Source organism: Clarias gariepinus, chromosome 1, assembly GCF_024256425.1.
Source record: "Clarias gariepinus isolate MV-2021 ecotype Netherlands chromosome 1, CGAR_prim_01v2, whole genome shotgun sequence".
NCBI classification, from domain to species: domain Eukaryota; kingdom Metazoa; phylum Chordata; class Actinopteri; order Siluriformes; family Clariidae; genus Clarias; species Clarias gariepinus.
The window spans coordinates 22696305-22822500 of NC_071100.1; the positions used below are offsets into that span (position 1 = coordinate 22696305).

General features: G+C 40.0%; 8 protein-coding genes and 3 non-coding genes across 16 annotated transcripts in view; 3 read left to right on the plus strand and 8 right to left on the minus strand.

Moving 5' to 3' along the window:
* The window catches only part of LOC128517992 (butyrophilin subfamily 1 member A1-like), a 40262-nt gene extending 38299 nt beyond the window's left edge, over window positions 1-1963 (plus strand). The window contains exon 11 of the mRNA XM_053491186.1: window positions 1-1963. This exon is cut by the window's left edge and continues 858 nt beyond it. The gene's annotated coding sequence lies outside the window, so the exon portion shown is untranslated.
* Window positions 1964-21979: 20016 nt separating this feature from the next.
* LOC128524678 (ciliated left-right organizer metallopeptidase) lies at window positions 21980-29088 on the minus strand. The gene is made up of 14 exons (XM_053497393.1): window positions 28674-29088; window positions 26871-26964; window positions 26705-26756; window positions 26483-26632; window positions 25059-25184; window positions 24877-24961; window positions 24606-24745; window positions 24297-24480; window positions 23284-23350; window positions 23113-23209; window positions 22885-22992; window positions 22650-22778; window positions 22292-22419; window positions 21980-22178 (listed from the first exon to the last, which is right to left on the minus strand). The coding sequence occupies exons 1-14, from the start codon at window positions 29086-29088 to the stop codon at window positions 21980-21982; spliced, it is 1974 nt and encodes a 657-aa protein (XP_053353368.1).
* Window positions 29089-30138: 1050 nt separating this feature from the next.
* Window positions 30139-42609, minus strand: lrp10 (low density lipoprotein receptor-related protein 10). Of its 2 annotated transcripts, XM_053497322.1 has the most exons (11): window positions 42502-42583; window positions 42020-42148; window positions 41740-41939; window positions 39686-39715; window positions 39172-39307; window positions 37414-37604; window positions 36858-37324; window positions 35006-35430; window positions 33226-33420; window positions 32905-33034; window positions 30139-32719 (listed from the first exon to the last, which is right to left on the minus strand). In XM_053497322.1, the coding sequence occupies exons 3-11, from the start codon at window positions 41786-41788 to the stop codon at window positions 32075-32077; spliced, it is 2268 nt and encodes a 755-aa protein (XP_053353297.1). In that variant the 5' UTR covers window positions 41789-41939; window positions 42020-42148; window positions 42502-42583; the 3' UTR covers window positions 30139-32074. The 2 variants fall into 2 exon arrangements, with proteins under 2 accessions (XP_053353297.1, XP_053353289.1); XM_053497314.1 differs by lacking the exon at window positions 42020-42148 and having other exon boundaries at window positions 42502-42609.
* A 2945-nt stretch (window positions 42610-45554) lies between these two features.
* On the plus strand, window positions 45555-57058 carry mmp14a (matrix metallopeptidase 14a (membrane-inserted)). Its single transcript, XM_053497353.1, has 10 exons — window positions 45555-46068; window positions 52327-52475; window positions 52644-52766; window positions 52901-53208; window positions 53302-53463; window positions 53801-53940; window positions 54067-54205; window positions 54287-54437; window positions 54656-54771; window positions 55221-57058. Exons 1-10 carry the CDS (start codon window positions 45994-45996, stop codon window positions 55544-55546), a joined length of 1689 nt encoding a protein of 562 aa, XP_053353328.1. The 5' UTR covers window positions 45555-45993; the 3' UTR covers window positions 55547-57058.
* A 5603-nt stretch (window positions 57059-62661) lies between these two features.
* Window positions 62662-69389, minus strand: mrpl52 (mitochondrial ribosomal protein L52). Its single transcript, XM_053497440.1, has 5 exons — window positions 69291-69389; window positions 66595-66664; window positions 66432-66499; window positions 64521-64585; window positions 62662-63226 (listed from the first exon to the last, which is right to left on the minus strand). Exons 1-5 carry the CDS (start codon window positions 69322-69324, stop codon window positions 63077-63079), a joined length of 387 nt encoding a protein of 128 aa, XP_053353415.1. The 5' UTR covers window positions 69325-69389; the 3' UTR covers window positions 62662-63076.
* A 2438-nt stretch (window positions 69390-71827) lies between these two features.
* ajuba (ajuba LIM protein) lies at window positions 71828-80415 on the plus strand. The gene is made up of 8 exons (XM_053497337.1): window positions 71828-74616; window positions 75676-75777; window positions 75939-76006; window positions 76131-76193; window positions 77060-77190; window positions 77387-77438; window positions 77568-77636; window positions 79280-80415. The coding sequence occupies exons 1-8, from the start codon at window positions 73098-73100 to the stop codon at window positions 79409-79411; spliced, it is 2136 nt and encodes a 711-aa protein (XP_053353312.1). The 5' UTR covers window positions 71828-73097; the 3' UTR covers window positions 79412-80415.
* A 348-nt stretch (window positions 80416-80763) lies between these two features.
* acin1b (apoptotic chromatin condensation inducer 1b) lies at window positions 80764-106090 on the minus strand. 4 transcript variants are annotated; one of them, XM_053497239.1, is made up of 18 exons: window positions 105919-106090; window positions 103781-103846; window positions 103344-103455; window positions 102165-102241; window positions 98781-100337; window positions 97509-98588; window positions 97115-97173; window positions 89614-89752; window positions 86347-86392; window positions 85620-85750; window positions 85211-85357; window positions 84901-85066; window positions 84495-84640; window positions 83412-83519; window positions 82670-82777; window positions 82199-82541; window positions 81733-81830; window positions 80764-81615 (listed from the first exon to the last, which is right to left on the minus strand). In XM_053497239.1, the coding sequence occupies exons 1-18, from the start codon at window positions 106054-106056 to the stop codon at window positions 81256-81258; spliced, it is 4881 nt and encodes a 1626-aa protein (XP_053353214.1). In that variant the 5' UTR covers window positions 106057-106090; the 3' UTR covers window positions 80764-81255. The 4 variants fall into 4 exon arrangements, with proteins under 4 accessions (XP_053353214.1, XP_053353208.1, XP_053353199.1 ...); XM_053497233.1 differs by having other exon boundaries at window positions 98685-100337; XM_053497224.1 differs by having other exon boundaries at window positions 97509-98431; window positions 98480-100337.
* On the minus strand, window positions 97355-97453 carry LOC128532068 (small nucleolar RNA U6-53/MBII-28). The gene has a single exon (XR_008361259.1). It is a non-coding gene; the product is annotated as a small nucleolar RNA U6-53/MBII-28 (small nucleolar RNA).
* LOC128532054 (small nucleolar RNA U6-53/MBII-28) lies at window positions 102400-102501 on the minus strand. Its single transcript, XR_008361257.1, has one exon. It is a non-coding gene; the product is annotated as a small nucleolar RNA U6-53/MBII-28 (small nucleolar RNA).
* Window positions 103966-104066, minus strand: LOC128532062 (small nucleolar RNA U6-53/MBII-28). The gene has a single exon (XR_008361258.1). It is a non-coding gene; the product is annotated as a small nucleolar RNA U6-53/MBII-28 (small nucleolar RNA).
* An 864-nt stretch (window positions 106091-106954) lies between the features above and the next one.
* On the minus strand, window positions 106955-120644 carry efs (embryonal Fyn-associated substrate). Of its 2 annotated transcripts, none has more exons than XM_053497290.1 (8): window positions 120460-120644; window positions 119485-119784; window positions 116585-117862; window positions 115431-115553; window positions 113725-114636; window positions 111663-111737; window positions 111010-111225; window positions 106955-109455 (listed from the first exon to the last, which is right to left on the minus strand). In XM_053497290.1, exons 2-8 carry the CDS (start codon window positions 119494-119496, stop codon window positions 109273-109275), a joined length of 2799 nt encoding a protein of 932 aa, XP_053353265.1. In that variant the 5' UTR covers window positions 119497-119784; window positions 120460-120644; the 3' UTR covers window positions 106955-109272. The 2 variants fall into 2 exon arrangements, with proteins under 2 accessions (XP_053353265.1, XP_053353256.1); XM_053497281.1 differs by having other exon boundaries at window positions 111010-111267.
* Between the last annotated feature and the right edge of the window lie 5552 nt (window positions 120645-126196).

The window sequence follows — 126196 nt, forward strand, 5'->3', positions numbered from 1 at the left end:
TACAAAATCTTAAAACTCACTTGTTTTCTCTGGCGTTTAAACCAACATGAGATGTTGATTTTATATATTATGGTTAATTACATACGCGTGATGCTATTTTAATTCTGTCTTTTATATTATTTTATTTAATATTTGTCTTTTTATATTATTATTTTATTATCTATGTGAAGCACTTTGGGGCATTCTTGTTAATGTGATATACAAATAAAGTTGAGTTGAGAAACATTTTTAATGTACTGTAAAAAAATGAACACAGTTTTCAGTTTTCTCCTCTTACTGGGAGCTGGGACATGCAACTGACAGAACTGTATGCACTTTTAAATAGTGGGCTCGTATTCCAAAACACTCATGAATCAAAGCAAATTTTCTCATAGAAAATAATAGAAACTTAAACTATTTGTTCCACAGCCAAAAAATAAATGAATACATAAAAATAATTAATACAAAATATAAAGTTAAAATAAAACAAATTAACCTGCACTTTAAAAAAAGGAACAAATAAATCTCGACAACTAAGTGTTTCCGTTAATGTGTGCAGGCGCTGTGTGTGTGTGTGTGGGTGTGTGTGTGTGTGTGTGTGTGTGTGTGTGTGTGTGTGTTTGTGTTTGTTTATGTGTGTGAAGCTAAAGTAAAAGGAGACTCTTATATTTAGCCCCTTAGCCTGTCGTTATGTGTGTGCGTGCGCATAATTTGACACCGTGCTGGTTCCCACACTCTCTCTCCAATTTCCCTGCTAGTCTTTATAACATTTAGCCAATCTTAACCTATTTTAGTCTGGACATTTTAGTTGAGTTTTAGTCAGAGGAATCCTTAAGTATTTTAGTTTAATCTAGTTTAGCCAGAACCATTTTTTAAAGGTTTTCCACAAAATTATTATCTTAACATTTAAAATGTATCTTTTCATCTGATATTTTCAGCTAATTATATTTATATTTAACCATCACATCAACTACTACATGTCCATATCACTACAAAACAATAGGAGCAGTATGGACAGTGTTTCGAACTCTATTTATATATATGAATTTACACATTTGGACTGTTGTAAGGATAGCTCCCATGGGTTACAATTATTTGCTAACATATTAGTGTGTTTGGCCACAATTTAATTATAAAAAAAAAATCTCAACATAATTACCACAAAGAGGCTGTAAAACTCGTTGATTATTAAAATGAGCCCAAACATCCACTTTTCTCAACACTGCTGTCATGGAGAAGAGTTAAAGATGAACTTATAACACCCCGTCACTGCGAGCACAAACTACTCCTGAAATGTCGCACACCATGACCGAGGAAACACTGCTGCTCATGCCGTAATAAATGCACGCCATATCGCAGTGGATTGTGATGAAAATTGTATTTTGAACAGACATTTGTTTTATTAGCTTTTGTTTAAACCACATTTTAATCTCATCTTTTTTTATCAACAATATTGCATGCTGATTTTGTCACTGTCACTGTTTATTAATGTCTTGTTATTGTCTCGTCTTAGTCACGGGAAAAAAGTTTTTCAACGAACATTTTTTTTTGTCATTATTTTTGTTGATAGAATAAAGTAAAGCTTTCATACCAGCTTTAATCTGAGCATCTGTTAATTGATTAATTTGAGGCTGTAACTCTAAATGAAATATACTTCTTTGCAGAAGATGTAAGTTTTGGTCTTGTCTCTCTTCATGAGAGCAAGTTTCATCACGGTGCTTGATGGCTTTTACAAATACACTTGACAATACCATTCTTGCATGTGTTTTCATAGTTTTGGGTAAAAAAAAAACAGTTTGTGTTGCTGGTTGTTTTGCAGTGCCTTGCCTAGAAAAAAAAAGTAAAAGAAAATTGCTAAATGCTTTTCAAAATTTTAAAGTGTTTATCATTTGTATAAACACTGCATGGTAGACACTTTAAACAATATTCCAGTACAGGATTATTAACATATGACTATATTTAAATATTACAAATGTTCTTTGTTAAAATATATTATACAGTCAGAGGCAGCTGTCTTCTGTGATCTGCCAGATCGTCAGCTATTTCTAAGCTCCCCAGCGTGTTCAATGTGGCCCAAAGTATTGCAAAAACATATACCATGTATTATAGCTCTTATAATCTATAGTTCTGGCTGAACAATTGTAATAATTATATTCAGCTGGTTTAGTTAATGGATGGAACAAATAGGTGACAGGACTTTTTAAGTCAATGTCCTTAGAAATTACATTATCCATTCTTGCAAGTTCTTCCCTATGGTAGATACTGAGCTTGTCTTACTCTCTCCCCAATAGAAGTTCTGGTAAGAAAGTTTTGGCTGAATTTGACTGCATATCACCCAGTGTCCTGAAGGGCCGAGAAAGTGATTGCATAATTCTGCATCAGAGGCAGTAGTGACAACATGGTTGTCATAATGGAACCCTGCAGAATGTGAGGAGAAAACACAAAAATTAATATAATGTATCCAGTACATGGGCTCAACTGTCGCATTCCTTGTCAAGTCACTCTTGAAACAGCGACAACGTCAGAGGCATCTTACCTGGGCTACGGACAAAAAGGACTTAACTGTTGCTCAATGGGCCAGAGTCCTCTTTTCAGGTAAATTTTGCATTTTATTTGGAAATCAAGGTCCTGGAGTCTGGAGGAAGAGAGGAGAGGCACAGAATCCAAGTTACTTTGAGGTCTAGTGTAAAGTTAGTATCCCTGTGCTTGATTGGCCAGCAAATTCACTTGACCTAAACCCCATAGAGAATCTGGAAAGATGAGAGACATCAGACCCAACAACGTGGAAGAGCTGTAAGCTGCGCCTAATGATTTGTTAGAAATAAAAAAATATATATTTGAGACAAATATTTTGCATATTACATTACACAGATCAACTAAAATATTAACACTTTATCATTATACAGTGGAAACTTGGATTGCGAGCATAATTCATTCCATAAGCGGGCTTGTATATCAAAACATATAAATCAAGGCAAATTTTCTCTTAAAAATATGGAAATAGTGGAAACTCAAATTATTCGTTTCACCACCCAAAAAAATAAATACATAGAAATAACTAATACAAAATTAAAAGTAAAAATAAATCCAGACAGTTAAGTGTTTCTGTTTGTGCACACAGGCACTGTGTGTATTTGTCCACCAATTAACTCAGTGACAGGATCATATGACCTGCCTACTAAAGCCCTAGAAAGAAACCCAATGCCATTAACTTCCATAATTTCTATTGATTGTTTAAAGCTGATTTGTGACAAAAACAATTGTTATACAAATTAAATTTAAATGAATTGAATTCATTGACTGCGCAGGAAACCCATGCCTAATGATGGGTCTTTTGAAAGAACAGTAGAGCAAGCATGGTGGCCCTGCTGTGGAAGGTACTCTAATGTTCTAATGTTTACAATGTTTCCAGTCTAATGTTTACAGAAGAGTCCCTACCATGCCCTTTCAGCAGCGGAACCCGATGGATTACAATTGGTTCAAAGAGCAGATATTAGCCCAATACAGGCTATCCAGCAGCCTGCAGCTGCGGCGCCCCATCAGTGGTCCTAAATGGTTAAAAATAGCTAAGGATCACTTCCCACTGGTTGCAACCTAACCAAAAAACACCCCATTCAGGAAATAGTTTTAAAATAGTTTTGTGTGTCCATTCTGGTTGAAGAAAGGTGTATGAGAGATCTTTTCAAATCATGCAATTATTTAAAAAAAAAGTGTATGGAATCCTTATAAAAGCTCAAAGTTAACAAACAATAACATAAGTGTTTTAAATCCTTGATTTAAAAAAAATGCAAAGCTCAGAGTTGAGTAGTTTTGCAGCAATTTGATGAGAAGGATATGTGTAACTATTTATTGTGTAAAGGAAAAAGTTTAAATTATGATTGTACCACAGAGTTTGTTAGATTGAGCAGTTTGTTGTCGTTGAGTTGCATGTTTTAACAGTATTTTTCGGGCATGAAAGATTTAGGAAAATACCTGTATATATTTAAACTCAGGAAATTTTCAGCAAACATGCATCAAGAAACAAACAATAATAAGGCAAAGTTGTGTTTTAATTTAAAATAAATGAAAAATAATTATTAAAGTAAATTAATTTTTTTTTTAAAATCAATTATGTTTGACTGATGGCACTTAGTTAGTAACCTAGTAACCCAGTGAACTGTATCTAGGATAAGATAAGAGTGTCTACCAAATGCCTAAATGTAAATGTAATCACTACCAGAAGCCCATGTCTCTTTCACAGACAATATCACTCTGATTAAATATAATCACAAAGTGAGACTTGGACTGTTAGGTCCTCTTTGACTTACACAATTTAACTTATTATATATTAAATTATAAAAGGTGCAGATTGGGTCAGAGAGGCAAAAATTACAGCTTCTTTCCATGTTCATAAAACACTTACTTTAAAAAAAAAAGTGTCTCACATCTAAAATCCAGATTTCTGAACAGGAAGAAGGCTTTTGGAGTGAAATCAGAGTCAACAGATGGAAACCCTGTATATGTAATTAAAATAATCTGAAACTGTAATATTACTGGAAATTGTAAACCTTTAAAAAACTGGGTAATTGTCATGGAGGTGGAGATTGAGGCAGGATGTAAGCACAAATAAATCTTTATTGAAATGCATATCAAATAATGAAAACAAAGAAACGCCGCTATGGTTAAACTCTATGGATGAGATGGTTAACATTTGCACAAAACAAGAAAAACTGAAACTAGAAACCTAACATCTCGTGATTAAGAATTTTGCATTTCAAATATGGTGGTCTGTTTTCACAAATGTTGTATCTTTCTCTTCTTTTTTTCTTCCTTTCTTTTTTCTTCAATTGTCCTATAAAAACCATCAATTTAATTAGAGATGGTAAAAAAAATATATCAATTTAAGCCAAATATTCTGGAAATTAACAGTTCAGCAGGTGTCATTTTTCAATCTACCAGTAGAATGTAAATGTCAAGAGTTTATTTGACTGCCATAATCAGGGCTATTTTTCCAGATGGATTTTCAACCTTTTAAAAACCTTGACTTGACATCAACTGTTATCTGAAGTGATGCAAACATCATGCCTGGTGCCTACCATACAAACCTGGTGTTGCTTCTGATGCTCAGGTTTAGGTTCAGCAATGTTATGTGCACAAAAATGATGTCAGCTGACTACCTGAATATATTAACAATTCCCTTTTTGGGATTAATAAATAATATTAATAAAGTAAATTAATTAAGTAGGTTATATTAAAGTATTCTAAATTAATAAGGATTAACCAGAAATAAGACCACTGCAGAAATCTCCACAACAACATTGTGTAATATTGAGGACTTCATGAAATTTTTAAATAATAAAATTGTAAATATTAGGCATAAAATTGAGGCTTTGAAACCAAACAATGTAAGTTATGCAGATGTTAAACTAGTCATGTCAGATAGGAACCTTGAATACTTTACTCCCCTTGAAGAGAATGGACTAATTTTACTCAGCTCTTCTGCAAATTCATCAACCTGTACAGTATATTAGATCCTGTACCGACACATTATCTTAAACAATTTCTAACTACATAGAAATGGCATACATGAACTGTATCAGTCAGGATTTAGGCCTCATCACAGCACAGAGACAGCACTCGTTAAAGTAGTAAATGACCTCCTATTGGCCTCTAATCAAGGTTGTGTAACCATGCTTGTATTACTCGACCTCAATGCAGCGTTTGACACCATTGTTCATAGTTTTCTTTTTTGCAGATTAGAAAATGTAGTAGGAATTAAGGGTACAGCCCTCTCCTGGCTCAAATCCTATTTAACTGGTCAGTATCAGTATGTAGACTTAAATGGTGATTATTCTGCATGTTCTCTAGTGGAATTTGGAGTTTCACAGGGTTCAGTTTTAGGCCCACTGCTTTTTTCCCTTTACATGCTTCCTCTAGGCAACATAATCCGTAATTATGTTATAAGTTTTTATTGTTATGCCGACGACACACAGTTATAAATCTCAGCAAAACCAGATGGGAAAAACCAGCCTGCTAAAGTTGAGCAATGCGTAAAGGATATAAGAGACTGGATGCTAATTAACTTCCTTCTGCTTAATCCTGATAAGATAGAATTTCTAGTCATAGGACCGCATACAGCTAGAAGCCAGATTTTAGATCACACCATAACTTTAGATGGGTTTCTGTTCTATCTAGTGCAACAGTAAAAGACCTCGGTGTGATTATAGATTTTAGTCTTTCATTTAAATCTCATGTAGATAATATTACCAGGATAGCATTCTTTCACCTCAGAAATATATTGTTGCTAAACGATGCAGAAATAACGAGTTCATGCTTTTATCACCTCTAGGTTGGACTATTGTAAGGTCTTACTGTAAGTTCAGCTAGGTGCATAAACAAGCTTCAATTAGTCCAGAATGCAGCAGCAAGAGTCCTCACTAGAACCAGAAGATACGAGCACATCACACCTACCTTATCTTCACTTCATTGGCTTTAAAATACTACTCTTGACATATAAAGCATTAAATGGTCTCGTGCCGCAGTATCTGCGCGAACTGCTAGTGTCTTACGATCCACCACGCCTACTTCGATCAAAGGATGCAGGCTGCTCAGTACCGCGTATTATGAAAACTACAGCTGGGGGCAGAGCTTTTCCTTACAAAGCGCCAAAATTATGGAATAGTCTTCCAAATCGTGTTCGGGACTCAGACACAGTCTTAGTGTTTAAGTCTAGGCTAAAAACCTATTTATTTAATCAACTTTTTTATAAATAGATTAGCCTTAGGTAAAGGAGCAGATCTGGGGGACTCATGGACGTAGAGTATTATGCTGAACTGGTATGTTTGGATGCTGTCTTCCTCATTCTCATTGATCACTCAGGTTTGTTGACGGTGAGGTGATTGTTTGCTTTACATCTCAGGGACCCCTAATGTCTGTGTTTCCTTCTGGCTCTCCCTTTTAGTTGTGCTGTTATAGTTAGTCCTGCCGGAGTCTCTGCTTGCACTCTACAGTAAATATACATTTATATTATACATTATATGACTGTGACCAGACCTAACTGTTATCTCTCCTCTTCTGCTCTCTCTTCTGCTGTTTCTCTTCCCTCTCTCCCCCTCTGTCTCCTTCCCTCTCTCTGCTGAGCTACACATGTCGTTCCTGAGCTGCCAGTGATCCAGACTCCCTCTGCCCTCCGGACCTGTCTGACCCATCCTGGTGCGCCGCTTCTGGTTGGAGATCTCGTCACATGGATGCTTTGGGATGCGTCTCGTGTCTGGGGATGGTTCCCTCTACCTAGAAGACGGTTCTGGCCTCGACTGGTGTTAGCAGCTGTTTCTCTGAGGACTTGACTGTTCGATAGTTCAGGACTGGAACTTCATACAAGTCTACCTGAGTTTTTAATAACCAACTGGACTCCATATTAACATCAATTGACATCAACGGTTATGCTGAACTGCCTGCCAACTAACACACTGTATAAATGCAGATCATTTACTGCTTTCCGTTTCACCCAGATGAGGATGTGTTTCCTGTTGAGTCTGGTTCCTCTCAAGGTTTCTTCCTATTACCATCTCAGGGAGTTTTTCCTTGCCACTGTCGCCCTCGGCTTGCTCACCAGGGACTATCTGACCATTGTGATTCATACCCATTCAAATTTCATACAAACTTACAGTAAATAATTCTTTTGATTGTGTAAAGCTGGTTTGGGACAATGCCAATTGTTAAAAGTGCTATACAAATAAAATTGAATTGAAATTGAATAAAATTGAATAAAGTATCTATCTCTCTCTCTGTCTCTCTCTCTATATATATATATATATATATATATATATATATATATATATAATGTATGTGTGTGTGTGTGTTTTAACCTGCACTTTATCTTTGAAAAGAATCGCGACACAGCATTGTTTCAGTTAGAGAGAGAGAGAGAGAGTGTGTGTGTGTGTGTGTGTGTGTGTGTGAAGGCGAGAAGAAGGAGGGGTGTGTTTGTGTGTGTGAAGGGGCATGGGACACATGCGCGCATGGACAAAGTGCAGGTTGATACAGAAAGAGAGAAAAGGAATCTTTAACCTCTCTAATGAGAATTTCTGTTGCTTTACATGCGCGCACACACACGTGTGTTATGATAAACATTACCTGTGTGCTGTAAACACATGCATACAAACACAAAATAAAATATATTTTACATGCACACACTTGGTTATACTGTAGTGTGTGCGGTATATCACAGTGTTATAGTAAACAGTTCACGCGTGCATGAATGTTGATTATACCAGTGAGAGACGGGCTCAGTTGTGATCACGTTATGCTCAGCGTCAAAACAAGAAACGCATGCATTTTACATGATACTCTGTAATCCTAAACCACTTGCAAACCGTATTACTTGCAATTCGAGTATATATATATATATATATATATATATATAGTCACGCCGTGCGCCTGTGATGGGCTCACTCACTAGCTAGGCACATGAGTGGAATTGGGCACGGTTGATGAGCCATCACCTTTGATGATCCCAGGCTTCTCCCCGCATGATAAAACAGCGGGATGTGTAGCTCGGGGTCTGTTTGGTTACTAGACCTTCTGAAACGGGGAGAGCGACGCGCGCGCTACAACACAGAAAAAGCGGCAAGCGAGCGGGGAAATAGGACAAGCTCCAGGGACTTCAAAAAGTTAAGTGTGCCTTTGATCTCAGCAGCAAGGACAACCATGTTCTCACTGCCGGAGCTCCCGCAGCACTTTAGCTCTCTATGGAGCTGGATATTGTGTCCCTGCAGAGGAAAAAACTGCAAGGAGGTACACATCACAGCCCCTGTTCCCATCCGGGGAAAGCCACCGGACGTCAGAGAGTATCTTTCCACCCTCCCTCATTTACCCTTTTCCTTCCCCAATTTTTTCCTCAATAAAATACCTTTATATATATTTAGAGTTATTTAGAGTTATCAGCCTGAAAAATTACCAAGTAACAGCATCTCAGATTAGAGGCGTTAAGAAGTCTTTACAGAGCATAAGTAGCAGACACATCTCACTAATAACTGTTCAAAGGAAATTAAGGCATTTTTGGACACCTTCAGCATTCCTTTATGTGGTGAGAAGGAGCTTCGTGCTTCCTTCCAGGTTTCCAGCTATGCACCTGAGATTAATTATTGGGTGTAGTTTAGGAGAGTATAAAAGGGTGCGGCAAGATCAACCAGGTGTGGCGCTAATTCACCCCCAGGTGGCGCTTCCGGAAGTGTGTCGTCTAGTTCCGGTGTACGGGAGGTATGTTTGGCATGCTGGATTTTCGGCTATTTGTCAATGTTAGCATTTCGCTAATACTGATTTTCTTTTGGAAAGCCGGCGATTTTTCGGATATCTATTGTGTCCGAGGCAGTGGAGGAGCAGCGTATTGCCGTCTAGGTATATTTACCCTTTCTAAAAGAGCGGCGCAATTTGTGCGCGTGTACTGCAGGAGACGAATGCTACCGTATCGTTGGTATGCCGATTTATTTTCTCTTTGTATAGTAGGCTTAAGATCCTTAGGCATATGATGTGACCTGTATATCTGTCCTATGTTTTCAATCTGTTGAAGGAGTGGCCGCCAGATGGATGTGGTCTGCATCGCGTGGTAGGTAGGATTTATTTTCGTTGGCGCCCGCCACACAGGTATGTCCTGTATTTTCACTTTAATGTTCCTTTTACATTTTAGGTAAATTGATCAGCTGGCAAGCGTGCTTTTCTCACCTGTCTTTGGCTTTGTCGCTTACAACTTGGCTTGCAGCTTCAGCACTGCTGTTTTGCTTCAGTGGATTGTTTTGGTTTATTTTGTTTTTGTCCTTGTGACAGCTATTTTTGTTTTCTTTTTCTGTTTTGCTTCTTTAACAGCTCTTTGCTTTGCTTGTGCTGCTGCCTTGGGCTGGCTTATTTCTATATTTTGTTTTGTGCTGCTTTGCTTGGTGTTGTCTGCCATTGCATGTAATTCACTGACTAACGCTTCAGTTTTATTTGTCCTCCAAGTTTGGAGGTTGCTTTGCAGCTGTATTTGTCTTTTTGTTTTTTTTGTTTTGTAATTAAATTTGTTTTTTTTTTTCTTTTTTTTAGGAGCTGGGAATGGAGAGAAGGCAGGCTAGCTGCTTATAGAGTGGTGTGCTTGTTTACCAAGTGTGGAGTGGTACTACATTTTCACTAGTGTGAGGTTGGTGCACGTGTGGTTATTTATTGTCGTGAAGGAGTGTAGTCCTGTACCTAGCCTGCCTCTCTATGGTTAATCTCCCAGCTCCAATTTCTTTTCTTTGCTGGGGATGTTTTAATCTGTTTTAATGGTCATTTTGATATTGCGTGATCTGGAAATTTCCTGTATAAATAAAAATTTGTATTTTTGTATCCATGTCCCTGTGTTCTCCTTGAGAGATTCGAACTTGCGTGTCTTAAACTTTTCCCAGGTAACCAATCCTGGGTGGCGTAATCGGTAATTCAGTCTTTTAATGTTGGTCTAAAGGAATTTTCTGTTTAAATTTCCCGACATAGAGAAAAGACACCCACCACACCGCCACATTCTGGCGTAACCGGCAGGATCCTCTCAATTTGTAACTAGGGACGTGGATTATAATTTATTTATTTTTTGTTGTTGTTTATACATTGTTTTTCTTTTCCTTGGTAGACTGGAGCAAAACAGTAGTGCTGGTTAGTGAGTAAAGGATTTCTTTTCTCTCTTAGGATTCTCCTGAAGGGTGGTAAGATCTTTCGAGTACTTTCCTGCTATATATATTTATTTGTCATGGAGGAGGAGCTGCAGGAATTGAGGGAGTTAGTAGCTCAGTTAAGGGCTGATAATCTAAAGCTGAGACAGGAGAGAGAAGGGGTTGGTTCGCCCAGTCGTAGTAATGAGTCTGATTTACCTGGTCCATCGGTGACTCCATCTGTAGCCCCACCTGTTGGTGCTGGCTCTGTTTTAACCGAGCGTTTGGTTTTTATACAGAGGGATAGGCAGTGCCCAAAATTTAATGGTCGATCCGGGATAGGCATTAATGAGTGGGTTGAAGAAGTACAGGCGTGTATGCAGGCCCGTCATCTGTCGGTCGTAGACCAATCCCTCTTTTTGTTTAATCATTTAGAGGGAGAAGCACGAGAAGAGATTAAATATCGGTCGAGAGAAGAACGTGAGGATCCGGTTAAAGTTATTGCGGCCTTACAGGATGTTTACGGGTGTTCGCAATCATATATCGCGTTGCAAGAAGCCTTCTTTTCTCGAAAGCAGCAGGATGGCGAGACGTTGTTGGAGTTCTCTCTTGCTTTAAGGGCTCTTTTAGAAAGGGTTAGACGACAGTCGCCCGAGGCGATGTTAAATTCCGAAGTGGTGTTGCGTGATCAATTCGTTGAGCATGTCTTGGATTGCACCCTTCGCCGTGAGTTAAAGCAATTTGTTCGCCGTCAACCTTCGGCTACAGTACTAGATGTTCGTGGTGAAGCTATTAGGTGGGAGCGTGAGGGCACACCAGGAGGGGCAAGAGGTCGTAGCCATTCGGTTCCCGTCGCACATGGGTTCCAATATGGGGTCCAAAGTGGTGCGCGTTCGGGAGAGGATCATCCGTCTCAGCAGTCTGAAATGTGTGAGCTCAGGGAGATGTTCAAACTACAGCAGCAACAGTTAGCTCAGCTTACCCAAAGTATAACCAAATTACAGGATCAGTCTCTCCGGACCCGCCCCTTTCGTAGTACCTCAGTGATATGCAGGAAGTGTCAGAAACCTGGCCATTTTGCTAGAGAGTGTAATTATGAGCGTGGTTCTCCCTCTTCTCGACGACCTTCAACTACTACACATGAGGTGGGGAATAGTAGACAGTCTCGTTCTGGTTCATCGTCGGAAAACTAATTCCCGCCGAATTGCTGAGTCACAATTCGGTTGGGGAAAATGGCGGCTCAGACCTGTTGGGCAGTGTTGGCCCTGTGTCGACTTTAATGTCATCATGCCCATATTTGGTTGTGTCAATGAGTGGTGTGTCTGTCTCATGTTTAGTGGATACCGGGTCTATGGTGTCCACCATTACTGAAAGTTGTTTCCGGGAATACTTTGAGCCATGGGGCCAGGAGCATCTTCGGTCTTGTCATTGGCTACAGCTTAAGGCGGCCAATGGATTGTCTATTCCCTATTTGGGTTATATCGAATTGGATGTTCAATTGTGTGGTAAAACGGTTCCAAAATGCGGCATATTGGTGGTTCGGGATCCTCCTGGTGGTGTGTGTGCTCAGGCCCCTGGTGTTTTGGGCATGAATGTGTTGAGCCGATGCTACCAGGAGCTTTTTGGACAGTATGGACTTTCCTTATTTCATTCTTCACCTGTGTCTAGTGCTCCTAAAGCTGTGTTCCAAGCATTGCAGTATTGTCACCAGGTAAGTGTTCAGCCTCCTGGTGAGAGTGTAGGCAAGGTGAAGGTGCGTGGCCCTCGAGCCACTCGCATTCCTGGGGGTGTAATGAAGTTGGTGGCGGCCACTTGTTCGGACTCCTTCTCTGGGAAAGTTGCATTTCTTGAGCCCCCTGACGTTGGGCTCCCCGTGGGGCTGTTGATTTCTCCAGCTTTGGTTAAGGTGAGTAGGGGAACTGTGTACATACCAGTTATCAATGTAGGTACTACTGAGGCTCTCTTATTTCCTCGGCGGGTGATTGGCACATTGTCGAGTGTGCATGTGATTAGCTTGCCTCCAGGTGTTTCGGAGGTCAGGCCATGCCCCGGGACTGTTTGTTCCATTAACTCTCAAGTGGAGATTTCATCTGTGCAAAAGCAGATTGAGGCTTTAGATTTGGCAGGTCTGTCAAGTGATGAGCAGAGTAAGGTTAGGAAGTTGCTACTAAACTACCAATCGGTATTTTCTGCGTTTGAGGGCGATGTTGGCTGTACTGATTTGCTCTCTCATAATATTCCTCTTCTTGATGACACCCCCATTCGACAACGGTATCGGCGTATTCCTCCCTCTGAGTATGAGGTGGTGAGGGCACACATTAATCAGTTACTCGAGACCCAGGTCATTAGGGATAGTTGTAGCCCATATGCTTCCCCAATAGTGCTTGTCAAAAAGAAGGATGGTAGTCTGCGCATGTGTGTGGACTATCGTCAGTTAAACTCCAAAACTAGGAAGGATGCGTTTCCATTGCCGCGCATTGAGGAATCATTGGATATGTTGACTGGTGCTCGTTGGTTTTCTACACTGGATTTGGCTAGTGGCTACAATCAAGTTCCCGTTGCTGAGGAGGATCGACATAAGACTGCTTTTTGCACCCCATTTGGGCTGTTTGAGTGGAATCGGATGCCATTTGGGCTTTGTAATGCTCCTAGTACATTTCAGAGGTTAATGGAACGTCTGTTTGGAGACCAGAAGTGTCAATCACTCCTGCTGTACTTGGATGATATAATTGTGTTTTCTTCTTCTGTTGAACAGCACCTAGAGCGTCTGGAGGTAGTGTTGCGCCGATTGGAAAGGGAGGGTCTTAAAGCTAAGTTAGAGAAATGTGTTTTCTTGCAGTCTCAGGTGAAGTATTTGGGCCATGTGATCTCGGCTGAGGGAGTGGCGACTGACCCAGGTAAGGTTCAGGTGGTATCACAATGGCGTCGTCCATCTAACGCTACAGAGTTGCGTTCCTTCTTGGGGTTTGCCAGTTACTATCGGCGGTTTGTAGAGGGCTTTGCTAAAATTGCAGCCCCTCTGCATAGGATGGTAGCCGAGTTCTCTGGAACTAAGGTCCTGCCGAAGAAACGTGCAGGGTTGAAATTTGTGGAGGCCTGGAGTGAGCAGTGTCAAACAAGCTTTGAGGAGTTGAAGGTAAGGCTTACCACCGCTCCGGTATTGGCGTATGCAGATTTTTCTATTCCATTTATTTTGGAAGTGGATGCCAGCTATGGGGGACTGGGAGCAGTCCTTTCTCAGGAACAAGGAGGTAAGGTCAGACCTGTTGCGTACGCCAGCCGTGGTTTGAGACCTACCGAGCGTAATTTGTCAAATTATAGCTCTATGAAATTGGAGTTTTTGGCGCTAAAGTGGGCGATGACTGAAAAGTTTAGGGAGTACCTTTTGGGAAGTCGATGTGTGGTGTTTACTGATAATAATCCTCTTAGTCATCTGTTTACAGCGAAGCTTGGGGCTACAGAACAGCGGTGGGCTGCTCAGCTTGCTGTGTTTGACTTTGACATTCGTTATCGGTCTGGGAAAAGTAATAAAAATGCTGATGCTCTTTCTCGACAGAACACTCCGAAGAGTGGGGTGCTGGGTGGATTACTTCCAGGGAGCGAGGTGCCTAAGCCATTGCAGCAGGTTTTGGAAGCAGTATCGGTGGAGGCAAAGCAGGCAATGATTACCACTTTCCCTGGTTACTCATTAGGTGATGTGGGGTTTTTGCAGGAGGCAGATCCCATTATATCTGAGGTTTTGCCCTTTTGGAGGCGTAAGGCTCGTCCTAGGCCAGAGGAGCGGCAGCAGATGTCCACTAGGGCCCTGACTTTGTTGCGTCAATGGGAACGGTTGGTAGAGCAGGATGGTGTACTTTATCGTAGAGTTTATTCCCCCAATGGGGGGGAGGAAGCTCTACAGTTACTATTGCCTGTGGTATTAAAATCTGAGATTCTTTCTCAACTGCACCAGGAACACGGACATCAGGGTGTAGAGCGCACTGCAGAGTTGGTGCGCCAGCGGTGTTATTGGCCAGGTATGTCAGCTGATATTGCAGGTTGGTGTCAGGAGTGTGAGCGGTGCCAGTCTAGCAAAGATACACGGCCCTTGGTTAAAAGTTTTATGGGCCATCTGTTGGCCTCTAGGCCAAATGAAATTCTGGCTGTTGACTTCACGTTGTTGGAGCCTTCTAGTTCAGGGTTTGAGAATGTGCTGGTGATGACTGATGTTTTTAGTAAATATACCCTTGCTGTGCCGACACGTGACCAGCGGGCTGCTACCGTGGCGCAAGTCTTGATCACAGAGTGGTTTTATAAGTTCGGTGTACCAAGTCGTCTCCATTCGGATCAGGGGCGGAATTTCGAATCGGTGTTAATTCAGCAGCTTTGTGACCTGTATATGGTACAAAAGTCTCGCACAACACCGTACCACCCGACTGGGAACGGCCAGTGTGAGCGCTTTAACCGCACTCTGCACAATCTACTGCGGGCGTTACCAGCTTCTCGGAAGAGAGACTGGGTAGCATGTTTGCCGCAGGTCCTCTTTTGTTATAACACCACTCCTCATCAATCCACGGGTGAGTCACCCCATTTTTTAATGTTTGGTCAGGAACCGCGACTGCCTGTTGATTTCTTGTTGGGACGAGTATCAGAGCCGACCCCAGGTAGTGTGAATGAGTGGGTATTGGAGCACCAGAACAGGTTACAGGTGGCATTTGATGGGGCACGAGACCGGTTAAAGATTATGGCTGAGAGACGGAAGTTAAAACATGACCAGCAGGTACAGGAGGTGCCTCTGATAGAAGGCCAATTGGTGTACCTTAGGGATTATAGTGGTAGGGGTCGTCATAAGATTCAGGATCTTTGGAGCCCAGTGGTGTACCAAGTGGTACGGGTGCCATCTGGAGGGGGTGCAGTTTATTCGATTGCTCCAGTGGATGACTTGGGCAAGGTTAAGACGGTGCACCGGTCATTGCTTAAAAGCCGCATCCGAAGGGATTCCCCCGAGGGGGTGCCTACGGAGGAACTTGTGGAGCTGTCTGGGGTGTCCCCGGAAGAAGAGCTAGATTCGGTGGGTGTAATCCCTGAGGAAGGGTTGGCGGTTAGGGTTCAGCTAGATGCGCCGGATGCATCTTTGCCCAATTGCCTTCGAGCAGTAAATGTGTTGCCTGGGCCTACTGAACCTAGTAATTTGGTAGCTGATGTCCCGATAGAACTGTCTCAAAGATCTACATCTCATTTGGTGCCAGCACAGGAATCTGGAGGGAGTGAGAATTTATTACGACGTACCGGGCGAGTAACAGCTGGGCGACATTCGAACCCCCATCATCTTCCTCGTGCAGTAGGTGGTTTATCCTTGAGCCACTTGGTGTCTAATTCTGTAACTACTATTTTTCGACCTTGGAAATAGGTTTGACAGTTGGAGTTCATCATCGGGCCGATGATGAAAAAGGGGGAGGGTAGATTGTGGTGAGAAGGAGCTTCGTGCTTCCTTCCAGGTTTCCAGCTATGCACCTGAGATTAATTATTGGGTGTAGTTTAGGAGAGTATAAAAGGGTGCGGCAAGATCAACCAGGTGTGGCGCTAATTCACCCCCAGGTGGCGCTTCCGGAAGTGTGTCGTCTAGTTCCGGTGTACGGGAGGTATGTTTGGCATGCTGGATTTTCGGCTATTTGTCAATGTTAGCATTTCGCTAATACTGATTTTCTTTTGGAAAGCCGGCGATTTTTCGGATATCTATTGTGTCCGAGGCAGTGGAGGAGCAGCGTATTGCCGTCTAGGTATATTTACCCTTTCTAAAAGAGCGGCGCAATTTGTGCGCGTGTACTGCAGGAGACGAATGCTACCGTATCGTTGGTATGCCGATTTATTTTCTCTTTGTATAGTAGGCTTAAGATCCTTAGGCATATGATGTGACCTGTATATCTGTCCTATGTTTTCAATCTGTTGAAGGAGTGGCCGCCAGATGGATGTGGTCTGCATCGCGTGGTAGGTAGGATTTATTTTCGTTGGCGCCCGCCACACAGGTATGTCCTGTATTTTCACTTTAATGTTCCTTTTACATTTTAGGTAAATCGATCAGCTGGCAAGCGTGCTTTTCTCACCTGTTATTGGCTTTGTCGCTTACAACTTGGCTTGCAGCTTCAGCACTGCTGTTTTGCTTCAGTGGATTGTTTTGGTTTATTTTGTTTTTGTCCTTGTGACAGCTATTTTTGTTTTCTTTTTCTGTTTTGCTTCTTTAACAGCTCTTTGCTTTGCTTGTGCTGTTGCCTTGGGCTGGCTTACTTCTATATTTTGTTTTGTGCTGCTTTGCTTGGTGTTGTCTGCCATTGCATGTAATTCACTGACTAACGCTTCAGTTTTATTTGTCCTCCAAGTTTGGAGGTTGCTTTGCAGCTGTATTTGTCTTTTTGTTTTTTTTGTTTTGTAATTAAATTTGTTTTTTTTTTTTTTTTTTTTTTTAGGAGCTGGGAATGGAGAGAAGGCAGGCTAGCTGCTTATAGAGTGGTGTGCTTGTTTACCAAGTGTGAAGTGGTACTACATTTTCACTAGTGTGAGGTTGGTGCACGTGTGGTTATTTATTGTCGTGAAGGAGTGTAGTCCTGTACCTAGCCTGCCTCTCTATGGTTAATCTCCCAGCTCCAGTTTCTTTTCTTTGCTGGGGATGTTTTAATCTGTTTTAATGGTCATTTTGATATTGCGTGATCTGGAAATTTCCTGTATAAATAAAAATTTGTATTTTTGTATCCATGTCCCTGTGTTCTCCTTGAGAGATTCGAACTTGCGTGTCTTAAACTTTTCCCAGGTAACCAATCCTGGGTGGCGTAATCGGTAATTCAGTCTTTTAATGTTGGTCTAAAGGAATTTTCTGTTTAAATTTCCCGACATAGAGAAAAGACACCCACCACAACGCCACATTTACAATGTAGAAAGAAATAAAAATCAGGAACCATCATGGAGTTAGAAAGTGACCCCAAACTTTGGAACGGTAGTGTATATATATATATAATATGTATAATGGTGTAAAGTTGATGTCCCCTCAAAATAACTCAACACACAGCCATTAATGTCTGAACTGCTGGCAACAAAAGTGAGTACACCCCTAAATGAAAATGTTCAAACTGTGCCCAGTGTCAATATTTTGTGTGGCCACCATTATTTTCCAGCACTGCCTTAACTCTCTTGGGCATGGAGTTCACTAGAGCTTCACAGGTTGCCACGGGAATCCTCTTCCACTCCTCCTTGATCACGTCACGAAGCTGGTGGATGTTAGACACCTTGCGCTTCTCCACCTTCCGTTTGAGGATGCCCCACAGATGCTCAATAGGGTTTAGGTCTGGAGACATGCTTGGCCAGTCCAGCACCTTTACCCTCAGTTTCTTCAGCAAGGCAGTGGTTGTCTTGGAAGTGTGTTTGGGGTCATTATCATGTTGGAATACTGCTCTACGGCCCAGTTTCCGAAGGCAGGGGATCATGCTCTTCTTCAGTATGGCACAGTACATGTTGGCATTCATGGTTCCCTCAATAAACTGTAGTTTCTCAGTGCCGGCAGCACTCATGCAGCCCCAAACCATGACACTTCCACCACCATGCTTGACTGTAAGCAGGACACATCTGTCTTTGTACTCCTCACCTGGTCCACACACGCTTGACACCATCTGAACCAAATAAGTTTATCTTGGTCTCATCAGACCACAGGATGTGATTCCAGTATACAATGTCCTTAGTCTGCTTGTCTTCAGCAAACTGTTTGCGGGCTTTCTTGTGCACCATCTTTAGAAGAGGCTTTCTTCTGGGATGACAGCCATGCAGACCAATTTGATGCAGTGTGCGGCATATGGTTTGAGCACTGACAGGCTGGCTCCCCATCCCTTCAACCTCTGCAGCAATGCTGGCAGCAATCACACATCTATTTTCAAAAGCCAACCTCCGGACATGATGCTGAGCATGTGCACTCAACTTCTTTGGTCTACCATTGCGGGGCCTGTTCTGAGTGGAACCTGTCCCTTTAAACCGCTGTATAGTCTTAGCCATCGTGTTGCAGCTCAGTTTCAGGGTGTTAGCAATCTTCTTAAAGCCTAGGCCATCTTTGTGTAGAGCAATAATTCTTTCTTTCAGATCCTTAGAGAATTCTTTGCCATGAGGTGCCATGTTAAACGTCTAGTGACCAGTATGAGAGTGTAAGAGCGATAACAACAAACAACACTAACACTAACAAGTGATATGATAATGTGAAGGGAAAAGGGGTAATTGGGCACAATTTGGGCATTTTCATTTAGGGGTGTACTCACTTTTGTTGCCAGCAGTTCAGACATTAATGGCTGTGTGTTGAGTTATTTTGAGGGGACATCAACTTTACATCATTATACAAGCTGTACACTGATTACTTTACATTCTATCAGAGTTTCATATCTTTAGCGTTGTCCCTTAAAAAGATATAATAAAATATTTACAAAAATGTGAGGGATGTACTTACTTTTGTGAGATACTGTGTGTATATATACACTCAACAAAAATATAAACGCAACACCTTTGTTTCTGCTCCGATTTTTCATGAGATGGACTTACAGATATAAAATTTATTCCAGATACACAATATTACCATTTCTCTCAAACATTGTTCACAAATCAGTCTAAATGTGTGATAGTGAGCACTTCTGCTTTGCTGAGATAATCCATCCCACCTCACAGGTGTGCCACATCAAGATGCTGATCTGACATCATGAGTAGTGCACAGTTCAAGTTGGCTTTATTGTCATTACAACCATATACAGTTAGTACACAGTGAAACGAAACAACGTTCCTTCAGGACCGAGGTGCTACATGCAACATAAATTTACAACATAAATTAACATAGACACTAAACTAGCTAACCAAGAGGCCTAGTTAGCTGGCTAGCAGAGACAGGACAGAGAGACCTAACATAAATTACAACATAAATTAACAAAAACTAACTAGCTAAGTATAACATTTTTACAGACAACATAAAGTGCACATGTGCAAACAAAAGAACCAACAAAGTGACAGTGCGCAACCACGACATAACAGAACATAGAATATGGTGTTGAGGTAGTGGGTAAACGTAAACATTCTTTAAAAACAGCAGCAAGAATTGATGAGGTACAGGTGTACCTTATACTGCCCACAATAAAAGGCCACCCTGGAATGTGCAGTTTTTTGCTTTATTGGTGGTCTGGGGACTCAGAACCGGTCAGTATCTGGTGTGACCACCATTTGCCTCATGCAGTGCAACACACCTTCTTCGCATAGAGTTTATCAGATTGTCAATTGTGGCCTGTGGAATGTTGGTCCACTCCTCTTCAATGGCTCTGCGAAGTTGTTGGATATTAGTGGGAACTGGTACACGCTGTCGTATACGCCGGTCAAGCACATCCCAAACATGCTCAACGGGTGACATGTACAGTGAGTATGCTGGCCATGCAAGAACTGGGACATTTTCAGCTTCCAAGAACTGTGTACAGATCCTTGCAACATGGGGCCGTGCATTATCTTGCTGAAACATGAGGCGATGTTCATGGATGTATGGCACAACAATGGGCCTCAGGATCTCATCACGGTATCTCTGTGCATTCAAAATGCCATCAATAAAGGGTACCTGTGTTCTTCGTCCATAACAGATACCTGCCCATACCATAACCCCACCACCACCATGGGCCACTCGATCCACAACACTGACAGCAGCAAAGCGCTCACCCACACGACGCCACACACGCTGTCTGCCATCTGCCCTGAACAATGTAAACCGAGATTCATCCATGAAGAGAACACCTCTCCAACCTGCCAGACGCCATCGAATGTGAGCATTTCCCCACTCAAGTCTGTCACGGCGACGAGCTGGAGTCAGATCAAGTCCCCGATAAGGACAACGAGCATGCAGTTGAGCTTCCCTGAGACGGTTTCTGACAGTTTGTGCAGAAATTGTTTGTTTATGCAAACCAATTGTTTCAGCAGCTGTCTCAGTGGCTGGTCTCAGACGATCTTGGAGGTGAACCTGCTGGATGTGGAGGTCCTGGGCTGGTGTGGTTACACGTGGTCTGCGGTTGTGAGGCTGGTTGGATGAACTGCCATATTCTCGGCTTAAATAACAATAACAAGTGTTACAAGTCCTTGGTAAAAAAAAAATGCAAAGCTCAGAGTTAAGCAGTTGTGCAGCAATTTGATGAGAAAGATATGTGTAGCTAAACATTGTGATGGTAAAGGCAAAATTTGTTTTAATTCAAATTAACATTTATTGACTTTTTCCAATTTAGAAGCACACAGTCCCATGTTCTTATTTTAAGTTGTGCAAAGTAAATTTAATTACTACCAGATGTTCATCCCTCTTTCACAGACATTATCACTCTGATCAAATATAATCACAAAGGTATATAATCTTTTTTTCTAGAAGCTTTACTTTTAGCACTGTTTTTGCTGCATCTAGAAGCCGTGATATACTTTAAGATTTATTGAAGTAATATTTACCAAAGAGAATTGAACAGAAAGTTTAAACTCTACAGCATTCAAGATGTGTAAAATGTGTGTCTGTGTTTCTCTCAGTGAATGTGACTCTGGATCCCAAAACAGTTCATCCTTATTTTCTGAAGATGGAAAAGAAGTAAGAAATGGACTCATACGACAGGTTCTCCCTCCTACAAAAGAAAGATAAAAGAAAGATTTTATTTTTTCTCTGCTTTGAGACAGCAGAGTTTTTCTTTTAGGAGATCTTATTATGAGGTGCAGATCAGGGTTAAAACTGAGTGGACATTAGGAATTGTAAGCGAGAACATTGACAGAAAGAAGTGGATTCCACATAAACTGCAGTACTGGTTCAGTACTGGGCTAATGCTGATCCCTCTGTCCCACTCACACTGAGAGAGAAGGTGGAGAAAGTGGGGATATTTATGGACTATGGAGGGTCTGGTCTCCTTTTATGATGTAAAGTTCAGATCTCATATCTACTCCTTTACTGATCAGTCTTTACCTGAGAAATTGTATCCATACAATTGTATCTGTATTCAGTCCTTGACACAATATATAGAATAAAATATAATAGAATAAAATATAATATAATTTTATTGCATATTTGTCACACTTTAATGATTCAAATCATTATACAAATTTCAATATTACACAAAGTTAACCCAAGTAAATACAATTTCAATTATTAAGGAAAAAAAGGTGGTGAAACCCGCCTGGCCCTATGTGAAAAAGTAATTTCCCCTAAACCTAATAACTGTTTGGCGGCAACAACTACAACCAACAAACAAGCATTTGTGATAACTGGCAATGAGCAAAAAAAAAACATTTCATATACTTTAGGGGCAGGAATGCAATGCATTTAAATGTTTAATAGAGTCAATAGAAAAACATGACATAACAATGTCCTACACATGAATTGTATAAGGTAAGAGGGCATGCACTCGGTGCCTGGATGGGTAGCACTTCCTGTAGATTATCATGAAAGAGCCCAAGAAAAATAGCACAGCAATGACACCCATTGTTGTCATTACACTCGTCTTTAAGAAGGAAGGGTCAAAGTCAAACCTGAGGCCAGTTGTGGGCTTTTCTGTCAGAAATTGATCCCTGTAGATGATAAATAATGATAAGTTAAATTTCTTTAAAATTTTATATCTACTACTTAAATGTGTGTGTGTGTGTGTGTGTGTGTGTGTGTGTGTGTGTTGCACAGTGTTGACCTGGATAGGGATGTCATGAAAGGCAGAAGTGAGGGGAGGGGCTTGTGCAGTGAAGTGGGTGGAGCTATATCCTGGTAATGACATAGTCGTTTGTCAGGGCAAAACACTGCACCATGATATCCAAATACCTTAAGACAAAAAAATACTTACAAATGAATGTACCAGTGTTACAGACATCATCATTAATATGATTGTGCAAAGCTGCTTTGCGACAATAACAATTGTTAATAGAGCTATATAAATAACATTTAAAAGAAACAGAACATTTTTTTAATATTTTATATTCTTATCGTTAACAAGGATTATCTAACCATATCAGGGCTGTGTTACTTTTATTGCTTGACTTATTTGTATATACCTTGATGCTCCTCCCAGGTGGGCAGTTCAGCCAATCAGAACCCCTCACTTGAATCTGATATCTGTTCCTTCCAGTGCACCTGTGTCTGTAACAGCGGCCTGACAGAGAAGCGTTTAAGGAGGAATGATCCTATAAAAGTAATACAATAATAAACTTTAACTTTGTTATTTTCAATGTTAAAAAAAGATTGTTTTTTACAAATGAATTGGCACAAAAAAACCTTATGCATCTATACCTCTTTAATAATATTTGACAGAAAACAGCGGCTATCTAAGTGAAAGATTTCTCCGCTCCACACCTCTGGTCCACTACCTGTCTCATTCTCTTCTTTCCAACATTCACTCTTTTGGGGAGGAACAAAAATGAATTATTGTTGAGAAAAGAAATAAAAGGACATAAGTCAAGTATAAACATAAGCAGAGTTTTCAATAATAACAAGGACAGAGGGGTTTAGAAGACTTACACCATTGGTTAAAGGTTTGTAAATTCGACAGCCCTCCAGATACTGATCACTCTGGCACACCCCCTTGTGGAGGTGAAGGTAATGGCAGCCAAATCCACTGAGAGCACAAAACAGTTCTTTAAAGTCCATACATTATGTACTGCATGTGTATATCAGAAATTCCTACAGTACCTGCCAGTACAGAAGAAGGATGACGCCCTGATACAGGTGGAAACAGACCCAAAGAAAGCACCTTCATCTACAAACCCAGCAAAACATAAAGATTATAACATCATAATTTTTTATTACATATACAGTATACAGTGAAGTTCCAATTAGTTCTTACTGTTAGTTAATTGCCCCCAGAAACTTTAGGAGACTCAAAAATCATCACAGGACAGCTGAATGCACTTTTGATCGACACTTTAAACACTATTCCTGTGCATGATATTCAATATATGACTATGACGTAATATTACAAATGTTCTTTGTTAAAATATATTATACAGTCATATTGCCATATGGATCTTCTTCCCGCAAGCAATATGGACTCTCAATCACAACAGCACACAGGACTTAACACTCTGATCTGATTTTTTACAATCACACTACATATGGCACACTTGCACATTTTGCACACCACAGAACTGTGAACTTTGAACTGCAATATTTTGCATATTTTTCTGTCCATTCTGCACATTGTTTTGCTCATGACTGGACATGGTTCTACATTCCACTTCAACCTTTCTGTATTTTATTATAGTTTATTATATTTTTTATATTCCTCCTTTATTCTATTATTATTATTATTATTATTATTATTTGTGCATAATATAAATTTCTAATTCTTTTTACACCTGAAGTTTTCTTCCATATTTTTGTATAGTTACAATTTGTAAAAATTCTTCTTTTTTTTTAATGAACCCTTTCTTTTTAAAAATTATTAGGTCATTAGCAGTCGTATAAGCATTTCACTTCATATCATACCATATATGACTGTGTATGTGACAAATAAAATTTTAAATTTGACTGAAGAATTGGTAAATGAGTAAGTGAATTGTGTAATTAGTTTCATCTGGTCTAGTTAATTGATTAATAAATTTGTGGCAATACTTTTACTTTTTAAAACCAGAGTGCTTACAAATTACATTATCCATACTTGTGAGTTTTTCCCATCCCCATAGTAGATACTGAGCCCCTCTTACTCTCTCCCCAGAGTAAATTCTGGCCATGGCTTTGGTTGACTGCATACCACCCTGTGTCCTGGAGAGCAGAGAGGGTGACTGCATCGATCTGGACCAGAGGCGGTTCTGGTAACATGGCTGTCATAATGGAACCCTGCAGAACTCTAGCCTCCCAGTGTGATGAGAAACCACGAAAATCAGCATCCTGAAATAGAAAGAAAGAGTGAGAGAGAAAGAGGAAAGGAGAGCAAGCGGGAGAGAAAGATCTTACAAACATGAGGTATTATGCCATATTTAATATTTTAACTTAAATCATATGAGTTCATATACCTGATTTTCTAGTGGAGCTCCCAAGTCAGTGTGTGAAGTGTTAAGGTGTTTTTGTAGAGCCTTATTCACATTGGGACTGTAGAGCCTCATCTGTCCAAACTCATCACTGTAAACCATCTGACCATTAGAGTCCATGCCCCCTACATGACACCAACATATTATTATTGCTACAGACAGTATTCTCTACTGTACACAGTAAAATATTTTATGAATGATAGTAAATGTTTATAATTGTATACAGCTTCTAATCAATAATATAAAAAAAAAATACTCTGGGAGGCGAGAGAACGATCTGTCCACTTGCTGAAAAGTTCTTTACTGAAACCCAGCACATGCAACATCTCATGGATGACAGTCTGTCAAAGAATGTAACGCAAAACATCAAATACAAACTTTTTTTTTCTACTAATTTAACTATTCATTTATGCAACATGCATGTTCATATGCAGATACCTGCACCATATGTTCATGACTGAATCCTTCACTGCTGAGTGGCTCTCTGCAGATGACCATAACACCAGCCAATGGCCGTCCCTCTGAGTCACTCTGACAATGAGCTGAATAGGCCAGCACACTAGACTAAGAGCAAATAACACCTTAACATCATCAGGACTCATGTTACCAATTTTGCCCATAACAAATATATACATGTCATTAATTTTATATTCATTATTTATTTATCATTGTACTTTTTGCTAACCAAAAAAAGTACTGAAGTCTGGCACCAAAGGTCTGATCAGCAGATCCTTTAAGATATAAGGTGGAGCCTTGTTAGGCCAACACATGCCACAGAGGCCAGATTGAGATCTAGGAATTTGGAGGCCAAGTCAACACTTGTCACCTGCCTTTAAAGTCTTTGTCATGTTCCTCAAACAATTCTTAAACGATTTTCCAGTGCGGCAGGGCATAGTTTCCTGAAAGAGGATGAAAGAGGCCACTGCCATGAGGGAATACTTGGTCTGCAACAGATTTTTATAGGTATTATGTTTCTAAGAAATATCCACATGAATACCAGGACCCTGGGGATTTTCAGCAGAACATTCCCTAGAATCATCACACTGTCTTCCCATAGTTCATTCTGAAACCATCTCTTGCCCAGTGACGTACACGCACCCAACTATCCACATGATGCAAAAGAAAGCATGATCGCATGCCCATTGTATGAGCTTTCAGTAGTGGACAAGGGTCAGCATGGCTACTTTGACTGTCTGCAGCTATGCAGCCCTGTCCACAAAGATGTGAGACTTTTTACCACAGCCAGACACTTTTTCAAGAACTTGCCTACCTTGGCTTACCTATGTGATCAGACCAGACCTTTGCTGCACGTCAATAAGCTTAGTATGCTAATGACACTGATGCAGGGTTATCTCCTTTAGTCATCACAACATAGCCAGAGATAAAGCTCTCAATCCTTATTTTTTCCATAGATCTTATTTTTCCTGCTTTTAGCACACCTACTTTGAGAACTGACTGTTCACTTCATGCCTAACATATGCAATATTTAAATTGACATTTATATCATATTCTGTAAATAATATGTACAGTAATAATGATATAAAATAAATATAGTCTCATTAGTTAGTTTTAAGACACAGGGCTCTTGTCTATCTCTGGGCTCTCCACTTCACCCCATCTTTCAGCCCCCATAACCTGATCTATTTTGATCTTCTCAATATAGATTTTAGTGACAATAAGAGGTAAATATCTCCACCCACTGTGTAACCAGTAATCCCTTGATTAACAGTAGGCCTGCCTTTCCTAATCATTTTGGATGAGCTACATTGTTTCAAATCACCAGAATATAATGATACACTTATAGTGATACATGGTGAGTAACCTAATGGGTGAGTATTTACTCTCATATCACCACTACTTACATCAGCTCTGCATTTATCAGTGCTTTGAGCTGTCACATAAAGTAGGACATCTGTGTCGGGAAGTCCTGTGCCATCTTGTTTTATCACCTTCAAGTCTGGCTGGTCAGGATGAGGGTAAACAGCACAGCCTCTCAGGTGCTCATCTGGGATCTGTCAGTCAACAAAGAGTTAGTACACAGGTCATATGAGCGAAATGTAGTGTGTAGAAAACTGCTGACTTACAGTCACACCCAAACAGCTCTCAGTCCGGTAGTTATCACTGGCTCTGCCACACCTGTAATACAGTACACTGACTAATTATAACTTTAAAAAAATGAGGATGTGGTTTAAATATAGCATGCAAATTATATTTACATAGCAAAGCCAGTATAGCAGAGAAAGAACTGACTTGTTGAAGTTGGCAGCGCTCCTGTTCCTCCAGATGAAGCGGCAATACTTATTGATATCTCTGTGCAGCAGCAGCGTGCTGCTAACCCTCCATACTAGAGACAAACCAATGCACATTTTAAAAGCAAAAGAAAATTAAGTAATTAATTTAATATTAACAATAAATAAAACATTATTATTGGAAATAAGCAATGATCAAACAAGGCACTCATGTGTGGTTAAAAATTACAGTCAACAATAAATTTTGGGGAAACAAAATGGTTAATTCAAACTATTTTTGTTTGGTTTACTTTGCACTGAAGTTAAAGGTAAAGAAAGTGTATGGCCTTTATTTTAGCACTGAGCTAACTGCATACCTAACATATTACACACCCTTCTTAAAATTGAGGTGTTCATTATCTTAAGCTGGTACACCAATCAGCCATAATATTATGACCACTGAGAGGTAAACTTTTATTATCTCGTTACAATGGTACCTGGAAGTGTGTGGGACATATAAGACAGCAAGTGAACATTTTGTCCCAGAAGTTAATGTGTTGGAAGCAGAAAAATATGGGCAAGCGTTAGGATTTGAGTGATTTTGACATGGGCCAAACTGTGATGTCTGGATGACTGTGTCAAAGCAAATACAAAATCGCGGCTCTAGTGGGATGTTTCTGTTCTGCAGTGGTCAGGAAAGAAAAGTATGACAGGAAAGAAAGACGAGTAAAGTGGTGACAGGGTCATGGGCTGCTTAAGCTCACTGAAGGGAAGTCTGGCTTTTGTAGTCCGAACAAATAGAAGAGCTCTACCTCAGAAAAGACAGAAAGTCTCAAATTGCTGAAAGAAGTTAATGCTGGTTCTGATAGAACACAAAACACACAGCACATCAGTTTTTTTTTTTCCGGATGGGGGTGTGTAGCCACAAACTGGACAGAGTGCTCATGCTGACCCATGTCCACCATTAACAGCACCTGCACTGGGCAAATAAGCATTAGAACTGGACTGAAGAGCAATGGAAAAGTTGGTCTGATCTGATGAATCACTTTTTTTTTTACATGAAGAAGGCCAGGAGCGTATGTCTCGCTTACCTGAGAAAGAGATTGCACACGGATGCACTATGGAAAGAAGGCAAGTAATGGCATTGAAGGCAAAGATGACTTTGATGTGTTCTATAGATTACAAAATTATAGTTCTTTAGATCACTACAAATTCCATAGATTTTAATTAGATTGTGGAATGTGCTTGGAAGTACAAATCCAATCCACAAAGCCTCCACCTCACAATTTACAGGACCTAAAGGATCTGCTACTGATGGCTTGGTCCCAGTAAACACAGTACACCCTCAGAGGTACCATGGAGTCCATACCTCAACAGGTTCAGCCTGTTTTGGAGGCACTGACATACTCAATATTGGAGGTCCCACTACCGTCTTAAAATGGGAATAAATACACTGGTCACCATTGACCTCCATGGCACCTAGTTGCACTACAGAGGGTACTAGATGGATAGATGGACACTCAATATGAGGCAGGTGGTTATAATGTTATGACTGATCAATGCATGTAGTTTTTAACATAAATATATATTAATACATATTACACATTTACATACAGCAGTTATCATAAATGCAAGAATTAGTATTTTTACATGTATCTACACATTTTATTATAAAAGTGCTGTGATTGTGCAATTAATTGAAACTAACCATGAACATATAAGCTTCTATTACTTGAGCTCCAGTGCAAAATAAAAAATAAAAAAAGCAAACCTCAGACAAAATTTGCCATGGCTGGCTGGCTCCCAATACCAATGCAAACAATACCTGCAAGTAGTTTGGACACTGTGCTGATCGCATCACTAACAGCTGCATCCAGTCTCTCTTTTTCCCACTGTGGGAGAACAGCACTCTCTCTAGGAGTCCATGTCTTAATCCTAATTGGTTGTAATTTTTTGATTACTTCAGTCCCATCCCTGATCATCCTTTTAGATCTTTCATGTGGAAAATCTTGTGATATGGCGTTCTGATGGTCCTGGATCTGAACATGTGTCAGCCAATCTTCTTGTCTTTTAGGAGACACCTCACGCTTTGCATCATCTTCTTTGAAGGTCCAGTTAAAAGAGCTTGGAGGAGACAGAACCCGGATTGAACTTTGCACTTCATCAAAGATGCACTTTCCCCAAATGTGTGGCATCAACAGCAACAGAAGAAGAAGAAGAGGGTTTGGAAATGCCATCATCTGGAAGCTTTGTGTAATGGCCAAAGGATTAAAGATGGTTTTGCACTCTTTATATTGATCATACAGATTGCACATCACAATTTATATGCATAAAGCAATCAAATCTATTTACAAATAATAAAAGAAAAAAACATAAATAAAAATGTTTAAATCAATAATAAAAAGCAAAACTAACTGCAGCTACAGTACATAGCCAGATAGCAATTAAAATGCTATCAAAAGCTTATACTTTTTTGACTTTTAGGAAAAGAGAATTAATTACGTATCAAGAACATATAGGCAACACTTATCATTTGCCTTGATTGAATTCATATTTCACTGATTTTTTTTTTTTTTGCAATGTCACAATTAAATCTTTTTTCCATTATTTTTGCAGAACATTATGACAATATATCATTATTACTTTTGTTATAATTTTACCATGCTATGATGTATGTATATAGTGGATGTTATATATATATATATATATATATATATATATATATATCATGGTGTAATTATAACAAAAATAATAATATTATATATATATTAAACTATAGCACTGGAGCTTAGCTCTGCTTTCCTTTCACATAGACCAAAGATATTAAAGCACCACTCCTGTTAACCATTGTACCCACCACTATATACACTTTAGATTTCCTTATTGTTTCATTCTCATACCAGAAAAAAAAAGCCTTATAGCACCAATAAATCTTTGATAAGTAATTTAAAACCAATAAAAACAGATGTAGCTGACCTGTATCAGATTGCTTCAAATCAATGAAAGCTCCACAATGTGTTTTCACTCCTCTTGTATTCTCTCTCTCTCTCTCTCCTTAATGTTGTTTCCTTTGTCTAGGTGACCACTGTTCTCAACCAAGGAAAGGACAAGGACAATAGAGGCTTTGATGTGGTAATAACCCATTATATCATATCATGATGAGTTTCAGTGGAGCTAACCTTAGATTGCTTCCTTTACTGAAAATCTCCAATTATATCATGAAAAACATCAAAAGGAGCTATAGAACCAAGTTCCCTAAACACACAATAATAATGACAAAGCGCTCAGAATAAAAGTGCAAATGATTTATTCATTGTGGTTTCTCTAGATCTTTCAGCATATATACAATGAAACACATCTTAAGAAAAGTATTTTCTTTCTCTTTTCATTTAAAACCACAAAATTTCTATTGCAATCACCACTAGCGAGAAACATGTTACACAGCTAGCCGCTTCAATACATTCAGTAATAAAAACAATATCAACATGGCGAAAAGAAGGAATTCATAAGAGCAAGTGCAAAAGAGGATTATAGTTATGGCACTCGTGTTTCTTTCACTTTTTACTGAAGCTGAAATTAGAAGAAATGTTTAATTTTCATTAAAGTAATTCAGGTTGGTGGTGCAAAATAACAAACCTGCCTCAGGCACCAAGAAGGATTGTCTCAACAGAGTGACTACATTCACACAAACACACATATACACGTTTCTGCCATGCAATAGCCTAAACATGGCCTGGGTGATTTTAATATCAAACTGAGGTGTAAACTTTTGCATGTGTGTGTTTGACCTTCATGTGCAAGTACATACAGTCACATAATGTCTAGTGATCTATAGGAAGCTCTATCAAAGGCACTTCTAAAGAATACACACAGCCAGGTGTATAGCAGTAAAAGACACACACACACACACCCACACACAAATATATATAAATACATACAGATGTTAATTAATTGTACAAAAATAAATCACAAGAGAATAGCCTGGATATTTGTAGCATGATGCTGTGAATTTTGCCAAGGGAAACACACCGGGCAGAATATTTCAATTAATGTTTCTGTGTGAAAAAAAAGAAAAAGAAAGTCATCATTGCAACTAAGGATGCACCGATTGAGAAATTCTGGGCTGATGCCGATATTCAAAATTATAATGTGGCTGATACCAATGTTTTTTTTTTTGTTGTTGTTGCTTTTGTTGTTGTTCTTTTTTTTAATGGTAAACTAGACTTGAAAAAAGAAGAGTGCTCTAGTGCTGCACTAATTAACCTCCAGCTGAACTTTCCCCGTAATAAACAGTGTTTATGTGGACTCATGTGGACAATGTTTTATTTTGTCTGAATAAAAATACACCAGTCTGCGTTAGAAGATTGTGACAAAAGGGCAGGTTTGTGTGGTATTACAGTGCCAGCTATTGAAATTTTCCATAAGCTGTAGCTGGCTGGATAGGCTACTGTTGCCCAGTCAGACTACAGTTAACCAATACACCACATAACCAGTTCCACATTGAACTGATGCAAATAGAAAAACATCGGCCACTGCCATAAGTGAAAATTAACTTATTTACGGAAAGGCCAAGTGCAGTTAACAAGGCAAATATCGGTCGATACTTGGGTATAACCGATAAATCGGAGCATCCTTAACAACAAAAAGAATGATTTGCTTGTTTTTAAGCAATATTATAATCTGTCTCGGCAAGACTCACTAAATTATGGTATCTATTTTAGAATCAAGGCTAAAGTAGTGAAAGTATTTGTTCCATTAACCAGAAAATATATTTAAAGTTTGCTTTTAAAAACATGATTTTAAACATTGCTAATTTCACATAACGCTGTCTGTCCTCGAACAATTGAACCATCTCAATTTTAATTGAAGTGCATGCTTTAGTTCCTTAATCTTATAATTTCCACACATGCACAGGTTCAACCACATGAAAATGCTGAAATGAGATGACATCAGATTGTGCATGAAAACACACTCGTTTAGGAGAGGCTGTGGAAGAATTTTTTTGTGCAACATTTTTCTTCCATCACAAGTGCACATCTAAAAAGCACAGCGACTAAACTCCAGCACAGTCATCCAATACTTGACACATTTATAATCGGGAAAATGAACCTATTCATGTAAAATAAGGCACCTTGCCAGCAGACTGCAGACATGATGCCGCTTGGAGGGGAAAAACAGGGAGAATGTGATAAAAGATAAGAAAAGTGAAAGCGGGTGCAGTCCATTTTAAGTCAGCATGGGCACGTCATCCTCAGAGGTTGTGTCATCGGAAAGAGGGATCAGTAGCACTTCATCTTCTGAGGAAGAGGTAGAAAAAGAAGGGGAAGATGAGAGCGGAAGTGCAGTAGGGGAAGACGAAGGTCTGAAACGAGAGATGCTCAGCCCCAGAGAATGGAAGAGAGAGGCCAGTGAAGGACTGCTGGGGGCAACAGTGACAGGTGGGGTCTGACGTGTTTCCGGAGCATCAGCTGGCTGGACAGAGGGCGGGGTTGTGGGATGTGATGTAGGAGGAGGAGGAGGAGGAGGGGGAGAAGGAGAAAGAGAAAGTGTTGCATCTGCTTGTTGTTCTTGCTCTGTTTGTTGAGACAGCGACACTTTTTGTGGCAGTGGCTGGTCAGTAGTTTCCCTGGGCACCGCTGAGCTGGTAGGGCCGGACTGTCTGGGCTCCTGGCCTGCAGAACCAGTTTCTGTCTGTTCTGTGGGGGAGCTCGTGGTCTGGGTAGATCTAGAGGTTGGTCTGGAAATCAGACCCCACCTGCGCAAGCGTCGAATTGCCCGTCGGACAATCCGCGGCCTGCGTCTTCGGCGTGGGGAAGAGATGTTGTCCTGTCTGAGGATCTGAAGCAGTCCTCTCAGAGAAAGGGACGTGGGCTGAGATACGGGAGAAGAAAAAAAAATAAGAATTAGATTAACAACAACAAGGGGAAAAAAAGAGAAAAATATAAAACATTTAATTTGAGAAAATTTATTATATAATTTCCTCATTGACCATTTGCATTACCCACAAACTGAAAATATAATTATATGAATATTTCTCCCCTTTTTTTTAATCATACCTCATTGGGGTTCTCAGTTGGGAAATCCTCTACAGGAGGAATAATTCCCTGAGCAATCAGCTGACCATAGGAGGGCGGAGCTTGTTGCTGGATAAATTCTGCCTCTTGACGAGTGATTGGGGCAAACAAGCTACAGCAGAACAGAACAACCATGCAGACACAGAGGTTTTAATGAGAAAGTAATTTATATTAGGCATTTTCTCTCTATAACTAGCATTTAACTGTTGCATACACAATTACCATAAAATAATCTAAAACAGATTTTATATAAAAAAGAAAAACAATAAAGACAATATAAGGCTACTTGAAAGTTAGGTTCACCTGTATTCTCTTGTCCGAAGTGAGTATAGTTTGCAGGTGCAGCCCATTGCAATGACCAGCAGCAGACCACACACCAGGCTGCCCACAGTTGCTGCGGTGATGACTTTTCGAGGCAGAGTTACAGTGCAGTTTAATTCATCAGTGCCATCCTTACAGTCGACTTGTCCATCACAGCGCCAGCTCTCAAACACACACCTGCAGCACAACAGGGACGGAGTATTAGACTCGTACACAAACACACCTCTACTGCACCAGAGCTCGTAACAGGATTTCAAATCATAAAGCAGCCTTCAGGCCTGAAACGTGAATAAATAGTAAATGAACATGTTTCAACTTTATTTTCTTCATGCATTTTATAATATTTAACATAGGGCTGGGCAATATGGCTAAAAACTGTATCACAATATCAGTGTTTCATATCGGTCGATATAGATAATTATTGATATTTTTATGACCCATTTAAAATAAGGACCAGGAGAAAAATATAATCACAATGAACACTTCTCTTAACATTTAAGGTGCAAAATGAAAGAAAATGTAAGAAATGCTTAATAAAGTGTAATAAAATAAGTGCATTTTCTGCTTTTAAAGATGTTTCCAGCAGACCAGCACAAGACAACGACATGGCGCAACCCAACGTGATACTGTTACATGATTGACGTTAGTGTATCACTCCCTACGTTGCTAGGTTACCAGAGAGCGAGTGCCTTTGTTTATGCAACTGTCACGGGCAACCGGAAGCGGACCAGAAGACTAGCAGTTAGCCCTTGTAGCGTGGACGGTAAATCCAAACGCGGAAATAGCGCGAACAGGCAGGATAACCACGCGAGTCATTGTAAGAACTCTCTCACGCCGAGGGCAAGAGTTTACACAATTATACCTGCTGTTGCAGGAGAGAGGCTGATTTTACGGCAGCTGTTTACGGGAGTGTAGTCTAGTGCAGGCAGTGCTTTGTGGGTAATGCAGTCCAATGTGCGTGAACGCGGAAATGTGAGATGAGCTGGAATATGGAGCCTGAACCTATTTTCTTTTAGTAGTTTTTTGTTTGATTTAAATACGGATTCCAACCGGAAGTTTGTAATATTGCCTGACAAGGCAGTAAATAAAAGAATGGAAATGCATCGACTCGTTTGTCTTTCCCATCAGTGCCATCTTGTCTACTTTTATACTTCCTGAATCGCGACCATCGTACTACTCTAGGGTCCTAGTGCCGGTCGTGGAGCAAGTGCGCATGACAGCAACCAAACTAGCTTCGCGACCTCTGTTTTCTTCCGACAAAGAATAAAAATTATCGAACGTTTAATAAAATAAAAATTAAGTTATATCCCAACCTCTAACTTTGTCCCTTATGTTATGTGCCACATTTAAAAAATATATGTTTTGCTTGTTTTTATTCCCTTGACAAATTTGTAAATTTGTCCCTTGTAAAGCCATTTTAATCTGATCAAACAACAATGGGTTTAGTGAATGTGTAGTAAATGCTGGTATGTACCATAGATCAATTAGGGCACAAGAATGTAGCCAATAGTGGTAGGAGTTGCCTGGAAGAATTATTTGTACTGACACATTTTTAAAAAGATTACAGTGTGTGTGAATATGTTTAGATTTATATACTAAAGTGAAGATGTGTTGCCCAAGGATGCATTTCCGTAAGTTGTGTTCCATATCTTGTAAATATAAACCTGCTTCTACATTCACAGTTTATGTGAATAATTTATACTCATTAATAAAGTTAAGTGAAAAGGCACTAAACCAGTTGCGCGCGCGCACACACACACACCTGTCACTGTCACAATGGAATGTGCCAGGCTGACACACTTTGCACTCTCGCTCGTCACTCCCGTCAGCGCAGTTCAGCTGGTAGTTGCACCTCTCTTTGATGGAATAACAGGCAGGCCGGCTGTGCGCCGTCCTCTGGAGTGCTAGTGTCCCACAGGGGAAGTACCCAGCCGGGCATCCGCCACAACCGTCCTCATCCAGACCCGTTTCTGCACAGTCCCAGTGGCCATCACAGCGCTGCTTCGACGTGTAACAGCCCCCGTCTGAGCCCTTACAGAGACCTTCCCAAGGAAGACAGTAATCAGCAATGCGGTATGTGGCATTAAAGCCCCGCCCATCAGAGGCCTCCTGTACACGGTACGTTACTGACAGCAGACCAGTAGGGGACTCCACCTCCACTGTTTTGTAATTGGATGTGTAGGTGACCTGTAATAGAACAAACAAACAAAAAAAATTCTAAAACACTACAAAAGTAACACCTCAAATTAAAAAAATATTATTACAGTCCTTTTCCCTGCACTAGTCTCAAATATCACAAAACAGCTTCCAATCTGAGAGAGGAAAGACTAGAACATGCTTTGACTGAATCACAGGGCAGCTGAAATTTTCTAGAGATGCTCAATGCATAAATGTGAGCACCCCAATTTGTCCTTTATTTACTAAACAAGGTATCTGAAATGTAAAGAACCAATGAGAAGAAAACTACATACAGTGGTACCTCAGCATACAAACACCCCACCTCAATTGTTCACCTAAAGAAGTGAAATTTTCAGCATACGAGCGGACGAACTAAGCCCCAACTGAACACCGGCTAGGTTGCGTGTACGCAAGGGAGCCATTCAAAACTTATTTGCATCAGTGGAAAGCCAAGCGAAGTGAGTTTACATACTTTTCTGTGTTTTTTTGCATTTGGTGCAAGACTTTATGAAGACATTACACCACTGGTCCCAAGAAGATTAGCAAGGACAGTGGCAAGAAAAAAAAGTAGCCACTTGAAGTTTCATTTTTAAAGCAGCCAGTGTCAAGTGAGGTTTATTGTCTATTTACTTTATATTTTACTTCATTGCATGACATTTCTAAATGTTTTGATTGTTTTATATGAAAAAAATATATAATTACATATAGTGTTGAAAGTTGGTAATATTTTTGTGTGGCTGGAACAGATTATTTGCATTTACATTATTTAGGATGGAAAAATGTGTTTTGCAATAAGAATTATCGCTTTAAGAACCCGAATTAAATTTGTATGCCGAGGTAACGTTGTATTATTAATTAATTACTCACAGCATGTACTTTACATGTCCAGCCTTACACACAACACATTTATTCTCAGCTGCTGCATCACATTTTGCTGAAAATATTTCAGACTGACATATTTGCTTACATCCTTCCCTAGTTTCCTGACTTTTTGGACATTCTGTGTTCTGCATTTGGGGTAATAATGTCTAAATTATGTTTAGTGTACTTCAATTCCATGTTTAGTGTACTTTAATGTACTGATTTACCTTCTGTACTGCACTACCACTGTCAGTTTAATTTTTTTTTTACTTTTTGATCAGCTTGAACTTATCAGAATAAATACCAGAGTTGTTTATCACGAATACAGCCAATATATACTTCTTAGTAGCTTATTTGATGCAAATCTAGTGTGGTACTATGGTTGTTGTAATAGCAATAGGTTACTAAGTAACCCGAATGTCTTTATTTTTTTATACAACAAGTAACAATTAAGTGCATCAAGAACATTCACTAACATGCATTATCTGAATGTTTTGTACTAAACAATGAATGCACACTGGTATTATACTAATTTAAACTTTTATTTACCCACATTGTTGTACCCATATACTCACAGTTGTAATGACGTTGCCGCCCCCACCAGGCTGGTCAGTGATGATAAGAACATCGCTAGACCCAAGTGCCAGCTGTTGCAGCTCCAGCTTAAGTGGCCGAGAGTCCTGTGGATCCACTGACCACACACACTGCATTGCAGACCCAGTCAGCACTGGGGGTACAAAAGAACCATAAAAGGCCTGCAGATACCCTCCACAGGGCCCACCCTGGGCTGGAGCGGAGAGGTCAGATGCTCTGCGCCCCATCTCCACGTTGGTAACAGCTGAGCTTGATGGGTTTTCAGATGGGACTAGTGTGGGCTCATTTTCCAGGTAAGGTTGGGCTTCAACAGGGTCACAGTCCTCCTCGTCTGAGCCGAGCTCATCGCCGTCCCCGAGGCACTCGACCTGGCCATTACAGCGCCAGGACATTGGAAGACAGCGCTCACTGTAGCACTCAAACTCACCCGGGTAACACGGACCAGTGTCTGGACAGAATTAAACATTTTGTTATAATTGTCGTAAATTTTTATTATTGAAGAAATAACACTATAATACACAATAGTATTTGTGCTACCTTTAATGTATGAAAGGCGGAATTGTGAAACTGAGAAGAAGTGCGGGACAAAGTGGTGCGTCACTGTAATGTTTCCCTCGTAGAACTCCTTTGGTTTGGGAAGCTCGTTTCCACAAATTGACACAGGCCGGCCTGTAGCGGTTGTCAGGCTTAGCCAGCTCCAGCCACATCTAATGAAAACCTCTGAGAAACTTTTAACAATAAAATAACAAGGAAACAAAGATAAGAATGTGGAGTTAGAGCTACTCTGAGAGTTGAAAGTATTTACACTTGTATAACAAATGTAAAGTAAGTAATTTTTTTAATTATTATTATTATTAAACCTACATTAAATGCATCTTTCTAGCATGACAGCTGCTGGTTGAGATAATCCCTAATCTGACATAATCCTATATGTCAGATGTGTTGCAGCAAGAAAAGAAACGTCCCTTTTTCAGGACTGCGTATTTCAACAATAATGTCGTAAAAATCCAAATAACTTTACAGATCTTCATTGTAAAGGGTTTAAACAATGTTTTCCATGCATGTTCAATTAACCATAATCAATTAATTAACATGCACCTGTGGAATGGTCGTTAAGACCTTAACAGCTTACAGAAAGTAGGAATTTAGGGTCACAGTTCTAAAAACGCAGGACACTAAAGAGACTTGTCTACCGACTGTGAAAAACACCCAAAGAAAGATGCCCTGGGTCCCTGCTCATCTGCGTGAACGTGCATTAGGCATGCTGCAGGGAGGCATGAGGACTGCTGATGTGGCTAGGGCAATAAATTACCATGCCCGCACTGTGAGACGCCTAAGACAGCGCTACAGGGAGACAGGAAGGACAGCTGCTCATCCTCGCAGTGGAAGACCACGTGTAATAACATCTGCACAGGATCTACATCCGAATATCACACCTGCGTGACAGGTACAGGATGGCCACAACAACTGCCCGAGTCACACCAGGAACACACAATCCCTCCATCAGTGCTCAGACTGTCCGCAATAGGCAGTCCATGAGGAGGAGATGCACTGCAGTACTTCAAGCAGCTGGTGGCTACACCACATACTGACTGGTACTTTTGATTTTGAGCCTCCCTTCATTCAGGGACACATTGTGAAACATTTTTAGTTTATGTCTTATGGTGTTGACACTTTTAGTTTTCTAAAAACTTTAAAAGTTTACTGAAAGTAAAAACAGTTGAAAGTCAGAGGACGTTTCTTTTTTTGCTGAGTATATTAAACATTCAACCAATTTATATGAACAAGTATAACATTAAGTTATAGATGTAATGTAAGGAATTTAAAAAGTATTTAAAAAAAAAGGATAAATAAATAAATATTGGATAAATAATATAAATACATGGCCTTGGCCGGAATAATAACATTTTAAACAAGGTCCTTTAGATGCACTTTTGCTAGAAATTGTAAAAGTTTTTCTTTTTTGGCAGAATAAATTCTTTAAAGTTTGTCCTGGTAGAAATCGTTCTTATGGCATTAAAACGTGGGCAGGTCAAAAGTATATGCTTTATAGTCAGATTAGTGCTACAGTGCAGACATTTTGGAGCTTTTCTGATATGTAAATGAATAAAAGGATCAGGAGTAAGCATTGACTAATTAGCTGATTAACAATAGTTACATCCTTTCTCTTCCTCATCGTGAGGTGGAAAATAAACTCACAAATTTTTACCACCAGATTTTTAAAAGTTCCATCAGATTGCTCGGGTTTAAAGACATCAGATGTTTTAAATTAGGGATGTCTGGATCTTACCATACCTGACAATCACACGCTCTCCTACTGCGGAAGTGATTACCCAGCTGCAGTTCACAGGGCTAGAAGGGCCAGAGCGGGTGGAACTGTGAATTTCTCCTTGTCTTGCCTGTAGTATTTTTGAAGACTTCAAACAATGTGCTGCAAACATAATAGCAATGTTTTTGTTACACATTATCATAAGCATTTATTTCACATCTTTCCTCCCATTTAACAACACAACTGACATATTGTTTAGGATATAAATCAACTTATATAAGTATTTATATAGCCCAAGATCAATAATTTAATCTTTCTCGCAAGAGGAAGTCCACGTCTGGTTTACAATGAATAAATAAAATTACAGACACGAAACACAAAGGCAAGTTTTCACGATACAGTAAGTACTAAAATAAACATTACTGGAGTACCTATCATCGTATGAAGCAATATGACTCAGCTGTACAGAACGGGCTTTACAAAATAAAGAACTGTACAGGATGTCTAAATGTTATGACTTTATAAAATCTTATCACTCACCTGAACTGGAGGCCAGCTCCAGACTGTGAACTGGAAGGGAATAAAACCAACTTGGATGTTAGATTAAGTATTAATTACAAAGTAATTGTCTTTTTAGTTAAGTTTATTTAAGTTAAGTTTATTGTAATGGAACATTATCTACAAAACATCCCCTTTAATTTATTTTTAAACACACAGAATCATCCCTCACATTTATTATGAACACATCTGGTGTTATGTATGCATTTGCCTCATTATTTCCTCTATAAAAAGACTTCTGGGACACCCTGCAGTCACCGAGATTTTTAGATATAAAGCTGGCTAAATCCCACACCAAAAGAAAATGAATCAGTAAGTTTGTATGTAGCGATTAGAGTGTGACAGGCTGTGACAAAGAAAAACTGCTTTTACATTACATTACGGTATATTCTTTACAAGTTTGCGGGAAGCCTGGAGCTTATCCCAGGGGACTCGGTACAAAAGACAGGGTACACCCTGGACGGGGTACTAATCCATTGCAGGGCACACACTACAGGGAATTTGAAAAGGCCATTATTTCTTGGAGGAAACCAGAGTACCCGTATTAAACCCACCAAGCACAGAGAGAACATGCAAACTTCATGGACACAGTCCGCAGGTGGGAATCAAACCCTTGTACCTGGAGGTCTGAGGCCACTGTGCTAACCACTGTGCTACTCTGCTATCCTGATATTAGTTATCAATCAACAATGGCAGCTGGTTAATATTTAATTATCATTAGCTTTAAATTACTGCTGTGACTCCCATGCCTGGGCCTAAAGTAGCTCTGCCATTACACCCGTATATCTGCTCTGATGTAGGGTGGAGTTTACTTTCAACAGGTCCTTAGCAAAAACAACACCTAACTAATGGACCTATCTCATTCTATCTAGCAGTCTTCACTAAATTTCGAACCGCAGTCGGGATCAAGTGACAGTTCTATCCGAACCCTGATGCTTTTCTGATAAAATGAGAGAATCAGAGCCAGCAAACCTGATAGTTTCCCATGTATGGAGAAAGTGTGCGGAAGACACAGCCTGACTTACTCCAACAAAAGGAAAGTATAAAGACTGAACCTTCAATGATAATGAAAAAGATAAGTATATGTTTATTCTTCCGGTGAAAAGGTAAAATCCAGTTTGTCTTATCTGTTCTGAAAGCATGGAGCTAATAAAAAGCAGTAAAGTAAAACTATAAGATAAAACATGGATCTTTAAAGCAAACTATATCCGCAGCAGTCCAAGCTGAGGGCGTGTGAAATACCAAAAATGAGAGCGCGCTATGACAGAGCAACCAGAGTCCTTTCACATTTATTTAGAGTGCAGCAGCGGGCAAATTAAGATTCACTAAAGAGTGATTAATTATTGTTGTTTGTATTATATAAACTCACTCACTCATCATCTATACCGCTTAATCCTGTATATAGTATCATGGGGGCCTGGAGCTTATCCCAGGAGACTTAGGGCACAAGGCAGGGTACACCCTGGACAGGGTGCCAATCTATCACAGGGCACGTGCACACACACACATTCACACACTACGGGTTATTTGGGAACTAACACCAATTAGCCTGATCTGCATGTTATTGGACTGTGGGAGTAAACCGGAGTACCCAAACGAAACCCACCAAGCCCGGGCAAGACACTCAAAATCTGTGCACACAGAGGCGGGAATCAAACCCAGACCCTGGAGGTGCAAGGCAACAGTGTTAACCACTAAGTCACTGTGCCACCTTGTATTCCATACAAATACAAGTAAATATAGAAGGCCATCAAAAATCAGACTAGCCAAATGTTTAATTTAGTTACTGAAAATTGGCAATAAATATTATTGAAATTATCCAAAATTTTTTAAATTGCTTATTTTTTTTGTAGACTTACAATGTCTATAGAGAGAGAGTTTTTGAATCCTAACATACACACAAAATTTGGACATCAGCCCAAAGAAAATTGCACTGACCCCCTGGACCTTTTGGGATTTTTAACTCTGTACCCCTACTCTAGAGAACAAGATCGTGACACAAGCAATACTGTATTTAGGGGATAAAGCATGCTCACCTGTCAGAAATAAAAGGCTAAAAATCCACAGGCAGTAAGGGGAATGCATGTTGATGTTCTTCCCACGGAGATTTAAAAGGTTGTATTTAATAAAACGTCAAACTAAATCATTCTCCGTGGTATAAACACTTCATGTCAGTAGATCCATCAGCTCTCAGCAGGATATCAGAGCCAAGGAGCCTCGCGCGCGCTGATTTTATCTGTAAACCAGAAACATAAAGAATTATTGAATTAAAACGAAATAAATAAATATGCTTCCTAGCCTGTTTTCTGAACTTACATACAAACAGCATAAAAAACAAGAAGCGGTCACTCAAAAACAAGTCGTGAACAATTTCCCGTTTTGCTTCTCTTCCCAGCACTGACGTCACGCTCGCGTTTGGTTTCGACGCCAACATTAACGTTAACACTGAAACAGACCGGAAGTACGTTAACAAATATTAAAAATACTTCGTCAGATACAATTACAGTGCGGCAAAGCGACAGTCTGTGTCTCACTAGTCGTCATAAGAAAGTTTCCATTTTGTCCTATCAAGTCAGAGACACAGCTGTCTAACACATTCCTTCGACTTTGTTAGCCAGAGAAGCTAATGCTAACCGACAGCTGCCCACTCTCTTTACTTTCCGTCCTGTCTTTCTCCTGGCGGCTATTATTATTTTAAAAAACGCACACGCACCACTGGTTATAGTAATTTTCACCACATTACAGATGAATGGCCAAGTTTATACACACTGTCCAGCGCGACAATACATTTTTCATACCTTTTCGCCGTCTCTTTTTTTGTTGTTGACATTCGCTCTCCGCCACTTCCGTGTCGTTCTGGTTACAGCGACGTGCGCGCCCACACTGACTGCAGTGACGCAATCACGTAAAACACGCCCTTCGATGGAAGGACTACGGACTGCAATTTTATCGCCACCAGAGGGCGACATTGATCTGTCTCGGTTTTATAACGCGCCATTGCAGTCTGCCCACTACAATCTGATTTAAAAGTACGTATTCACAATCTATGTCTGTTGAAGCAGTAAATAAACAGGCTACAAGCTGTTTCTTTAGCATCAAGGCTAATCTTATATTTAGTAGTTTTAGGACCAAACAAATAGCAATTGATCTAGAATTGATCTCTGTCTTTTCTGTTAAATTGACACTGAAAAAAAGTGAAAAGAAAGAAAGGGCTATGTAAACTGTCCTGGGGGAGGACGAGACTCCCTCTCAATGCCGCACATGATAGAAGCACACCAGTGCTGAAATGATTCACTCAGATTGAATCGATTCCTAGGCAAATGCTCCTGAGAAGGCTGTGTTCCTGTGCCATGCCCTGCCAGCTAACCCAGTCTTATCAGGACATTTAGTAATGTATGAAACAGGATGTAAAAAGGTTCTGCTGTACCATTACAGCACAACACTAGTGATGGATTCACAATGCTATTACACAGTTACTGACACAGTGTTCTCAGGCAACACCAATAAAAAAAATACTATGAAAACGTTTTATGATCCTTTCTAAAATATTATTCAAGGAACATTTGAAACAGCAGATTATACACATCATATAGCATATATATCATATACATCAATCAGCCGTGACCTTAAAGCCACTGACAGGTGGAGTAAATAATATTGTTTTTCTCTTTACAATGGCACCTGTCTGGGTGTGTGATGGATTAGACAACAAGCGGACACTCAGATCTCAAGTCAGTGTGTTGGAAGAATAATAATAAACATGTGTAAGAATATGAGCGATTTCGACTAGAGATCAAATATTAATGATCAGAAGACTAGATTAGAGAAAATTTCAAAACAGCACGTCCTATAGGGTGCTGCTTTCAAATAACCAGAATTTCTTGTATCATTTAATGTCTTGAGCAATAGTTTTCCAGAGTTCCTGAATGACTTTTTGGTTCTTATTTTTGTACCCGTAATCGACCTGTTTCAGAGGAATGTTTTTTGTTTATTAGACCTTTCAGTGACCTATGAATCATTTTCTCATTCATTCATTCTCTATATTGCTTATCCTGTTCAGGGTCATGGGAAACCTGAAGCCTATCCCAGGGGACTTGGGGCGGAGTACACCCGGATGGGATGTCCCAAGCACAGGCACACAAGCACACTCACTTGCACACTATAGGCAATTTGGAAGCACCAATTACCCTATCCTGCAAGTCTTTGGATGGTGGTAAGAAACCTGATTATTAAGTATTTATTAATTAAATTTAATATGAAGAAATAAGGGGTGGCTCAGGACTTTTGCACAGTACTGTATGAGTAAAACTTAAACGTTATGTTTACATTATGTGAAAGTCCAGTCATTCTAAAGATCCACACTGGTCACTCAATTGACAAGGCCAAAGTAAAAAACGGTTCCCAGGATCTATTCTAATCTCAGGTAATTGTCTGGATGGAGTTTTGCATATGCTCTCTATATTGGTATGGGTTTCCACTGAGTTCTACAGTTTCCTCCCATCTCCAAAAAAACATGCTGATACGTGGAATAACTACTCTAAATTACTCCTGATTGTGAATGGGTGTATGAATGTGTAGGTTGACTGCACCCTGGTGCAGTGTAATCTCATGTACATGTAATGTCCTGTTTTCCAAGGACAAGATCCAGATTCACCCAGATAAAATGGTTACTGAAGATAAAAGAATAAATGAATAAACAAAATGAATGAATGAATGAATGAATGAATGATCTGACTATTTTCAGTATTGCTAGATATTCACTCTAGAACTCCTATAAAATGGCCCAAATGTAAGTTAATGTTTGAAGCATTTAATCCAGTAATCCATCTAGTGAAACTACCTTGCTGTAATCACTGGACTGGAATATCAATCGAGGATGTTTAGGCTTTGTGAGTCTTTGATCTGAAGTTACATAGTTGGCTTTTGGTTTCATATCCAACTGAACTTTGCTTTGTATGAACTGAATCTATTTTCGCCAGACGTGCCACAACATGCCGCCTATGTATATGTTTACTCATGTTTTACTCTGACCTTGAATGAAATTAAAGAGAATTTGCCAAAATAAAAAAGTGAAATACAAAAACCAAAACAGACTAAAATACACATGTTGTACAGTATTTGTACTGTGTTGTGCGGCACATCATGTTATGCACACCTGAAAAGTTTAGTGTTCAAAATGCTTTTATTCAAGCAATCAATTCAAACAAGAAACATGGAAAATGTTTATAAAATAATAAATAAAGGTATGTTACCCCCTGTGACATTAATGGAGGTTTTTAAGGTTACATTTGGGCATTTGGCAGACGCTCTTATCCAGAGCGACTTACATTTTTATCTCATTACACATCTGAGCAGTTGAGGGTAAAGGGCCTTGCTCAAGGGTGGTTGTGGGGTTTGAACCTGGGATCTTCCGAACCGTAGTCCAATGCCTTAACCACTGAGCTACCCCTGGCCTCTTCACGTTCTTCATGTGCAGTAATGCAGATTTGCTTTCTACAGAGCAGTGTGTGTGAATTGTATTACTGAAGTCTATACAGTGTTGCCAAACAGCTAGAGGTCACACGACTTACTTGACACAAATAGAAAGAGGATGCACATTATTTTTAATCTGTCCAGTAAATTTTGTCTAATAAGGGAAATAATGGCGGAAACACATATATAGCCTGGGAATTTACCCAGTATTGCATTTTACCTGAGGTCATGGAAACCTACTGATGTTGAGTGCGTTTTCTGCACAGTCTGTTCAGTTGACCGGATGCGGGTTCAGTGATGGTGAATCAGATGTTTGATTCAGTCCGGAAAGAATCGGATCAGTGAAGTGACTCGTGGTGGCTCCATCACTACAGAGAACCACGTCTGCAGCTCCTCACACACACACACACACGCGCGCGCGTGAGCCACCAGTGCTGGAGGACAAAAGAGAGAGATTCGGACAGGATGAGACACGACTGCGTTTAGACTCCAGAGAGACATGTGTGTGCAGATCTCCGCTCCCGACCTTGTGTTTCTCCACAGAGTCTTTCTGCGCGCTGAGCTTTAAAGCGCTATTGTTACTCCAGTTTGTAGAGTTTATTAACAGCCTTGAGGCGTTTTTCCAAAGTTTCTTTATTTTTTTTGTTAAAGGGGGGTTTGGAACAAACGAGGACGCTTTTCAAAAGTTTTAATTCCAAGTTTTGGAATTCTCTGGCTCAGGAAGAAAAGAAGTGAGAAGAAGGAACGCGGGTGTGTTTGGGTTCAGGGCGCGTGTGGAGGTCAGTGTGTGAGTTAGTGTGTAGTTCTGGGGGCTCGGGATGGTCACTTGGTCTGTGCTGTGGCTGGCACTCACTGCCCTGGGGGTGAGCAGTGACAAAGAAGTGCGACCAGAGGTGAGGATTCTCCAACACACACACACACACACACACACACTTTAAACTGGCCCAATTGCACGTCTAGTTGCAGCTGTGTGTGATGAGGATGCATGTGTTTTCATTTTGCACACAGAACAGACATAAATCTGATGAAACATTTGCCATTAGACTGTATCAAATGTGCACATAATATATGATCTGGATGAGGAAAAAAAGTATATAAAGTGTCAGCCAAACAAATTGTATACACACTTCAGGATAATAAAACCTATATATTAAATATTGTAATACTACATTTATTGCTATATATTATATATTTATACATTTATTTATCATATACATGTTATATATATTATTAAATATAAATATGATAAATATTATATTAATATAATATACATTATACTATTTTTCTTTTCTTAAAGTGTGTAAACATTTTTGTTTTGTTTTTTGGCTATATATAATATATAATTATGTATTTATATAATGTGATGATTTCATAATAAAGATTAATCTATACATTTTTTTTATTAACGATCTACACTTAAATTCATCATAAAAGTGACTGTTTTAAAACATATTTATTAAAGTGGCTATACATTTTTATGCCCTTATTAATAGCTAGGGTAAGGTATAAAATGAAGTTTTACGTTTCGTGTGGGTTGGTGATATAGGACAGTAAGCACACACTTAGTGGTGGAAGTTGGGTTGGGCATCAAGTCAGGCAGGAGCTTAAAGTTGAATGGGTAGCTTGAGGATTAAAGATTTTAGTTAAACAAAAGTTTATATCAGAAGTATCAAGCATTAACTTTACTGTTAGCATAAACATGTGGTATTCCATTATATTTATTTTTCTTTAAAGCACTGTAAAATCAAATTCAAATATAGAGCTGAAGAGCGGAGGGTCCAGCAGGTTTTTCTTTCCAGAAACATTTCCAAGTAAACCTTGGAGCTAAGAAATTTGCAAGCTTTTGGTCACTAACACACAATCTTTACTGCTGAGCCACCACTGCTACTAAACCCAGACTTTAGGGATTGAGAAGATCATTTTCAGCCTCAGACTAGTCTGCACTTGAGAAATCAGTCTTTAGAGAACCAGGACATCTTGAGCTGACATCATCTGTGTGTATTTGAGCTGCACATAACCTGTTATTGGCCTGTTAACGTCTGCTCTAGGGATGACTGTCTGGAAGATAGACAGAGGCTGGATGTGCAAAAAATATAAATATATAGAAAGGGACTAGAGATGGAGAAAACAGAAATCAGTAAACAAGAACAAGTAAGCGAGAGTTTTCAGACCATTGACCATTAAATGCAAGCCAGAGCATTCGTTCAGGTAAAATAAACACTCAAGAGATCAGAAGGATTGCATGAGGACCTAAATCACTGAGCATTCCTCTACACTGCCTCCTGTTTCCATTCTTCACATCACAATAATCAGCCAAGGCTAGCAGTGGAAAATTCAGCCTAGTTGGCTAAAACAAGGCTGTTCCACATTTCCACAGACGATAACAGACTTTCTGCCTAGAGTCACGAGGGAGTCATGTGATCCAAATGAAAGGTCACAGTGGCGGTGAGGCCCCATATGTTAAAACCACATCTGTACCCCTTCTGGCTTTAAATTTATATAGGATAAAGGAATTTGCTGATCAAGCCTTGGCTGTAGTACAGAGGTCTGTAAACAGTTCCGTTGAAAATGACTACCAGGTATTTAATGGTATAATGTGCTTTGAAAAGTCAAGCTGGTGTAATGCTGATAAGTCAGGCAATGTTTAGCTTTTACTGGCTTAATTGTAAATAAAAACACCCAAACTTACAATTTAGGTCATTATGCATTAATTATTCTTATCTTGCTCAGTCAAAATGTAAAGTGCAGCATATAAAGCTTTGTCCTATATTGCATCAGTGGTTGCTACAGGTGCTGCAGACATTATATATATATATATATATATATATAAAGCAATAGATCTTGGAAAATGACAGAATAACCCTCTCTCTCTCTCTCCCTAAACCCCACAGTTTGCAATTCACAAAACCATTCCCCTAGTATTTACTGTAAGTAGTATTGCAGATGTAATGCAAATGCCATAAACTGCTCACCAACTATCATTTCATTTTTTACAAGTAGTGAAGAGACTGCGTGTCTGAAAATGTGTAGTCTAAGATCCAAACACTGGTGCAATTCAAGATAATAATTATATACACTGAACATTAATCCCTGTCAGTTATGATAATTAAGCAGTTTTTTTTCCTGGGTGTAATCAAAGAGCACCAGCTTTAGACTGGAGGGAGAAAATAGAGCATGTGATTCACTTGCTATCATATCCTGGATGCTCACTTTCCGAATGTGATAGAATGTGAAACTCTCACTAAAACTGTTGCCAGTAATCAGGTGAGCATGACAGTAAATAGGTCAATGATCTGAGCCACCATGTGGCTGCATGAGACCAAATTTCAGGCACTGGTGACCACAATTCCTTGTTTTTTCCACTGGCAGAAGTCTGAGGGGAACAACTGAGTCGGCCTGTCTCCTTCCAAGTCAAATTCAGCAAACTTCTGCCCCCGCTGCCTCCTTTTTTCGTTTCATTGCAGGTTTTTCTTTGTTTTTAGGAGTCTAGTAGCTTTCAAAGCCTTTGTTTTTGTTTGTTTGAATCTAATTGCCCCCCCAATCACCCCTCTCTCTGTCTTTAGCTTTCTCTATAATTAAAAAGATGGAGTTTCCTATAATTTATGTATGCTTATGCAATCTTTAACCAGGTCTCTCTCATGCGCGCGCTCTTTCTTTCTTTCTCTTTCTCGTGCACTCATAATTCAATCCGATTCGTGTCCAGATCTTCTATTAAGTCCACACCAACATTAAGTAAGTTTCAGGCTTTGCAATGTTTACTTTCTTCAAACCGGCCCTGTCAGCAGTTTGTTCTATTAAACATGATACTAAGGTGGCTCATGTCCATATTGTGTCACAAGTAAGGGTGATTCCAAGATGTTGCAACACTAAAAGACACATTTTTCAGAAAAACAAGTTCTCGGAACATCTCAGAACTCTTCGAAAATACGTATATGTGTTTGTCTTTATACTACTCTGTGTGAGTCAAATGTAAATGTATTATTAAATTAAATGTACGTTGGGCTAATTTGACTGCATTGAGTCAGCAATCAGAGAGTGGCAGAACACAGAAGGAGATCACTTTCAGCTTAAGAAAAGACATATGTTTACAGCCCTGGCATGTCTGTAGGTGAGGTCATGACATATGGTTGCATTTAACGTCAGAGGTGGCATTTACTGTAAGTTTATTTCTTCAATTAGAACCAGCTTTGTCTTTATGATGATCTTTATATTCCCTTTAAATTGAATTAAATAGACAATTTTACTAACAGAAAATATGGATAAGAGCAAATATTTAAAAAGTCATCTAATACAGATTTTATTTTTACATTTTTTCTTTATGTTTGAATCTTTTTGGAGGTTTTCTGCAGGTAATTTCTATGAAACTCAAACAGTTCTTGTATTGTTGCATAGTTACTGCACTGCTTATGAACATCTGCTCCGCAGAGCTCTTTCCCAGTTTAGTATCTTTTTTCTTAGCATGTGGTCATTTAAGTATGAATAACTAAACCTCGGTGTCTGAGCAATGCTCTTATCCTGCCGTGAGTGACGTCTATGTCATAAATAAAGGCTCGCCAGACTGACTGGGGTTCAGGAGACTTAATAAAGGCTACCTGTCTGTGTCGTAGAGGCCAACACGCTGACTCTTCCCCCGTCAGAGGAGTCAGGAAATCTTCTAAATAGAACCTTTGACGCTCACTGCTGGGTGTTCCAGAGGCCTGGTGCATGCTGGGATTGCTGGCAGCAGTAAGAGACCTGAGGCCTTGTGAGTCAGATGTGAGAGAGGTGTTCTAACCGAGAGAGGTCGAGAGCAAGAGAGAGGAAAAAGGATGAATACATCAATGTGGAGAGGAAAGGTGGTTTGGGAAAAGAGGGATAAAAGGATACATATAGAATAATGGAGGAAGAAGGAAGGAAGACAGAGAAGAAGAGGAAGGGGTAGCTAGCTAAATGAGATGAAGAGAGAAGGGGGGGGGGGGCTTTTCATCCCTCTGAGCTGGAGTGTGTTTTTCCCAGCATAGGGAAAAAAGACCACAGCGTAGAGGCAACACACAGGGAGCAGTCAGAGAGTGGGAGGAATGGAGAGAAAGAAAAATGAAGCATGCTGACCAGATTAAGGTTAAAATATAGTGCAGTGCTCTGTGTTTACTTACTTACGCAACATTAAACATAACTCATTCCCTCCTTCGGAAGGTTCGGCATATCATAGCTTCACCAGAATAGAGTGTGCAGTGATGTTTAGCCAAAGTTAAATTTGATCAGAAATGTGACTTTTCTTGGTAATTTCATGGGATGAAGTAATGCAATCAATTGCTAGAAAGAGTTAATTTCCAGAAATATAGCATAACCAAGAAGTGGTGAATTTATCATATTTTACTTATTTTAGCATGGTACAGAGGCAGATTGTGCAAACTGTTCTAACAAGTTAAATTACTTCAGTAGGTTTGCAGGCAGTTTTTATCCTAACAGTTGAACTAATTATGTGCTTTAGGTGACCATGCGTTGAGCTCATAGATGTTAAAACGGACTATATTTATGTCTTGCCCTGACTCGTGTGCTGAGTTTGTTCATTGTACATCCTACAAATATCCTTCTTTCATGTAAAACAAAACAAAAAAAAACCTACCCTGCATGTCTTTGGACTGTGGGAGGAAACCTAAGAACCCGAAGGAAACCCACCAGGCACTGGGGAAACATGCAAACGCCACACAGACATGAGGCGGGACGCAAACCCAGGAGATGCAAGGCCACAATACATTCGTGCCATCTCATATAAAACAATGCAAATATATATTGCATAGCCCTTAATATTGCAATAATGCGTTTCCAATGAACCTTAACAAGCTTTTGAAACTGGTTGAGGTGGAGATGGTGGGAAGGCTACAATTTTAGAAAGATAGAAGGAAGAAATTAAGAGGAAGGAAAAGAGCAGTTTTGAGGTTTGGGGTATGAATGATTACTAAAGAATTCTTTGTAATATTTCTGACTGAGTTTGTGGTCAGAGGGGAGACAGACGACGTCTGAAGCAGGAACCGAAGCTCATACATCCAACCTGCAGTCACACTTCCTTCTGCATAGTAATGGAAACACAAATAAAACAAGTTTAATGCAATAACAACTCAGTATGCTGTTTTTGGTGCATGCTGCATATCTCTTGACATAGATGACCCAGGTCAACATTTATGGTCACTGATTTTTATGACCATGCCCTGAGTCTTGGTATTTTACAGCTGAATCAGTCAGTGTTCTGTGTGTTAATGGTGTAGTGTTTCTCAGGCTACTGCCTTTGCACAGACCAGCCATTTTTGTAATGTTTCTCTTCATTTTTTTTTTAAATGAAACATTTGGTAAACACAAGTCTTTTAGGCAGCAGTACTGATAGAGTAGCTAGATTAGAAGATTTTTTTTTCTCAAGGGTGACCGGCCTAAAACAGATGAACGTGTGTGTGATGAGCCGTTAAAGTGAGTGCATATTTGAGCTAAGCTTTTCTTTCACAGACAAAAAGAAAGGATGTTTATGAGGGTGTGATCCTTTGAAGCTCTTTGAGCAGACTCGGTGCAATGAGTGTATACTGAATATACATAGTAATTATTTTTTATGTGTTTAATTTTGTTGGGTTTCTTTTGATCCTCTTTTTATTCTCTCTCTTTTACTGAAATGTTTATTTTTGTAATTTCTTTCTTGCTAACGCACACCGTTTTTTGGAACAACGTCTCGAAGCTCAGCGTCATTCTACAGAAGTTCAATGAGGGCCACACACGTGTGCGCACACACACACACACACACACACACACAAGAAATGCACACCTACACATTGTGGTTCCGCTACATTAAAAAAAAGACTAAAGACAAACACACTGCAATTTATAGAGAGAGAGAGAGAGAGAGATTCATAACATATGCGAGATATATAACATATTCATACATATGCTGACACGACTTTTTTTCACCACTAATTTATTATGCTGATTCTAAAATTCTGTCTTGAGCTGATTTCCATATATTTATTTCAGGAAATTGTATGAGATTGGGATGTTGATGTAATTGAAGGAGTGGTTCAGCAGTGTTGGAGAGACTAATGAACTCATTATAAATGATGACTGTAATTACATTAACTTATTTTTCTTCCTCTCTCTTTTTTGTTTTGCACTTTCTTCTCTTTCACGCTCAGGTATGGCTACAGCAATATGGATACCTTCCTCCAGGTGACGTGCGAGCTCAGGCCATCCGCTCCCCTAAGGCCATTGTCTCTGCCATCTCTGACATGCAGAAGTTCTATGGTCTCACCATCACAGGATCCATGGACCCTGAAACGATGCAGTGAGTCTTATAGAGTCGAAGTGGCCCCTCACAGGCTGCTGGTGTTAAAACATTAAATTGATCAACACCCACTGAGCAAACAAACCGCCTCGAACACATGCGCATGTATACAGGCTCCTGCCTTGACGAAGGCAAATGGGCTGTTAAAATGTATGATTCTGTTTTCAGAGCAATGCAGCGACCCCGCTGTGGGGTTCCAGATAAATTCGGCAGTGAGCAGAAGAGCAACCTGAGGAGGAGACGCTACGTCATGCAGGGTCAGAAGTGGAACAAGGCGGAGGTCACCTTCAGGTAGGACGTGGTTATTAGCATTGAAATGAATGCTACGAGATTAATGTGAGAATGATTCCTATGATTCAGCATGTAAACTGAGTTTGATTTAGGGATGAACTGTATTTATAATAACACACTGGTGTATTCAACAGCATCCAGAACTACACCCCCAAAATTGGTGAATACGAGACTTACGAGGCCATCCGGAAGGCCTTTAAGGTTTGGGAGTCAGTCACACCATTGACGTTTCGGGAAATTCCATACTACCAGATCAGAGACAGGCCTGAAAAGTTCGCTGACATCATGCTTTTCTTCGCTGATGGCTACCATGACGATAGTACGCCATTTGATGGGGAGGGAGGCTTCCTGGCCCATGCATACTTCCCAGGTCCAGGGATCGGAGGTGACACACACTTTGACGCAGCAGAACCTTGGACAACTGGCAGTGAGGACCAAGGAGGTAAGAGACTGAAAGAAGAGGATGCATTATCACATCAGATTTGTCACTAAAGTTCCACTTTCATTGGTTCTCATTTCCTTCCCTTTCACTCAGGGAATGATGTTTTCCTGGTCGCTGTGCATGAGTTGGGTCACGCTCTGGGTTTAGAGCACTCTGGGGATCCTTCTGCCATCATGGCCCCATTCTATCAGTGGATGGAGACGGAGAATTTCGTACTTCCTGATGATGACAAACGTGGAATACAGCAGATTTATGGTTTGTCCATTTCTTTTACGAACCTGGTAGACATTAAGTCATAGCGCGATTAAATAGAAATGAACAAGGAAACATTTATATGCATCCAGTCCTGTCATGTTAGCTTATGATAAATTATTGTATTTGTTTTTAATATTTATTAAGAGCAGACTTAAAAACATAACTTGGTGACCCTTATGGAATGCCTTCACTGAATTTACAAAGAAAAAAAAGAAACATCACACACAATAACTTGGTACCATTATATGTTATGTATAGGTTTAATAAAATGTATATACAGTATATTATAACAAATTTGTTAAATATCTAAAATAGCTTCAAAATAATTCATCTGCAGGTTCTCGGTCAGGAGAGGTTCCAAACCCTCCTCCTCCACGACCAACACGCAAATCTGACCGACCCTCAGCTGCGCCTGATATATGCAAAGGTCACTTCGACACCATCGCCATCTTACGGGGAGAGATGTTTGTCTTTAAGGTAAAATTCTATACTCTACTATGTCAGTTATTTGGTTTGCAGCAACATAATATATACTTTGTATGTGTAACCAAAATGTATTTCAATGTCACTAATCAGCTTCTCTCTTTTCTCTCTCCTCTACAGGAAAAGTGGTTCTGGCGAATGCGTGATGGTAAACCTCTGCAGAGTTACCCCATGCCCATCTCACACTTCTGGAAAGGCCTGCCACCCTCTATCAACGCTGCCTACGAGCGTGCAGATGGGAAATTTGTGTTCTTTAAAGGTACAGCAGACATTCCGGTCTTGTAGGATTCGATTAACATCAGCACTTAAATTTTAAGTTTGGCTTTTTCTCATTCTGTAGGTGATAAGTATTGGGTGTTTAGTGAGGCCACTTTGGATCATGGATATCCTAAAACCTTTAAGGAGCTAGGCACAGGCCTTCCTAAAGACAGAATAGATGCCGTTCTCTACTACACACCAAATGGAAACACATACTTTTTCAGAGGAAGCAAGTAAGTGTCTTTCATTCTTAAGATCTGAGCTGCCAGTGTATAAAAAAAACCGGTCTAAAAAAAGCCTCAAATGTATAATGTGTTAAATTTGCTGTCTGACATCATTTCCTCATGATGTTGGTTCTGCTTCTAATTTTGTCACTTCTTTAGTTGTTGTTCTCCAAAAACAGAAGGGTTATCTTCATGTTTTGTAACATCTTCCTTGTTTCTGCTTTTAGATATTACCGCTTTAATGAGAACACGCGCTCTGTGGACTCGGATTACCCCAAACCCATCAGTACGTGGACTGGCGTGCCCGATGATGTTAAAGGAGCAATAATGAAGGACGATAGAGGTACGTGAGTAAACGTTTACATGTGAGTGTGTGTCACAGCAGATGTTCATGAGGAGGATATGACTAGGCGACAAGTTCTTATTCAGCAAAGTGGTTCCTTCATTGTGTACACTATATACCATAAGCACAGGAAATACATTTTTTCCTCTTTGGCAGCTCACTATCTAACCATGTTGGAATGTAACCATAGTCCTCCTCTTCTTTGTCTTTCGGCTATTCCCTTTCAGTGTAACAAGCATAAATGCAAGTTTGACATGATAGAGTTCACTTCGGGGTTGAGACCTAGAAATTTGGTTAAACAAACTTATAGGAAGTTGTAGTAAAGTATACACACTTTTTTTATTTTTACATGTTAGTCTGTAGCCGTAATATAAGTAATTTACCACCTACAGAGTTTCCTGGTCTTATACAGTGTACTGTAAAAAGTTTTTGTCTTGCTCCCTCTTTAGCCTACACCTACTTCTACAAAGCTAACAAATACTGGAAGTTTAGCAACAAGGCGATGAAGGTGGAGTCCGGCTACCCCAAGTCTGTCCTGACCGACTGGATGGGCTGCGAACGTGAGTCTACACACACGGATGGAACTGACGAGGAAATCCTCATCATTGACCTGAACAACTCGGACGGTTTTGCCGGAGGGGTGGCAGTCATTGTGATCCCTCTCTTCCTGTTGGCCTGTGTGCTCGTGGTTCTGGGAGCGTTGATGTTTTTCCGGCTCCATGGTACCCCACGACGCCTTCTCTACTGCCATCGCTCTCTACTGGACAAGGTTTAAAGATGAAGGGATGGAAACGGTGAAGAGACAGGGATGTAGGGGCAATAGCAGGGGGGAAGAGAAAGGGTGTGGGGAGGGGGATAAAAATGGTGATGGAAGAACGGGAGAGGCTTTGCTCAGATGGAGATGATGAGGACTTTGAGATTGTTTACAGAAGAGCAAGGAGGAGGAGAAGAAAGAGAAGGAGGGAAGGAATGATGAAGTGAAGCAACAAGGGAACAATGCATATTGTTTTGGTAATTATTTGTACATTGCTGCCAAATTGAATAGACCCATGAAGTAGAGAGAGATATACAGAGACAAAGATGGAGCTCATTAAAAAAAAAAACTTTTTATTAAATATGTTAAAAGAAATTAAAGCACTTTTTATTGTATCAGCCCTCCCTCTTTCTCTCTTGTAGTCTGTCTCTTCCAAATCCAACGACTCCAGCCGCAGTGCTGTATGATTAATGCCTTTGTTTCTGCTTTCATAAATTTCCATCTGGTTTCAGCTTTTAATTTAGCCACATTTTTTTATATTTCTCCCAAATCCCTTCTATCCGTATATACCCTTCGGTGCCTCAAACCTCTCAGGTAACATTCATTACCTTCATTTGGGAAATCAATCTGTATTTCCACAAATATGATTATATTTGGAGTGAAAATACGATGAACGATGGCTTTAAACCATGCAGTAGATCTCAACAGTATAGATTGCTGTATTTCAACAAGGGTAAAGGTAAGAGGTCAAAGTTCAGGGAGGAAATGTGGCTCAGGCTCCTGTAAGGAAGCCGGTCTTTATTTACACCCTGGGAGAAGAGCTGTCTTGCAGGTACATGTCCAGATATACAATTTCCTTAAAAGTGTTTGTTACCATGTATTGTTATTAATGTTATTAGTGATTGTGCTTGTTATTGTTATAACTATGGTTATTGTTATTATTGTTCTCCTTATTTAGTCCTTTTTTATTTTGTAGTCATTTCAAGTCCTGCTGGACAGAGGCAGAATGTGACTGATATTAAAATGACTCCAGATTTATTTTAATTGCTAAAATGCATCAGGTTGTTCCAAAGGGAATTAAACGTACTTTTCTGAAAGACACAAAATAAACTTGGGATATGATAGAAGTTGAAGGGAGAAGATTAAACAAAACAAAAAAAAACATACTTACAAGCACCAGCCCTGTTGACAGGCCAAACTTGCTGTGTGTTTGTTTTGCAATAATGTCTCTGTGCCTTTATATGACCAGAATTAATCTCACTGGATTTATTGTAATTTGATGGTTCTTTGGAGAGAAACCTTTTTAAAGAGGAATAAACCTGATTATGGGAAAAATATATTGGTGCTATGTATTTTCTTGAATGCACACATCCACATTGAAAGGTTTAATTAATATAGTCTTAACAATGATAATAATAATTATATTTATAATAATAATAATTTACTGTAAATGAAAGGGAATGTGATTTTTGCTTGTTACTTTTTTTGTATTGCAGGAATGAACAATGAAATAAAAGTATTTTGTAAAATGTTCTTTTGTCCCTTTCTTGGTTTTTTTCTTCTGCTTAATCCTCTTTAGTATGTCTTATCTACAGTAAGTCTTTCTTCTACCAGTGATACTTTTAAAGGATTACCAGGAATGCTGATTCTGCTAAAACAACCCATTTTGTCAAACCTCATGTTGCCCTCTCATGGTCCTGCACCGAGCAGAAGAAAACTATTTGTGGTTTGTCAGGAATGGGGAGTGTTCAATAGATATTGTGTATCTGAAAGGATGTGTGCTTTGCTTTTCAAACCTTTCAAAGCTCTAGACTTCGGGAAAACAAAAGAGAGTAAAAGTTTGCGCTGGGTTCTCTTGCTTTTCAAGATTCCCTGAACTACTTTCTTGAACTTTTCTGCCATTTCATTTCCTTTCGGCCTGCTTGTCGTTTTCTCCGCCTACTCTCTTCGACTCGGACTCTCCAATTTCTCTCCTTGCTGCAAAATTGTTCTCTTTTATGAGGTTCTTAACTGAAACCAGTCCCCCCCCCCTACCACAAATATCTCTCTATCTGTTTTTCCACTCTTTCTCCTTCCTGCGATTCCTTGAAGATCTCTGCCTCTCTCTCTCTCTCTCACACACACACACACACACACACACACATATATATACCATCTGTTCGTTTACTTTGTTCTGTTTTCTCTGTCATCTCTGATGAAGTTATAGTGATGAAATCTTCAGGCTTCCTGTCCTTCTCTGAATCACATTCCCACATTGATGTTTAATCAGAACTGACACATTATGGAAACCTATGATCATGTTTACACTATTTTTCTTTCACGTTGGGTTCTTCACATTCACATTGTTACAGTGGTTGGATGAATCTGATGTGTACAAGCAGGTTTACTGGTACAGATGGTGGGAGGGATTTGACAATGTTCTTTGGCCTTTTCAATCTCTGCAAAGCACACTCGCTCTCTCTCTCTCTCTCTCCCGCCATCGCACACACAGCTGGAGAGTGGAAAAAAGGCAGAAACAGCTGTTTGCATTTTTAACCTGTGCTGGTCTGTATCTCATCACATATTTCTGCAGTATCTCTAAACACTTTCAAATGTGTGTGTGTGTGTGTTAGGCAATACACATAGCTTTGTAGTCAGTCTCTCATGTCTATGTAATATGAAATAAGTATAGGATTTCAAGCAGTACAGTCCATAATACATAGTTAACTCTTACAGTGTTCCAGCCCCACAGCCACATGGTTGCAGTTAAAAAAAAAGTGAAAATGTTCTTCTATTTATTCTGTATCTCTAACTAATCTGTCCTGGCATCGGACGTGGAGTTAGGCGTGCCTTTGGGGTGTCTGTGCGGAGTTTCTCTCTGAGTCTTCAGTTTCCTCACACCATCCAAAAAAACATTCTACAAGGTGGATTGGACGTTAACGTGTGTATCCTGTGTCTCAGTCAGGGTCTATTCTCACGCTAGTAATTAAGAGAACTCTTACAACTGATACACTCCAAAATTTCTTCAGGAAACAGGATATGATGTGGGGTTTAAACATTCTTAGACCACATTGAGGGAAAAAAATTAAAGGAATGATTTGAATGTTAAAATATTTAAAACAAACAAAGTAAGCGTTCAGTCAAATGGAATATTTAAGATTTAACATTTAGCATTATAATGAGACCCTTATTTAAATGCAACCAAGTGTGTTGACCATGTTATCTGCTTCGTACAAAAGGCCAGATTTCCTTTTTGTGTGTGTTATGAAAGAAAGATTAATGAACGGTATCACGTAAAAATTATTTTTATACATCACATACTAAGAGCTACAATGGACAGTAAAGATACAATGAAACGATTCTAACCTTTTATTTCTCGATCTGGGTAGTTAAGGGGACAGAGTTGTTCAAAAAGCCGCTCTCATTTTCAAAATGTGCAACAATTGTGTTTTCAGTCTTGTAACTGATTTTTTTTTTCAATTATATATTGAAAATACAATAATATATTTTTTAAAAATCATGTTAAAGCATTTTAATGTAAATCTCATTTTAATAAAATATTCTGCTCATTTTTCTCTGGTCCTAAATAGCAGTTCACCTAGTAATATACTACATTCTGTTTTTTTAGGACATTAGTTTTTCTTATTTATTTTCTTATTTTTACATATTAACTCATTTTGGTAAAGCAGTAAACTAAATCTGAAAATTAATTATTGGCTCGACATGACACACAGTTGGCCTACATGCAGAATTCACATAGTTACTTTGGGTAAACCCACCCATACCCACACACACACACACACACACACACACACACATGGCAGGAAGCACTTTGCTGAATCAGAACTTTTAGCCTAAACCATGACACCATAACCTTGGCTGAGTCATATCCTATCCATGCCCATGGTATAAGGGTAAGAAACGAAAAGGGTTGGCCTCACAAAGATTATAAAAAAAAGCTACAACCCCACACCAGTGAAACAGGGGTCTCTCTCTCTCACACTTAAGATCTGACACTGCATTCTGGTTTTACTCCCTCCTTTACCCTTCATCCTGTCCCTCTTGCATATGTGTGTCTTAATGGACTGCTCTCTTTCCTCCTCCTCCTCCCCTTCCCCCCATCACGGTCCTTCCCTTCCGCACAATAAGCAACATCTGGGTCTCGTTGTGAACAGACCAAAACAACAGGAGGGCAAAGGGAAGGAAAAGAGGGGGATGACTATAGTAGCCAAAAGATTTTGTTCCAGGAAACATAAAGAAGATAAATACAAAACTACAGCTTCAAAGATTTAATGTTTTCATGTCTGGGTCACAGTCCAACCAGATACTGAATGCTGAGTGAGTCTGGAGTTACATTCTAAAGGGTCGACTGGGTTTCAGTGGTTAGTTCAGCTTCTATGCGGAGGACATATGAGCAGGTGTGAAAACATTTTTTTGTAGGTCTGTGTGAACAGAGGAAGAGCGATGGCACGGAGGTGAGCTGAGAATGAGGTACATGTCAGCTTTTTGGGGGGGGATTTTTCTTTTGTGTCAGTCCCACCCTCTAAAAGTAAACAGTCCCATAGTGCTGACACAAAGTGGTGAAGCCAGATCCCGAGTCCAGTAAAACAGAGAAAAAATTCAGCGATTCAGCGACTAAAGCTATAATTATGGAGAAAGGCTGCTGAAATCAGCAAGAGGACGTCGGAGGTTGAGAGAGAGAGAGAGAGAGAGAGAGAGAGAGAGATCTAGACGAGACAATCAGATACTGCTCATAGACAAAACTGTATGTCTGAGAAGTTTACTCACACTATTGTCTAGAAGGATGACAACAACTCATAGTCTTCTTCAAATATAAACCCATAGACTGTAAAGACTTAAAGTTTCCATAATGTTTCATCCCATAAAATGATCTCATTCAGATAAAATATAATTAATGCAAAGTTTTATTTTTCTTATTTTTTTTTTTTTAGAAACAATGACTGATATTATAACACTTGAACCCTTATTTAAATTTAGGGTAAAGATACTTAAAAATGGGGTCACAGTTCTAAGCTGCTTCCACAGTGATAAAAATCCTGTTACCACAGAAACATCTTAATGACTTTCTCAGGCAAGAGTCAATATGGCAGACTCTGAAAACATTCCTTTCCTCAGAGAGCACACACCAGAGCTAAATATACTGTATATCAAATGTGTTGCGGACGTATTTCAATCAGAGCAGCAAAATAAAATAATAAATCTCAGTATACTAATGAGGTGTTCTTAAAACTCATGGACAAAACAATAACTGGTGCCGAAAGAGGGTTTTAAGTGTGCTTTTAGACCTGTAATCATTATTCGAATAAAACTAAGATTTGCAATGGTATTATACAGTGGATCTAGCACATTTCTTCACTTCAGTGTTCTGTGTAAAAATTTCTAGGCTGGGATGGAAACTCAGCCCAAGAGGTCACTGGAGAGAATGGAAGGATTGTAAATGTTTTTTTTGCAAATTCAATTCACTTCACAAGCAACAAACGGATGTAAAAAATGACAACCTGCTATATTTAATGTTTATAAAGTTAAGCAGATTTTAAAATTACATTAGAGTTTTCATGGATGTTATTCATGAAGCCATGTCTTAAAGTGCTCTGGCATATGAGTGACACGGTTGTTTTCATCACCAATGAACCTGAGCCATCTGGATCCAGGAAAGAAATGATGTGTTAAGAAATACAAATATACTGAAATCTTAGACTCTGTTAAATAGTCATGGTATGTTGCAGGCTAGACAAGTTGTGCATTTCAGACAGAAGATGGACAACAACCAGAAGCCGTTCCAGAAAATCACGTGAAAGGTCACTTGATCAGATGAAGGTTTTTGTTTTCCCCCTCATTGCTGGCATTTTGCTCCTCTGTCTCAGTTAGGGAGAAGGCAGGAGACTAAAATGGCGGCTTTGGGGTGAATGTGGTGCAGAATGGTGAAACACTGCAGCCTGCTGGATAAACTTCTCCTCCAAGTTTATTACCCTTCGACTACATACAGTTCAGACGCATAATGGTGGAATAAAGTGACCTAACAAACTCACAGCAGGGTTACATCTTATATATTGCCTGGCCAAATAAAGGCACCATTTGCAATGGGTCTATATTCTGACCTCCATCAAGCAAAGAAAAAAATCTACCTGTCCAATGCATTAGTAAAAAGTGTAAGGATAGTGCTGGACCATCAGCTTCATGGAATACATGTGGTCAGGGGGGAAAAAAAGAATGAATTAATTAAGCACTCACTAAAAATGTATTGTTTATTAGATTAATACAACAATGTATAAGTACTTTGGGTGTCCGATTTCCCTCTTATTAGTCTTTTATGCTTTAAGTTACTGAAGTATAACGACGTCTGCTAATCAACACTAATCAACGTGAATCTGACATTTTCTATGCTTTTAAACTGATTATGTAGTCACCAGTTCTCATTCTATTATATGTATAGTATGTTGTATGTTTAATTTTTAACTGTCAAGGTCAAAAGATTATTAGGTTAGACACAATAACATTCTATTGCCCTTATAATATGCTTATGCTTTTCTATGGTTCTGGTGGACAGTCCTAACAGCCTGACTTATTCCACTGATCCTGAAGCACACAGTCTCTGAACAAAGGAAGTATGACCATATTAGAGCTGCTTAAGGGGAAGTTAGTCTTATGATTTTTAACTAGACTTAGATAGAAACTTGTTTGCTGGCAGTATTCATTCTTAATATAGTCATTTTCTTTCTGCTGTAATTACATCATGTCGGATCAAAATTCCCTTTTTTCAGCATTACGTCTCAAATGTGTTTTTCCTATTTCTTTTTACTTATATCCACTAAAATATGATTATTATGACTGTAAATATTACATATAACTTTATTACTATTAGTAATGTTACTGATGGTGAAGACATTCATAAAAGTACTAATCTTTTATCTCATTATGAGGCTATAGGCATGATTATATTAATATAAAATAATAATAATAATAATAATAATAATAAAAATAACATAAATCACATTATGATTATTTTGACACATTTAAATTGCGATTGAAACTGGGGTATGCAACTATTAAACGTATCTTTACCAAGTATTTATCAAGGATAACATCTAATAATGAAACAAATTATAACATGTTTGCAATATTTATTTAACACCTCAAAAAAAAATTTTTTAAATCAACAAATACTAAAATTACTGACAAGCTTTAAATAAATCTGCAACAATGAGTATATTATCTGCAATAAATTGCAGCCATGTACAATTCAATAATTGCACAGGTTTAATTTTTGTGCAATTAATTGCAGAAATATGTGGCAATAAAATAAAGTCAGCCGACACCCCTAATGTACTGAATCACTAGGATATCATATCAATACAACTTTTCTTCCCTGATGGTGCGCCCTTATTCAGCGTCTTAAATACTGAAAAAGTGTTTCCGGGAGCATGAGGAATCATTTTCAAACATGAATTGACTTCCACATCAGGCACCTTAATCAGAGCTTTCAATCAAAATATTACTTCACACTTTCATTGAAATTAAAATATATAGATTGACAAACATTTTTTTGGCTGTTTATTTGTTTTTGTTCTTTAATAACAGTTTTCCTTTAGGTTTAAACATAGAAGATTTTAGCTGCTCTCTTGCTCTCTCCTGCTCCTCCTTTTCTGCCCTCCATGTCCTTATCCCCTCGTCCACTTCAGCGCTGAGGTTCACTGCTCGCCTCTGTAATGTGAAAAAGAAATGGTCTACAACAGCCCTGTGGTAAATTCCTTCTAAATGAGCGAGGAATAAAACACAACAGAGTATACTGTTCTAAGAAAAGAATTAACAGTGGCGTGATGTGATTCTAATGCCACATTGAATTGAATTATTTACCAAAAACCACTGAACCTAAAGATTTATTCCTCATTTTTTACAGAAAATTTTATTTATTAATGAATGTTGGGTCATATGTTTTCAGTTTATAGTAATAGTTAATAATGAGTGTCTATGAATTAAGTTCATATCACTACAATTAGCTTGCATTACAGCAGCTATAAACAGTCCTTCCTTCATAAGCCTCTCTTCCAACTTAAGACCAAAAAAAATGCAGCTCATCATGTAACAAGAAACTGTAAACTCTTCTCTCCTGATAAAATTGGAGTGTCTAAAAAACATACTCTTATAAAGCACTGACAAATCACTGCTTTCAACTTCTATTTAAGTTAATTAAACATTGTTATAAACGTATAAACAATTATTTAACAGAGAAAAAGGCATATTAACCCAATATTAATCGGTTTATTATTAGCCTTAGATTACGTGGCATCTGCCATACAAGTCCCTGCAAATGAGCTGTTACTATAGTAACAATAAAAGTGCTTTGCCTTGCAGCCAGCACTACTTTCACAGCTGCTGTTAAGAGAGAATCTGAGAATTCTGCAGTGCTGTGAGATAAATACAGACACTATCCATCTGATCAGTTATGTTTGCTGTATGCAGCAAAACAGGGCATCTGCTAATCATTTGCTGGCATTACATTAGACACAGTAGTAATAGATTATTCTCATAAAAAAAAAACCTAAGACATTCTCACAGAATAAAGGCACAGTCAATAAAGTCGTGCTTTTGCATGTCTGCTGCTTTAAGGTGATGGGATCTCCTTTCCGTAAAAACCCATTTAACCTGATTAAACTACCTTGAGGGTAAAACTCATTGTTAAGTCTCAATCCAGTTTAAGCCTTTAAATAAGATTTTCTATCATAACTGAAACCAAGAGCAGTACTGACAGGAGGACTTGGCTCAGCTGAAATATAAATTATATATATAAATTATATGCCAGTTGATTAGGTCATTATTGATATAATCGTTTACCAAATATGAATTTCATGCTATTATTTCACTGAATTCACACTGAACTACACATTGACACTAGCTCATTATAATCTGCAACAAAAGGCCATATAAAAAAATGAGCAAAATCAGCAAAGATTTATTTCTAAAAACAGATCAAGAACACATTCTATCAGAAACTTACTGCAAAGTCTTCCCTTTGCTTCTGCCTCCTGACTTGTCCTTTCAGTGGAGGTGCAGGTCTGCCATCTATAGAGAAAAACAGACATACTGTAGGCAGATACATTGCTGTACAAAAGTCTTAAGCTTCATTTCTTCATATTTTTCTTTCAAAGAGCCATACTTTCTTCTATTTTAACATAGCCTTAAGGAATAGTTCTTCAGGCATCCTAAAGAACCTTTTGGCTCTAATTTTTGGCATGTTTGTCTCTCTCATTACCGCTGCAGTTTCGGAGGAATGTGTTTTTTTTGTTGTTGTTTGTTAAGCCACACAGTGACTTATTTACATTTTCATTTATGGTATTTGGTAGACGCCCTTATTCAGAGCAACTAACATTTTCTCTCATTACCCTCTTAGCAACCTTAAAGGGTCCCTATTATGCCATTTTAAAAATTGCTAATATTGCTTTATGAGTTCCTTAAAACAGGTTTACATGTATGCGAGGTCAAAAACCACTTTAGTTTTCTCTAAAAATAGATTTAATTTTACCCCATTTCTAAATGATTCGTAAATGACTCATTCAAAAAATCAGTCTGTCTAAACCCCTCCTTTCCGTGAGCCCTCACTACTGGGATTGGTCAGACGGCGCAGTCCTTTATGATTGGTCTACCGCTACAGTGCGTGTCAGAAAACGAAACGCCCATTATAATAACGGAACGACAGCTCTAGAGAACCCTCAACACAGTGTAAAGATGGCCTAAATTTTACCCTATCAATTCGAGCCGGAGTCTGACGATGAAACGGTTGAGGTGGCACATCGACAAGTGAATGTGTCATCGACAAGTGAATGTGTCATCGACAAGTGAATGTGTCATCGACATGTCAGAATGCCAAGCGAATGTGAAAACCTGTGCTGCCGCAAAGTAGGACAGGTAGTATAATACGTTTCTGCTGTTTGTGACGTAGAACGTGGGTGGACATTATGAAAATATGTTACTTAGTAATGTGGATCCGTAACAGAAAAAGATTTGAATTGCTAACGACTCGTTTGGGCAAATGTGAGCCGACTCTTTTTTTTTAATAGACAAAAACTTTATTTATCGTGCACTGTCAGCGTCACAACTTTGCAAATAGTTTATGTTCACATACAGCTACATGACACACTGCATGAAAGATCATATTTGAAAACGCATAATAGGGGCACTTTAATACCCCCAATTTAATTTGAGAGTTAAGGCCCAGGCTCAACTTGGTGGTGGTGATGTTTAAACCTTCCAATCAGTAGTCCAAGTAGTCCTTAACCACTTAGCTGCTCCTGCCCAAATGATTTATCGATCATTCAAGCATAAAAAAAGCAGCTAACTTAAGGCATGAACTAGTGGAAATCAGGTACAGATGATGACAGATGATCAGGCCGGTGATTAGTATATTACTGATGCTGAATGCTGAGTGGTTGGAACAGACGAGAGGGGAAATGAGGTTGCGGCTGACATTGTAACATGAACAACCAATTCTTTAATTGTATCGTCAGGCACTTCAACCACAGCAAAACAGTGGTTCCATTTTTTTTTTTATTAAATTAATATCATTTAATTTTTTATCTAGAAATGAGGGGTGGTTCAACACAATACTTTTACACAATACTTTAAGTCCAAATGTCCTGCATCAGTCCTATTTTCCTAAAAAACAAACCAACCCAAATTTACAGATAAGGCTTCACTACATAAAAAATCTGTGATTTTCTACCCAAAAACATTGGTTAAAACATGTCATAAACCATTTACAGTTTGCTTAGAAAGATGCAAATACAATTCTGCTTTATTTAAAACAAATATACCTCTAACCATTGTACTTTTATCAAAACCAGGACAGGTTAAATCTACTACTGTAATAATGATTATACAATATGCTGTAATTTACAAATCTGTGTCTCACCAGCAAATGACCAGTCAGGCAAATCTGTTAACGGACCGTACTCTGATCCAGTCCAGGCCAATCCATTTCTGTACAGATGACACATGCAAAGTCATTTACTGCCATATTTAATCAGATAAAGATGCAAAATAAATCAGATCACAAGAGATTTTTAATTACTTACTCCAGTCTCCATTTCTTCCCTGCATGAACTGCACACGTAGATGAAAATGGCCGCACAGTCTGCCTTAAGGCTTTAAACAGAAGATAAAACATGCCTTTTTAAAAAAACTTTTTAAATAATTGATATCAAAATAATAAAAGATAAGTCAATAAAGATGGAAGGTTATGTTAGTTTAAGGTTAGGTCCAATACAGCATCTGTGTAACTGTACTAAATCGTATTAAAATATTCTAACTGCATTTGTAATGAAGGTAGATACAAATAAAATGCAAGGTCATTGTCCAAAAAAAAAACGTGCTGTTAAACTGCTATGAATGCTTTACATCTATTTTAACATATTGTAACTGCTTTGGAGACTGTGGATGAAAAGTTCAGGAATAAAACGCTCCAACAGTTCCAAAGGCTAAAGTCACTTTTACTATTTTTCCTTAATGTACTTAGCATTAGAATACATGAATTATTTTTATAATATAATGTAGTGAGCTGTAATCATAATGAAGATCCACAATTTTATTTGTGTAAAGACACGCATGCATTTATGATGTTGTGGTGGGTTTATTTATTTTGGTAGCTAGCTGCTAGATAATGACAAACAATTAATTTATTCCATGAAGAAAAGTACATTTTCTCTGTTACAATAGTTTTATGAGGCAAAATATACTAGGGCTGTTCAAGTCAAACTGGGACTTGTGAAATTTAAACCAATCCCGGCCAAGGCCGCTCTGAGTCCACTGCAACAGAATATCTTGTTGCCAACAAGCATCCATCTGTGGGATCTGTACAGACAATCATTCAAAAACACCACTTGGACATTACAGGAACTCTGCAAGGAGTTACTGCCACATCTCCTGTACAGTACTGACCTCATTCCCTTCCATTTCCACATGTTTGGAGCAATAAAGGAGTTCCTAGGAGGCCAGTGCTTTATATGTGAAGCAGGCAGTTTGATTGTCGCTCTGGCATACTGAGAAAACTTTCTACCTTAATAGTATCTCAACACCTGAAATGTTGAGATAAGTGCATTAGTGTAGCAGGGGATTATATATGAAAAAGGAAGTTTTGATTCACATGACTGTGTTCTGTTATTCTTCAAAACCAAATGTCCTGGTTTTAATTAACCATCCCTTAAAGTTAGGACAGTTGGTGTTTTCTCATTGTACAGCTCATTAAACTATTCTAATAACAAAACATGCCTTCTTAATGAGTTTAGTCAGGACATAGGACTAGGACAAAGGGAACCCATCCATTTCTGAGTGAATAGTGACTTTTTATTTACAATTTATTCCCTCCAATAGATCAGCTTTCCTGATACTTGATGATAGATATAGCTCTAATTTAGTAGAGATGATCTGACTAATGAAGCAGACTGATTATCTGGTTTGAAGACACTGGTAGCTGCCATCTCTGCACTCAATTCTCTAATCTCATGTCAAAGAGATCTGTAATTTCTGTGCAAACATCAAGCATGGTTTTACGTTTTAAAAAATGTTGTAGCATTGCAGTAGATTGACCAACTGCTTACTAGGAGACATGTGACCATGACCTAATTTTTTCCATCTGTCAATTATACTGGCAAGTCTTGTAATGCTGAATGGTGTACCTTTTATTGTTCAGAGGTTAGAAAACTACACACATTACAATGCCACAGTTTTCATCTTTTTTTCTGATCATGTTTTTAAAACTTTATGACAATGTTATTGACAAAATTTGCCTGTAAAACATCACATTAAAATCCACAAGGTAAGTGATATACAGTTGTTGCTGTTTTTTTTTTTTTTTTGTGGTTGTTTGTTTTTGCATTGCGGTCCATCCATGTGCGATCCGGCACTTCCGGCAACAGATCCCCACCTTGAATATATATCTGTCAGTTCTGTGGCAGTTACTTAAGGGATTGTGTTGCCAGCTCAACACTTGGTTGTAATTCACACAATATGGGCTGTAAAGTTACATATATTTGGCCAGTGGGAGAAACTGGAGGAAACCTACCAAGCTTGGGGAGACCATGCAAACTCCATGCACACAGACCCCTAGGCAGGAATCGAACCAGGACTCTGGAGGTGCAAGGTTACAGTGCTAATCACTGAGCCACCGTGCCACCAAGGTGAGGTACAAGAACTTAAAAAATAAAAAAAAATGTAATTAAAATAAAAGTATTTTAAATATAAGTAAAAATGTTTTACCATTTTCCCCATACAACATCAATACAATGTCATTATTGTACCTGAATTTTTAAATCATAAATAAATAAAAATCTGGACAGGTTTTAGAACATAAATCTAATGTAAAAAAAAATCTTATTACTTTTAACTGATACAATTCTTTCTAAGACTGCCCAAGAAAAGAGGGGCTTATTTTGATTGACAAACACTGACATTTCCTGTTACATCCCTATTATTATTATTATTATTATTATTATTATTATACAGCTGGTTTGTGTAGCAGGGCTGAGTGTTTAGGATCACTGCTGATGACACAGTGGGTCTGGACCGAGTCAGTACCGAGTCAGTACCGTGGAGCTTTAACGCTGTCCGGATTCGCGTGCTTTATTTTATTTTCAGCACGCGGCATTATCTGATCATAAGCAATATAAACCTGACGTTTAGGCTCACTTCTAAAACAAAGTTGCATCATCGGTTTCATTAATGTGTAGCCCGTGAGGCTCAGTAAAATCCATTTACCTTTAAACAAACCTCTCACCTGTTATACAGAGCAGCTTCAAGGGCGCCGCCATTTTGGAATGTGCAGCCCCCCCACTGCCAACAAGTACGGCGAGCCTGCACAGACAAACTGGTTCTGTACGCGTGCACCACTCGCAGTGATGGGAAAACGTTTAATTAATCTCCTACCACTAGATGGCGGAATAACCACAAAGAAATACTCGTATTTGATTAATCCTGGCTACTTTGAATTACACTTTTAATTTAATTGTTCTGCAAATTGTCCCAGTAACAAATAGAGACGCTATGTTGTGGCCACGACTTACTAAGGTATGGAAATGTGATTGTATGTTGTGGCCATGACTTACTAAGGTGTGGGAACAAGATAGTATGCTGTGGCTATAAAATACTTGATATGAGATCCTGTGTTGTGGCCAGAACTTATTAAGATATATCTTTTTTGTTTCACATTGGGGAAACTTCATAGATATGGGATGTCATATGAATTAGATATCATACTGTGGCCACGAGGTGGCACGATGGTGTAGTTAGCACTGTTGCCCTGCACATTCAGGGTCCGGATTCGATTCCTGTCTGTGCTTGGTGGGTTTTCCTCGGGTACTCCGGTTTCCTCCCACTGTCCAAAGACCCGAAGATTAGGCTGATTGGCGTTCCCATATTGCCCGTAGTGTGTGTATGTGTGTGCCATGTGATGGATTGGCAGCCTGTCCAGAGTGTACCCTGCCTCGTGCCCTATGTCTCCTGGAATAGGCCCAGGCCCTGAATACAGAATAAAGAGGTATAGATGATGAGATGATGATGACTGTGGCCACAACTTACTAAGACATGGAAAGGAGATAGTATGTTGTGGCCACAACTTACTAAGGAAAAGGAATGAGATAGTTGTGGCCATGACTTACTAAGGTGGGGAATGTGATAGTATGTTGTGAAAACGACATACTAAGACATGGGAACAAGATAGTATGTTATGGCCACAACACACTAAGGTGTGAGTTGGAGATAATATGTTGTGGTCACAAATTACTACAAATAATGCTGTTGCCACGACTTAGTAAGGTGTGGAAACTATATGCTTACCCACGAGACACTATGTTGTGGCCACAACCAACTAAAGTGTGAGAACGAGATACCAGGTTGTAGCCACGACTTACTAAGGCATGGGAAATGCATGCTCATGGCTACACATTAAACTAAATCTCTTATCCACACGTTATTAAGTCATGGTCACAACATAGTATCTTGTTTCCATGCCTTAGTAAGTCGTGACCACGGAATACTTTCCCCCACCACAATGTCCCCAGCAGGGCTCTGGATGTAAACTACAGCTATTATCTATCAATATTCTTCCCAGTGGCTCTGTTATAAAGCTCACTTCAGGTTCTAGTGTATTAGATATCATAATGAAAACGTCAAGTATAAAAAGTGCATTGTTATTATTGGTATTTTAATCATGCTAAATGACCTGTGTTCAGCTTGTTTAAGCTTTTATAGTTTTCACACACACATGAGAACAGAGACATGTTTTCCTCCCGACAGCTTGTAATCTTCCTCTCGCATTCTTGCTGTGTATCTAGCCGTGTAGTGCTGACTGAAACATCCCCAGTGTGTGTGTGTGTGTGTGTGTGTGTCCAACAAGTCCCCACTCGCTGATAACGCGCCCAGCGAGGGAGAGGCACACACACACACACACACACTTACTTCTGCTAGCCGGAGGAAAAAGGCAGACACACACACAAGCACACAAGGGAAGAAGAAGAAGAAGAAGAAGGGGGCTTCGGGGTAGGGAAATGTCTGTTTTTGAAACCCCCACTGTAGTTTATGTTTGAGGAGCTGAATAAAATAAAAGTGTCCGTGGGGTAACCGGTTTACTGCTATCGGAATTTATGCCACTGGTAACTATGGAGAAGAGACTGGCATTTTTAGAAAACACACACACACACACACACACACACAGTTACATTGTTACGAGCTCGCAAAAGCACACACACACACACACACACACTACGGCGTTCCAGGGCACTCGGCGGTGTTCCTCCGCACATTCCACAGACGAAAGGCACGATTAACTAGGCCTTAGGGTCGGAATAACGAGCACAAGTACTAGACCAGAAACTAGTCTCTTCTACTCAAGAGTTTTCAGATGTCCCTCTTTATATCAACATCATGAAACGTTACTGCCACACCAAACAGAAACACTACTACTATGTCCACGTGACTCCACCTTCTGCTAAATTACTTCTCTAAAAAAAAAACAATGATTCCGCATTTTCCTTATCGGCTTTTGTCTCTGACTGCCGGCTGTTTTTACACATGTATTATTTTTCAAAGCATACGTATTGTTCATTTTATATTGAAATGATTATTTATGTTTTTCCTCGTGTTAACTTTTTGTAACTAATAATTCAGATGATTTATTTATTACTAAAACCATTTAAACCCGCACTAATATGCGACATCAATCTGAGAAGTTTGGACGTGTGACGAAATTGCGGGATGCTGGAATCCCTCCGCGCTGCCCAGAAGAAAGATGTTCCGGTCTGGGGAGAGAGAGAGAGAGAGGGAGAGAAAGAGAGAAAGAGAGGGAAGAAAACGCTACAGCAAAAGACGAAAGAAGGGGGAGGTCGGGGAAAATTGCAGCAAAGAAAGAAAGAAACGTTAATCGGCGTTGTTTCATTTTCAGATTTTTTTTTTTTTTTAAAGACTTGATTTTTACGCGCTGGTTTTTCCCTGCCCTCCCAGACGTTTTGGACGCTTGTGCGACTTCTTCTTCACACATTTCTTTATTTTTCGTCTCTCTACTATTTGTTTTTTTTGTTGTTGTTGGAGAGTTCATTTTGTTTCCAGCAGGATTTGGAAACAGTAAGCACCGCTCCGAGGAAGCGTGTCGGTGTTGAGGTACATTCAGTTTATTAATTTACAACAGCGTGTATGTGTGTGTTAGTGGTGACGAAGACGAAGCCTTTTCTGTTATAAAAAAAAAAAGAAGAAGAAGAAAAAGCTGGGAAGAAGAAAAAAAAAACGACATGTTTCTGCCTCTGCCCGTGTTTGGAGTCATTTAGCAGAAGCGAGACGCTGGAGAACTTTTGTCTCGACAAATATATGAGTAGCTTTTAAATCGACCTAAAGGTATCACATTGATACAACTTCTTTAAAACTTCTTCAGCTGCATCCAGGATTAATAAATAAAGAAATAAACTTCCAAATAAGAATTTTTTTGGATGTGACCGCTACATTCAGCTCCAGCCACCGGACACTTCCTTCACCTACAACAAAACAAGTCGTTTTTGAAGACTATTGTGCTTTAAAAGCTCTAGCCTCGGAGAGAGCCGTTCCAGTTGTATTATTTGCCAGCTGGCCACAGAGTGGAAAGGCATCATTAAGCCTCGACCAAATGGATGTGCATGTTTCTCTTCTCCCATCCAGCACCATGAGAGCCGCGACGTGGAAACTCTCAGCCCACATCAAACATCTCCTTCAGTCTCATTAATCCGAGATGTAGTCCACATGCCATTACGTATTCTTTTTTTTCTAACTTATCTTTATTTTATCTGAGGTATTTATTCATAGCTGAACAAACAGCGGATAAGTCTTGAACTGTTTTTTTTTTTAATTATTATTATTTTGTTAACCTTTTTATTGTCTTTGTCATTTCATCTGCTGTAGATCTAGAAAGACTTGAACATTGTTTTTTTGTGTGTTTACACTGTATTTATGATACTGTATTTAAGCTGTAGTCTTTCAGGTGTCATTTCTGAACAAGAAAACAAAAAGGTGTTTGATGGTTAACACTTGTTCAGGCTATTTATTAGGTTTATAAGTTTGCATCATGGAGAGAATCGGTACCAAACTCAAACAAAAATTTAAACTGGCTGATTCGGGCAGTGTCAAGTTCAGCAAAAAGAAAAACGAACTATCCAATACAAATAACAACAGTAACAGTGTAAATAGTGCAGCGCCAGGTGTGACCCACTTGAACCCCGTGACAAACCCGTCACCTGCGAGTACGGCTCAGTTCAGCCTCACCTGCTCACCCTCCATCGAGTCTTCTTCAGGTGCCAGGTCGGCTAAGGTGGTCAACTCACAAAGGGTGTCTTCTTGTGCTGCCTCCACCAACTCACCTCCTGTACCAGAGGAAACTGGGCCTTCGCTCGAACACCACCCAGTGACTATTGCTCCCTTGCGGCGCCGTTCCCCTCAGCAGCGTGTTTCCTGCTACCTACCTGACACTGTGGAAGGCCGAAGTGCATGTGATCAGCCCAAGCGTACTGATTTGCCTCAAGGTGAGCATGCCGACCCACAAGGTGCCTATAGCCCGAATTCTCGCATCGCACTGAACCAGCGACGGTATTCTCTAGAGCTTCAGCAGCTTGTGAGAAGGCAGCAGCTCCTCGCTCAGCCTCCACTCTCTTCCATGCCGCCTCCGTACCCGACAACTGGCTCGGTCACCCGGTCCGGCTCTGCCGAACCAAGCTTTCTGCCTGAACCAGAACGCCACAAGCGCTTCTCTCTGCAGGAGGCACTGTTCTACAAGCGCTGGAGCTCTGGAGGGGAGCCATGGGACAGCGGCAGGCCAGCATCGCTTTCTCATCCTCCAATGAGGAGTCATGAAGGTGCTGGGGCTACCTGCCTCTTTCCTTCTGGATCAGCACTAAGCCCCTGCTCCTCCTTTAGTCTGCAGGAGTCCGTATTAGCCAGCCCACGTTCAAGCTTCGCCAGCAGCACAGCTAGTGGAGGTGGTGGTGGTGGAGGAGGAGGAGGAGGGGGCACAAGTGGAAGTCCTATTGGAAGCCCATGCAGCAGCAACCGCACCAGCGGCATTAGCCTTGGCTATGACAGTCGCCATGTTTCTGGGCCTGCCCAGCCATTGCATTTCTCCTCCACACAGCTAGTTGGAGCCACTACTGGGCATGTGTACTCAACATCTGGCCCTGGGAAAGCAGCAGCGCCCCCGATAGAGGTGTGGAGGGACTATCTAGAACGGACATCAGGGATCGGCGGAGGTTTTCAAGATGGCCGTCATTCATACCCACCAGCGGGCAGTTCCCCAGCTGCAACAGAGTGGTGGAGTAGTGTAGAGCAAAGGGGACCACGAACAGAGAGCCCAGGGGAGCGGATGAGGCATTCAGACCTACCAGGTACCCACTACCAGCAGGAGTTGACACGCCTCCTACTGAGGGACATGACTCTGGAGGGAGATGAGCAGCTGGAAGGACTAGCCTTAAGGGAGCAGCCACTGTCCACCTCTACACCTCCTGCAGCCAGTGTGTCTGTGGCTGCGAAACCTCAGGAGGAACATGTGTCTCTGAGGGAACCTCCATTAGCCACGGACCGGCAAGAATTTTTTGGTGAGAGCGATTAACCTTTTCCCACTTTTGCTTTTCATTAACACTTTTCAGTCTTATCAAGTTGCAAGGTAGGAGTTGCATGATGCAGCCGTTTTGTGGATGAAAATGATAGTCAGGCTTGCAGTGACTTGTACAGGCCTCTCTACACAGTGACTGAAAGCAGAAAAAATTACCGCCAGTGTCAAGGCAAGTCTAACCACGGAACTGAGTCAGTCCAACAAAGATCGCAGTTTAGTGCGGCAGAAAAAAGCAAACATATATTATGGCTGTGCCCTCCGCCCAGGCCTCTAACCAGCCTACATACCTCACTCATATGCCCGTGAGCAAATATACCGCTCCTCTGCCCAAGGCTACACACAGGCATTTCTGAACAGACGACACACAGTCAAAAATATCTCCTACGACCACATATAATGACTATGCAAGGGCCTAATTACAGGCTGCATGTTCATTGGGTTATAGCAGAGAGCTAGGAGAGGCACGGTAGTTTGGGTAGGGAAGTCAGCTTGAATGTGTTTGTTAGCTGCGTGTAATAGCATGCACAGGCGTGTGTTCCTGCAGTTCAGGTATTTGAGTCCTGAGGGAAGGCTCTCTCACTCTATATCAACAGGGTTGGGTGTATGTGTGCGTGTTTGATTCCATTGTTGTGAAAAATAATCCCCCTTGAAGTCGTTAAAGAATCTGTGTAAAAGTGTGACTGTGTTTGTGCTCCGAATCCGTCTTAGATGATAGGGAGTCTTAATAGGTTACCTAACAGATGGGCATTATTAGCCAAGATTTTGCTCCTTTTTTGAGCTGTGTTTAAACACTAAACAAACACACTGGTCATTACTCAGGCTGAAGAATGCATTACTCACATGCCACAGAAATGCATTAGAATCCAGAGAGGATTTGGTGTTGTGTTATATGAGTAGGCCATTGTTTGACTGATGCTTTAATGTTCCAATTTAGAGAAGTGTTTTTGTGTGTGGACTACAGAACCCCTCCTTTTGTTTTTAATAAATAGACTCAAAAGCTATGATGTGTGTTACAAATAAAGTGTTCTTTTCTCTGTTTCAGGAACATGTGTGAAGTGTGGAAAAGGTGTGTACGGGGCAGATAATGCTTGCCAGGCTCTGGACAGTCTTTATCACACTCGCTGTTTTACCTGTGTGTCCTGCGGTGAGTCAGCCCCCAACACTGAGTCTCTCCTAAATAAGCACTACCTCTAGCTTAAAGATATGTTTTCTAAGTAATCATAAAGCTATAAATCTGAAACAAAGTCAGGATCGAGAGCAGCAAATCTAAATGCCCATGTTGACATGGTTTTGTCTGTCTTTCAGGTCGCACACTAAGAAACAAGGATTTCTACAATGTCAGTGGATCAGTGTACTGCAAGGAGGATTACATGGTAAGTAATTAAGAGCTCATTCTAAAACTTATTCGTGTTTGATTGCACGACACGTTCATGTGATTTATCATTCATGCAGTTAAAGTAGTCTAACAGTTACTCACTCTTTCCTCTCTTCTATCAGTTTTCTGGCTTCCAGGCAGCAGCAGAGAAGTGCTGTGTGTGTGGCCACCTGATCCTGGAGCAGGTATGCATCTTTGTGTATGTATATATGGTGGGGTTAAGATTATTTGACTGTAACAGTAATGAACATTAAGTTTATAAGTAAGTACATGATGAGATGCTAATTTTTTTTATTGATTTAATATTTTTATATTAAGTGGTTTCCACAAACCACTACACTGTTAAATTTTGGAATTCATTTTTCAACATTTATGGAAGGTGCCATGGACTTTGACCAGTTAGTCAGTAAATTTTCAACAACAGTAAAACTTTCAGGGTATTAGGGCCTCACTCTTTCCAGTTTCCGTTGAGAGAAATAGACAGTATCATGAGGGGACAATTATGTATAACTGCCATAGAAAAAGCCTAAATTTGGCATATGTACACTGCTTGACCAAAAAAGGTCACAGGCTTTAGAAGGATTTTTCTAGGGATAAACCACCAATTTTGTGAAAAAAATGTGGTTGAAAAAAAACAATCACTTGGCAAAGAAAAGAGTCGACAGTAGAAATTACAGCTATGTTTAATAGTCAAATCAAGAGCTTTTTCCCCACGCCCACTGCTCACACAAACTCACAAGATTGGGACTACTGTAAATAGCTGTGTGTGTGTGCGTCCATAAGAAAACTTCTTGATAATGAGACTAATCAGAAAAAATGCTTAATTTTGTATGGCAGCACAAAGATTGTACTTTGGAGCAAGGCTACATGGTCTGATGAGTCCAAATTGACCCCTTTCAAGTGATTGGTGTATCAGGGTAAAAGGGGAAGAGCAAGCATCTGGAGACAGTGTTATGATCTGGCGTTGCTTCAGTTGCCCAGGTCTAGACTCAACTACATTATGTGCCAATAAAATGAATAATCTGAAAAAAAAAAAAACTATTTGTGTTAGATTCTTCAGGCCCTGGGAAACTCGTATCACCCAGGCTGTTTCCGCTGTACAGTCTGCTCCAAGACGCTGGACGGCGTGCCTTTCACAGTGGACTACCTCAATAACGTCTACTGCGTTGCAGACTACAACAAGTAAGTGCAGGAGCTACATTTCATACTAAATTTTATATGGTACTTACATTCCAACGTAAGAGAACATAGAAGATTCTGTCTATACTATGCTACTGTAATGAGTCATAACACCTTTTAAAGTGAAAGAAAGGGAATTGAACTTTGATGTCTTGTAACGTAAATACAGTGATTTCTCTGTTGATGTTTTGTGTTCCAGGACATTCGCTCCTAAATGCGCTGCCTGTTTACAGCCTATTTTACCTGCTGAGGTGAGTAATGACTCGTCACACCGAGTATTTTAAATCAAGTTTTGACTCACTGGGTGAATCAGGGTTGACATGGTGCAGGATGGTGGGATTATACACTGCTGTTTTAACTACGGTGTTTTTGGGTTTCAGGGCAGTGAGGAGATTCTCAGGGTGGTATCCATGAACAAAGACTATCACTTTGAGTGCTATCACTGTGAGGTGAGTTAAAACACAACTATCAGTAAATAAATCGTGCTATCACGAAAGTCATTTCATTATATTTCAATGTGGCTGCGTGATGACAGCTGAAATATTTTAGCAATTTAGAAACAAAAACTAAAAAAGTTTTTAAGCCACCCCTCATTTCTTCATATTTCATCTACTCATTTTAATTACATCTAAATCTAAATTTAGACATTTTAAAGAAATAATTTACTGTGATAGGCTACAAAGAAATTTTGTTTAAAAATTTGGTTATTTATGCAACACCCTCAGCAGCAACCTCATGTCTCCTCTCGTTTGTTCCAAAAGAGAATTCAACATCAGCAGTATACTAATCACTGGTCTAATCATCTGTCAATATCTGTTCCTGTTTCTCACTAGTTCGTGCCTTAAGTTAAATGTTTTATTTTTTATTTTAATGTTTGAATGATTCATAGGTCACTGTGTGGCTTAACAACAACAGAAAAACATCTCTCTAAAGCTGGTCAGGGACTGGACTGAAAATGAAAGCCAAAAAATAGTCAATAAGTCATTCAGAAACCCTGGAAATCTTTTTCTCCAGACTACATAAACAATAAAAGCAAAACCTTTTTTGGAGTTCTGTATATGAAGCACAGTAGATTTATAAGTGGATGTTTTTTTTTTTTTTAATGCAATATATAAATTATTATTGCACCATCATTACTTCATAATTAGAGCATGCATAAATACTATGGTATATAACTAGGGAAGGTGGGATTTAAAAGCACAGTAAACTTTTAGCTATGCTCATTAACAGGTATATATATTATAAATACAAACCTGACAAAATGACTGCCATGAAACAAAGTCAGAGGTTTATATAAGACCACAGTACAGGTTTTTTTTTTGTATTTATTATTATTTTTCTACAAACTCTGAGCTATGTCAGTCGTATTGTTAATGCAGATTAAATATATTTACGTATCCCTGACGTGTAGGAACTGCCTCAAGCTTGTGACCAACTGAAACCTATTGATTCTCTTTAACGTCTGAAAACTGAACTTAAAATGCAGATGCAGTAAGAGACTCGTTCATCTGCCCCTTATCTCTTATTAGCTTTATAGTTACACATGCATTAGCCTTTCTGGAAGATTATTACACATGATAAAGTTCACAATCGTTTTTTAAAGACTAATAAAGTACTTCTTGAAGCAGCCATGTGTGCAGAACCTCACAGGTGTGCTGGCCTGCCTCGGATTATTTATTACTCTGCTTTTTCTTTCTTTCCCCCCACTCATCATACAACACACGTGGTGTTTCTGAGTTTCTTGGGACTCATTAGTGTACGGCTATGATCTACTTGTTTGGGTTAGGGACCACAAATGACATTTATCCATGGTAAATTTGATGAATTAAACTTCTACACTTTTGTTTATACCTGGCTCATCTAAAAATAAAAAAGTACCCAAGGTACTAATTTATTTATCCTGATGATTATTCTGAAGCCAGAAATTCAGGGTTGACGTTCTTCTCATGGTTTTTCTTTGAGTTATATATAAAATACAAATAAGCTTTAGTTTACACTGCATATTTCTCATGAACTAATCTGCCTCATTACCAGACTTAATGATGCACCAGTGCGTTTCTGAAATTGATGTTTCTGCTGTCTCTTTGTACAGGAGTGTGGGAAGCAGCTCTCCGATAAACCAGGCTCTCAGTGCTTCCCGTTGGACTCCCACCTCCTCTGCCACTCCTGTCACATGAGCAGGGCGTGCGCCTCTCACAACCTTCCACCACACAGCACACACTGAAGTGGAGGAACCAATCTGTTGGACCAACGTACACTGCTTTGTAAAATGTATGCATAATCGTGACCAAGATTGTCACTGTCTCTTAAAGTATTTGCTCTTTCCTTGTTCTTTCATCACCTGCACAAACACATTACAACACTGTAAAGAGTTGGTGTGATGTTATTGACTGATTTATTTTCCTTTCAAACGTGAGGTCCTACATTTCAAGTGTGGAGCTAGATGGACATGTGTGTCCCTCTAGTGGCCAGTAAGTTCACAGACAGAATCCTGCTGACTAAACCCTCAGAACAAAGGGTCGATGACTGGGGTCGACCTTACTAAGTTATTAGGGAGAATGAAACATCATGTTGAGCTACTGTTTATATTCTCATATCTGCTGTAGAAAAAAATACAAGGGATTATTCTTAACTTTTAAATATTTAATATCACTAGCAAAGATTTTGCACTTAAATGAACGTTTACCTTTTAAGAGATTTTTTTTTAAAGAAATGTTTCTGCAAAAGAGTAAAACATTCCTGTATCTGTCTTTATTAATAAACTTCTTTCTCAGTTATAAAGTGATTTCTGCTGTTCCACTTCAAGGAAGAAATGTTTAGTAAGACATTTTGTCTTATGATTACAGAGCACAATATTATTTTTAACTAATCCAGTGTCATGTCAAACTGCTGTTACTATGACAGCACAGGCAGGCAGTCTAAGAGGAGACACCATCTGTCTGCTGCTGTACATAAGAGCCCAAACCTCCATGCTGGATTCGCAAAGCAGCAAAGGGAAAATGCTTAATTTGCTCTTAACCTTAAAGATTAAGTGTCCACTTATCAGTCCAAAAATGTAATAATATTCTCCAACAACTTTTCCTTGAGTCACTTTTTTATTCTTTGTACATTCGGCATACTCAGAAAAAAAATCAAAAAGCAAATAGGAATTTCTCTTTTTCAAACTAAAACAAACAAAAAACGTTAAAACATCATTAAAAGGTGAACCTTTCCTCTCGTCTATAACTGTTAGTTTTCTCCCTTATCTGAAATTCGGAGGAGTACAACACTAAAGAACTGAGAGGACTACAGACTTTCAACAGAACACCAGGAGGGACAGGGAGACGCAAGGATGGAGGCAGCAAGGAGGACAGGGAGAGATGAGACGTGTTAAACACCTGTTATCCTTCATAACAGCACCTTCCTAGAGTTAACACGGGACAGAAACGCAGTAGTCAGCCGTTCAGTGCAGCAGGGTCTGGAGGGGTGAGGCTGCAGCCCCAACACACACCACAGTCAGCCCGACTCGATGGCCAAAACCTTCTGCTTAGGGGCATCTTTTGGTCAACCGAAGGCAATTAAAAAGCTCAGAATGAGTAAAAGAGAATTAGATTTAATTAGGAAGTACTTGGCAAGATGACCATCAGATCTGACTCGAATTAGAATTTATAAATAAAACAATCAAGGACTTAAAAAAAAAAAAAGCGAATTTAGAAAATGATGCACTAAAAATAAATCATGCTGCTGGTCTATCCATGTCCGCGTGTGACAATGAGTAATGAGGAAATTAATTTTCACAAACTTTTGATACAAATCAGTTTAAGACCAGAGAAACAATGATCGATTGCAAAATCACAACGAAAGAAAAATTCAACACAAAAATGGAACTACTACTAATTAAAAAAAAAAAGTCCTGACAGAAGGATGTACAGCAGACGAGACCGAGTGTGTGCGACGCTACCGCAGTGTGTGCAGATGAAACAATGAAGATTTTTCAGGTTTGGAACTGTCGCTTCATACTTGAGCCTCTGTTGGCAAGAAAGGGGATCCATCTTCCTCCATGAACCAAACACACATGCACGCACACACTCAGCGCCGTCTGTCCCTGGAAGGGTTGCTGTGGCTTCGTGAGCGTCTGCTGCCCCCTGCTGGCTTGGAGTCGCTGCCTCTGCCTCTGTTGCTATCTCTCCGTTTCTCGCCCTCCTTTTCTCTACCGCGTTCCCGCTCTCTTTCTCTCCCCTTCTCTTCCCTCTCTTTGTCCTTATCTCCTTCAACAGGGCGGCCCGAGCCTCCTCCAGCGCTTGCCGTGTTCCCTGCGTCTCTCTCTCTGCCTCGTGCTCTCTCCTTCCTCTCCTCCTCACGCTTCTTGTCCTCTTCCTCTTGCATTTCCTTCCTCCTCTTCTCCCGCTCCTTCATCCTCTCTGCCCGCTCCAGGTTCTTCTGAGTCGCCTGTGGAAAGACAGGACAGAGAAAGACCATCATGGTTGTGCTAAAACAGCTTTGTTTTAAGGTTGCATGTGTGAGATCGAGAATGCAAACATGTGCGAGAGTCAGTGTGTGTCTGACCTGTTCTTCAGTGAGTGGCAGCCAGTAAATACATGGAGCTGCTTTGGTTTTGCGGAAAAGATCATCCAGAAGTTTGGCAGGAGGCTCCTCTGGTTTGTCTACAGCAGAAATAGGAGAAACTTAGAAAACATGACACCAACATCACTTCAAAAGTGAACCTTCTAAAATGGGAACCATGACATTTAGCCAGGGATTGTATATATTTTCTAAAATTAAAATTGTGTATTATGTTAAATCTACATTTTAACAAAATATAAGTAGTCATAAACATGACATGACATACAGTTGCACAATGTTCTCCATTCTTAAAGAGGTCTAAATAGATTTTCTTTACACTGATGTACATCTGTAAAAGAACCACTGGCTTAAATTTTAAGAACAATTTAAACTACAAATGACGCACATACATAGTGACAATGATCAAACCCTCGCTTCATTCACAAGAATGAATTAATTTTAACCCTACCTTTTTTCTCTGTCTTCCTCTCTTTGCTCTTTCCTCGCTCCTTGCGTCTCCTGTCCCGGTCTCGCGATCGTGATCTTCGGGCCGCTTCCCGTTCATCCCTGGGGAAGTCTCGCACTTTGTCCCTGTCCCACTCCCTCTCCGAGCGCGTCCTTTCTCTGCGCTCCATCTCTCGCTCTCTTTCGGCCCACTGGTCCCTCACGTTTGGTGCCGCTCCGTCTTTCTCCCGTTCCTTCTCTCGCTCCTTCTCCCGTGCCGGGGGCATGAGTGGCGGAGGTGCAGCAGGGCGGTTTGGGGCAACAGCGGCTCGTGGATCTTCAGTCAGCAGCCCTTTATGGAAGTCCAACTAAAGGGTGACAGGGACGTGTGATGAAAATGGCATGTTATAAAATAATGCGAGCAAATAAAGACAAAACACTGTCAACCTGACTTTATTAAACAGGAGAATTTCACTACTGAGTCTCTTGTGTGTACCTCTTTCTGTTCACAGAAGTCCACTCGGAGCACTTTGGGGTTGCTAGAGGGCCATTTTACACCGTGAAGGGCTTCACGTGTTGCAACAGCCTCCTCTGTGCTGGAGTACTAAAGTGCAGACATCAGAACTTACATCAGATTCAAACTAATATCACAGCAGAGGAAAAAGTTTAAACAACAAAATAAACATCACAGTTCTTACACTTCTGTCAGCTTTTTAAACAATTTTAAGGAAGTATACACAAGCACATTAAAAAACTTGTTTTTTTTTATTTAAATGATTACACGCCATATTCTGGAGAACACGTCACGTCCTGGAAACAGGTGATGCTGGGACGGTAATAAGCTTATAGATGACATGTTCCTTGGAAGGCAGGATTTATAGTTTCTCCTAACTACCAACTATAAATGATACACATGGACCTTGACTTCCTGCACGACCATGATGCGTTTATTTATCTAAGACTGAATGATTTGAATGGTTCTATTTTATTAATAAAAAAAATAAAAAAACTGCGGGAAACAGTCGAGTCATACATCTTGGACCAGAAATTACTTTGTGCTCCAATATTTAAAATATATATTATATAACAAAATTTTTTTACAACATCTGCTTAGCTTCGCACACCGAAGCAACCTCATTGTACAACATTCATAAGACTTAAAACTAAAACTATATCAGAGTGATGGAGGGGTTGTGCGGGTGGAGAACCATACAAACATGGGAAGAACTCAGACTCACAGTGACATAGCAGTGGGATTTGATCTTATCAATCCAGAAGCCGTCTTCCACCACCGCGCCGGTCCGATTCAACAGCTCCTTTAACTGGCCCAAAGTAAAGGGACGAACCTGTGCACAAAAACAGTTAGAAATGAGAACAAAGTTATGTGTTTTACAATCTGCCAATTTTCATAACGAGGTATTTTAGCACACTGACCCATAATGCATATGTCAGAATCCCTGTGACTAGCGTTTAAATTTTTATTTTTACCCAAAACAAGTGAATCTTGCTCATCTTTTTTAATCACTTATATACAAATGGTGTAGATGTATGTGTAGATGACTGCTTCCAGAAGACTCTCACTTCATATTTTGCTATATTAAAGCTGAACTGTTATGAAAGTAGAGGTAGAGAAGATGTCTGCCCTCAAGAATTCTAGTCCTTCATCTTACAATTTTCAATGCCACAAATACCACTCACAAAAGGAAGAAAAAAATATTTCAGACATTTAAACTCATTACTTTGATCCTGATTTCAACCAACATCACAATGTAATCAGTTCATCTGACAATTACAGTGATGATTCCATTTGCGTTCTTGAGATACTAATGATAATCTAAAAGAGACAGACAGGTGGACTGCAGAACTTGTAAAGAGACAGGAAATGGAAATTTAAACACTATCAAACTAACGTCTCTATGCCAAAAAGTGGGATATCATGTGGAAGGAAAACTATTATTAAAAAAAATCTGACCTTGCAGTGACCTTGAGCCTGTTTGGAATCAATCGTAAAAAAATTAATCTGTTGATCCACTTGTTACAATGATGACCTCGTAGAGAGACTATCTCTTGGGATTTCAGAAGTAACATTTACAGACATGCAGACGAACAACCTAAACACAACCACTTAGTGGTGGATTCACAAGATGCAAGTGTTCAGTCTGCATAAAGATCTAAGAAATGTGTGTAAACCATGGTTCTGAATTACACTTATTTCCTGCTACAGCACATCCACAAATAGTATGCATTTGTCAAGTTAAACACACATTACTGACTGTGTCCCAGCCCACATCACTCCCAGAAACAGTCAGACAAGCACTTACCAGGTTGCAGACGTGGATAATGTTGGACGCTTTGCCACGAGGAGGAGAGAGCTGGCGGCCTGTGCGCACCGGGTCGTCGATGGTGATGGACACGGCCACTTTCTGCTGGCTGATGGAACGCCGCACCACCGAGTCGTTAAGGGTCACTAAAAAAAGAAGAAGAAGAAAAAAAAAAAAACATTAAAGCGAGAAAACGTGCTAATTTGATAATTTCTCAAGAGCAAGCGCCAGCGTTAAACAGAGTCTTGAACAGATGGCTGACTCTTCCTCTCGGTACAGACTGAACGACACGGAGATTAGGATCGGATACACACGAGATGGCAAACCTATTAATATGTCATTAACTGCACATGTAAAAACAAAAGTTGGGGAACAGCCATTAACAACAAACACTAAAAATAGTCACCCTTCTTATTGTCACACTCCTGTGTTTCCATGGCAACCTCTGAGGAGCTCTCCCTTCTCTGTTTCTTGGGGGGTTTCTCCTTTTCTACTTCTGCCTGCTCTTCTTCCTCATCTTCATCCTCTTCCTTTTCTTTCTGTCCGTTCTCTTGACTTTCAGCTGGAACCACCTAGGTACAAAACAAATAAAAAAAAAAAATAGTGAAATTATTCTAAAAAACCTTATTTAAAAGAATACATTTTGTCACACTGTGTGTGTACACATTTGTCAGATGGTGGATACCGCATGTGGTCAATTAGATTTGATAGTGTACCTGTGTTACAGTACGTCTGATTTGAAGCCCCTGGTCTTCATCACGCTCAGGCTGCTGAGCCGAGTCCTCGTCCCCAGAGAAACGGCCTTCATCAGGGTGCAGGTCCACCACTGCCTCTTGCAGTGGCTTAAGGTCTGGGATTAGAGACTGACCACACACACAAATGCACACATTACTACTCATCACTCTAGTCATAGTCTTTAAATAGTAAAGAAATACTCAAACACATGCATTTAGATATTAAGCTGAAATTTTTCTGATGCAAAAAATTATGCTTGTAATATAGTGGCAAATTTATACCCTGAGAATCAGATGTATTCTTGGACCACATCCTGAGCCACATAATTTAAAACACAGCAGCAGATTAAGTACAGATGGTTTTGTAGCAATGGTCAAGGAATTCTCATACCTTCAGTGACTCAGTGGTGATACTGATTGATGGCTTTTTGGCAGTGACTGCTGTACTGGAGCCCCACCTCCTCTTCCTACCAGCACCGCCTCCAGACTCCGCCTCCACTGCCGCTCCTTCTGGTTTAGCAGCTACAGTGTAAAAGCGCAGAGCAAAATTTACATGCGCGCATAAACAGGGAGAGAGAAAACCCTAAAGTGTACTTCTACCTGAGGCCTCATGCATGGTGTCTGCAGTGTCAAAGACTCTCCTCTATATTTCAAATATAAGTGAAAAGCTAGTTTGCAGCAATGACAAAACTATACTGCTAAAAATGTTCAAGTCAAACTGGGACTGGAAAAGTGTTCTCGTACATAATAATTAAAAAATGACAATTATAATACACACAGTATATCTATCAATCTATCACACCCACGCACAAAAAATCTATGGTAGCACCGCACACTTAATGTCACACATTACTTGGTGATGGTCATTCGACTCAACTTTAATTATATAGCGCTTTTTAACGGAATCAAATAAGTTTGGAAATTTGTTTGGAAAGTGTGGGGAAATACGTTTAAATTATAATGATCAGATTGCCGCTGGGGGCAACGGTGTCAAAGAAAAGCTCTGAGGTGACATTTTTTATGGTCTTAGTCTATATAAAAAAAAAAAACATTTGACAGAAGAACAAGACTTTCTTTTAACAACAATAATAAAAATTATAATATAATAAAATACTCACTGGTGAGTGAAATCTTGCGAGCAGCAAATGCTTTTGGAGTGGTGCTCTGAAAAGACAAAGGATGACAAAAAAACAAAAAGAAAGAAAAAGACCCAAGTGGGTTTAGGTAGGGATGAGAGAGAGAGACAGACACCAGGTGAAAGGAACAGAGGGAAAGAGGGAGGGGCGATAGAAAAAAAAAAAAAAAGAACAAACAAAGTTATCAATAAACAAACATGAGATCAATGAATGCTCTGACAGACTGAGGCGGTCTAATACTCTGCCGCATTGTCTGTCCAAAAACAATAAATACCAAGTTCCTCATAGCAAAGGAACTTGTAGGCTATGAAATTCATGCTTGACCCATAAATTCTAGTCCAATCCCTGTATAATGTCAATAATACTATAAAACCAACACCCCCAATTTAATCTACTGCCCTTCACACACAAAATAAAAGCTTTGTTTTAAGAGAAACCCTGAATATTAACCAAAAAGACACTATTATATCTCTTTATAAAATCTTGGGTTTAAAAAAAAAAGGGTATTTCCTGGTACCATTGACACCTGATTCCTCTCTGGCTTGGCTATGGCCCAACCGCATGGCACTGTGCACTGTATCTAGGCAACAAAGGTCCAATCAGAAGAAGCTGAGGAGTGAAGTTGAGAAGCGCTCACAAAACCGAGCGTGCTGATTGGCCGGCTGATTTGGAACTGCTTTTGGACTTTTGTTGGGAGTGTTTCCCCCCCCTTAATGTGTGGCTTTTTAAATGTGACTGATATGAAGACAAAGTCTTTGATTTTACAGTGATTTCAAATGAATCAGAAACAGTCTTAGAGAGGTGTGGTGCATTTATGCAATCTTGTAAATAGTCTCTCTGAAATCAGCGGTGTCCAGACAAAACAGCTCTCTCATTTCCCGTTACACAGCATGTAAGAGCAATCAGTGTAATGTTACAGTATGAAAGTATTGCTTTAATAAAGCAAAACTAGTCCATAATCCATTTGGCAGACAGTGTACACCACAGTGGCATGTGGTAGAAGGGCATTTTTAAGCTCCAAGCTGATGCTGATTAAAGTCCTTAGTTATTTCCCTTTAGGCATACACTAATCCACTGAGACAGTGTTGCGTCACAGGCTGATGAGTGGACTGGCCACAGACTTCCTGAAAATACGCAAGCTGTGGCTTTAGAATGAGACACATCCAGACACCTCCTTGGTTAACCTTGAGCTCATGATGGTTACTGGGATTGTGGAAAGTTCATTCGTGGCGTTGTTCCTCAAAACACCTTGGCACCCTCTGGCAGACTGTTCACATGTAAGTCACAGCAGCTGGCATTATCAGTCTCTCAGGAACCGGATGACTCCATGGTTAATTCTTAGCAGTCTGGAGGCTCGTTCATGTGTTCTAGCAGAGCAGAGTCATGTACAGATCAGCCTGTATAATTGAGAGGGCTGATCAGAGCCGAGGCTCAATGTTCATCAAAGTCCATTACATGACGACATGCTGTTCAGGGAGCAGGACGGACACAGGTGGCTAAGGCGTTAAACCACCCTGTGCCTATCGAGCTCCAAGGAAAAGTCCATATGGCATATGAGTGAAGTCTGGATCTGTGGGTGGACCGCAGAGGGTGGGACTAGCGGAGCAGTCTGGTCAAAATGGCTGCCACCTCGACCCACCCGTTCGACTCGTTAGCCTTCTCCCAAGCAGTCCTATCAGGGGCCACATCAGTTTACGCAGTGAGCAACGTGGCCAATCATCCGCCAGGATTCCATCAGGTCAAGGCTAAGTGTGCGGTGGCGACTCTGCCTGAGGGGGCTAGCTCATAGCTCGGCACGTGATGGAGGTAGAGAAGGAGAGGTGGAGGTAGTAACGCAGGTACCAGTATGAGCAATGGAAGAAGGGAGGGCACCTTCATAACAAAGCAATCAGTCGGTTTTTAAAAAACACAACAGTTCATACCACTCGATTAAGACAGAAGAGCAGCAGAAAGAGAAAGAGTGACAGAATAAATGACAGAACAACAGGAAAAACATAATGTGAGGAAAATAAAGCAGAAGGAATGATTGAGAGAGATAGTAAGAAAAAAAGGAGAAGGGAAAAAAAGAGAAAGGAGGTAGAGGAGAGTCTGGCCATCTCTCTCGCTACATTTCGTCAGGGCTTATTACAAATAAAGCACTCACTCTCTCACTTACTTTCCCTCTCTCACCCACACACGGACTGCTCAACTTCAGGATGACGCAAGAACACAACGACACCTGTCGTTTACATCTTAGTTCCTGACTCTAAACATACAAGGTCCTGGCCAAACGTTTAGTTATTAATCTTAATGTGCTGTTCACACTTTAGTATATCGATAAGGGGGGAACATCAGTATGAAGTTCCTCCAGTGATAACTCTTGCATCTGGGCAGCAATAAAACCAGCACATGAGGAATGAGTTTCTGGTGGGTTGTATTTCCTGCATCACACGCTCACAATTCACAACATAGGGTCCAAGCGGTGAAAAACAATAAGACAGAACAACTAAACGGGACAAGTAGCAGTCAAACATCTTTATCTGCCCAAATGTGAGGCAATATCTGCATAGGGAAAATATCATGTGACTGAGTTTTAAGAAAAACAAAAGGTTATTTGGTCTGTGATTTTCTTAGCAAAGAAAATACAGCAGGACACCATGTAAGTTTCATGCTGCCAAGAATAAATGCTTCAAAGGGATGATAGTTAAGTGATTAACTAACTAATTAAAAGGGGTTTGTTTTTCTGAGAGGAATGAAGTTTAGTCAGTTTAAAAGATATTACACATACCCGTGTGACCGCTAATATACTCGAGTTCACACATGTAGGCTGGCCTGCTTCAAGAATGCAGCTAGCTCTTTTAAGCTCTTCTCGACACACGCCTTTCTTCATCACACACTCAGCACCTAACTGACGAGCTGTAGACTGTACCTAATTTCACACACTGTTAGCCACCCTCTACCACTGACAATATAATAGCAGCTACAGAAAGAGAGGAAGAAAGCGAGGGAGGAAAGCTTGCTCCAAGAGAGCTACTTTTACAATGTTTTAAATATATATATATATAATTATTTATTTTGGCTCTACCTATTTTTCTTGATAATACTTTAGCTAATAAAGTTCAGATTTATGTTTGACAAGCACTGCATCACATTAAATCAAAAAATATATATACATAAGCACTTGTAGATGCCAAATTGATTACATGTCGGAATAACGTAGCCATACACCCTGCTCCTGCTCCTTGGTGTCTTTCCAGAGGGTCTTATTACCTCATCAGGACGGGACTCGCTGGTCTCAGGCACCTCCTGTGAGGCAGGATGAGCCAGTGCGCTCTCCGACTCGGGCTGTTCCTGGAGCTCCATGGAGACAGGACCTGTGGGCTCAGCAACCGTGGCCTGCTTTACATCCCTAGAGAGATAGAGAGAGAGAAAAGGTACAGAAAGAGGGAGAGAGAAATGTGACAATGACTGCACCAAGTGTTATATCATCACAGAGGGTGTGAGGGAAAATATGAAAAGGTGTGAGATAGGAGAAGACAGACAGAATAAAAAAACGGCGTAGGAAACACAAAGCTAGAGTACTCTCCATAGACCGGCAGTTTCCTCAGAGCGCAAGCTAAATTAATCACCGAGATCTCATTGACATTGTGAAACAGTGAGAATTGGCGAGGGGGGGGTGAAAGATGGAAAAACAAACAAGAAGAGTGTGAGAGAGAGAGAGAGAGAGAGGTAAGATGACTGAGGATAGTGATCTGGGTTACTATAACTATAAATAACCCAGCAGCTAAATGACACCCAGGCATGTCAGGGTCAAACACACACACACCCACAAAGACAGGATTACACACACACACACACACACAACTGTAACAGGGTGAAATTTTTTCTTCCTTGTAGCAATGAAAACTTCTTCCAACCTCACCAACGATCAAACTTATCCAACAACAGTAAACGACTAGACAGATGAGATCAGGAAAGCAAACACCACACGCAGACAACAGATGTTCGGGAGAAGTGGATGCCAGAGACAAACAGAACAAATCAATAAACAGTAGCGTACACCATTAGGGCAAGAACATCAAACCTCATTTAGCCATTATGTCACACTATCAGCTGGAGATCTGCTGGCCAAGGTAATCGCATTCATCACCCCTTTAAGCTGCCTCTGCCATGACCACTCATGCTTTTACGCTACTCTTTGTAACACACAAATACACAAACATACACACAGACACACCTCCTGCCATTCACCTCAATACCATGAACAGGTGTGCAAGTGAGTGCTGGTCCTCTGAGACACGGCAGCGCGGTGATTACTCTCAAGAAGACAGAGGTCTCCTCCTACTACCTGGTTTCGCATTTACAACCAAGAAGTGAACCTTCCTGCATGTCCTCCTAGCTGGAGGACAGAAAACAAACGGGTCTTGCGAAGTAAAATCGGACACAGTACAGAATAATTTACACATCAATAAGACATCATTAATCACTGGCATGGAACTAAAGCTGGATCTACCGTTCCCATAACGCGGAGAATAATTTGTGAAGCATGACATGTATATATAAATAGTGCCACAGAAGTACGTTTCCCTAGAAAGCGGCGCGGCTGTGTGCTTCGTCTCGGCGCAGAACGCACATTTGTGGGATTTGCTACCGAATGACAGCAACTAATCTGTTCTCCCTGGGGGGCTGCACCCCAAACTCCCCCACACCGTCTCCTTAACAACGAAGGGGCTGTGTCAGGGAGCTGCTCCTTCACACCCAGGAGGGGGACAAGGACAAAATCGAAGAACAAAGCCCAGGAAATCTGATATTATATACCTCAGGAAGATATAAAGCCACCAGCTTACAAGTCCATCACGGATCTGACTTGAGTTGGAAAAGGGGAAAGATTATGCAATCGTGTGCGAAAGGCTTCGGCCACTTAGAGGAGGAAAATTCCCGAAAGTCTCACGATTTCCTTCATATCAAAGTTGAGAAGTAACAAAGCCGGGAAGCCACGCTGGTTATTAGAGAACGATACGACGCGCCACGATGATAAAGACGACATTAATTAGCCAGACATTATTATTACCGATCCGATCCACAGCCTCCCGCCACTCGGCTCTCTCCATCAGAGATGTTCACGTTCTCATCCGGACGCTAATGGCTAGAAATCCCCTTCCCCCATCGCCGAGGAAGGCCACGCTCCTCTCTCCCTCCCGCAGCACACCGCGACACACACACGCGCATACAAAATAATAAAAAATAATAATAAATAACCCCCCCTGCCGATTCTAAATGGCTCATCATTCACACAATCACTCTCTCCGCGCACCGAAGCCCAGTTTCCCGTAACCGCCCGGACCGGACCGGGTTTATATGAGAAAAGCGCCCTATACAGTGTAGCTACACCGCGCTAGGACATTTCAGCTTTCTCCCCTCTATATCTCTCTCTCTCTCTCCCTTACCCTCCTTTATTTCCGTCGGACAGCATGTCGACGGGCTACAACTCGATGCGCTACGGTCTTGCGTCTGTATCTGCCGCTCGCGGCCGCGTGCGCACGACCCGAAACCGTGGGAGCGCGGAGAGACGGCCGTTTTGTGCAATGCGTCGGTCTACGCGCAGCAGCGCTCACTTAGCGGCCATGTTGAACAGAGCTCGGGGGGAGTGGGAGGGGCCAGAGCGAGGGCGGGGCGACACTTCCGACTCAGCCACGCACGCCGGGTCGAAGGCTGGCCGCGCTGAACGCCTGAGCAAAAAAAAAAAAAAAAAAGCCTACTAATGCTTGCTTCCGGATGAACAAGCGTTGTTTTCTTTTATATACTGTAAATGTGAATCCAGAAAGCATTTGCCTTTTCTTCTTCCTGGATAAATATAATCACTAACACCAAAGACATCTGTGCACATATATATATATAAACGCTATTAATAGACACGCGGATGAATCAGGCATTCAATTGACTTCCGCGTACCCGGAAGATCGTTCCTCTAACGTTATGACACATCACTGATTGAATGCCTACTTAAGTTTAAATCAGCTTCGTTATATGATCTTCAATTTAATAATATTTTTTTAAAAAGGTGCTAAATATACATTTTCCTCGAAGAGTTACCCTCCACGAACACCGCAAGAAGTATTTCAATCTTTGAGCGTGGGATCTAATTTCTACCATTAACAGAATTATGGTTAATGTTACAAAGCCTGAGCCTTCTGGGAGACGTCCCGAGTGGTTAAAAGACCGGCTTAGTTCAGCAAAATAATAAAAAAAAAAAAAAACTTTTACCACATCCAGGCATTTCAAACCAAAAATCGAAAATCCAACAAAGACTTAATAATGTACATTTGATCATAAAAATACTACAACACCAATTTCCTGCATGATTTTGTATATCTTATTCAGCACAAGAGTTACAATATTTCTCTGGACTTCTATTAGTAGTGATAATCCCCTCCTCACCTCCCACTACACTACTGTGGTGTTACATCATGTACATGTGTTGTATTTACTGTTTTGTCCTCTTTATTGTATGCATTATGTAATCTGCTGTGCACTGCCACTTTGTCTCCCTCAGTTTCTGCACTGCACGTTGACCGTGTTGCCTGTTATGCGACTTCTATTCAATTTAATTATATTTTTATAGCACTTTTAACAATGGCCATTGTCTCAAAGCAGCTTCACAAAAATAGACTTCTCTGATGCCGGCATCTGTAACATTACCACCATTTGTACTGTACACTGTAATCTCATCCCGAATTTAGTACTTTTCATGTTGTTTCCCTACATGTCAGTTTTCTTTAAAAGGCGATTACAAACCCATCCATGTTCTATCATTTTTCTGAAAGCTACATAATACTCATTATCAGATTAAAAATACAAAAAAAGTACCACTTCAGCAAAAAAGAAAATGTACAGTTTTTCATATATATATATATATATATATATATATATATATACATATACATATACATATATATATATATATATATATATATATATATATAAAATTTGTTCCCTAAAAACTGACTGACATCATAACTGGATATATAATAGGTGCATCTCTTCTCATCAACAACCTCCAAGTTACATAAACTATAATTCACAGCCTATCTGACATAAAAATAACTTATGATTCATAGTACTGGCCGGAGGAGGATGGACTCCCCCCACTGAATCTTTGTTCCACCCAGCTTCATCTTAGTTAGGGAGATTTATCCTGTACTCCGTCACCACTGGTTTGTGGCAAAAATATTTGTTAAGGAACTTTTAAACCACTTACAAAATATACATAGAAAGCAGCACACACACTCGCTTACCCTCACAAAAACAAAAATTATGTTTGGTCTAGAAACTTATACGTTCGAATTCCCTCTGCTTCTTACCTGACATTTGAGCTACATAACACAAACGACTCAAGATATGTTTGGTGATCAGACACTGCAAGGGAAAGAGCTTGAATACAGAGCAGCAGTACACAAACAACAGCGTACACCTGTTGAAATCACTATAATTACTTGCAAAAATGCACCATATGATGAAACATAAGCAGCACTTGAAAAAAAAAAAAAAAAACTACCCACAAAAGAAGTCAACTCTGAAGCACTGCTATTCTTCTCCTGACATATCAGTCAGTCAGCGCTTAACTATAGCTCATCTTTTATCCTTTAAGTGTTTATGCACCGCCACTTTCAGCTGTGTGCACTGCTCAAAAGATTATTTTTAAAACAGAGGAAATAATTGCATTAAATAATAATTAAAATTCTCAGGAGAAAAAAAAAAAAACAACAAAAAAAACTCTGCACTCCTGTATGTTTGGATTTTTCCTTTCATTTTTTGGCCCCGTCTCCTATATTTTATCTTGTACTCAAAATCTTTTCTGCAATATGAACGACAAAATTGCCTATTGATTTGCAGTGTTTTCTGTTTCCCTGTTCACAATGAATGGAGCAGCCAGCCTCAGGGATCTGCAGTGCATTATTTGAGCTTATACGTGGTTTGCATAATGATTACAAAGAGCATATTTTGAGGACAAATCACAATGTCCATGACCATTATAAATCCCAGTGACATTTCTTCAGTTTTAAGGGGCTTTGAATAAATACATAACACAACTAGATGTTAAAATTTCAGCAGTGTAAAATATTGCTGTTTACACAATGAAATAACCTGTAGTATATGATCAATGTTAAAAACTGGGAAGTGGCATTTGGCAACTTGTTTCATTTATCAAACTGAAAACTAAGGAATTTATTTATAAATCTTTTGCTAGAGCATTTGCCCGCCATTGTACAATAAATATCAGAATAAGCAGAGCTGCTAGTATATCATAGTTTACATTCACTTATCGTACTTGTGCACATCATTACAATATTGGGCTTTGACTGATATATTTTATGTAGTATGTTCCTGGATCAAAAGGATTAATAAACATACATCTTCAAAAAAAAAAAAAAAAAAAAAAAACACAAAAAACTTACGAATTTGAAAAAAAAAAGTTAATTCAAGTAATTCATGTTGGGTTTTCTGATATCAACACAAGGTCGTTAATGTGCTGCTCAAAGTCTTGAAAATTTGCCATGCCCAAAAACCTCCAAATTTCCTGTTAGTGATCATGGACTGCGCCTATACCAGAAGACCAATAAATTTAATTGAACCCTTTTCTACCAAGCAGAGGACAAATATCCAGAATTCAGCCAGAAGCTTACTGATGGCAACAAAAAGCATCTGATAAAAGTGAAACTTGCTATAACAAAATATAAGATATGCTCCATCAATAGTTTTGGCCGCATGTTAAATTTTAGAAAACCCAAGAAAATTTTTTACTTATGCATCGAATTCTTCCAGTTTTCTCCATTTAAGATGCTCATTTTGTGTTCTTATATTAAAATGTATTAATGTTGTATCAATGTTCTCAAGAAGACCAGCTCAAAAATATTGGCAATATTGCCATGGCATTTATATTCCTGGTGAGTGTATGTAAAGTTCTGACTGCCGTCCCAGGTTATGGTTAGACTGACAACCGTGTATTAGGGCTGCAACTAACGACTATTTTTAACAATCGATTAATCTCTCAATTGTTTAAATGATTAATTGGATATAGACATATGCAATGTATTTATTTAGTAACTAGCCATCAATATAATAAAGACAAAAACCATTAAAAATGTCTTTCGATGAAACAAAATCTAAAACCAAAGAAAAGCAGCAATAAAATTTAACTATTAATTAAAGCATAATGATGGAGGCATGTGGTCGGGTGTGTGTGAGGGGGGGAGGGGGGTGAAGTGAAGTGTGATGTTAGTGGGAAAAGAACAGGAGAGGAATATGGCTAATTAGTGTGTGTGTGCCTGTTGCGGTAAGCTAAAAAAAAGTGTAGAACACAACTTAAGAGTGTAAGTGATAATGAATGAGAGAGAACACTTATGCAGAGCTCAAAAGCCAGCAGTAAGGCTTGTGTGTGAATTTCACTTATAAAGGCTCACTGTGGATAACTGGAAACAATAAATCAGACTTACAGCAGCACACAGTCACTAATTATCTGCATTCTATCTAGGTGTCCACTCACACTGGGCACTATCTTTTCCACTCACACTGGGCACTCGTGTCCTTCACAAAGTGTCGCTTGCCCCCCCCCCCCCCCCCACTGCCAACGCAAAGTCTTTCCCTCTGATTCTAGCATCTGTTTTGCTCCAGTTAAGAGTGAAATGTTCCCACACTCAGGAGATTTTTGTTTGTGAAGGTGTTTGCTATCATGTTATTACGCACTTCACTTCAGTAAGCCTAACACCTACATGTCCGAGCATTTACAATCTGATTAAAAAAAAAAATGGCATCAACTAATGGAGAACGAAATGAACTGCCAACTAATTTGATTATAGATTTTAGTTGATGATGATGATTACCCTACCAGGTTGTCATGTCTGTCATCAGCTTTTGAAATATAAGTTTAGTAATCATCAGTAATGCTGATGAACATGAACATGGGCTAATGGGTATTAGTTGCACTGAACTGATGGATAAAATGAAACAGTGAAAAAAATTCTCCTTCCAGTTTGAATAAAGAACAGTTTTTGGACCTGTTCTTTATTCAATAACCCACCATAATTTGCTTGAATGCAGTCACGCAGTTGATATTTATAATTTACATTTAGGCATTTGGCAGACGCTCTTATCCAGAGCGACTTACATTTTTATCTCATTATACATCTGAGCAGTTGAGGGTTAAGGGCCTTGCTCAAAGGCCCAACAGTGGCAACTTGGTGGTTGTGGTGTTTGAACCTGGGATCTTCCGAACCGTAGTCCAATGCCTAAACACTGAGCTTCCCCTGGTAATCCCACATACAAGTAAACTTAATTTAAATCAACCTTAACCTCACGTTCTAAATAATATGCAGTTACGCTTTAGGTAAAGCAGCCTTATACTGTTTATAACTAACCTGTGATTAAGCATTTACTGAGAAGCTCTGGCACATGCTGTCAATGCTTTGCTCCTTGCTGAGGAGCTGAACACGCTAAATATAGATATTTCCTTTAAAGTAATATTGTTATTGAAAACTTCCATCTTCCTCCAGGCTAAGAAGAGAGTGCTGCCTCTACAAGTGATCAGCATGTGATAAAGTAACCCTAATAAATAAGGTAGTCTTATTTATTTATAATAAATATCATATCACAACAACAGATATGATTATTTTGTTAAGGCTTAAAGTAATCCAGTTATATGTACAATAGTCAAATGAGTGATAATTCACGCAAGTGAGTGTGTGTGTGTGAGTGACTAGTTGTAGCAGCTAACCTCAAATGTTCTTCCTTCTCCTCTGACGCATCATCTGGGCTGCTGGCTTTCTTCTCATCCTGTTATAAATAAAAAAACAAAACAAAAAAAACACACTAGCAGAGCAAAACCAGAAAAAATAATCCAATCTAATATAAACAGAAATAAACAGAGTGAGGAAACGCACTATGCTCTCTACGTAAAACAAACGCAAACGTTTCAAATGATATCAAATCTTTTAATAATAGATCTCCTGTGTGTATCCATCAGAGCACACTGAGTGTGAGAAGTTGAGTTGAACTCATGCACGCCCAGTCAAGCTGGCGCATCGGTATTAGCATGGCGAGCTCATCATAGGAAACACTAGCAGAGGGAAACTAATTAAAACACCAACACGCACTGGACAATGACATACCTGATTCTGCCTGGGGGGGCTGGGTTTGCGCTGTGGGGAGGAGCCTGAGGAACTGGAGGAAGAGGATTCGGAATCGGAGTCGGAGGATGAAGACTGGCTGGAGGCCCGTTCAGGTGATTTTTCCCTCTCTGTTGATTTTGCGCTTCCTCTCTCTGTAGATCTCTCTCCAGCTGTGGATGTCTCTTTTTCCCTCTCTGTGGATCTGCGTCTATCTTTTTCTGCAGATCTCCCTCTTCCTCTCTCGGCAGACTGCTCCTTTTCTCTTTCTGCAGATCTCTCCTTTTCTCTTTCCATGGATCTCTTCCTTCTTCTTTCTTCGGATCGCTCCCTTACCCTTTCTGCAGATCTTTTCCTTTTTCTTTCTGCAGATCTCTCTCTTCCCCTCTCTGTAGATCTCTCCCTCCCGCCCCTCTCTGGAGATCTCTTCCTTTTCCTTTCTGCAGATCTCTCCCTTACTCTCTCCGCAGATCTCCTCCTTTTTCTCTCCGAAGATCTCTCCCTTTTTCTCTCCGAAGATCTCTCCCTTTTTCTCTCCGAAGATCTCTCCCTTCCCCTCTCCGTAGATCGCTTTCTTTTTCTCTCCGTAGATCTCTCCCTTCTCTGCTCCGCAGATTTCTCCCGTCTTCTCTCCGCAGATCTCTCCCGTTTTCTCTCCGCAGATCTCTCCTTCACTCTTTTTGATGGTATCTCACTTTCTCTATCTGTAGATTTCTCTCTTTGTCTATCTGCAGGCACCTTGCTTTCCTCCGCTGCCGGCACCTCGCTTTCTTTTTCTGCCTCGCTTTCTCTTTGCGCTGTGGGCACCACGCTTTCCTCCGCTGTGGGCACCCTGCTCTCTCTTTCAGCCTCGCTTTTTCTTTCTGCGACCACCTCGCTTTCCTCCGCTGCGGGCACTTCGCTTTTCTCCACTGCGGGCACCTCGCCTTTCTCCACTGCAGGCACCTCGCCTTTCTCCACCTCGGGCACCTCACTTTTCTCCACTGCGGGCACCTCGCTCTCTCTTTCTGCCTCGCTTTTTCTTTCCATGGGCACCTGGCTTTCCTCCGCTGCGGGCACCTGGCTTTCCTCCGCTGCGGGCACCTGGCTTTCCTCTGCTGCGGGCACCTCGCTTTCTCTTTCCGCGGGCACCTCGCTTTCTCCCTTTGCGGGCACCTCGCTTTCTCCCTCTGCAGGCACCTCGCTTTCTCTTTCCGCGGGCACCTCGCTTTCTCCCTTTGCGGGCACCTCGCTTTCTCCCTCTGCAGGCACCTCGCTTTCTTCCTCTGCAGGCACCTCGCTTTCTTTCTCCATTGGTTTCTCAGTTTCTATCTCTGCTTTTACTTCTTCAGGTGGTGGAGATGGAGGAAGTGATGAAGGAGAGTCTTCTGTTGCTTCAACTGCCTCTGCAGGCTCCTTCTTCTCTGCTTCCGCCTCCAGTGTCTCTTCTTGCTCCTTTTCAGGTGAGGACTGTGGAGGTAAAGTGGGAGCTTCAGTCTCCATTTCAACATCTGCATGCTCTGGTCCTGACGTAAGGATTGATACTGGCTCTGGTTTGGAAGGAGAAATGAGGCACTCAGGTGGGGGAACTTCAGAAAAAACACGTGCTCGTCTTGCAGGAGCAGGTGGGGAAGGTGGATGTGAGGTACGCTGGAAGTCATGGGAGTCCTGAGAGGGCGATGTCTCTCTTTCACGTTGCCATGATGAGGCATTAAAATTCTCATCAGTCACCTTCTCTTTCTCCTCACTACTTTCCTCCTGGTCATCTTGTTCCTCTTCTTCATCCGGCTGCGAACTTTCTTCTTGTTCATCCTCGGCTTCTTTCATCTCCACTGACTCCTGAGGGCTGCTTTCTGTGATAGAGGGCATAATGGGTAGAGACTCAGGCCCTTTAGGAAGCTGCTCTTGGAGTGAATCTTGATGATCAGGAAGCATTTCAGGATCACAGCTGGTGTGATCGTCATCATTCCCTCCTTTGGAAAACACAAGCACGCCAGATCCGGGCTCAACCTGTTCTCCAGTCGCTGCGGTGGCATCTCCTTCTTCTTCTTCATCTTTCTTTTGCCCACCATCGAAAGCCCCCTCAGACTCCATCTTGCGAACCAGCAGACTGAGTGGCCCAGGCCTGCGCAGGGATGGGGGCTCAGGGCTGCTGGATCTGGAGCTGGAGCTGGATTCTTGCCTCTGCAAAGAAACTGGAGAGGACACAGCGGCCCCTTCTGGGGCTTCAGGTTCATCCTGCTCTGGGGGGCTTTGTTTGGGGGTGTCAGGCAGAGGGAAGGAAAGCTCTGGGGGCGGAGAGGGAGGAGGAGTGGGCTGTCGGAGCTGCAATGGAGAATGATGGGGTGGAATGTGTTGAGGAGGCTGAAGCTTGCGTCTCGATCGCTGTGCTGGAGGCGTGTGAACGTTCTTTCTCCCACGAGATGAAGGACCCCAGTCATCGTCCTCATCGCTGTCATCGTCGTCATCATCATCGTCCTCATCACTGTCCTCCTGTGTGCGTGCAGACTGGCTGAGATGTGGCATCGGATGAGCAGGGCCTGCTTCTACGGGGGCAGTTCCTTCTCTCTGTTGTGGCCGGGGTACAATCAGGGGTACACCCTGTCGCTCTGGCTGGCCGACCACACGCACAGAAAGAGAGGCAACTGCACGTGGAGGGGAGGGAGTGGCGACCTCCTCCTGAGAGAATGATGGGCGCCAGATCTTGGCTGTGGGGACATCAGGGGGATCATGTGATACTGAAGCAGTGCCTGCGTCCAACCTGTGGCCTCCCAGAGCAACCGGATCCTGTGGACCCAACTGGTCACCTCCTCCATCCTCTGGCACAGAGGGCTGAGATGCTACAACATGATGCTTAAGAGGAGACAGAAATAATGGGCAGAAATTATAAAATATTAAAGGCACAAAATGGAGATACTTTGCCTAAATACACAGCAAAGAAATTAACTCTTTTTGAAAACTTAACTTACAGTTAGGTAGTTTAGCGCACGTCCATACTAGTACATTTAAATTTTAATGTGATCGACTTTGGTTATCCCTAAAGTTAGGAATGTCCATTAAAATTGAATTACCGAAAACCTTCTATATTATTATAAATCCTGAGTAAGAAAAGTGGGCTAATAAGTTAGCTTAGCACATTTATACAGAAACTTAATGCTCTGTCTCTAACTTTATCAGGACCATATTTATTAACTGTGAAGTTGGGAACTCTTACTCGTTGCTGAATAAATAAAATTCTAATTTGTGTTTATATTAAGCTTGAATTCCTGTTGATTATGCAAAAAATTCATAATCAACAAACAAAAGTTAGGACAGTATGAAAATTGCCCCCCCCCCAAAAAAAAAACTTTACAAGCTAACATTATTTGATAATTTACTTTCAATTTCATTCATTGTTGAAAATGTGCACTCATTTCAAATCTGGTGGCTGCAACACCCTCCAAACATAGTTTGGACAGTTGATTTTTTATCAGTGGTTGACATCATTTCCGTTAACACTAGTGGGAGTTTCCCCCCCATTCCTCCATTATATAGGTCTTCAGCTGTGCAATTGTTCAGGGTCTTCGTTGCCAAATTTTAGAGGACCTCTGGACATATACATATCATTCAAAATTTTAGACAAGCCTTGTGTTTTATTATACTTTTATTATACTTATAATGTATTTTGTTTATTAATAAACACTGGATTTTTTTTAAACTAACATGTATGGCATTACATAATTAATAACAACAATAATCAGTTGTTATTTTATGACACAAAAGTCAACTGTTCTTAAACAGTTCTTGCAAGAACAGTATCGTCATGTGCATTTACAAAATCCATCAAGCTCCATGATGAAACGGTCTCTCACGAAGACCAGAAAAGCAAGACCAAGACTTACCAAGACTCTTAAATTTCTTTAAGATGTTGTATAAAAAACATTGGGGAATGTTATCCTGAAAATGCTGGATAATTCCCTGGAGCTTTTCTTGGCAAATTAGTAAGCCTCATCCCATCCTAAAAGGACTTCGCCTTTCTTTGAAACTTCTTGTACATCATACCATAACCTGAATAAAAGCAATTGCTTCTCATCACCTTGTAATTTCTACATGTCATGTTATTTCTTACTAAATTTGCACTGTCCTAACTTTTTTGGAGAATGCTGTTTTTAAGTGAAAATAAACATTAATGCTACCTCGTTTATTATGTTTGCTGCAAATGAGTGACACCTACAATGTATCTTACCAGCAATAAAGCGCAGCCATATAGCATAAATTATATAAAACAATAGCTTTCACAAAAGATGAGTGAAATATTGCTGAAGGAGAGACATTGTGAAGTTTTCATGTACCGAGTGACATACCTGTGCATAAAAGTGTTGTGACTTAAATTCCTTTACAAACACCTTATAATCGTGTAGTTAACTGCAATACTAGAATCTCAAAGGCCAACAGTATTTGAACAACAAACAAGCTGGTTAGCTTCAAATTATCAATTAGTCTGTCTGTCTTGCACACACCTTTTTTTTGTGATTAACACCTTGAATAAACTTTGTACAATATTGAAATGGGTGAAGTCTGCCTTCCTGATAATTTGTTAAGTGAAAGATAAACAAGCACTGCTGGTGTCTTAACAGCAGACATGCACATAATAAGGACACAGGTTCCAGGTGTGTTTGCTTAGAAAATGTGTTTGCAAACCTTGTCTGGCGGGTAGGAGGTGCTGTCATTGGCAGCTGTGTGATCGTCTTCCTCGGGCCCGGCAGGGCTGTCTGTATCTAAAAACCATACAACACAGGTTGGAGGTCACAGCAAGTCAAAAATTATATTTCAACCTAGTACACAGTAATCAACACCAAAGACTATGGATTGTCTCTACTGCACATGAAGAGGTGAGTCTAAATCAAGAAGAGTTTCAAGGAAAGAAGCAGATATGTTTCCTCAGAGCACACTGAGAGTGTGAGAAGTTGAGTCGAACTCATTTACACCCAGACAAATCTGGTGCGTCGGTATTAGCATGGCGAACTCATCATAGGAAACATCAGACAATGACGAACAAAGAGCAGGCTAGGATGAAAGCAAAGACCCACTTACAATGCAAAACTTAAACCTTTAGCCTTTAATCACATGTTACTAAAAATTTGCCCTAATATTTAAACCTGGCAAACATGACCAAAGTCCACGTAAATTAGCCAGTTGTGGAGATTTATTTTAATAATATGTAGAGGCACTATTTAACAATAAATGAAACGGTAAAATCATGTTTTGCACAGCACATGTAAATGGTAAAATATAATTCACAACCTTTACGAGAACTTGTTACTGATAAAAGCAACTAAATGCTTTGAATAGAAACTACAAAATACATTCAGTATATTAACCTGTGCTAATTGATACACTTAATGGTAATGGCAACGTAATTAATGAAAAAAGTACTTGATGTGGCAAGACTCCAAGAACCCTTTAGTCTCAGGTAAATTTTGTGCAGTTATGTACAGTTTGTGCAGTTTAAGAAAATTAGGTACCAAGTTTACAAAACATCCTGCAGAAGCACCCACAGTTCTTCTAAGGACTTTGATCCAGGATTTAAAAACACTAAATCTGCAGAATAACTTTTTCACTTTTTTGTTAGTGTCTTTTTTTTTTGGTATATATGCACGAGCCATGTTTGAATACAGAACACATCTACTATAATAAAATAGACCTAGTGTAATTAATATGTAGCAAAGCTCTCTCTACATTAACAAACTGCTGTGTAATCATACACAAGTGATCTCCAGATACAGCCTCATTAATTTGTTTTGTATAAAAGAGATCAACACTGCTGGGTTTTGCTGTCAGAGACTTTTTACCCATCAGGTTACTCAGCCTGCATCTTACCGTCTGCCTCGGCTGCCTCGCGTGCCTCTCGCTCCATTCTCTGCCGCAGGAGCTCTTGCTGTTTGGCCAAGTACTGTTTAATAAAACTGTTCTGGCTCATCTCCTCCCCTATCTAGAGCACAAACAAAACAGTGCATGTCAGGTGGATACCACACATCTTACGTTCTCAAAGTTTGTGAACCAAATTTCCTTATATGCTTAACAGCTCTTTGCAAACAAATGCTTGACAACTCAATCACTACATCTCTCAGTTTCTTTAATGGTAAGTTAAACAACATGCAAACGTGCTGAGCAGCTGGTGCAGTGCAAGTTTCACTTAAAGTTTCATATTTAGCCAGACCTTAGTCTTCACACCTTACTCTTCTAAATTTGTGTATTACATCTAAGTAGCAAATGATAAGAATACTTTCAGGAGTAAGAAAAAGAATATTTCAGACCTGTGAGTTGGGCTGCAGGCCCGAATGAGAGGTGGAGGTTCTCTGCAGGCTCTCCAACATGAGTGCCTGAATTACAAACAGCAATCACACAAAGTCTAATTAAAACATATAACAATCATTGCAAGGTTGCACATTTAAACAGTAAAGAAGAAAAAAATCATAAAATGTTCATAATGTTGATCTGTTTCCATCAGAGCACACTGAAAGTGTGAGAAGTTGAGTTGAACTCATTTACACCCAGTCAGTCTGGTGCATCGGTATTAGCATGGCGAACTCATCATAGGAAACCAAATCATGAACAATGAGAAACATAGAGCAGGCAAGGATGAAGGTGGGAAAAAAAAACAAAAAAAAAAACACTTACAATGCAAAACTTAAACATTTAGCAAAAAAATTACTCACGTATTATGCAAAATTAGTTTGTCAAGATTGCTTAAACCTGCCTTGTGTCAGTTCATCTAGTACTTTTTATCAAATAAATTTTTTTTTAAAAGTTTGTGCGTTGTCAGGCATTACATCTTTTGTTAGAGTTGAGTCTGAGTGCACTGTATGTGCCCAACAATTATCAACCTTAGAAACTCCAAATAAGCAACATCTAAAATGTTTAATTGAAATTTTTGATGGTTATAATAATAATAATATGGTATGTTAGTGGTAAATTTAGCAATTGAAAATATAAATCTCCAATAGAAAGTCTAAATATTACTCAGCACATGAACACATCTGTAATAAGGCAATCCATGGGATTTATTTACGTTACCCTGGCAACAGAAGTAAAGTCTGAGAACTGCTAAAACAAGGTGGTTTCACTTTAAGGCTCTGTGCATGAATCTGCCCAATTTAAAAAGCATTTAACCACCAAAAACCAGAATAGCTTTAAATACACAAAACAACACTAAAAAGCTAAATACAAATTAACAGAGGTAAGCCATTTCTACAAAAATATATAATAATACCTAGTGTAGTACGTCATAAATACACACCTAAGAGCTCCACAATACAAAGTTTACAACAACATTACTGCGGCCTGTATTGTGAACACTAATAAACCGTTTACAGTTATTTACTGTTTAGTTAAGTGAGGGGGGGGGGGGGGGGGGTAACTAACCTCATACTGAAAGTAACCTGGTTAATGTCCCTAATCTGAACGCGCATCCTGTACAGCTTTCCGAGCGGTTTCAGTTTGTATTTATACAGTGTGTGTGTGTGTGTGTGTGTGTGTGTGTGGCGCCAGTCCATGTGTTTATTCATGCAGGTTTCACTCGGCACAGTCCTGGTGTGTGTGTGAAGTGAACAATTCGCTGGTCGTTGAGAAAAAAAAATGCGCTGGTGATACCGAGGACAAAAGAATTCCGCTTTTTTGTCCTCCGACTGTAAACACGTTTTTCAACAGCAAAAGAAACGCGAAGTGGGTAAACCGGGGAGCAACGCGTCGTGTTACGGTGCTTAAATTATTTAAACAATGTGGTCTAAACACAAACCGTGGATTATTTTGAACCAAATAAACAACAACAAAAAAAAACTCTTATAAAACTGAGCAAATGTCTGTAATTTTACCTGCAAAATGCACGACTTAGCAGCTCGGACACAAGAGTCTCATAAGCCTGCACGGATTAGTGAGGACAAACTGGATTTAATCGCCACCAAGACAACTCCGCGTGCGCCCCTAAACGAATTTGCTTTGCTGGCCATTTTGTTTTGAAACCGCAAACTTAACCTGATTACTTCTCTGCACGGTCGATCGGTGTTTACCAGAGCAAATGTCAGCCGCTCATCCATCAGCACAGAGCGGTGCGCGCCCCCGATCCGCGCGCCTCCCCCCACTACAGAGCGCGAGGGCGCGGGCACGAACTCAACTCACAAACCTTAGGATCACACACATACGACCCACCGACCGCCTTTTTCTCCCCAAAAACACAAAGGCCTTGCAAAAAATCAACAGATCTCGAGTCGTAACGGTAAACAAGCATCTTCTAAGTAACGCAGCGACGCCGTTGGCGGTTTAAACACGACACTGGCACTAAATGCGCATTCCCGCTTCCGAAGCGGCGATACTTGGCCTGCCACTCAGCTCTCGTCTCCGAGTGAACTTGATAGTAGCAGACATTTTTGTAGCGAAAGCCTTAGTCCAAACTCACCCCTTTTAGTCGCTTGATGAGCGCAGTCTTCTGCCCACTTTTGGCCAGCCCTCGTTGCTCCAAGGCAGCTTTTAAATCCGCCACACGAAGCGAATGAAGAGGTTTCCCATCTAGCGTAACATCTTCGAGTTCCGCCATTTTGCTTCCCCCTTTGGCTCGGTCGCTCAAACTTCGGGCTGTCGCCGCGACGCTGGCAACGTGCTGACGTCACGGCACGGAAATTGCCGAAAAAAGCCGAACAGCGTGCAAACAACAACGGCGTGGCCAATCGCGTGCGTCCGCGAGCCATTCATTCACAAAGAGAAAACAGTTTCGTGTTTTTTTTTCTTTACTAAATAAGAGCACGAGTTTAAGGCGTGGAATTTGGCTGAATAGGCTGCGTTAAAGTTTGTAATCAAACATAAAACATAGGTTTAGATTAATGTGAAACAGCAATCTGTCTGTGAAAAACCACCAGAGCCGTTTAAAATAGGAAGTCGTCACTGTAACAGCCCCCAGATCTAAACACAAACACTTACATTTCCTTTAGTTTCATAAAGTTCACTTTTGGTTTGTTCGAGTATTGCAAACGGAGTTAACTTTTTCCATGTTTAGCGGTTTTCGTGTCACTATCAGGCTACTGGAAAACGCTCAACTCATCGCATTAGCCGTGTAACTTACTGATTACGTGTGTAAAAACTGCTGGGGCTGTTAAACAAAGAGAAAGAAACCCGATGCACTAACAACAAATGCAAGCTTGAAGCAATAAACATTTCTAGACAACTGCATTTTAACAAAATCTGTATTTGAAATAAAATTGAATAATGACAATTTTATACCGGAGGAGGCCAAGCTCCATTAATCACCCAGGAAGGTGTAAAGTAACTAAAAAAAGAGAAAAGAAATGAGTGTAAAAATACATTCTGGTACAAAAAGAGCAAAACAAAATCTTCACATTCTTCAAATGATATTTTAACTAGAACTAGTAATATGATGGATGGAGACATCCCTAAATTACATGTACATGCATATATATTCTCTTTAAAAAAGAAAGAAAGAAAGAAAGAAAGAAAGAAAAAAAGTCATGCATACATGTCATTAAAAAAAGAAACAATAAATACGATTAGAATTATTTCTATAAGACCATTTGAGCTGAGCAAAGCACAATTTTCAATAGTTTTTAGGTATTTATTATTGACATAGAAGCCTTTGAATATGTAAGAATAGATACAGTCAAACAAATAAGTGTAAAGTCATCGAACTTTAACCAAGAGTTCACTCCGGAGTGTGAAGTAAAACTGTAATACTGATCTGATCCACTGGGGGGCGCTGTAAGACAGGACAGAAGGTGGTGCGGGAGGAAGGAAAACTTGTGCTTTGTATGTATGCCTTTGTGTGTTTACGACTGCCTTTGCATTACAATACTGCTTTTAGCAATCACTTATCAACTGTCCCATCGACAATTTCCACTAGAAGACTCCTCCCACAGTTGTGAACTCACAATATTTTCACTATATAGTGCACTCATACAATTTAATCCATGTAATTCACATAAAAAAAGGGAAATAGGGCACTTTTTTTTTTACACAAATTCAATCATCACTTTATGGGCAAATTCAACATTTTATTATTGGAAAGGAAACTTAATAAATGCATGCTGGGTGAAAGAAGCAATGCGTCTCTAGGTGATATGTGAGATATGTGGCGATAGCTTCCTCAAAACAGTGATTTTACACTTGTGCACAGGCGTAAACAAAATAATTTCTGTTTTAAATATAACATTCAATTTATGTTTAGATCGGGTTACATACAGTATAGCAACCTAGTCAGTTCATCTGTGCATGACTGAAATTATAAGCAGAGATTAAAGGACCTCTATTACATTGTGCTCCTAGCTTTGCCGTCCTTCTTTTTTGACCTGCAATTGGCCATTTGTTTGTTTTAGCTGGGTCGTGCGCAGAAATATTACTATTGTATGTCTATATTCATACTTAAAGCCTTACTATTGCAGAGTACTACATTGCAATAAATACAATGGCAATAACAAGTATGTTGGCAGTTTTAAACCCAACCAACAAGTCTGTACATGAGTTTAATGATAATGTTGAGAAGGTGGTGAAAACAATTTACAGGGTGTTTTTCATCACATTGCTGGGATAATCGAATCTTAAAGACTAAGCGATCGTTTAAAACAGATGAAAGATATGCAAGGATGTATTGATACTGTGGCTTGTATATCAGTCACAGTGGATATGTGTGTGTATGACGGCGCAGGACAGACAGGCAACAGGCTCTTGTCTGGACATGTAGATGTGAAGTTAAGTAAAATACATGCTTATGAATCATTTCTGACTGGATTGTTATACACATGAGTATTTCTATAAATATAAAAGTGATTGATAATACAGTATATTGTCTGAATTCCAGATAAAGGCATGACACATGCCTGTGAGAAAAGATTATACGTTTGCACATAGAGTTAATTACTTTTTGTCTTTTTAAAATTGCGATTTATTGATTCATATAGTGGAGAATATTTTCCCAGAACTGCATTCACACGGACATGCTTTTGTCTACATGCAGAACTGGTGTTTAAGGAGTAAAAATGGGGATTAAAAAAATGTAAGAAACGGAAGGCTGTGAGAAATAGTCAGGACAGAAGGAGTGAAACAAGCTGAACAGGTTTCAGACTTAGTCACTGTCGTGGGAAAGGACAAAATTACAAATCATCCCAGAAAAACACAATCTTTGCTTTCAGTGGGCCACCATCTCCCTTTGAAACTGAGCATGAGTTCCTTCTTGCTTTTCTGCATGAACTCACGTTCAAGCTAGAACTCAATATGAAGCACTTATGAAAGCGCTTGTGTGATTTCCCATGAGATTTAAGACACAAACTGAAGCGGTTAAAAACTGAGACTACATATAAAAACAGAAAAAAAAATCCCTGGTAGCCTTTTTTTTTTACATGTGTAAAAGAAAAGATCTGCACCTGACATAACCAAAAGTTACCCAGTAAATCAAACCGATACAAAAAATAAGCCACTACAAAAACGTGCAACATACATCCTCACACCAAAACAAACACCCATCAATAAGTTATTAAGACACAGAGATTTGTGCTAGGCACAAAAAAGACAAATAAATCACATGGTACATTCCCACTTACACACACACACACACACACACAATCGCACATAAACCTTCTCGAGGCACAGTTTAACTCTTCACCAAGTACTGGTGTGATGACTCAGACACAATCATGATACCCTTCTGCATACAAACAAAAAAAGTAAAAATAATGCACTACAAATAAGGCATTGTCATGAAAAAAGGCATTGTCATGAATAATAATAATAATAAAAAAAAGAGAAGACATCAAGACATTTCTGCTAATCGTTGAAGGAGCCCAGAGAATCCAGCGGCATGCTGGGATAGCTCAGCTACTCTGTCCACCATTTCCTGCGTAGCCTGGACTGAGGGGTAATTCTGAGCTGCATCTTTGGTGGCAACTACTACGGACTTCAGGGCCTGACACAGACGTCCACTGGAAGTGGTGACCTGGAGAGACAGCAGATACAGTGTGCGTGAGTTGTTAGGTAGTCCTGCAGAGTCATGGGTGGTGTGTGAGGTTTGTTTTCTGTAATGGAAGCTCAGAGTAAAGAGTCACCTGATTGCAAAACATGTTACAAAACCAAGGACGCAGGAGCAAATGGGAATGCATGACAACAAAACAAAAGGTGCAAAAACACGACAGTAAATCCTGAAACACGTCAATATCAGATCCTTACTGACCTTCACATGCATGTTTCTAAATGGCTACCAGAAAAGAAAGGGGGAAGAAAATGACAGGAAATTGGAAAGAGTAACCTGATATTTTTAACCATGTTTATTTTTATCAGGGGCTATTTTTGATTTGCTGCAGAGAAATTAATATGAGAATGCATATGCTGGAAATCTGTCTAAAATAAGTCCTGTTATTATTTAGGAGAATGACACACATCACTCCAATAAGTACCGTAACTTTGCTTTAACTCGTTTTCACTAGCCAAACTCAATGGCCCAGTGTGGTCTGCTTAAAGATGTGGAAACTGAGGAAGGTTCCATTTAATATGCATGAAGAGTGCCGTGGACTGCATTGGTACGAACAAACAGTCTTTGTGATGACTTGAGCCTGCAATCACTTGAATAGTTTTAGGAATGAAACTACCACGAACAGATTCGTACCCATGCTTCTATCAGTGAACAATTAGTAACCTCAAAAAAATGTACTTTATATGAACTGAAAACCATTTCCTATTTTACAACTGTACTTTTAACCTAACAGAATAAAGGTACAGAGGGAATTTATTTATGGTTGACTGTCTTTCTTCCTCACGTCCTCTCAGGGAGTTTTTCATTGCCAGCATTGCGTCTTGCTTGCACCCTAGGGACAAGCTGATAAAGCAAAAAAATGCATATTTGTCCATTGTTAAAAGAGCTTTATGAATATGTTTAATTGAATTAAATAGAGAACAGACTGAAAAAGGTACAATCCTTCTTCTGTCACCCCATGTCCCACACATGTGGTGTTCAATAATGCTGATGTGTTTCCAAATTGTGTTGCCGTTGTGTGTTTCTTGGTTTATGAGTCACCATATTACAGCCTCAAGTTTGGCAGCGTACAAACTGAAGGGCTAAGTGATCACAGATTTGCCTCTGAAGAGATTAATTGTCTCAGCTGTATAATTTTTTACATTAACAGTTAAATCCCTAAAAATCACAAAAACTTGCTGACTGAATAAAACTGGGATAGAAAAAATGGACAGAGATTTATTTTTGGCTGAGCTACTTCTTTAAGAAAAGCATTATGCTGCTTACTCAAGTCTTGTGGGCGCACACACGCACACAAACATACACCCAAAACTATTCACAGATGGTTGGAGTCAGTCATGCTTTGGCCATCATCCATCAAGTAATGCTGCCCCTCCTTACAATAATACTGCCTACTCAAAACCCAACTACTAGTTAACAAGCAGATATTTAATACTTTTGCAGCTGAAATAAAAATTCATGAACACTTCTGAAATCTGGCATTAAGCTGCCTCGATACTGTGACTCTACATGCAGGCCCACCTTTGCCCTGAGGTCAGTGGAGCTGAGAAGACGAGCAAGCGTGTCCCCGATGAAAACAAGCTTATGCGCCGTCACAATGAGACTCTTCCCTCTGGAAACAAAGATCCGCGGCGGCTGGTTCCCCTGCACGCTACCGAACAGGGAGTCGATGGCGTCAGCCAGGCAGGAGAGGTGCGACAGGCTTTGGGACGAGTAGAAGGCCAGCAGCTCGGAGTCCTCGAGAGACAGAGAGAGGGGAAGAGGAGAAGAGGGGCTCAACTACAGAGAAAAAAGGAGGCAATAATCATCTATTCACGACTGGTTTAGGAAACTAAGACAGATTCCACGATTAGTTGTTTGACTATCATTTTCAGTACCCTGTTAAGATGATGATCATTAATAATAACGATTATGTTTAGCGATATACACGGTTTTGTAATACAATTAAATAATAAGTGATATGCAATCTATAATACAGGCAATTAAATTGTTAATTATGATGGCGCATGAAATGAATAATCCTCAGCTAACATTTCATAACGTAAGAGGAATCCAGAGAAAACTAAGAGGGGATAAAGAGTCATTGTAAATTACTGACGACAGATCTGGGTTGTGCAAACATAAAACTTCCACTAAGGATATGTTTGTGAATGTCTGTATGTGTTGTTGCTCACTCTCGTTTCATTTGTAGAGATGACCTGCGAAGTGCCAGTTTCAGCCTGTGAGTCAGGAGGCGGCTCAGGCTTTCCCTGGATTAGGATACAGAATCAAAGCTCAGTTAATGTAACACAAACTACTCAACTGCAGCATGACAAACAACAGCAAAATCCACTCTATTCCATTAGCAACATACATCATGATCATCTTTTAATCCAGCAGAAATACATCTATAATATGTATTTGGCATAACCCACATGGAAACTTTCTCACCATGTATTGTGATTTGATAAAAAAAAAAAAATCAGACTCCTGAAATCCTCTTACTTGTGGGTTCCTGGGGTGACTTTTGTTACCATTATTGACGCACTATGAGTACTAAATAGCTATCATATAGATGGAGCTTAAAATAATGACAATTGACTGATCAAATGCAGTGTACACAGCTTCATGTTTCATATTGAGATGAGAAGAAAAAAAGGAACAATTTAAGGCCTTACAATACCAGCACAAATCAATTTTTTTGGCATATCTAGATTGGAACCAGTTTTGAATAAAACTGCTTTTATGTAGTCTGTAAAACATAAAAAAAAAAAAATTTAAACCACATCCAGTGGTGGTCTCAAATTGGATCCCTAAGATGTGTCTCAGTCTGAATGCTCTACCCACTGACATCAGAGTTCATACTGTTCATTATGTCACTCGCAATGTGATGCAGAAGTTTGAGTTCATGCGATCATGTAGTATGGACATAGATCAATGGTTGAAAAACAGGCAGGAAGGCAATGGACAAAATGGACCACGAATAAACAATGAATGATATTGACCTTCGTGTTATCCGTCTGTTGTTATAAATCACCAGTATTTAACGTCACACATCACACGTGCTACAGTGTATCCACGCCTCTGGCATCGTTACCGCGGCAACAAATGCAGGTAGCCTGCCAACGTGTCAGATTTGAGCTGCAAGTCTGAACAGAGCCAAATCCGATCAGATCACTTTTAAATAACAGTGTGGACAGTCAGTCCTAAAGATCAGGTCTGTGAAACATCTTGGATTTGCCTGCAGTCTGAACAAGACATTTTGCTTGTCAAGTATAATGAAAAACACATCATTAGATGTCAAGTAAAAGGCCTTGAAGCTGAGAAAACATCTACTGCTAATGTCACATGGGAAATAATGTCAACACCAGACAATCTCACATAAATTCTCCTGCTTTCACAGATAATTTAAGGGAAAAAGAAACAAAGTATGAAACTTATGTAAGTTTTATTAAAAATCTGTACGAAAAGCTGTAGATGTGTCCCCATGTATCACAGTGTTGTCAAGGAGACAAACGCCAGACTTCACAGTTTGCTCACTGCTTACTTTGTCAAAATTCTGTTAAAAATGCAATTCCATCTATTACCGTTTGTCAATTTTTTTCCCTACTTCTTACTTTAGTGGTTAATTTTTTGGTTTCCAGCTGCAACTCCCTCAAAATTTCTCAACCCCCTCCAGACCCAGACTACAGCAAGCTCTACTTTCTGTGAGCTGCTACTGCTGTAAACATATTACATCGCTGCCACTTCTAGCATGACTTTATCATGCACTACTTCTATCAAGCGCACAAAAAAAGAAATGTGCCATTAATGACCACAAATAAACAAAACAATGGTCTATTTCAGGCTAAGGAGCACCACGCACCGACACACTAGGCAGATTTTTTTTTTTTGGCTCAGTGTACTGCCTTTCCTTGCAGCCACACTGATTTTCATTTTCATTTTTAATACCATTTTATACTACCCTACTAAGGAAGATGAACAGTTAGGAGACTTTTGTTTTTTGTTATTCATACGAGGACGTGCAAAGTGACTTTTGTACAAAGACATTTCACCACCGGATTGCGTGTTTGTAAATAGGTGATTTTATCACATGATATTGTGAAATCATACTATGAAATTTCAAATGATAACACCCATATTCAGGAAGGAGACAAAACAGGATTTCCATAAATAAGAAAATAGATAGCAGGAACTATAGTGACAAAGCATTCTGGAATGTGACATGAAAGTGACACAATAAAGCCATGTCCTAACCTGCAGCTTGACGTATCCTACGCTGTCTCCTGCAGGGTACACTGGAGGTGCAGGAGTTAGCCCGATCCCTGCATACTCGTTCCCTTGCTCGTCCTCACTCATCTCTCCAGCAAGGGAAAGTGATGCAGGCGCTGGAGGCAACGGAAATGCAGGAACAGGAGGAGGAGGGAGCGGGCGCTCCTGGATCCAGCTACCCTTGCGAGACCCCATTCCTCCTGACATGGGCTTCACCTCTGCAACCGGCAACGCAGGAAGTGGCCTCCGTGAGAGAGACTCCTGAGAGGGCAGACGCGGTCTTGTTTGGCTCTGCAAAATGGTGGAGGAGTCCTCGAGAGCTCGGCGGACCATTGTGAGCAGACTGTCAGCCGGAGGGGATGCACCACACACCGACAGTGCAGGAACAAGGTCTGCAAGACGAGACCATGCCTGCTGAAGAGAAGGCGGGATATCGCCAGAGTGACCTGCTTTCCATACTGACAAGATCTCGGCCAGTGATGCGGCCAGGTCCCGTGAAGGTGTGGCGGCGACTGAGGCAGAGCTTAGAGCTGACTGTACGAGAGACGAGAGAGAGCTTTTCCACTGGATGTCACCCGACCCGGTGCTGGATGCAGAAAGACGGCATGCAGGAATGTCCACTGTGAGAGCGGGCATGTCATAAATGCCTCCATCTGCTTCAGAGAAATCCTCGGATGCCAGTTCCGACTTTCCAGGACTTGGAATAGAGTAAACCTCAGCGTTTCCCCTTGCTTCCATTGGCATTTCACCAGAGTCTAAAGGCAGACCTGGAAGACTGGGGACACTGTAAACGTCTTCTTCTATGTCTTCGCTTAGTGGAAGTGATGCCGGGACATTGTAGGTCTCCATCTCAAGGTCTGAGGGTGGATTCAGGGCATGGGTGGGAACATCATAAATCTGGCACATAATAAAGTGTAAAGAAGGAAGTAGAGAGCGAGGAAACAAGAGAAGAAGAGAGAGGATGTTATTCACATGAACTAGAAAATTGCTCTTATTATACCCCCATAGCCATCTGTCAATCATAGCTGCCACTATGTTGAAAACAATCGCCTTTTTCACAAAGTCACTGTTTTAAAGCTGAACTTTCCCCATCTTCCTAACACTGGGGGCTGTGTATAAAGGCTAAACTGTGCTCTATTTCTTCACTATTGTAATTTCCAAACAGACAGCTGGCTCTATGTGCTTTCCCTGCAATGACGCAGGCTCTGAGCAGCCTTGTTGGGAGCTCTTGTGGCTTAATGTTGGCCCTGAATAAGAGCACGTACATGGAGGCTGTACTTTCCACTGCCTTATTAAAGGAAAAAAAAAATCTCTGGATTAACAGGGTGTGTCATTAAACTTCTGTAAGCAGTAATTACTTATTTATAGATGTAATGATACTTCTGTTAGAGATGGATAAAAAGGGGTAACTTTTCAGGCATAACTGTGGTAGCTGCAATCGAGTGTCACACCAGCAAGTCCTCTTAAGACAGACGGGTGTGACCAGCTGAACGAGAGGAAGGCGACAGACAGAAGGGATTAGCTCAGAGCAGTGAAAAACAGGTGTGGCCCTGAAATGGAGGAATGACTCTTTGCTTGTGAGAGAGCTGAGAAACTGCTGTTGGGAAGTGATTATATGAACAATGAACAATTTGAAATGCTGATAAATTAAGAACACTTTACATGGAAACTGCATCATGTCGCACATTTACCTCTGATCCCTGTTCATTGTGTAAAGGGACAGCACGAGGGGTGTTATAGATGCTCTCGCTTTCCTCGGCAGATAGTGCGGGGACTGGCTGCTGCCATCTGTTTGTAGGAGGAGTGTCATACACCTGTACAAAGGAAAAAGAACATGAGGACTAATCCAAGTCTTGTAAAAGCTGAACAGCAAAAACTAGTCACTTATTTAGTCAAACAATTTAGGCCGTTTTCACACAATACACAAGTGATTTGTACCGTGCACAGAAACGATTGCCCCCACTCTACCCAACTGGCCACACTCTTTGATACAGCATATGTGGCAGCATGAACCTACTTGGTTTGTGAGCAGACATTAAACAAACAAAAAAAAGAGAGAACATGAAATTTAGGCTACACGCTGTGCCTAATATTATTGATATTTTTGGAAACATGTCAAGAGCAACGCTCTCATGTGCTTTCTTACTTTATCAGACATGGCTGTGTAGGTGAGAGAATGAGATTGAGGCATGCTAAATGCACATGCAGACTTCAAAGGAGAAAGGTGGTACTGGCATCTAAACAGTGATCTACTTTCGTGTTCATGTACGGTTGGCTTTCATATCTAATTCAATCTTTGCCCAAGTATGCTGTATCGTTCTTGAGACCACTTTTTGCAGCAGACTTAAACCAGACTTTGAGATCGAATGTTCACATGGGTTCCGAATGTGAAAACACAAATCAACCAGAAATCAATTTCTGATTTCCGATTAACTCTTTTGAACTATCGTACTAACTGTAAGCTTCATATGACTATCAGTAATTAACAGTAATTGACACTGTTTCACTTCAGAAGAAAAAAACAACAACAACCATGCATCTTGGTACACTTCCAAGGTATTCAATGCTGCAAGATCTATTATCTAGTTCACCTAAATAAACTCAACCAAACTAAAATTTGTTCATGAATATCAAGACAGCATCACATAAATATAACAAGGTGAGTCTGGTTTAACAATATTAACAATCACTAGAACAGCAGACGTCCATTGTAATCTACCGATACAAACATCTTCCAGGTAAGTCCTATTTAACTATTAACATTTAAATATAATGTGAAACTGAAACAGCATGGGATAAGTGTAAAACAATATGGTTTCTACCATCATTTTATCATTGTTTTTACCTGATCAACATGTGTTCCATCATCAGAAAGTGTGCACTCCGTCTTTATCATCTTTATGTCCTTCTTCTTCCCACCATCTTTACTTATCTGTCGTTGTTTTCCCCCCTCTTTAGCAGTCTCCGTAGGAGGACCTGCCTGCATAGTGGGTTTTGCAGCCGGTGATGGCGCCTGCCCCTGTGGTAAATCCTTCCGGGTCACACTTCTAACCGGCGGCGCTGGTGGAGGAGGCTTACGTCCAAAATTAGGAGACCCTGGCAGCCCGCATTTCGCAGTCCTCACAAGAAGGGGGGATCCTTTTACGGAAACCTGTGATGTTTTTTCACGACCCACCGGGGGAGTGGCACACTGACCCTGTGCTCTGGCAGATGACCTGCTTGTTGGGGGTGTGTTTACATTTTGTCCCAAGGCAACCGATACCACAACAGACCCAGCAGATAGCTTGCGCTCGGCTTGTGGAGTCCTAGTTATGGCTGTCCCTGGTGCACTCGGGGTCTGGTACATTCCTGGAAGTTCCTGACCTGTTTTAACTTGACTGGTTACTCCGTCTTGAAGCACTGGCACTGAAGCCATGTTAACCGGAGTTTGATAAAAATCCTCACCTGGTAAAGCTGCAACGGTTGGCCGAGGAACCAAATAACAGGCATCTGAATGGCCTGTGATGCTTGAATCTCTTGGGCTCAGATAAGCAGCCTCGCTTCCTGTTTCAACGGTAGATCTGGGCACAGCACTGGGTGACAGGTACACTGAATTACCCTGCGATCTGTAAGGTGCCCCTAGTGGTGCTGTAGTGGCAGGAGTCTGATATACTGAACCCGCTTCTCCTGTCCGTCCTCTAAGGGAAGGTGAGCGTGGACGTCCTTCAACTCCTATATCTGCCCATTCTGGCCGTGGCCTAGCACCAGAGCTGGAGTGGGAGCGTGGACGACTACCAGATCCTGATGCCCCTGCAGGACTCTGGTACACCCCTTCAGCTAGGCTTGGAGGAGAGAGATACACTCCGTCCCCATCTTCCAGGCGATGCCCATTAATGTGTCCCTGCTGAACTGGAAAGAGATAAACTGAGTCCACACTGGGGGCACGGGGGGCATCCGGTGCTGTCTGGAGGAGCCGTAAGCGGTTAGCAGGGGCGATGCCTTGGCGCCCGTGGAGGGAGCAGAGCCACCACCCCGGCCCACCATCTTGCTCCTGCTCCAGCACCATCAAGATGTCACCTTTCCGGAAAGCCAGCTCCTCCGGACTCTCAGCCGCATTATCATATAACGCCTTTGCTAGCACCGTCTGAGAGAAAAATGGAACAAAGAAGGAAAGATAGATTTAGATTGGCACAATTTGTTGTATAGAAACAGACAAAACATAGTCATGGAGAATACTGATACAAATCTAGACATGGAACAGAGTGATAAAAAGCAAAAAAGGGGGTGTGTTGTTCATTGTATTTACTACAATTAGGGGGAAAGGAAAGCGATGAAAAAAACTACATTGGAAAGACTACAAAAGTAAAATAAAAGTTCAAATTTAAATTAAAGTCGATAAAGTAAGAGAAAATTTATGCAATCACTGAAACAAATCAGAGAAACCTAAAACTTCAACTATTTTATGCAAAGTACAGGAAAAGTTTGAAGAAATGGGCTGCATTAAAAGTTTTAAAAGGAAGACAAGTCTTGGTTGTACATGTGGATACTCAGTGCATATGCAGGGACAGTCAGCCGTGTCACACCACACCAGCATACCAGAAATGCCATTCATAACACAATTTGGCGAAGTAAATCCAATGTGTTTGGATTTAAAAAGTCTTAAGTCAGTTTAGCCAAGCTCACTTTGCAGAGATCCACCTCAGCTAAATACTGCACCGGTTAGACTTGCACAAGTTCTACTGGCAGAACAGGACTAAACCAAGAAGACAAACAGCAAGGCAAGCCAAACATTAGGCCTATTATACAGAATAACACTACAGTTTACACGAGTTCAGCAGATTACACAAACAACTGGCCATGAGATAAAATGACCTTGTTTTTCTGCTTGCTTGACAAACAGAAACCGACAGAAGCTGGAAAAAGTCTGTTGGAGGTCACACATAAAAAACAATTCTCCCTTTCCATTACTTCTAATTGTAGAAAGTGGCTTCAATTCATTAAGAAGGTTTACAAATTAGGAACAGCTGTTAAGTGTATTCGCAGAGGCTGTTAAATAAATCCGAGCCATTTCTGTGAAAGATATGATGCCTTCATGCTTTTTTTTGTTAAAACATACTTCTGAGCGTACCGATACTAAGGTTTCGCAGTCGAAAAAAAAGGTATGTGTCGGGCGACTCTCCATTAGATCTGCAGTATTAGGGTTATGCAGAATAGTCTATGCAAATAGAGTCATGAAGTCAAATGAGCTACTCTGAGGTTGCAGGTTGTTAGGGATGACTTTTATTCATCAGCACACTTTACTAGAGCCACTGAAAGATCAGTACTGGCTCGACTGACTGACAACTGGTTACTAACCCTATACATATGGTAAGTGTGACTTTCCTGGCTGCTTTTATTAAAGCACAATAGAGTCGATACGTAGATGAGAGAGAGAGAAAGGGAACAGATGATAACGAGAGGAATGAGCGGGGGAGGGGGTTCCACATCTGTCCCCCGGTTTTAGGGGTCCTTTTGTCATCTGCTCAAGCTTTACCTCCCTCATTTTCACTGTCTTTCTCCTTCTCTCTCCCTTGGGGGGTTGAACTACTCTGGGACAAGCTGAGCCCCGATCACTTCTCCTCCTCTCTCCCGGAGGGGTTTCAAACGATTGGTCCCAACAGGAGGGGATTTAACAGCGGTGAACGGTAAATACCAAAGTCTGCATGTTAGACTATGTGCTTTCAATAATAAAAAAACAACAACAAACAAACACATAAAAACACTTACAGAGAGAGACATGACTGCCAGTGATTTCTGTATCAAAGCTCTGTATCAAAGCTCAGTCCGGGTGTGTGCTGGTTCTGGACAAGCCTTTTTAAAAATGTTTTTTAAATATCCTGGTCACATATAGAATGTGTAACCCATGTGTACGTCTGTCAGAGCCAGGCGTTGACTCAGATGTCCCGGTGGCGTAGACTGGCGTGATGTCAAAACCACTTTCCTTGCATTAAGTAGAGTTGATTGCTTACTGCAGATCTTCCTCGCCGCTTCACACCGTCGTCCATGACTATATCGCCTGATCTCGACCTGGGGGATATAAAATAAAAAAAAGCTGATGTTTTCAAAATATTTAATTTCAATAAAATACAATCCCAGTGTAAAAATTATAATAAACATCATCAGCTTTAAAGATGTATTAATTACTTAATTACAGCATTTCAACCACAAACATTTAATGAGCTCCTATTATAACATAGTAATAATCTGTCTACAGGCGAATAAAATGGTTTGATTTCCTCATTTAAATCCTGAATGAAACACCACTGATGTCTTGCTGGACATTTAGAAATGAATCTCCTATTAAACCGACATCAGGTCTGACAGTTATTTCATGCGTTACTGTGTTTCAGGTTATTATTGCTGAGATTATGTAGATTATGTAGATTATACAGCTATTAACGGAGTGATTAGGAATACGTAGTGAATCTTCTCGGAGGGTTTTGAACAGCCACGTTTCGTTTTTCCAGCCCAGAGACCCTGTTAAAGACACAGACTGCTAACGCTCTCATCTCACGGTCACAACAAAAGGACGTTAACGTGCAGCTGAACTGCGGAGATTCGGGGAGAAACGCGGAGAGAAAACGCGCTGTGCGGAAACGGACAGGGACACGGGCTGGAGTCTCAACAAAGGAGCCGGGAAATAAAGCTCGACCAAGTGTGGAAGAAATAAATAAATAAACAGAGAGAAACGAAGGATCTTACCTTCACTCCGGCGAGGAGACATGAAGGAAATGAGGAGGGACGAGGAAGACAAAAGACAGGAGGAATTACATTCCCGAAACGCCGCTGTGGTTGTGATTCTCTGCTGGGTTTTTTTTTTTTCGAGATTCATTTGCGTTGCTCCATTTGCTCGGTCTAACCCCCGGCCTTCTGCACAGGCCACTCGGGTTTGGGATCACACACACACACACACACACACACACAGAGTCAAGCTGGAAAAGCGCTCCCCCCATCTTCATTATAATAAACACTCAGGCGCTCTGCCCCCTGCTGGACAACTTTAGGAACGACAACATATTCAAATCGTACTATGAATAATAATAAAAATATATATGTGCAGTATATATATATATACTTTTTCTCTTTACACTCAACCATAAGCGTTAAGTAGCACACATCAAGAATCACAAACTAATTTTACTTTATTTCATTTTAAATTCTGGTAATCTATTATAAAATGGTTAAAATTATTACCACAGCTGTGTGTTTTTTGTAGCATTTTTTTGGAAGACTTTAAATAATAATAATAATAAAAAAATAATACTAGGTAGTCACAGTGTTACAGTATGTGAAAAATGTGGGACATTTTTTTTTCATTTGCTCCTCTTGGTTTTCCTTCCTCAGCTCAGACTACACCTGTTAGACTGAATTTAAATTTGGCACATGGTGTGTGTGTGTGTGTGTTGGGGTGGGGTTGGGGGCATGTTTTTTATATTTGTACGGAACATGTGTCCCCGCAAGGATAAGAATATCTCACAGATTTAAAGGATATATGTGTTTTCTTTAAAAAGTAGCTTTCATTTCAGCTACGATTATGGTTAGATTTAAGCATTAACTAGCTGCATTAGTATTTAATTGAGTTAAAGGACCTCACTAGGGCAGCAGGAAAAATGCATGGTGTCTCTACACGGGTGTCATAAATGTTATATAATGACAGGTATACTGTGATAGTTTTGAAGTTCTGGACCAGACTGGCTATGATGGAAACGCCTGTTTATAGTAGTAATACTAAAAGGGCTGTAGCAAAAGTAATGAAAAGTGACTTTTTTTACTAACTGACTCTTCCTCTATCAACATGGGCTCCATTACAAGCCGTGCATTTGCACAGTTGTTGAACCCAACTCTCGAATCCTGTATGAAAACCCCCTTTTTCAATTCAATTACATTAAAAAACTTTATTTATCCCCATTGGTCATGATAAGACACACACAGTAGTTGTTTAAAAAATAAAATCAGTGCAAGTACAAAATACAAAAGAATAACATGAATAAAATCCAGCTGTTGTAATGATGGTAATTGGAAGTAAAGTCAGTAAGTGCAAAGAGCTTTGAGTAAACATATGTATAAATATCTGTAAACATCTGTATGAAGTATCTGCACATAAATATAAACTGTACAGACAGTGCAATAGGTACTGCCTTACAGTAGGTGAAATAGTTGGATGCATATGTTATTAAATTAACCTTAAAGTGAGCAACTTTGTCATAGTTGATGGTCTCATTGTTACGGAATAACAGACTCCACAGACAGGAATATAGAAAACCCGAAGGGCGCTTTTATTTACAATGAATATAAACTGTTTGGGGTGAGATGTGGGTAAAGAGAGTAAACAGGAAAGTCTTATCTGATATGGCGCTGGAGCTGGTGGACAGAGGATCAGGAACAGTGGAACTGGTAAACAGGACACGGAGGGAAGGAGACGAGAAGGCCGGAGACACAGAGTGGGAAGATAGTTTGGAACAGGTGAGTCATGGAGTCCTTGTCTGTAGGGGAGACTAGACGCTGAGTGAAGGGAAGTGAGGTGTATTTGTATGTGTTGGTGATGAGGTTCAGGTGTATGTGATTAGAATTCGTGAGATTGGGAGCGTTGATTGGGGGCGGAGACTGATGTGTCCGTGACACTTACTGTACACTGCATGATTTGTCTTCAATTCTGGACCCCCCGCCCCACCCTTCGTTAAACTTCTTTATCTGTCTGTGTCAATATTGACATCTCTGTAAACATTCTATATGTTGTAAAGTGAAACATATATAGATACAACAACATTGTAAACATGCCCTTGTACTTGTTTCATTCATGCTCGTTTTTAATTTAATTAAATTTTATTTATATAGCGCTTTTAGCAATGGTCATTGTCACAAAGCGGCTTTACAAAATCTAAAATTTGAGAAATTAATATGAAATGTGTGAAAAAACATATATAAATCACAATTATCAGACAAATTTAAATTTATTTGATGATCACTTTAATGTTTTAGATCATCAAATAAATTTAAATATTAGTCAAAGATAACACAAGTACTCACATCATGTAGTTTTTCAATGAAGGTTTTATCATTTAGGTAAAGAAAAATCCAAAACTGCATAGCCCTGTATGAAAAAGTGTTTGCCTCCTAAACCTAATAACTGGTTGGGCCACCCTTAGCAGCAACAACTGCAGTCAAGGGTTTTCGATAACTTAAAATGAGTCTGTTACAGCGGTGTGGAGGTATTTTGGCCCACTCATCTTTGCAGAATTGTTGTAATTCAGCCACATTGGAGGGTTTTCGAGCATGAACCGCCTTTTTAAGGTCGTGCCACATCATTTCAATTGGATTCAGGTCAGGACTTTGACTGGCTACTCCACAAAATTTTCATTTTTTTTTTTCTACAGCCATTCCGAAGTGGACTTGCTGGTGTGCTTTGTGCATCGTCCTGCTGCAAAAACCAAGTTCGCTTTAGCTTTAGGTCACAAACAGATGGGTGGACATCTCCTCCGGGATATTTTGGTACACAGCAGAATTTATGTTTCTATCTATCACAGCAAGTCTTACACGTCCTGAAGCAGCAAAACAACCCCAGACCATCACACTACCACCACCATATTTTACTGTTGGTATGATGCTCTTTTTCTGAAATGTGGTGTTACTTTTACACCACACATAATGGGACACACTTTTGTCTCATCAGTCCACAGAGTATTTTCCCAAAAGTCTTGGGGATCATCAAGATGTGACGAGCCTTTATGTTTTTGCTTAGCAGTGGTTTTCATCTTGAAACTCTGCCATGCAAACCCCGTCTCTTTCTTATGGTGGAGTCATGAACACTCACCTTAACTGAGGAAAGCGAGAACTGCAGTTCTTTGAATGTTGGTGTAGAGTCTTTTGTAAACTCTTAGATGAGTTGTCGCTGTGCTCTTGGGTAGTGTTGGAGGATGTTACTTTAAAGTTACTAGTTACATCACAAAATTACTGTCTTTAAAAAGTAATCAGTTAAATTACAGCGTAATGTAACTGTCAGAATACTTGTAAGTTACTTTGTAACACGTTACACCCAACACTGCTCTTGGGGTAATTTTGGTCGGCCGGTCACTCCTGGGAAGGTTCTCCACTGTTTCATGTTTGTGCCATTTGTAGATAATGGCTCTGACAGCGGTTAACTGCAGTCCCAAAGCTTTAGAAATGGTTTTATAACCTTTTCCAGACAGATCTCAATTATTAATAATTATTCTCAAATATTTTCTCATATTTTTATTTATTTCTTTGGATCTCGGCATGATGTCTAGCTTCTGAGGATCTTTTGGTCTACTTTACTTTGTTAGGCAGGTCCTATTTAAGTAATTTCTTGATTATGAACAGGTGTGGCACTAATCACCCTTACGGAAAGAAAATATATTTCTCTATATATTAACTGTCAATATACTGAATGATTTAGTGTTCTGATCTAAATATATTCACAATATACAGAATAATTTATTGTATTAATATATTACGATATATATATAAAATACATAAGGAATTGCTGCTTTTCATATATCAAAAATCTTTAAACAACAGCATACAGTGATGAGCCACAACAAACACCACCTTAGACCAGTCAGTTTCCATACTGACCTCTGTCCATTACAACATAAAAACCAGCAGGTTAACAATATTAAAAAGATTACAGTTTACTATTACCACTAATTTGTAAATCGAGCCCATGCTTTAAAATAAAAACATAAATAAAATAAACTTAAATGTGCAAACTACAATATATAGTTTTCATTATGTAATAAATTTACAATTTATACAATATAACAGACAAAAAGCAAAATCTGTCAAATCAAGACACTAAATGATACAAAATGTCACGAAGATATTAAGTGTCACACTGCTCAACTCAAAGTATGATTTATACAGGAGTTACACAAAGTCCACAGCATTGTGACAATCTTCCTGTAAAAAGAATCAGTCAAAAAGGAGATGATTTAATTGGTTGCTTGCTGTATGTAAGAGCTACAGGAACAGGGCTGGAAAAGTTTCTCACCGTCTACATCAGTCTTCTCTTGTGGTGGATGTCCAACAAGTTTGTCCAAAGTCTGCAAATCCTAAAGCTGCTTAATATTTAATGGAACAAAAAAAGTATTAAAACATTTGAGATTTACCTAAACACCATTCAGCAACTCTATTCCCAACTGTCTGAAGGTTGTGAGATGGGCTTGAGCTTGCTCATGGGCTGGTGCTGACCTGACTGATGAGGTGGTGCTGATGGAGACTTCAGAACATTCTCCTGTTTCTTTGTTTAAATTCTTGTTCTTCTCGAATGCTTCTGAAAAGAATCTAACATGCTAAACCACAGGTAGCATTTGAATTCCTTTTGTAATTAAAGAACGAACATAAGCTGTGTAATATTCAGCTAAAAATATACTACATGTTTTTTGACCTCAGACTCTGTAGTTTTAACTTTTAACATTTTTGTTAATTTATTATTATTATTATTTTACATGTTATCGTTTTTTAACATTCTGACTCTTAACTCTGTCAATAATAACTACGCACTTAATTTTCATTTCGGTGCAAAAAGTAAAACCCACCTTCACCGTCTGCTTTGTCTTCCTCTTGGTCTTTTTCTTCATCTGATCTGCAGCAGGCAAAGTAGGCAGTGCGCTACCAAAAGGTCTGTATGAAGTGAAATCCCGGACATTTTTTTAAAGGATTTGCAATTTGTACTTGCAACTGCGTTTTCCATATGTGGACACATAAAGTGTGACATAATATAAATTCAATTGCAAATTTTGCATTAACGATAAAGCAAAGTCTATTTGCAGTTGCATTTCTCTTTTCTCACAAGTCATGAGCCTGCTTATCAAAAAATAAAGAGACAAAAATGACAAATCGCATATTTTCTTACTCTGTAGTGGACAGAGAAGCTATTACAGATAAATATATTTTTAGATCTTCTCCTGTTATAGCCTGCTGTAGATAAATCTTTCAGAAACGCTGCTTACCGCCGCTGTATAGCGATGGAGTCACTAAAAAGTGCACGACCAAGACCCAACCGTTTGGTTAAAGAAGAATACACAAGATTACAGAGAAATACCTCACAGGACATCAAACATATTACACTGTTAGGCTACAGTATTTGAAATTTGGCAGTCAGTGGCGAAAAAGCAAACAGTAATGCAAAATTTGCAATTGCATTTGAATTTTGTTACAATTTGTCCACATATCGAAAACAAATGCAATTTGCAAATCTTTTTGAAAAATGTCTGGGATTTCACACCGAAGGTCTGGATAAATGATACTTTTAAAGTGTTTTTTGCTGACTTGACACCGAGGCCTGGTGATGTCCTGCACATTTCTCTACATTTCTGCCACTTAAACATTTGCAGGCTTAGAGCATGTGTGGGAGAAATTATGGCTTTATTAGGATCTATATGTACTGTAGGCTTAATTGGGTTGGCCGTAAGAAAATGTT

Coding starts and splice junctions, on each gene's coding strand:
- LOC128524678 (XM_053497393.1), bottom strand. CDS start 29,088: ATGATGGCATTTCCAAACCCTCTTCTTCTTCTTCTGTTGCTGTTGATG. Junction 26,965..28,673: donor AGTGTCCAAACTACTTGCAG/GTATTGTTTGCA, acceptor GTTTGTCTCTAG/TATGGAGGGTTAGCAGCACG. Junction 26,633..26,704: donor AGAGCTGTTTGGGTGTGACT/GTAAGTCAGCAG, acceptor GTTGACTGACAG/ATCCCAGATGAGCACCTGAG.
- lrp10 (XM_053497314.1), bottom strand. CDS start 41,788: ATGCATTCCCCTTACTGCCTGTGGATTTTTAGCCTTTTATTTCTGACA. Junction 39,716..41,739: donor TAGCCTTTTATTTCTGACAG/GTGAGCATGCTT, acceptor ATTCCCTTCCAG/TTCACAGTCTGGAGCTGGCC. Junction 37,605..39,171: donor GGAGAGCGTGTGATTGTCAG/GTATGGTAAGAT, acceptor TATTGTTAAAAG/TTTCTCAGAGGTTTTCATTA.
- mmp14a (XM_053497353.1), top strand. CDS start 45,994: ATGGTCACTTGGTCTGTGCTGTGGCTGGCACTCACTGCCCTGGGGGTG. Junction 46,069..52,326: donor ACAAAGAAGTGCGACCAGAG/GTGAGGATTCTC, acceptor TTTCACGCTCAG/GTATGGCTACAGCAATATGG. Junction 54,206..54,286: donor GAAATTTGTGTTCTTTAAAG/GTACAGCAGACA, acceptor CTCATTCTGTAG/GTGATAAGTATTGGGTGTTT.
- mrpl52 (XM_053497440.1), bottom strand. CDS start 69,324: ATGGCGGCGCCCTTGAAGCTGCTCTGTATAACAG. Junction 66,665..69,290: donor GAAGCTGCTCTGTATAACAG/GTGAGAGGTTTG, acceptor TTCTGTTTAAAG/CCTTAAGGCAGACTGTGCGG. Junction 63,227..64,520: donor AGCAAAGGGAAGACTTTGCA/GTAAGTTTCTGA, acceptor TTCACATTACAG/AGGCGAGCAGTGAACCTCAG.
- ajuba (XM_053497337.1), top strand. CDS start 73,098: ATGGAGAGAATCGGTACCAAACTCAAACAAAAATTTAAACTGGCTGAT. Junction 75,778..75,938: donor TTTTACCTGTGTGTCCTGCG/GTGAGTCAGCCC, acceptor TCTGTCTTTCAG/GTCGCACACTAAGAAACAAG. Junction 77,637..79,279: donor TTGAGTGCTATCACTGTGAG/GTGAGTTAAAAC, acceptor CTCTTTGTACAG/GAGTGTGGGAAGCAGCTCTC.
- acin1b (XM_053497219.1), bottom strand. CDS start 106,056: ATGGCGGAACTCGAAGATGTTACGCTAGATGGGAAACCTCTTCATTCG. Junction 102,242..103,343: donor CGAGGCAGCCGAGGCAGACG/GTAAGATGCAGG, acceptor TATGGTTTTTAG/ATACAGACAGCCCTGCCGGG. Junction 97,174..97,508: donor GCCCCCCCAGGCAGAATCAG/GTATGTCATTGT, acceptor TATTTATAACAG/GATGAGAAGAAAGCCAGCAG.
- efs (XM_053497281.1), bottom strand. Junction 114,637..115,430: donor ACAATGAACAGGGATCAGAG/GTAAATGTGCGA, acceptor ATTATGTGCCAG/ATTTATGATGTTCCCACCCA. Junction 111,738..113,724: donor TAGGATACGTCAAGCTGCAG/GTTAGGACATGG, acceptor ATCCTAATCCAG/GGAAAGCCTGAGCCGCCTCC.